Here is a 143,625-nt window from a genome sequence, read left to right as displayed (position 1 = left end):
TTTATATTACATTTATACGTTAGGCTGAGGGCTGCCCTTTCACCGGGCCACTTAAGATCATCAGCCTTTCTTGTCTTGTCACTCCAGTGAATACTATTGTATGAATTCACAACATTTCATCTCCTTGAAGGTAAATCTTCTTCAGGAGAAGGCAGTCCTGGGGTTAAGAACGTTTGACTTACGGACAACCCGCATCTATGAACTGACTACCATACCAAGTCTATTACATTAGAAATTCTGGTTAAATACCATGGTTTGTAATAGTGAACACACACACTGCTTTGTGACGCTTGTGAAAACAGTGCACATCTTCAGCAATGTGTCAGGTTGAGCTACAGCACTCATTAAGTGCTCATTATATGTTTTTAATTTTTACAAGTTTTTTTATATTTTATTTTTCCAATTTTTATTATATTTATTATTACTGCATAATTAGTGTTGTTCTTATGTATGATATCATTATTTTTCCTACTTAAATATGTATACGGCTTAAAGACAAGCTTAAGGAAGGGATCTCATTAGTAACCTGGAGGCTCCCTGTAGCAGGATCTTCTACGATTTCTCTTTGTTTTTGCTGATTCTTTCCTTCTATCTCTCATTTCTAAGAGCATCATGCCATTCTGATGCTTCATGGTAAGCAGGGCATTCTGGGAACGATCCTGATATCGTGCATCGATTGTAAAACAGCATGTGACAAATTAATCCAAAAAGTCCATTTTCACCTCATCAGAGACTCCTCTCATACGTCTCAAGACATGTTTATAATGGCTAGTGCCACACGGCAGTGAAAAGCCTTTTCTCCAACTACAGCTTTTGTTTATTCACTCTCCTGTGAATCTCACACTTGGGAAGCACCCAGGCAATTATGGTTATATGTATAATTTCTTGGCTATGGATGGGAGTCCTCTATAGTTGCTACAGGCCGATCTTGGATATTCACTATGTGCATATGTCCTGTTCTCTGTGTTTTATTATTTCAATTTCTCTGTAACTTCCTGAAAAACAGCTTGGTTATATTTTTTTGCATTTATGATTCCTGCTGCGCCCCTGTGACTGAGGAAAAGGAAATCCCAACAGAGCTACCCTCCATTGCCAGATTTCCATGTAATGGGCTTTTGTTCACCATTGTGACCAGAATGCTTTTCATAAAGTAGTTCTTTTGGATCTAGAGACATATTACAAAAGGATTGGTCCAGGTACCAATTCCAGAGGCAGTCTGGATGAGTGGGAAATCGTCCATGCCACCACTGCTCGAATTATGCAGCATGGAAGAGTATCTTACAGCAGCTATAAAAATCAAGGATGATCAACATGGAGATTCTGGCAGAACGGATGGGAGATCGTTTTTGTAGACTGGTGTAGAAATTGCATCACTTTTGCACTTTTGAAGGCGCATGCAAAGCGGGTAGTGGACAGGAAAGGTATAGGCTTCAAATGCGCCACAAAGACCTAGCACTAGCTGGATGGCTAGCATGTCTTGCGCTTGCTGTCAACCAGAAACCAGTAGAACAAACATGCCAGCTGACCTACACCATCCATGTCAAGACAAAAAAAGGCAATTATGCTCCATGTCTCTTGGACTCCTGGCTACCATTGGCAGGCAACATATGATGTCACTTGGAAGCCCTCCAGACCCTTATGCTAAAAGCACCCAAAATCCATGCTGGCTGCACAGAGTGATTTGATTGACATAATGTTATGTTAATGGCATTTTTATATATACTTCTGCCATAAGAGTGCTAATATTATTGCTTGAAATCTAAAAAAATAAATATTTGCATACGATTTATGCAAAAAATTGATTACATCAGAATAAATTATGGAATGTGTTATTTGACGGAGAGGAATCAGGATATAGAGGTAGTCATGGAATACATGTTGTGTAACTGTCCCATCCAGGATGTAGACCTACCCCAGCCCTGGGCGTCATGCTGCCCACCATCGCTCAAAATAAGTCATTACAATATAGATTATTATTTTAAATCACACACAAATTTAGCAAAGACTTGTGTTTGTGTATTGGGCATCCCCAGAAAGGAACAAATTAACAGACACGTGTGGTAAACACTAAATAGTATTGTGCATGACAACATTGCGCATGTGTGCGTCTTTCAACACTTATCGAATGTCCTCAAATAGATGTTCACAATGTGGCAACAAATTATTTTGCAACCACGAATTTTTTTTAGACCGACGATTTGAGAGTTTTTAATAGACAAGGGCGACTTCAGCAGGTAACGCGGGGACACTATAGGCTACATATGATCGGGAGGAGAGAAAAATCTGATATTTTCATCCTCTGAAAAAAAATTCTGCCCAACTGTAAAAACATTTACTGCGCATTTTAATCTTGCTCGAAGTAAACCTTTTTTTATACGTTTCCATGTATCCATGTGTGTAAACATGTAAAACATTTATCATGTATAAAATGTGTCTCTATAACGGAAACGAGGTAATAAATCAAGACGTAGCTACATAAGTCAAACTATGGAGTATGAAATAACTGCATATGGTCATTTTAATTGCGAATCAGTGAGAATCACAATGACGTAGCCCTATCGGAAAAGAACTATGCAACATTGATATTATTTTACCTGTATATAAATAATGTTGCACAACCTTAAACTATACGCCCACCACATTTTAAGATATATTTGTATTTAGTATGCGAAGATGTCGCAACGTACTGGGAAAACTGATATAGAGTATAGTGAAATAGGGTTAGGATAAATAACACCCCCATTACTGAAGGAATCTGCTGCGTGTTTCTCAACACGGCCGATAAGTCTCGATGTAAACGAGTAGTGCCCGGTAGCTATTTCCTACATTGTCCCCGCATCACTGTCCCGTTTTCAATGATCCAGGGATTACAAGCTACAAAACGGACGTTTTGTTCTCCACCCCTTCACTCCTTCCACAGCACTGCCATCCAGTGGCCACCCGGGGGTGGGAAGCATTTGTTTCGGGCCTCGGTTTTCGGCTTTCGGGCGTAATCGTATTTATATGCTTTAAATAGCTCGCAGGCAATAATTGGAGTAAATGTTGGCGTAACAAGTAGGCAGGATGTTACAGCATCAGCCATTTATTGTTACGTCATAAACAAACACAAGTGTTCAGATTTCAGGTTTACGTGACTTTAGGTTTTTGTGAAAAACAAGCACATATTTCGGTTCGTGTTTCTGCGTTTACCGTTATTCGTTTTCACATAACCTCCTGTTAGAACATTACAATAAATAATTTAGAAACATTTGTTCTACGAGTGGGGAGAAATGTTCCTATAGCCTAGAGAAATTTTTTACCTTTTTCATTTGCCAGAAGTCACAGTGTATAATTATACTATTCAAATATCAATACGTTAAACTCACAGCATGTGTTTACAATTTACAATACTGGGTATATCATGGGTTCTCAGCTTTTAAAACTATGCTGTATAGTAACTATGTGCAAAGATGCTTGGACAAAAGCTACAGCACTGCATCAGCAAAACGTACATCCAGGTTAACCGTTTATCTTTTTCTGTATTGAAATAAAGATGAATGTAATTTGCAGTAACAAATCAAAAGAAACGTTATTTACTTTAAGTAGCGCTGTAGATCCCGCGACCCTGCATAGGACAAGTGAGTATGGAAAGCGGCTGGATGGATGGCAGTTCTGCGAAAGGAAGCCTTTCTAAAAAAAATGAAAAAAGGAAATCTGAAATATACATCATATTAGCGTTTTTTAATCTAGAAAATATACCGTTTAAAGTCTTTAGATATTAATAACGGAAATTATTACGTAGTCGCTTTTAAACGTGTTTTGCTTTCTTTGTTGTCTGAGGTAAATTTATTCCGAAGTGCATCGTTGCTAGGGAACCTGACATCGTCTGCACCAGCATATCAATAAAGCCTTGAACTCGGGTTCTACACAAATCTCTCACCTTATAGTGATTTTCCTGAATTAGTAATAATAATAATAACAATAATAATAATAATAATAATAATAATAATATATCCCTTTAAATCGTCGCGAGCCTAACCCTATTTTATGAGGTCTATCTGGACAGATCTTCTTCTGGAGCAGTCTTTGTTTCGTTCATTATTTGGTGTAAATTTTAGTTTAATTTAGGTAATCTGTAGATACGTGCATATGTGTTTCCTGTACAGTTATACAATATGTCAATATAAAATATATAATTACCCGGTATTTTTCCTACCTCTTTATTTTCTTTGATACTAGTCAAATTATGGGGTACAGCAAAAGATCCAGGATCAGCATATAAATGAACTAGCATATACCACGGAGCTCCCACGGCAAGTGGATATTCGGCCTAAATCATAACAGTTTAAATCGTCACTATACGCAATAATATGAGATGTATCATTTCTTCCTCTTTTCTTTGGATGCAGTTTTAACATTGGTACATTTCTCGTTTTACACAAATTACATATATTTAACAGTAATATTAATTGTTAAGCTATGTCTATATAATTTGTAAGTCTGTGATAGATTACATTGACTTTGCTTTACCGGTATCGACTTTTAGCTGAGTAATGGTTTGTTTAAGCTATTCGTGCATGAAGAATAGCGTGTTAAACAGTTACATATTACCTACACTTTAAAATTAAATGTAAGGCAAGGTAAATATTTAAGTGCTTTAGATATATTTCCACTATGGTTGAGCTTTTTCGGTTTGTAACTAATCCTGTAATGTTTAGGAAATGGGTAACAAATGTCCTTCCTTATGTTTACAGAAGCCAAACGTACCAAGGAGACGCCGAGCTGTGCTGGCAGACTCCAAAAAATAAATGCATATTGCATTTTTTAAGTATATATAAAGTGATGCTCATCGATGCCTTCCTTTCTATTTGTTAATTCATTCCAGTAAACAAACATTGAATATATAACCGGCTCCTATTCAAAAGTGTTTGGGGTAGGTTCCTCGAAGCCTTAACGCTATGTCATTCGTAGGTTCTACCTCAAGTTGTATACCTTAACGGTTTGAGGTGTTCTCCGATACGGCCTTAGCTTGGTTTGCTGGTCGGAACCACTCTTAGCTACCACTTACTGATGTTGTCAGCTCATACTGCTTGTGCCCCCCACTGTTCGGACCGCGCGCCTCTGAAATGAGCGATATGCTGTTAAGCAATATGCACTCTAATAATCCAACAGTTGGGAGGGGGCGGCAATGCGACGGATATCGTAACATCTCAGTGGGCACACATACAACACATTGTGAAAGGCTGTGATGTACAATATGAAAGATGCTTATGTCATTTTAAAATGATAAAGAAAATATTTCATCATTTTAAAAAAAGATTAGCATCGTTAAGATTACACAGTTTCACAACAGTCTCACAACTAAACATAACTTAAAAAAATAACAGATCCATATGATAAACTGATTCTGTCTGATACATGACTAAAATCTTCGTTAGGTAGCCTATACGATTCGTCCGCGCGCTCTGCATGCGCAGCAATTCCTCAGTAAGGAGTGTATTCATAATAAAAAATAAGGATTGTGCTGTTGATTATGTATTTATTTGCTGGGAAAGAGGGACGAACTCTCGGTTGCCTAATCCCAATCCCCTGGAATACACGCACCTTTCCTATGTGCCAAAGTCACAGTATATAAAACTCTGGCTCATGAGGTTCACGAGTCGACACCGCGGGTTCATTTAAATATACGTCTAACGAATTTTCCCCCCAAAAAATACACCTAGAATAGTCCTTGGTAGTCAACGTAGCACTTTGGACATTATCTAATGTTATGATACAACTATTTACTTGTATAAAAAGTAATAAAACTATTTTTTCGGCTGTTGTGCAAAGGCTCATCCCAATATAAATGACATGCACACATATTAGTGCACACAGGTGTTTGATAGGACATATAAAAATTTAATGGGGAACAGGCTGGATAAACGAGTTCGGCCACCAATCGGCGAAAATCATATTTACGGTTAATATGTTTACGATTGTTAATTCCTGCTAGGTTTATATAAAAAAACACACATTCTTTCATGCAGCAGTCACGCAATTGCTGCATAGAGGGAATAATCGATTCTCGAGCCATCGATGTCAACCAATCGGCATCATTCGCCTAGTTACAGCACTTACGAAGCTCTCCTTTAAAAAAAAGCCAGGGCTATTCAAGTCATGGTCCTCTCGGGCCGAGCGCTGCTGACTTTCCAGCCTCCCTTTACTTGTGGACCAGGGTGTGAAGCCTCTGTGGCCAATCAGAATCAGTAATTATTAAACTAACTTAAGCTTTGAACAAGATGAATTGAGGAATTATACAGATATGACTAGCCTATTTTGTAAAATTGCTGCCTTTGAATACAGTTCTATCGATATAATAATGTACCAAATACAATTGAACTTTGATTGAACTTCGTTTTAATATTTAATATTTGTGGTTCTGGTCAGTATGTCTGTCACCAATACTATCTTTGGCTCTTTTCGGTAGATTGTAATGTTATCGTGTTAGCCTATTAAACGACTTACACTCATCGTTTTATTGACATTAAAATTATGTTGAATATATTACAATTGCGCTTCTGAAAACCAGCTATTCATCACGCACCCACCAATATATTAAACTATAGTACTGATCTAGCCTACCTATAGAAAAAATAAAACACGATCAATACCATGAAAATAAAATTATGTATTTATTTTTTAGTCACCTTAACAGACACTTTCGCACAAAGCCCGTTTATACATAAACAAATTACGAAAAGTTCGTACTTAATATTTTCTTTTTACTAAATGAGCAATTAGTTTAACTAAATTTGTTGAGTAGACCTATACTTCGGGAAATACGGGAATATGAAGAATTTTCGGTTGCTTTATTTTCTATTTTATTCGACACTTATTCAAGATATTTATATTCTATTTATTAAAATCCTCATGCTACAGTAAATTAAAGGATTCATACTATATAGTTAAGTGTATTAGATTTGCAGTGAGACACCCTACCTATTGTAAATACCTACAGTTATAGAAGAGGTGAAAATTAAATAGCTCAGATAATTTAGTTTCTTGGAATAATATATATTCAAAAGCTTTCTATCCGTAATTAAAAGTATATAAAGAAATAATGAAGTAATTTAATACTAAGTAAAAAAAATCACTGTACATTAAACCAAGACTCCAAACTATATATCTTTGGTGGTGAAAATGGTAATATGGTGGTAGTAGTAAGCCTATTTGATCACAAAAATTATGATATGTCAACATGAATACATACAATTTTGATGGGTAGCAGAAGTTAGTGGAAAGAAAAACTTTTTGTGGCGACTTTATCAGGTACACATAGCTAGTACTGTAGGATCCTTTTTGCTCCAGAAGAAAAATGCCTTCGGAGAAACTTTTCTCTTTAACCAGTTCGGCCATTGTACTCTGACCTCCCAAGTTTTCAGCAACAGAACTACCTGCCGAATGGATGTTTGTTTATACATCACACATTCTCTGTAAACGACAGACACTGTGATATGTGAAAACGCAAGGATGGTGCCTGTTATGAGATGATAGAATCCCCACATTCTAATCGCTGATTCTCATGATTTCTATTTCTTGATTCAAACAGTAAATAAACCTCTTGGTCCGGTCCACATACAGTATATATTCTCAGTGGCAGCCACTTGATTGGCTGTTTTGGGAAGCAGGCTGTTTCCGTTGAAGAGCAGGTTTGCCTAGAAACCGGGTTCCTGAGTGCATTGGAGTTTATGATCTGATACAGTTAACCATAAATTCAGGATGCTTTCAGTCATTGACGTCTAGGAATACAGATGTGGGATTTTATATTGCAAGAACATCTGGCTACAAAGAGAATAAATCACACTGCTTCAACTCTGACAAGTCCCGCCACCCATACTCACAACACAAGCCCCCCGACACTCTCTCTCTCTCTCTCTCTCTCTCTCTCTCACTCTCTCTCTCTCTCTCAATGCATATGGGGATATGTCAAAGTCATGAATAACCCACATCTATCCATGTTCCATATATTCAGAGTATGAATGGCATTAACCACATATTATTTCGTTTTGCCGGTTACAATAGACCATTTGCGTGTAACGTATACAATCTTCACTGGGTCTGCTTTTGTCTGGTCGTCAGTATAAATATTTGAACGTAATTATTACAATTATAATTCAGAAGGTTAAGAGCCATGTACAGATAATGGAAAAATGCGTTTTATGTTAGATGGCAAAGAAATACTTTTAAACCTATAAAGGCAGGCTTTACAGATCTGAATTTGGACTTGCTTACTACGTAAAATGCAATTATTACATAACATACAAATACTAAATGCAATACATACAAAAACGGAGGAGGTAGATGTGCTTAGATCCAGGCGTCAGTGATGCACAGAATGCTCAAAATCCAAATTATTCTTGTTGTGCACGAAGACACACACACTGTGACAATGTTATATCTTCAGCCATTTGCGAAAAACAATGCTGATTAAATTGCAGTTTGTTGTGTGTCCACATGCTCTCACTTCATTCACAATCTCTGTCCCTCTCTACGTTCCCTTTTTTACCACCCCCTTTTGGGCTCCATGTGGTACAACATGCAGAAAGATATCATTGATCTTCAACGATTTTGTTCAACTAATTTGATACTTCTCGATAATGTTTACTTAAGAGAATGAACTGCATTTTCTTTTTCTGATTTCAACCTGCCTCTATAATTTTGTGCGACAATCATGACCAGAATAACCAGTAAAAAATGTAAAAAAAATATGGATATTTTATGTGCTATGCAGTCTTAGACTTCTGGTTATTTTATGCTTTATTTTAATAGTTTAGTAAAAGTAACAGATATATTAAAATGATTGGCCATGCTATTCACACAACAGAAAGTAAATTGCGATAGCAATTATGGACCGCATAAGCATAAGATCCAAACACAATTTCCGGAAGTTAACTTTTCCTTCTGTTTTCTCTTTTGTGTTTTTTTTTTTTTTTTTTTTTTTTTTTTGCTCGTTAGCAAATAAACGTTTCAGCTGGAAGCGCTAAAACAGCATGAATTTCTAAACCTCACTAATAAAGTCTTAAACACCCACTGGATGAAAAAACAGAGCCCCCCATAAAACAGAGGCGGTCAAGCAATTACCAGCATGAGGAGAGTGAAAGTGATTTAGATCCAGCTTCACTTCTCTGCACTGAGGTCTTTCACATAGCATAGCAACTTAGACTGGGGATAACCTTCGCTGTAAGAATGACGACATATTCAAAAAGATTAAAATCACATTCAGTCGGACTGAAGTAATTATAATAATGATATATTCATATTTTAGTTGTTTTACATGTAAGATACTTACTCATTCCTATTAATCATTTCGTAGTGCATACATACATCTCGCATGCTCAATTAATAGGCTACTAATATTTGGTCATTAGAAACCCTTTCCGTTTTCATTGACAGAAAAAAAAAGTTAAATTAATATCACGGATGTGCAAAATTATTACGAAATAAGCAGTCGTCTGTAATATTGCGTAGCAAGTCATTGTAAAAATCTGTCAGTCAACCCATTAGGCGGCCGCCTAGGGCGCCTTCTTCTGAGATGGCGCCGACTTTTCAAATAATGTCTTAGATGGGGGGGGTGAAGCTTGCCTTGGGCGTCACATGAGCTTCGACTGGTACTGGCAATACTACAGAAGATACCACCTCAAATGACTTGCCAGCCAGTTACCACCTCAAATGACTTGCCGGCCAGTTATCCATTAATTCTAAAATTTAATTCACGTCACAATTGAAAGAGTAGGTCTACACTAAAAGACATATAAAGGTATACATGGTTACAACTTTATTAGGCATTTGCATAGAAGAATTTAACTAAGATGTAATCGAAGATGACATGCTTATCATTATTATATAACTTGTCCTTTTATTCAAAGCTATAATTTTACTTATCTATTGGATATCATGGTTATTTTTGAGAATGTTATTATTTTTAAAGAGCTTTTTAGAGACCTGGGGTGCGTTTCCCGAAACCTTCTTAAGTCTACGTCGTTCGTATAAGTTCTACGTCAAGTTGTCAGCGAATTTGCATGAGTAAGGCGCGGATTCGTAATGAAACATATGGATCGCGCTGTTGATTATGTATTTATTTACTTATTGGGAAGGTGGGGGGGGTTCTGCCGCATTCCTCAATTTCCCACACCCCTTGAACGCACACACCAAGTGTGGCAAACTCACAGAATATCAAAACTTTGGTCCACGAGGTAGATTAGAGTCGACACCGCAGATTCGTTGAAATATTTGGCTAATATATTTCCCCCAAAAACGCACCCTGGAATAGTCCTTAGTAATCGGCACGTAGGACAGTAACTCAACTATTCTTTCGGCTATTGGGCTATTGCTCGTCGCTAAATAAATGACATGCACACATATTGCTGCACACAGTTGTTTTATAGAACACACAAAAATAAAATGGTGATAATACAATCTGGAGAGTCTGGTTCTTGCACCCAATCGCCGAAAATCGTATTTATGGTTAGATGATGCAATTTGTTATTTTTATATTTTATTTTTAGTTTGGCACAGTTCTGATTCGTACAATATCTTGAAGCATTCCTGCACTCATGCGGCAATCAAGCAGCTGCAACATGGTGGAAATAATCAATTGTCGAGCCATCGATGTCAACCAATCTGATGAACAGGTGCTGCGCCGAATTCTGCACCCCTGCCGTAAAATGCACCCCCCCCCCCCCCCCGCGCGCTGCACGTGATATGGAATTCATGAAATTCAGTCATTATTATTTATTTCTTTAAATATGTCAGTTGGTGGCATTTCGTGGTATAATCAAAGGGGAGAATTGAAAGGAATTTCCTGCCAGGTTCGCCGTCATAAAGACAAATATCTTTTTTGTTTAGGTATTTCGGATCTCTGTACCAGGACATTCTCTTCATTGTGGAGAAAAATTAATTACTAAATATGTATAGGGAATAATATTGTGTAATTTGCTTTGATTGTTAAAGCGAAGGACTTCCTTGTTCTCAAACTAGTAAACTGACGACGAGACAAATAAATCACCTACGTTCTCATTCGGGGCTCATCGTCTACATGTCACAGTTTATCAGTTTTATATGAGTTAAATGCAGCCTTCGTGAAGTGAAACAGTGATAAAGGTCTTCTAAATCTGCAAACGCAATTTAATATTCCTGTTGCATATTTAGATTGACGGAACTACGTCTTTTCCCCCTTCGAATAGAAGAAACGAGCGGTGCGCGCTCCCGACAGGGGGTGCATTTCTCTTTTAAGAAGCACTCCCTTAAGCAACCTTTTAAGAGATTGTTCGGGAAACAGACGTTGGGAAAGAAATACCTTTCGTAACATACGGAGTGTTCGTAAGACACTAAGAGTCACTGTTATGACAAACTCACCCCTGAACCTGCAACAAAGTAGGCCTACAAGGTTGTCTCATAATAAAATTCAAATAGAATTTATGTCAAATTCTTTGGTCAAGGCTGTACCAGTAACCAGGCCCGTTTTTGAGACTGGGACGTGCCGAGCCAAGTCGTTTCGGGGCCCCAGCTGTTAAAACTTAAATCATGTAGCCTAATTAAAATCTTTGCACTTGGTACTCCTGGGTCATTGTAAAGCGTCACCTATCTGGAAAAGCTACATATTATGTCACATGACTAAGGCAGGATTTAGTTTAAGCATATTTCCAGTACACATTTATAGTAGGGATGTAACGGTAAACAACACTCAGTTCCATACAAATATTGGTTTAGGTTCACGGTTTGGTGCAATTTTCGTACAGCAGGGAAAACAGAATTCGTCTTAAAAATATTTATTATTAAACACTGCAAACACAATTAGGAACAGCTGCAATCCAAAGACATTCCATTTGTTGACTTCTCTGAATAACAAAACCTAAAAGATGCGTATTTGCACATTGTAGAAACAATGATGCAAAATACATAATAATAATAATAATAATAATAATAATAATAATACAATCACAATGAAATAAATCGTGTATTCTCTAGCGTTGAACACCACCATATATTGCCTACGGTTATTTTTCAACCTGGTCTGAAGTTCCAGGGAAAAGCGTAAATGGCATGTGGAGACTAACATACAGGGGCTGTTTGTCGTCTCAAATGACTTAACATGTTTGCTTGTGTTTTCAATAACATACCTGAGTTCGGTAAAACAGAAGCAACCTTCTTAGTCTTATCAACTATTCTCTCTCCAATGGTGGTGTGCTTTATTGGGAAACCAAACTGACTGTTACCAACATTACCCGAAACCAACTCAAATCCATAATTAGCATAATACTTTCGTGTTGAATATCTACTTGAGAATTTAGGTTCCGGCCGCGTCAATAAATACAGGCTATTCATTCGTTTCACTCATACTGAACCAAAAATGACACACCAAACGGTACGGGGCTAATAGACCTACGTGTACCGTTACAGTTCCAACAAAATGACGTATTCAGATTCATTTTAGCTGCATATAATCGATGAAAGAACACATTTAATAACATATTAGGCATATTTAGCCCATAATAATCTTAACAAGCCTCCCTCGATATATTATAGGGGGAAAGAAATCTTCTGCCGTTGACTGGACATTTGAGACGATATTATATAGAACTACTGAGGTTTTTTTCCCTTAAGTAAGAATTTATTTCAATGATTTAATTCACGCAAGGAACATGCCCTAGTGGAAATTCCAGTACATCTTGTTAATTGGTTTCAGATGGGTTTTGAGCATCTGCACTGGTATGTATTAGTCATAATGAATGTATACAGGCTCATGTAAGCAATACTTTCTAGGCTAGTGATGAGTATAGTCACCAGGGGTGAGTTTAATGAAAACATCGTATCGTCATAATATCAATTAATTCACAAATGCCTCAAAACGTTTCATGGCTAATCTGACACCTAATCCATCGTCATTAATTAAGGTGCAACCCTGTCCGCTCATTTTTCATTTTTGCCTGCCCTACCTTAAATTGGCGGACACACCATATGAAACGTCATAAATATGCGCATCCAGAATGCGCATCCAGAAATATGCGCATCCAGTTGCTTGAAGGATATATAGTACAATATAATACTGCGTATCGATTTGATGGTTAAATTGGGTGTCTGACAGCTATTCGTCCCTGGTTTAAATCCCCGCCGTCTTTGCTGCGCTAACGACTTATGAAGCGAATTGACAGACGAAAACCAGCCTAAGAATATAACCCCGACATATAACCTCTTAATTTCCATTCTGAAAAGTGATCAGTGTACGCAAATCCTGGAACCTATTCCCGGAAAAGGACTGGGCCACCCTATGTCGGATGCCAGTATAAAAAACAATTTTTTTGAGTAAACACTTTTATATATGTAATGGTTATGGGAAAATACAGCTGCGGCGATTCTTGTAAATGATCGCCTAAATGATTACCAGTTTCGCTGTTTATTCTTTAATCATCCATTGACGATGCTTTCTGGTAACCTCTAGCAAGGGCATAGTTACGAAATACGCAATTAAAGTTATTATTACAAACCCTTTCGAGAAGTGCTCGTACTTCTCGCGCCCCAACTCATTAATCCCTAAACTTAATCTATCGCGGGAACCCAAGTTCAGAAGAAGGAAAATAATAATTATCTCTCCTTCTTCTAATTATATTACATTGATAATGATGATGACCTTTTTTAAAAAAAATGGTTACGTTCTATCGATATTATTACTAATTTAAATGTTTGTGAATCGGAAATGATTTATGAAAAATGTATGCAATCGAACTGACTGTGAAAACCAATAATGTCGTAGCCAAGCTATCTAAGATATGTCATCTGTTCCCAGTCAGGCATGACAGGTTAATCATATTTAAGAGGCTTTAACTCATGAACCCTAAATGGTAAATACGTGACACCAGTGCTATGTTATACGGCTTAAAGGGAAAAACTACGTTGGGCGTTAACCAAAACAACACCTTCGATCTAATCATGGAGTGGGCTAATTTTCATAATATTTGTGTCAATCTTTCTGTCTGGCGATTATCACATTGCAAAGAAACAGTTTCTTGACACAAAACTGGTTTTCATAGGGCAATAAAACAATCACAACGAGGAGTCTCAAAGTAAAATCAAAAGGTTTCGTTTTTCGTTTTTTGTCCAAACTGCCGCTGTTTGTACTGTGTTTTTGGGTTAAATATCTTTCAGGGATGTGTTATGGCTATAGGCATGTTCTTTATTTAATTTGAAACAAAAAAACATTTTATAACCTGAATCTATATTTTATATAACAATAAGCATAACTTGTTCCAACTTAAAACTTTAAAAATGGTTGTAGTCATTTGCATCATTATACATATAAAAGGTATATTAATACAGGTTACTGGTATATTTTCTTATACATGCGCCTCGAAAAGATAATAGCATTCGTTCCCTTGTATTTCGACAAATAACCTAATTCAGTTTTTATTAAAATGTTCGAAATCGTGAAGCTTAGAAAGAGTCACAGTGACCATGACTTGCTTATTGTGATGCGTCATTAGACTGAGGGAAATGAGAAGCTGCAAACGCTCTTCTCTTCCATTTTGTCGAATACGCATTTGAAAGCAGTATTTGCATACCCAAGATGGCCGCTACCTTAGTCGCACATGTTTACTGGTGGACGAATAGGTGTATTGTGCCCCTAGAAATTAATTTTAAAACATAAAGTATTTGATAATTGATTAGATGACCAACCAGAGAGGGAAGGTCGTTCAATTTCTTAAGATAATTTAATTATCAATTCAATAATACTGCCGTATTTAATGTAGGCTATTGTATGCCGTTGTTTCAGGGTGCAACTGTTAATAGAACTGTGAAATTGATATTTAGATCATTGTCTTCTCATGTGCCTCATTTAAGCGAAAACTATACTAAGGAGAAGCGCATACAATGCGTTCGCGACCGCATCCCATAATCTCTGCCCTCGTTTCACGCTTTCCGAGGGCAAGCTATTGCCCTCATGTTCATGTTCCTTGTAGATTTGCCGCTTATTTTCGGGTTAAGCGAAAGGTTTTAATGGCTCTTAAGTAAAAAGATTTGCTTCGCAAATTTGTGCGTGGCATTGCTTAATTTTAATTTAGTTTTAGTTGAGTTCTTAGCACTTTAAACAGTGTCCGCCAAAACGAAGACTTAGTAATAACATTTAGATTATAAAACTATAATACTCCACTAGGCTATTAAGACAATGTTTACCAATCTAATTAATTCCATTAAAAATGTGTAGTCACATATAAAACATAATTATTCAAGCCAAATTGCATAATTCAAGCATCGCATATGGAAATCGGACCGTTAATATCCTGGGGACATTAATAAGTTAAATTCTGCTAGGCCTATATTACAAAATGTACGAAAATATGTTATAAAACATACATTAGATCATAAATTTCTTTATTCACTACATTCTTGGCCAAATACAGGCAACACCCAAGTAATATGTATACGTTAAAGTGTGCAATGGATATCAATTACTATATAACTAGGACGGATATTATGCGGTATTTAATCTTCAGGATGCTGAAATAATAATTTAGTAATCAGCTGTAGAATTCATCGATTTTAACTAATATGCCAACGCAGAAAAGCTATTTAACGGCCTTTTTTAAATCTATCAGAATACAATTAGAGGATATGTTTTCCTCTTTAATATGAATCCCATCTTCCTATATGTACCAAAACGATAAACATATCATTTATCTTGCAAAAGTGAGAGAATGTTATATGGCAGTTGTTCAGAACTATTGGAATATAGTTTATAAAAAACAGAATGGAGATGATACATAATAAAATTGGCTATACTGGAAAAAACTGGAGCTAATGGGTTGATAACGTTTGAGGGGCGTTTCTCGAAATGGTTAGTAGTGTTGAAAGATTTTAAAATCGCAGCGAAAATCGGTGTAAGAACTTCACCACAATGAGGCTATATTCATGTCAGTCCCTCATACACATAAATACCGATTAACTTATATCTCTCAGTGAGACGCCACGCACCCAGTTAATGAATCAGTTGCGTATATACTCCATGCTTAAAAGATTTAGTTTGGAAATGATACGACGTCGTTAGTATGGCGTTAATAAATTAAAGGTTTTCAATGAAATAAATAATAAAGTACACAAGTAGCCTACATATAAATGTAAGCTAGGGTGATTGCGATGTACGTCATGAAACGTGGTTCATTATCTCAATTTGCGCTATAATAGCATTTCTACTTATAATTCCACGTCTTTCGAATATTTCTTTGTTTCAGCGATGCCTGAATGCATGCAATCTTGGAAATCTACCAAGAGCAAGTGGCTGTTTGCTGAGATATTGTTGGGGAGTAAAGCGGGGCAGTTTGTTTTATAAAGTGGGTCAATTATTTACAACTGAAGCAAAAACGTCTTGCCCAAAAACAAACTGCCAAGAATAGTTCCACGTTACATTGCAGCGGCAAAAGCTATCATATCATTCCAGTCAAGCCATCCATGCAACCATCCATTTTATACAGCTTACCCGCTAAAGTATATGTTCGAAGTATATGTTCGAAGTACAATATATACACAGATTTAAATGCAATGAGTGCAACCAGTTTCAATACAGTCCACGATGATTGCAGCACTTCAGTTTAACTTTTTAATTTAATAAAATATTACATGTAAGCATATTCGTGCGCTTCTGAACGCCAACGTAAATATCTTTCTCTCTTCTTTTCTTATACTAAAATAGATTTGCAAAATTATCACGAACTGCATCTTCCCCACATAAATGAAAATAATATTTTACATTGTTTATGTGCCAATTTACGTTTGGAATCTTTCCGTTGTGAGTTCACATCTAACTGTCAAGTGCGTGACATAGTTCGGTGATAAAATTACTGCTTTCCCCCCCTACCACCAACGCCCCCCCGAAATCTACCGTGGGGGTTACGTATAAGGACCGATTCCCCGAAATATATTTCCGGCTGGTAAGAATATTTAATACTCCAATTCTCCAGAAAGGGAAAACTAATAGTCAATGTTTATGACAGCGTGTCTGATTAACTAACAAAATCCAAAATTACAGCAATTTTTCTTGAAAATCACTGAACCGTTTTGCCCAAATTCTCTGGTTAAGTGATGCAGTAGCCATAAATCAATTAAATTAAATTAAATAATAAAGCAAGCTAGCAAACAAATAATAAACTGATAGATAGATAGATAGATAGATAGATAGATAGATAGATCTTGCTTTACTTTTACGTAACTCTTCTTAGCAGTTGCTTAGTTGCTTATAGTTATACTTCTCCAAATGAAACGTGTTTTCACACACACACACACACACATACACATGCACACACACACACACACACACATGCACACACACACATATGCACACACACACACACACACACACACACACACACTACCTTAAAAGACCTACCAGAATCAATCAATTTAAGTCAGACATGTAAAAACAAAGTAGGGGTGGGTCAGTAACAGATTTGGTTATTGGCTGTTACTAACACAAAGGTTAAATGGTCAATTTAACCCAACTACTATTTTACATAAAATCCCCTGTCGGTCTTCATATTTTTTATACTCAAGTCCAGATGGGCCTAAGCTTAAAGCAGAATGGAAGAAAACGTATAATGAATCTTCCACAAATATATTTGTTCAATTGCTCTGTAACACATTTATTTCACGTTAATTATCCATGCGAATTTATAACATTTGACTAATTTAGTACTACAGAACAGGTCAAAAAGTCAGTGCGACATAATGTGCTCAGTTACAACTTATTGTTTATCATTTAACATCGGTAGTTAACTAGTTAAGTTTGCACCGGCTAAAAAAGTGTCACATTTTCCTACAATGGAATGGTGCATTGCCGCCGGAGGAGAATCGAATATAAGAGGTCAATGAGAAACGAACCGTGATCATTGTTAAATAATACAATACTGCCTTAATTCTGGCTAGTTGAGCCATTTCAGTAGGCTATTAAAAAGAAAGTCGTCGCAACTCATAAAATGTAGACTATATTTTAATATTCGTTGATTTTTGTTTATAGACAAAAATCGCTTCTCCCGTGAGACAGGTTGATAAATCTACTATCCTAAAACCTAATGCAATCAGTTTTAATAATTACTTTAGACGTAGAAGGAAAACCTGGTATGCCAGGAGGAAAAATGGTTTCCAGGAGAAACGCAATTGCGTTCTACTATGCACTCTCGAATTGTATAGTCTGAATGACAATAAAGTTTTCTTTGATTTTGACGTGACTTTGAAAATTCAATAGCAATATCAATATTTTTCAAGTGAAACATAAGAAATCTACTACATTACAATAAAATGCTTGCGCGGATTCTCTCCTGAGCGCGGGTATATAACCCTAATAGAAACGCCCTATACCCGCCCGGACTCTGCTGGTATACGATTAATGAACGAGGGGAGTTCGCGGCCTCTTCGAAGATTCAAAACAGCTGAACCGCCAACTAGTTTCATTTACGCGAAAATAAGCCTAACCGCCTATATTCATTTCATTCTAAAATGGAGGGTTATTCTGTGCGTAATTTATCATCGCTTTTATGTGCTTTTGATACATGTGACATGTACTAATTGACCCTTTAAATGGCGCAGATAGATGTTTAATTCTGTGGACATTTCGTAGTTCTATACATTAAGGTATCTTGGCGCTGATTTTGCGGACCCATTTACATTTTCTTACCAATGCCAAGTCGATGCTCTTGTAAATCAAAGAACGAAATTTTTGCTTTATACAATTAGCATTGTTCCGAAATTGTCAACAGCAGTTCATTCCGTTTGGTACGTGTATTATACCTAGTAATTTAAAAGTTTCCAGAACAATTTGGGTTGAATTACTGAGTGTTGATTGTGATGACGACCATATTCAAATTAGGCAAAGAGTTTTAGGGAAACTCTGTATCGATGTTTCTTATATGAAAAATATGCCATGAAACATATGCCATATGACATTTAAATATTAAACTAAATGTTCGGAATGAATAGTGAAAACGAAACCTATTTCTCAATGACGTAAAATACGTCGCACATACCTTAAATGAAAGTTTGCTTTGAGTAGGACAGAGTCAGTACTCTGATTAGCAAGACTCCTATCACTGTCAGGAAAATAGTACAAATTTGTTCCTTTGAGGGAACAATTACTTGTCACAGGGGCCGCACCCTCAATGGTCTGCCATTTGTACCTTAGCTGTAGGGAAATGTACCTTTTAGTCTAATTTTAGGTACAGAAGCGGACTCTGGAGAATTCATTTGTACCATTGGGGATACATTAATATTGTTTGTATATTGGGGAACAAACCTCTACCAGGGCTATTCTCAGTTTTCCCTGACAGTGTGCCTGTAGATAAATTTACCTTTAAATCTAATTTGAGATACAGAAATGGACTCTGAGGAACATCTCCAAGGTACCATCAACATGAATCTACCCATAATGGTACACAAATATGGAATAGTCTTCCTGCTAGTGTAGCGCAAGCTAAAACCTTAGGTTCCTTTAAATCAGAGATGGATACGATTTTAATAACTCTGAGCTATTAGTTAAGTTCTCCCCAAATGAGCTTGATGGGCCTAATGTCCTCCTCTCTTTTGTAAATTTCTTATGTTCCTCATTGACCATTTCTGTATCTTAAAAGGCACATTTACCTACGGCTATAGGGTACAATTAGCAGACCCTTGAAGATACCGCCCTGTGACAAAGGTACAAATTGGATTTTTTCCTGACACTATACTGTCATACAAAAGCTAGGCGTCTATGATGTACAGCAAGTATTGTAAAATATTTTCAGGTTTTTTCTAGGTTTTGCTGGGGGGAGGGGAGGTCTATTTAAATTTTATGTTTAGACGACATAACGCTTCCCGTTTCAAAAAGTCAGCATTTTCAAAACCTTTGCTATACTCTCAGAAAAATGGGTACAAGTTCAGATACAGGTTTGTTCCCCAAGGTACAAACAACATTAATTCATTAATGTTCCTCAGGATCCATTTCTGTACCTTAAAAGGTACATTTACTTACAGCTAGGGTACAGCTGACAGACCCTTGATGGTACAACCCCAGGGACAAGTAATTGCACCCTCAAAGGTACAAATTGGTACTTTTGATACTGTAGGTACCAAAACTAGTCACCAAGAAAGCAAATGTGGAAATAAATCATTTAAACCAATAGAATAACATGTGTAGTCTACATTAAATATGTTAAATATTTTTGCTACATGTACAGCAAAAACAGTGGACGTGCTAATTATAAACTGATAGTACAGCTGTTCCAGAATTTTCTTTTGTACACAATGCAATAAGGGATTGGACAATGTTTATTTCACTTCCAGCAGACAGGGTTACAATTATCCATTCACACTCTCCAAACCGACATCAAGGTAGTTCAGTTAACTATGGTCTGAGATCTACATTGAGATGTGCAGAATTCTTTTCAACTGCATTCTCGTTCAATGAGTGAATGTGGAATAGTTCTTTATTTCTGCTATAGATGTTATTCTCAACATGGTTAATTAGGGATTCATTTTCTGTGGTCCATTTAAAATTTAGACCTTAGCAGATAGTACTGCTCTTGACATAAAGTAACTAGGTTTCATAATAAATTATATATTTAAAACCATTTACAAAAAAAAATATATTAAAAACCACATGCCTTGCAGGCTATAATCATATTCTACAAATAACCACCAAGAATCCTTCTTATAACCTACGAAATATAAATCACTTCTTAATTTATTTTACAGCAGATTTACATTTGTCAGTGACAAAACAGTCTAGCTGCATTCGTCTAGAAGAATAAAAAAATCATGGGCCGTATTCCCCTTTCCACGCACGCACCCTTAAAGCTGAAAACTGCTTTTTCCCCACTCAACAAGATCAGCTGATCGTCTATCACGTGATATGGTGTTGAAGGTCAATTTTCAGTTGCGATGGAGCTGTCGGAGTTTGTGCAAGAAGGTCTTCAATACTTGGCAGATTCGGGATGTTTTAACGACAAAGCATTTGCGGTTATGATAGAAGTGGCTTTCCGCAGCTTACTGCTCTCCAGTTCTGACGACACAGTTTTAGGTGAGCACCTCGCTGTACCCATAGCCTTTGTGTGTGGGGATTTCCGGTCTCTATTCACACGTGAAGAAAAGAACCTTACAAGATAAATACGTTATTAACTCAACTCGTGTTGAATTGAATTTACAGCCGCACCGAAAAAAGAATTATTCGAACAAAATCGGCGTCTTTTCATTGCAAGAACGAGGCCTTGTTTTTTCGTGCAAGCTGTTGTGGTATAGCCTAAGATAATCGATTTTTCTTTCCGACTTAAAATAAGCAAGGATCTTACCGCTTACACGTTTAAAGGTGAAGATCGTGTTATTCAGTGTAGACGTAACGCAACAACTGCTTATCAATTAACGTGCATAACTTCAGCATTTCGATGCCTGAGCGTAACTATCCGTCCGCTAGCTGCTAGTCCTTTGTTTCCGAGAAGCACTTCCGCGTGCTGCCAAGGGGACTGGCTACGTCACGATGTCAGAACGTGCCTTTTTAAGCCGCGTTAACAAAGAACTTATCACTATAGTAGCCGGGGCTTTTATGGAATAACTGTTGTAACCCAATTTAAATGCCCTGTCGTTTTTCTGTAATGGACAAGTGTAAAGGATGCTTCTTCTGATGTGCCGTGTTTAAACCAATAGCGAATTAAGTTAAACATAAAGGAATCCTGAATAATGCCTATAATAGACTACGAAATAATATTGTTAAAAGCATATTTTATATCTATATTTTTTCCTGTAGAATGTTTATGAATATAATGTATAAAAAGGCTATATGAACTGTCGGTTTTTCTCCAGCTAGAGTATGAACTGGATTTTTGCATTTGGAAAAGAGTCTTGTTTGCATTGTCCATTCGCCGAGCAAACAGACCGTTCTAGCGTACATATAACAAATTAAGGCTCACAGGAACTGGCTTATTTGTACAGACAGTAGTGTCCATGACTGCTTCTTCGCATAGTGCATGTTTTGTCAATTGATTTGTGAAAAGGGCGAATAAATAAGCAACCAAATAAATGAAGTACTTTGAGGTTAACAACATGTATTCATTTACATGATGTGGCATTTAAAAATTAATAACGGTAAAAAAAAATGTAGCGAAGAAGTCACACATCGAGACGATTTCAACTGCAAGGCTCCTCCAATACTTCGGCTGCTTACAGACGCTTCCCAGCACCGTAATTCGCAGCATCCTTTCTGCGCTTCCATGACCTTTCACGGTTTGCACGGTCAGACCTGAACAACGTCCGTATAGTCAGTCGATTTTGGAAGAATGGATATGAACCAAACATTTATGTTGGACCACTTTTCAAAGCAGCCACCTAAAGTGTCTTGGGTTCATTCACTAATCACACTGATCTTACACATTAGAACAGGAGTGTTAGAAAAATTGAAAATACACCGGAGATATCTAACATACTGGTTGGCTGGTGAATGAATGTTTAAAAATGTGGAAGCATAACTTCACCGATTGAAATTCACATGGTTATTACGGGCAGTGACGAAAACGCATTTATTAATTTAAATTTAAATAATTAGGTAAATGTGCCTTGGAGAAGGGAGCGTATACTTAAATCATGTACCTTATTTACGGTATAAAAAATAAATTTTTATGATGCCGGGTGAAACCATAATTCAACAAAAGTATTTGCTATCGGCTGTTTGGAACTTAGTGAGATTTTGCTATTTTGTTTCCAACGGACGAAGAACTTATGCTTATTTCTTTCCTTTTTTATTGTAGATAATAACGAATTGAAACATATCGAGCAAACAGTTGTGAAACACTGCCATAGCGCGGTTGCCACCTGCATACTGGAATGTGTCAAGCAGAATGCCGACAGATCTACAATATGGTAATGTAGCTTTTCCCAATGCCAGAAATATATTAAGCTAAAAAAAGACACCAATTCACTTTGTTTGCATTTTTTTACAGCACCTGTCTTGAAGATATTAGGTTTGACCCTGAGAGGATAGACACTTTCTGCCGTTTATTCCAGGTGTGGGGCCTTTTATGAAGGGAAATCACGGTGTTTTGTCTAAATGATGCACAACACTGAATTTCTAACTTCGTGATATGCATTTTCTCTAATTTTATCTTCTAGAAACACAAAAAGGATTTGGAAAACGTTTTATCCAGGTGACTTCCAGGTTCTGATCGTGCTAATGCCACTGTACAATTTGCACAGGTCGCTTTAGACAAAAGTGTCCCTAAAAATAAGTAAATGTAAATGTGATTGCTGTAATTTTCGTAACACTTATGGTGTTATGGTCAGAGCAACTGTGTAATTACACTCTATTCTTCATTTGTAATTAAAACTTCAAAAACATTGTGGAAGTTCTGTTAGGCTTAAAATTCCATTGCTCATTAGTCTAAGAATGATGTTTTTAAAATAATACATTTAGTGTCCCCCCCCCCCCCCCATATTGACATGTTTATACTTTAGCATAGGCAGAAGCTTGCCACATATAAGTGATGCTTCATGGCGCTTGGAGTATCAAATAAAGGTATTTCGAACAAAAAATTAAATAACGTAATATTTAAGCTATAAGTTGAGCTTGAATAACGTTTTGTCCCCCCCCCCCCCCAGAATAGTCACCTGCACAAGGTCAATCAGCCTTCGTATCTGATCACCCTCAGCACTGAGGTACGGCGTTCCCGCTCGTGTTCTATAAGACTTATCGTTTACAGCTGTCTGCTTGCTGATGTGACCGTTTCTGACTCTCTGACTTTTACAGAACTGTGGCTCCAGCTCAGCGGAGGAAGTGAATTTCAGCTGTACCATGGAACAGCTTCAGGTATGAGCTTAATGAGCCTCAAGGAATGAAGCCTGTGCAGCCAGAAATGTTTTTCCTGATGATAAAATCATGTTTAGCTTTTTTTTTTTTTAATTATTGAGTACAAGAGAACTTTAATAAAAGTTTTTATTAGAAAATACATGTTTCATTTGAGTACACTTCTGAGAGTGGTTACACATTGTCTGTTTCTCCAGTCATGCATTTGTATAACCTTTCTAAATTGTTGCACAAAGTACCTGAACCATTTACTAAGTTTAAATAAGTGATTTTAATTTCTTGCTTTTTCTTTGGCCAGTATGAAGTTTGGTTATTTGGTTGTATATTTTCCTGGAATAGGAAAAGGAATAAGATTTAAATAACAAAATATCTTTTTTTTTTTTCTCAGCAATCCAGAACTTATACAGCAAGGTCATGCCTGACTTAGCCTTTGATCTTACTAGTTTTAAATGTAATATAAAATAGCATTCAGTACTTATAGTTTGTGAGATCATTTTGTATGATCGTAGTGTGTACTGTGAGCTGTAGAAATTAAAATATTTTTGAAAAGCCTGTTTGCTCACGGTAACTTAAGTGTTCCTTAATTTTAAAAGCTGTTCCAGTTAAATTGAGAACTCGATTAATTTCGCGAAAAAAAATGTTCGGGTATTTGTTTTATTTCGGCCTATTAGTAAACCTCCGTTGTTATGCATTTTTTTAAACAAAAAAACAGAGTTTTGCTCATGAAACAGCTGTAAGCTATCGGGAAGTCATATGATTGTATTTGTGGACATTTCACATTTTTGGTAAATCACTGGAATATTGGGACGCATGTACAAAATAACTGGTAAGTGGGCTGAATATCATCAAATCAACTAAGATCTTAAGATATACCGCATTTTACTGCATGAGCTCCTCCAGGTCCGTCGTAGTGTTTAGGTTTTATATTTATACCCAAATCTTTGCCGCTTGTTTTTTCTGGAGGTATCATTATGCTAAACTAAAGTCATATTTTCTCAAATTACAAATTACAAAATAAAACGCGATTTTATTTTCTTTGAATTTAATTGATTTCTATTGGTGTGTAACTTTCGCCATGGTAATGCAAGTTCAGTAAGTGGCAAAGCATGGGTCGTTTTTAGTTAAATATTTTTTACAAATTTGCATAGTTCGTTTTTATATTGTGATGAAATTTCTCAATGATTCACATTTCCCGTCCATAAGGAATGCGCATTTTTACTGCTTTTCGTATTTTTTATGTGTTGTTGATGTATACTTAGCTCTGGTTGTTCAGTTAATATTCTGTCGATGTTGGTCAACCACAACTTACTGAGACGTGGAAATTGACAATGGACCTTTGAAAACAATAAAATGTATAAAATCACTGTAATGTTTATGCAAAACCCCGTACAGGTATGACTTTAATTACTGGATATTCCACCCTTGATGAAATAAGTAATATTTACCTTATCTTGGTAATGACGCATGCATTTGGCCGGTGATACCACATGCGTAATCATAATTGCAGACTGTATATTGTGTTTTACGTTTTTTTGTGGTTTGGACACACGTCTTTATTTTTATGTATACAGGATCTAGTGGGAAAAATGAAGGACGCGGCCAAGAGCCTCGAGAAGGCAACACAGCTGTAAAGGCAGGACGGACGCACCCAGGGAAGCACTAGTGAATTCTGGCTTGGCGCCTGACCACTATCTGCCACTGAAGTTCAGCCGACCAGACTTCGTTGTTTTTTTCTGCCAACAAACCACATCTATTATCAGTTTATGATAAATGGTTTGGACAGATAACTTTGTAAAGCAATAAAATACGCTTGGTTTTACGTCTCTTGTTTTATGTGCCTCAGTGTCTCAATTACATGTAGGTAAAATTTTGTCGGAATGTACGAATACCGTCTTTCCGTCTGCATAATCCTACACCTAAGTTGAACACTGCCCTGAAACAATACACTTGTGTCACACGTGAAATACATTATTCATTCACAATAATGTACCTTTATAAAGTAAAAGTAGGCCTGAATGAATAGATACCGTCTGATATAAACGACCAATGTGACATGAATTAAAATTGACGTTTGACCACATTTATTTCGGGAGATCATCTTACGAACGTTTTTTAAATTCCAAATAAATGAATTGTTTTCCAGCACTAAAAAAAATCTGAGCTGACACTTGCGGTCACTCTGAATATCATTCTCTCCATAACTTTTGATTTTTATTGAAAGATCTTGAGTAAAGAGTTGTAGGATAACACTACGCAGACTTGTAAGGCGCATTCTCATAGAAGTAGTATTGAAAGCCTTGCGTTAAGCTTAAGTTTACAGTCTTCGTGACGCAGTCGTAGGATCTGAGCCTCGTACACAAACGTGACGAACGAAACATGCGACCTCAGGCTGCTGCACATCAGGCAGGATAGCCACGTACTCCGTTACTCACCCACATTTTAAAACAAGCCAGTGATCACAACCTGAATAGCGCATGCAGCCGTGCGCGAAGTAAAGCACGATACAGCATATTGTATTTATTGGTTAAATTAACACGAGTGGCAGATTTTTCGTAGGAGGCGGTGCACATTGCAAGGGGAGTACTTTGCTCAGCTTTGCTCGTCGAGGTAGACATGCAACCTTTCCAGACATTAAAAGCGCCCATTCTATTGTCTAGACTACTCCATTGAAGGTGCCACGGGTGCTATCGAAATCTAACCATTAGCCGATATACAGCAATCCAGTGGCAGGGACGGCGGGAGGATTCAAGTATTTGTTTATTTATTTATTTAAGAATTGAAGATTGATGACCTTTGATTACACCGACACTAATTCCCAGGCCACCCTTAAGGAATGAGACCACGTGACTGAGCGGGGCGGTCGAACTACAAGCCATTTTGGGGACAGTGTCAGTTTCCACTGAATCACCAGCATTGCTTTTTTTTCCAAAGAAGTAAAATTCAGATCGGGCCAGCGAAGGGGAGTGATCTCTTAACTGGGACAGACATTACTGGGATCTTCAGAAAACGCTTGCATTCCCCTTGCAGAAGGTGGGAGCTGTAGAAAAACACGGTTTTTCGTAACTAAAATGAGCTCGGGGTTGCCTTGCGCTTATTGCAATTGACAGCGGCTGCAGCTCTTTTCAAGATGGCCGCTTGGCTCATGTTCATATTCTGCTGATCGACTTCTAACTTTCATTGTCTATCCGTGTCTCCTTTCACTACACAGCCGTTTTCTTTATGGGTAAGTGTTATGCGAAATCTTTTCTTACCGACAGATGAATAATGCAAGAGTCGCGTGAATGCTTCCCATATTTTCTGCCTTAAACAGGAGACGGTATCTGTAAGATGCGAGGCTCTGACAGTGTTTCAAGCACACCGCTCGGACTCAAGTTTGCTACGCACAGTGCTTTAAATTTAGTTCTTTTCTTTAACAAACTTAATCAACGTGGTTCCTAGCCGATCGGATCACAAAAACGAACATTTAGGCTATCGGTCTATCGTGTTGATTTTGTCTTATTGTTCTTTTTTAGTTGTTTAGACAGTGAATAAAGTCGGAGATCGCGTTAAATTAAGAGCAAAATGCGTCAAGCGTTTTTAAAAGCACCCGAACAAACAGTTCTTATCATATCTAGATCTTAATATATAGCTGTCAATTTATACGTATGGGATCTACATGATGTTAGGAATTCGGTAAAATCATTATATTAATCAGAGGTTGTCAGACTTTGATTTTATTAACTTAAATTGTCGCGTGGTAACCCAAGGATCTGTATGATCATGATCCAAGACGTTAAGTAGCCTACATGCATTTGGTGTTAGGATTTTTAACTGTCATGTACTGAAACTGGTTAGATTGTTGGTGTTGCAAATATTTGGGTGACCATTAGTATAGCTAGTTTTTTACGGTTTTCTGAACTGTTTTGGGAGTAAACATGGGGCCGACAGCTGCAAGCCTCCAGAATTAAATCAATTCACAGATTAGATGCGGAATAAGATGCATTATCGTGTGTGCGCTTTTATTTTCATTAAAGCTTGTTTTTCCATTGCATTGATGTCCAGTAGTACGCTTATCTCTGCTTTACTGTTATTGACTATTAGCGAGCGTTTGCTTGCATGGTTTGCAATGGACAAAGCTGCACTCGCAGTTTTACTTCAGTCATGAGAAATGATCAGTTCACGTATTAGGCGCCCCCATGTTGTTCATCTTAAATTATTTATGGGGGGTCCCAAATGACCTGAACGCCACTAATAATCATGCATTGTGCAATCGCTTGCACGGTAAAAAGGCGTCTAAGAACGGTGTAGCCTAAAAGTTGTCAGCTGGACCCTTTTCGCGACTGTGTTTCCATCGGCAATGGTTTTCAGCAGTCAGAACTACGCGGGCTTTTGTGGTTTCTGCAACCGCCCCATTTTTACGTTATTTTGTAATGTTTTGCGTTGTGATTGACATTATTCCAAACAGGAGTGGCAGAGATGATGAGCAAACGATTTTAAGTTTCAGAAAGCTGAATCTGCGTGCATTCGTAATGGCTTGATAACTGTCTAGGGTTCGAAGATAGTGACAATAGCTGTCAGGTTTTACCGATGATGTGGAAAGGCATTAGTTCATTAGACATTTATAGGACTGCGTTATTATTATTTTTTTTGTGGAATTATGAGGTGGTATGCTTTCCACTTTCATGTTCCTATTCGGGCAACAAGGTATGCGTGTTTGTTATATCTGGAATGGAAGTTAAAATATCTCCATGCTTGAGATCACCCTTCATTGTATAGATTTATTTCTAGGATTCACAAGACTAACAGTTATCTTGAGTCTTTCCGATTGGTCAAAAACTACCAGATTCATTATTGGAATGGTGTGTCACGGCAACAAATGCATTGTTTGTGTAGGTAGAGATGCACTGAAAGTTGTGTAAACATCGGATAGGACACTAAATCGGCTGATGGAGTAAAAGACTTTTGGATATGCAAGACTGCATGGAAATCCTAGAATATAGGAGTTTTAGGAACTGTATTTAAAAAGCCTTAAAACGGACTAGTTTACATGGTAACTAAATTAAGTCTGTGTACCTGGTGTATTCAGTGCTGCATATGTATATTTTTTTTGGTGTGGTGATATAAAGCTTTTGCTGCGTAGCAATGAATGGATGTACAGCCGGTGGCGCAGTACGTACGTACACATGTTTCAGATTGTTACTGAAGGCTTACGGTGCGTACAGCCTACTTTTAAAAATTGTATAAAACAAGACTGGCGGCTCTAAATAAGCCGATCATTTTAAACGCCTTTTGAAAAGCGGCGGGTCGGTTAAATGTATGCGGGCAGCGTGAGGCTCAGATCCTACATGGTAACAATTTCAGCCTGGCGGTTAATGGGGAGCCTGCGGTAATGTGTTAATTTTTTGAGACGACGTCAGCTGCACTGCTCGTTTCAATTAAGAGTAAATCTTGTCGTGGTTCTCTGTTATGTGTTCCTTATAACGTTTTGTGTGTCTGTAATGAGGGAAATGTGTTTTTTTCGGATGTAAGCTGCACCGATCGTAGCCTAATAATTATACAGTTCTAGGTTGTATTAGACAATCTGGCGCTTCGGCATTCATATTTTATGCTACATTATCTGTGTCGTATGGTTTTTGTTTGAATGTACTTGTTGTGTTCCTAAAATACGTATATTGTGACTAAACGCGAAATGTTGAGCAGTGGCGACGTACACAAAGCCGCTGTAGAGCGTCTTGGACTGGACCTCCCTTGGCTAGATGGGATCGGTTCGCTAATCATGGTGCCTATTGTGGAGGACAGCGGCAGTTTTGGACACTGGTTCGGGTAGCGTCCGGTCGAGGCGGTTTGTCCGTTTGTGGGTCCGGTTTTATGGGCATCCGTACGAACCACGGCTCGGTTTGCAGTAAAGGGCAGGGTGCCAAGTATAAACCAAGTTGCTATAGCAACAGTAAGGATGTCGCCGATCATAGCGAAGTAACTCTGCGATCTTCAAATGGCACGAATGTATTTTTTTTCCTTTCTCGTTTTAGTCAGTCAAAAGTCAAGTCAACGTATCTTTATTGTTGTCTGTTATGTCAGGCGTAGGTCATATACTGAGATGAAATTTCATTGCTCATTGTACATGTGACGGAACATATACCCTGAAACACCTGATTAGGTAGAAGAGTGTGCAAATAGGCAGCCGCCAGAGCTGCTGAATTAGCTGTAGTCTGACCTATAGCTGTAGCTTGACATCTGATTTTGCTTTTGTTGACTTGGTAAAGAGTGCATGAATTTATGGAGTGCATGAATACTTTTTGCAAAGCTCTTTCTGCTTTATGGAATGCATGTATGCTAAATGTAATACACCTTACTGTTGTACTATGACAATAAAATTGTAAATCTGTTTAGGAAATTTGCCTGTTCTTCTAGGACCGGTGGATTTAATTTGAGCTAATGCAACATCTATGTAAAAGCTGTTCTATCTAATTATTTCACCTCCACACAGGACTTTGATTTTCATGAGGATGCATCGAACAACAAGAATTAAAATCACAGACCTAAACCCACACTTGATGTGTGTGTTGTGTGGTGGATATTTCATTGATGCGACCACCATAGTTGAATGTTTGCATTCATGTAAGTACCAAATTTACCCAGTAAGCCCCTAAAGATAGCTTTTATGATTTATACAAAGATGCTAAACTATCTTTTCATTCAGATTTAATGTTGGGGTCATTGTAATCAGTCTTAAGAAAATGTCTTTGCATAACCATTTACCACCTCATCTATCATTTCTTCCCAAAATGGATCCAGTCTGTAAAATGTGCATCGTCCGCTATCTGGAAACCAGCAAATACTGCCCGATTTGTGATGTTCAGGTTCACAAAACCAAACCACTTCTAAATATTAGGTAACCTTTCAAAATTTCTTTTTGCATCACAAATAGTTTTTAATGCTGTGTCTTTTGCTTTTAAGAAAATTCGTGCATGCCTTTTTGTATACATTTTAAATGATCCTTCAAGTATATGCTTGAGTGCCAAAACTTATTTAGTTAAAAAAAAAAAAAAAGGTATAACCCTAAGTCTAGAGCATTTCTTTTTTTTCCACTAGACAATTATTTATGTTAAGTGAGGAAGTGAAGTTTAAAATCTGTTTTCCCATAAAACACAGCAAGTTGTTGCAAAGTTAACAATGCAGATGCATGTAATGGAAGTGTTACTCATTCATATGTAATGGAATAGATGCATAATCTCTTCATCGTAGGTCTGATAAGACCCTACAGGACATTGTGTACAAGTTGGTGCCTGGTCTGTTCAAAAGTAAGTGCAGCCTTCAATGTATAGTTAGCGTTCTGTGTTTGATTTATACTCTGAGGGAAAGTTTAACTGGGGAACCTTTGCATGTTTCTGCAGATGAGATGAAGCGAAGGAGAGATTTCTATGCAGAACATCCCTCTGTAGATGGTAATGTTCTCTTTGCCAGATAAAGCTCACAGCGCTTCCCTTGATTGAATAACAGGAGTATTAGTGACGAAAGGAGTAATAACTGAAAGTTGAAAGGTCCTTGTACTTGTTCTGTCTTTAATACTGTCAAGTACAAGAACTCCACTTTTGCTGATGACCCAGTATATTGACGTCACTCGGATAATCAGTATTTATTACAGGCAAGAGGTTTTAAAGAACATATTTTAATTGTGCTCTTTTTTTTCGTTCAAAGCTGCTAATGGATCAAATGAAGACCGAGGAGAGGTGGCAGACGAGGACAAGAGAATAATTACAGATGATGAGATAATCAGTCTTTCCATCGAATTCTTTGAGCAGAACAAGTAACCAAGCATTACGATTCTTTGTATTTGTCATTCTGGGAACTAATATGATGGTCATTTATTGTATTTCCGCAGATATATTTGTTCTAGAAATATTGCATATTTATAATGAGAGGCAGTAGTAACAAATGTAGCATTGAGCTTCAATGCGTTTGTGCCTGTAATTTGTTGCTAAGGTGTTTATGGTGTTTTTTTCCCCTTGTGTGTGACAGGGCAGAAAAACAAGAGAGTACAGAAGAAGGGAGAACAAAAGAGGAGGTATGAATCATATGTTGGCATGGAGGGAAAAAACACGTGACATTCTTGCTGCTGTTCGTCTTTAATGCGACACTTGATGCTTTGCAGGTGAATAACAAGCGGTATCTCCAGTGTCCTGCTGCCATGACAGTCATGCATTTGAGGAAATTCCTAAGAAGCAAAATGGATATTCCATCCACGTTTCAGGCAAGCTATTTTAAATATCAGGAGGGTTTCTGCTGTCTTAAGTGACCGAGACCCTAGCAGTACACTACATGCTTCGCCAAATTTGTAATTTGGTTTTATTCAAATAACGTGAAATTGCTTCATTATTCAGAGATAATGTTTACTGCTGTAGGATGAAATTAATGTGGGGAATGAAGTTAATTTCTGGGACAGACCAAAAAATCTTGCTATTTTTTTGTGCGTTTTGAAAGAAAAAAAAAAAACGACACATTGTATTGATTACTCTGTTTAAATGTTTCTGTGATGTGTAAAGAGTAAACATTGTTGTATTTATGTGTAATTATTGGAAAATAAGCACAACTTATAGCAGCCTTGGTGAATGTGGGTGAATCTCTCCATAATTTAGATTGAAGTCATGTATGAAGATGAACCACTAAAAGATTACTATACATTAATGGACATTGCCTACATCTACACTTGGAGGAGGGTAAGATATTTAAACTGACCATTTTGTATAATATTTAGTGAAATGCCTATTTTGGGAGTCTGCTTTGTTTTGTTAGGGTACTGTTTTGCCACGGGGTATAACTAAGGTTTAAGGTACAGCTAGCTTAGTGCTTTTATCTTTTTTTTTTATAGAAAGATAAAGGGATTTCAAGTAAAGGGATTTGAAGTTTGTTTTAATAAGTGGTTGTGTTTTGTATCTGTCCTCAGTGGATCTTGATAATGCTCACTTTTTCACAACCAACTGAGATACAAGTTACTTTCGGTTGTGTTTTTTAATGGGATAAACATTTCTGCCGGCCATTATATACCTTTGCAAATGACTTGTGTTTGCAGAATGGACCTTTACCTCTGAAGTACAGAGTACGCCCCAACTGCAAAAAGCTGAAACTCGACCACTCCCAGGAGGGGCTGAATAGCACCAGCCGGTCTGAGATGGAGAGCGACTCGGCAAGTGACCAAGCCAGCAGTCCGACGGGAGTCCCCTCTACGTCCTCATCCCTGCCCAGCCCGTCGACTCCAGTCCAGTCCCACCATCTCCACTTCCCACACATCTCCAGCACAGTCAACGGTACCACAAAGGCACCCAGCCAGAGCCTACAGTCGCCCTTCACCAACAAAGTCCACAAGGCCAACCTCATTGGCTCCTCCACAGGATGATTTCCCAAAGGCTGTGCCACCAAAGCCAATTCGCCCAGCTCTATACATGTGCTGTATTCTAGACGCTTTGTTTTTTAATCACGTCACTGTAATTATGTATGTGTACGTTTTTATAAGTTAGTGGACATCGTATATGTACGAACGGCTCCGAGGTACCGTTCTCGCATTTTAACGAAGATCAATACTGAAGTATACAATCGGGAATTTCGGATGTGGTCAAGGTAACGCTTATAGAAGAGGCGTTAAAACGATCATATAACCATTTAGGTAGAAGGCTTTGTAGATCCTCCGCCCCCTGACCCCTTGCCTTCTGGACTGTTTAACTAGACAGTGTTGGGTGTCTTTTTAAAGTTTATTTAAACCCTTTTTCCAGGATAAACGGACGGGAAATATTTTTACCTACGAAGGCAGCGTAGATTGCAAACATTCCCAATATCTAACATTGGAAAACTCAGAAATAACATAATATTTGACACTTGAAGAATATGTATGGCTGGACAAGAGTTTAAAAGCTGTTAAATTAACTAGCGTTTTAAGAAGCGGTATGATAAAGGGCGTACGAAGTACTTTTAGCTGAAGGGGGGAGGGAGACATTTCAGATTGCTTTAATTCGTGTAAATGATTACAGTAGTTTCAGTTTAATGGTAATCGATTCTTTCGCTCACGTGTGGATGGACCGTAGCTAGCGACGTTGCTGGGTCGGAAATGAGTAATTGTCTAGGATTTACGTAGCCCTATTTACTACTGTTTAATTTTTCTTTTTCTTTTTACACAGAGGAATCACGAACGAAGGTCTGCTGCGTGTAATCCTCTGTGTAAAAGTTTAAAAATCATTTCATGCTAGAGGGAATGTTTGGATGTCTCCACAGTGTTCTACATATGTGTATTGATCGATTGTATGTAAAGCTATTGCATTGTTACTGTTGCACAGTATAAAATAAACCATTTTACATTTCGATTACTTTATTACTACTAGCCAGACGCTTCACTTGTATTCGACACACCTTATGTTCTGGAATTGCCGTTTTTTTTCGTTAAATGCACTGTCAGTGGGTTTGAGTGACTAAAAAACGCAGGCAACCTGTCCGAAGACTTGCTTACTCACGGATCCTTCTGTTTTAGCGGATTATATAGACACTCATTATGGCGTAAATACAAGTGATCTTGTCTTGCTGCTGGTAAAACGGGGTCTGTGTGAATTTTTTGCGGTGAATGACAAGTTGTTCCAAGTTATATATAATTCACGTTAAAGGCCGCAACTTAAGGTAGAATTCAAGTTCGCACACATGTAAGTAATATCAATTTAACATGTAAATTAGGGTATCGATTTTTTGTGTTGTACACCTACCTAGCGACCTTGGAGTAGTGAACAAAGCAGACTGCTATAATCTACCTCGAAAGCTGGCCGATTACGGCATTAACTCTACTGTACCCGATTCCCTGATTCAGCAGTGCGGCACATTGCGAGTTGTGCAATGATCTAGTGTTAAGTTTGGTGATATATAGAGCTACCCGTAATTTACTGTAGGCACCAGCTACCACGCCGGCGCATGCGCCTTAGGGTGCGCATATTGCTGAACCAATATCTCAATAATTCCTCTATATGATCGCTCCAGTGATCACTGTACCAAACCTCACCGTTATTTAGTCTACACACAGAACGAGTCCTTTCACGGACTGAGACACTCTAAAACTCCAAAAAAACTATTTCTTCTTGAAAACATTGAACTTAAGATCTCATAAATGTTTTATTTAAATCCCCCGAGGCCAGCAATGAAAACAAAGTAATATAATTTCTATGAATGTAGTAAGTGATGTATTCATTCTGTTGAAATTCATTTGATATATATAAACATTTTTTCTAGGAAAAAAATAGCTAAGGAGGAAGACAACATGTCACCTTTGCCCCAATGATGTGTCACTTTTGTTTTTAAATGTAAAAGATAAAAGACAAAGACAGCATAGTATTCCATGCGGCGAAAAAAATCTTGTGACTGGAATGGGTGTTGTGTTGTTTTTCAAAAGACATTTTTCTGAGATAGGTCTTGATGCAACAATCGAGAAAATTTTTGTATGAGTGAAGGTGGTTAGTATATCTTCCCTGTATAATCAAATTCAGACACACGAGTTGGTCGCTTAGCGTTAAAAATAATGTTTTATATCATCGGATCAAGAAAATGTAGAAGATATTGTGGGAATAGACCAGAATATCTTTGCTTAAACCTTTGTACAATTGCTTCTCGCATAAAAACACAATTGTAATGTTAGCTATACATATCAGAAGTCTTTGAACGGCAACTCTGCTCACTTAATCCAACAATCTTTTATAATGTTTATTCATGACGCGTTTTTCTTTCTCACTCTTAGCTATTTCCTTTTGATTATTATCTGTCTGGAATTAGGGTCCCACCTATTCTCAAATTGGTTTATTCACGATTTCCCCCTTTGTTTCTATGTAATTCTAGGAAATTCTAGAAAAAATACACAAGAAAGGAAGCTGCCTAAAATATAATTTGAAAAGCTTAATTGGTTGCTCGAAAATTATATTCGTTCCCGTAACATATAAACGATAACGTAGGTCTATATATCTAACTGTAATGTTTTTCTCATTTTTTAACTCTCTGTTAATGCCTGTCGCATATTTGTAAGCCTACATAGTTTTTCTTTTTTCTTGATGATGCAGCGTACAGTTTACAGAACATGGATGCGGTCAGCATTTGCTGATACGACGCACTTTGGCCTTATTTGTTTCAATCAATTGGAATAAAGACGGTTAACAGAGTATAACAGCCCGCTGCAAATGAGATACGCATGCACTAGTTACACATTGCGACAAGACAGGGCAAACATTAATAAAACCCCTGCTGGTTTAACACCAACCCGTGGTTTGTGTTTCCTAAGACACATCGTGTTCTCAGAACATTTTTACAATGGACTCTGCTGAAGTGATAAAACCGAATGAAAAGGGAAGGAAACACTTAAGCTGTATTAGCTTTTAAAAATCGCCTGCGCTTAATATTAGCTACTCTGTGTTCGTCCTACACGTAAAATGCGCTCATTTGTTTTTTTTAATTAACGATACTTTACAGGCTTACAGTGGTCTACGTAACGTGTTTAACCATAACGCGAAGCGCAAATGTAAATACACCTCTGTATTCCTGTAAACACTGTAGTGTTCGTATTAGTGATTATGTTGCCGGCAGAATTACTGAACAACAGCATATGTTTGAGACCTTGGTAATTTATGTTACGGGAGGAGCCCTAGTTTTCTGACCTTGAACGATGTAGCCCGTGTAGCCTCAACCCCAGTAAAATACCCGGCAATAAAAACTAAGTTTGTATTGCCTAAAGGCGACTGATAATGATGACAAAAAACTCACTCATAGAACGGTTGCCATTGTGATGGTGCATTTCGCAGCCGTTTTGTGTTGTTTAGGTGACTATTTTATCCAAAGCGATCACGTATATTAGCAATTAATGCAAACTAAGCAAACTAAGAGGAGTACCAGGGTACAGGAGAAGGGCGCCCCTTGGGACTTGCGTAACTTCATTACTGCCACGCTGCCAGCTGCCCTTAATAGGAGTCTTTATCTAGCGCTTCAGACGGATTGACCACGCCGCCTAGTAGCCTACAGCTGCTGTTACCATATAGGCCTACGCCATTATGAATTAAATTTATACGGACTAAATTAAATTAGCATTCAAGTCAGCTAAAACATCAGTTCTATTGTAAACTGAAAGCGTATAACAGTTATCAGGGATCAGTGCACTCTACACATGTCATTAACAGAGCAATACGCAGTAGATTATATACACAGAGTCAGTTTTATTTTATACACTGATTTAAATGCATGGTATACTATTGGCAATATTTCCACCCGGACATTTTTAAAAGATCCATGTATTTCTTTGAAAGTGCCATTTACTTTAACCCAAATCACCTACCGACTATACATTTCACTGCCATTAGACTACTGAATTGAAAAGTAGGCTAATGAAAACAAGAAAAAAACGTATCCAAAAAATGTTCCATGTAAAATATTGCATAGCCTTACAAAATTCAACATTTCGTACATGGCTGACTACAATTGACTTGCCAACGAAACAGAAATGAAGCAAAACCTTGGGTTGTCATAATTGTTTCAGCGGTCACGATGTCGGGGATATAAGCCTGTGCATGTTTCTTTTAGAGACGAACTACAAAGATGAAAGCTACAGCCCAAATGCTGAACTGAAATATACACACAGAGGTTTGTTAGAACAACCAGATTAAAGACAGTATACTTTTGTATTTGAACCTTAATCTAAGGCTGGCCAACAGTAAGAGTCCTAATTATGCATCGTAATAAAACGCCTGCATGTCGTTCTTCTTCCTCGTCTTTCTTCTTACTCTATACTATTATTAACAGTAGATGCGTGTGCGTGTTAAATGCTTGTACACTGCGCAGAACTTGCATCCCCGTGCGGCAAAACAATCAACTGCATAAGTGTAAAAGGTGCAAGGTCATTCAGATCAAAGAAAACGTGTGAAAATACGTTTGTTTCAAATATATATATATCTGCACATAAAGACCTATACAATCTCCCTTTCATTTAGCCTATATATGTTTGAATAAACGTGCTTCACTGTCTAGTAGCAAGCGTATTATAGACTATAGGACTCGCAAGCACGCTCTGTCGTTTTATCGCTGTGTTTTGAACATCGGGGAGAAGATTTCACCAAAGCGGGAATGCTTGATTAGGCAAATCTTCTGCATCCGTCTAAAACCGAAACATAACGTACACATTTTCGATGCTTGCTTCCGGTCTGTTGTCAAGACAACTATATCGCAATCCAAACTTCAGGTTGCTATTGGAGACAGAGACGCTCCGGACCGCGGTTCTGATCGAGCAGAAGGCTTTATATCAGATATATCTGCCTTATAATGTGGAATCGCCATCCTTAGGCTATCGGACAGATCTTGAACGATGAGTCAGCGGCAGGTTTTACAAGGTAAGCGCAGATTAAAGAGGTTAAAATAGGGGGATGAACTGGTGACAGAGTTCAAATGAGTGATCTTGCGTAATCACCACTTTCGCCAGCCAAACGGCTATGTTAATATACACCAAATATTGCATCGATCAACAATTTCTGTTTCAGTTTTTGAACAATACCAGAAAGCTAGGACCCAGTTCGTCCAAACAATTGCGGAACTTGCAACAAGACCTCAAAACATAGAAACGCTACAAAATGCAGGTAAGTGGAGACATACGACATTTTCATTTGGCCACTGACCAAGCATTTATTTATAAAATTAAATTCAAACTTATTGTTTTATACGGGTAACTTGTTTGATCTACGTTCGGGATCTTTCCCATAAATAATTTATGGCGTGACTATATTTGCCCAAGTAGGCCTGGAAGGGTCTGTATAGGCCTATTTGTAATCTGCATTAAAATATAAAATACATTCCTGAAAACGCGTAAACAAAACAAATACCCTGCTGTACAGCTTTCTGAGTATCACACCATATCGTGGGTAGCTACAAATTTAACCCTGACCCTCAATGTGAAACCGCGACAGAATCACCACGAGAAAACATCTGCATTACACGTAGTAGGCCTATATCTTTGTCATTATTTTTTAATATTATGTCACTAAAAGCCATATTCTTTGATATTATTGAATCACATCACGTTGCTAATATTTCCTTGGCCATTTTCACATACTGTTGTTTTAAGTGAGTTTGACAGGTTGGAGTAGGGTATATGTATTAATTAGGTCTATACGTTTATTCATCACATCTTATGCATTTTCTAACCAACCTCGCAGCCTGCTGAAATATGCTACATTTTGAAGCTATGAGGTCTTGCTTTCAGTCTAGACCGTATCTGAGGTTTCCTATCCCTGCAGTGGTTGTTTTAGTTTCACTGGCAGCTTCAGCGATCTTGCGAGGTTTCGCAGGCGGCCCTGCTACAAGCAGGCCGGCGGGATCCCGCAGCTGCGTCTGCCGCACATGGTTTTCATTAGCTGGACTGAACTGCCAGCAGTAGGAAAATGCCATTGCTTTCAGAATCGCACGACGCTGTGTAGTTTTAATCGGTGGGACATTCTCCCTTTTCCATACAACTTGATGGAGCAAAAGCAAATACAAGCTCACAACAAATAGTTTTACAATGTGGAAACAGCAATACTGCTAATAGTATTGAATCGAATTACCATGGTTATATGACAATACTTAACGCCGGTAACTATGTTTAGCTATGCTTTCTATAAGTTAGTGTTTTTTACGTTTGATTTGTGTAGCGATTGTGTGAGATACATCATCTTGCTATGCTGACTGTAATCAATACTTACTGTATCTATCTCGCCTCAATATTTTTTTAAAAAAAAGCTTTGAGACTGTGACGAGATTTAAAAATACATTAAAACACGTAATCCCCAGTTTGTGAATATGGTTCATTCTCCAGTTTGTTTGTCGAATGTTAATCGCCGTTTCCCTATGCACAAAACGAGTCTCCCTTCACCATAGGTGTACTGTCCCTGCTGAGGCCTCTTCTGCTGGATGTGGTCCCAACTATTCAGCAGACAGCAGCTTTGGCTCTGGGAAGGCTTGCCAACCACAACGATGACCTGGCCGAGGCGGTTGTAAAGGGAGACGTCCTTCCGCAGCTTGTGTACTCCTTGGCGGAGCAAAACGTAAGACTCCTCCGTGCTCGGTGAATTCAGCGCCCGCAAAGGATTAAATGAATCGTGAGTGTTACTCCAGCCCGTGTTCAGATAGAAAATGAGGGCGATAAAACAAGTCAGCGGTCAGCCTCTCAGTGGGAAATATATTCAATGTACCCAACGGATGTCAGTGACTTACGTCCGTACTATAATATGAAAACCTGCATTGTTCTATAATATTTATCTATAAAAATGTTTTTGGGATCCGATGATTATATATTTGTGGCCGCAACGTTCACGTGCATCATCTCAACGCATCTTATTTTCAGTATTCTTAATTTTTCGTTTTCATTTTAAAACTTGTGAAACTTCTTGCATGCCTGTTGCGACGCGTCTTACCGTCATCGACAATCGTATGGCCTAGAAGACAATCGAAGGCTTTGACAAGGAAAATAAAGCTAGAAAGAAAAAAAAAGAAATTTGCAAGATGAAAAAAGCCTTGATAGAGAACGCAAGCATGGGAAAGCACTCACTGCAGGACAGTTTTTTCTTTCCCCCCGAAGACGCAATTACGCGTCTTGTGTGCATAAAAGCCATTTATCTTGAGCTTGGCCTCTCGACTGCAGTGTGTCATTCATAAACAGACAATTAACTAGCACTCGAGAACACTGCAGCCACACCAGTGGAGAACTTGGTGGAAAAAAGATTCTGTCAGCCTGAGTCACTAGATGATAGTAGAGTTAGCGAAAACGTTGATGGTCTTTTTTCACAATAATTTGTGCTCGCACCGTGTTTTGCGAGTTTAAATCATGATTTTCGTCGCGTCTGATTTCCGTGTTTTGTTTTCTTTTCGTCTGAATACAATTAATTGGATCCGCTGCACAGGACCTACACAATTTCCCAGGCTTTTGGGAACCACAAGTGGTTATTCAGGGCCGTCGTGAATGTCTCAAGAGATCAGGCCACATGGGCAAACAGCAACTTGCGCAACCACAGAACACCTGACAAAAGGATAGACATGTCTGCAAAATACCGGCCGAATCTGCGCCTCTTGGGTGCACGCCTGCAGTTCTGCTGGGCCCTTTAGTGCAACAGCGTGAATGGGGACGTTTGTTAGCACTCGGGCTTTGAAGAGCTCCCGGGTCTGAGACCACCCCGTCCCTTTCACGCAAGCAGGGGACCTTTTTTTCGCCCGTTGGCATTCGCCCGGCTTTTTGGGACCTCGTCATGTGTGCAATTAGCTGCCAGAGTCGAATTCGGGTTTCAGGGAAGGTAAACGTTTCTGCTTCGCGTCGTGTTAATTGCACTGGACAGCCTTTATATACATTTGTGCTTAACGCTGGTTAAGCCCAATAGTTTTAGAGAGAAAATACCCAATGGATTTTCAAAGGATTTAAAATCAAAATATTTTCAGAAGATTCATAAATTAAGTTGATGTTTGAATTACTTAGCATGCCAAAGGCTGTTTGGGTTTCAACACGTTGTTTTATATGCATTAACCACTCCTTTATTTGACTTAATTTATTAGATTTTGCTACACATTCTTCCGTGTTCTGCAGTTAATTTATGATGTGCTGTTTAGGGAAAAAGTGCTTAGAAGGTTTTTTGAACCTGAAGTGTGGCTTGATCTTATCTCTTATGATCTTACTGGTTTTTATTTACACTTTTTTTTTCAGTACTTACTCAGAGAAATGCAATTTACAACACATTACTATATTTAATTATTATCTAAAAATCAAACACTTATTGTTTAGTGGCGAAATTGGGTAAGACTGGTCTTGAAATAAATTATCCTAGGAACATTAAGAAGTGGCTTGGTTTAGTGGGCCACACTGAGGCTATGTATATATGTCCCCACAATGTGATAAAAAATTGTTATTTTGACATTATGGGGACCACGTTTTGGTCCACGCAAGGGGAAATTCAATGTTATAAAAATCTGTGACTGCTGACAAAAAATTAAAAATGCCAAATATGCCCTGGATATGGGTTAAGGTTGTCATTGTTGGATTTAGGGTTTAGCCAGTACAAGTGAATGGATGGTCCCCATAAAGATATGAGTACAGGTCTCTCTCTTTCTCTCTCTCTCTCTCTCTCTCTCTCTCTCTCTTTCTCTCTCTCTCTCTGTTTGTGGGGAGTTTCATTTAACAGTACAGTGACATGCATCAAGGCAAACTGGCGTATCTAAATCATGCATAGTGCATGTGTGCTATGTACAGTTTAGATGGACTTGCATTTTGTCTACAGTGTTTTCCTGCCTTGTTTCCTACACTGCCTGGCATAGTTTCCCATGACCCTTTGCTGCATAAGCACCTGGAAGTAGGGTCTATAAATAAAGTCACTGTACAGTGTGATTATTTTAGTAAGTCAATTTTTGGTAATTTTTTCAGTGTCTGTTTCATTACTTTTCCTCATAAAGCAAATGGTTTGTACCATGAGTCCAGGGAACATAGTAAGATGCCCACACAGAGCTGTTTGGAAGGAGCTTTGAGAATAAAGCACATTCCCTACCACACATTAAAATCATTTTGGTGTCAATTGGTTGCTATTAAATGACATCAACTCCAGCAACACAGTTGTTGCATACTCTGGTGCACAGGGCCACGCTATCCTATTTGTTGTAGAAATTACTGACTATTCGTTATCATTAGCTATATCATCCTTTTCCATATAGCTATGACTATTGCATGGCTGTCCTTAGTAAATAGAGAATTTCGGTGTTTCATTTAGCCTTGTGGCTGAAGTTGCCGATGGCGATGATGTTAATGTGCGTGTGCGTTTGTGTGCATGTTCCTCCCTGATCTGCAGCGGTTTTACAAAAAGGCAGCGGCTTTCGTGCTGCGGGCGGTGGCCAGGCACTCTCCCAGGCAGGCGCAGGCCGTGGTGGACTGCGGGGCGCTGGATGCCCTGGTCGCCTGCCTAGAGGAGTTTGACCCTGGGGTGAAGGAGGCGGCAGCCTGGGCACTAGGCAACATTGCCCGCCACAACGGAGGTAGGGCTAGAAACATGGCTTATACTCATAGCTAGAAGCTGTGAATCTGTGTCTGCATACCAGAGGTGGAGATTTCAGGTCCAGAGAGTACAAATCCAGACCAGGATTTTATTTCAACCAACCAGCTGAATTGGTTGGTTGAAATGAAATCCTTGTCTGGATTTGTACTCTCTGGATCTGAAATCTCCACCTCTGCTGCATACTACCAGTGGACCTCGGAGTGTCCCCAGGCAGTACCTAAGAAGATCATAGTAATTTGTTACTGTGATTTTAGGTTAGTGTGATTTTCTTCACCCATGTGGTGTTTGGCTGCTTTGATTTGATTCGAAGTGGTACTTGGTCTGAAAACTTTGCGAACCACCTGCTTTAAACTAATACACCTATGAAGTATGTTTAACTACATTAATGTGTATGAATATGATTCCTATTTTATGCTGATTTACTCTCAAAAGGATGAAGGTTTTATGAGTAGCATTAAAGGATAGAAAATATGCACTGAAATCACTGCGTTGTTCGAAATTGTATCATTAGCTTACTGTTATTTATAACAGTGCTCTGAAAAGATTGTATTTCCTGTGTCACTGTTGGGATTGAAAGAATGCAACCTGTAAAAAGCAAACCAAAGGAATGTGAAACGTGTTATTTGTCATCATATTTTTTGCAACCATGTTTCATAGACTCAAGACACCTGAGAGCTCTTTGAAAATGTATACTTTGACCCAAGAATGAAGTGATTTAAAACGCATGACATTTGTAATTAATCGGTGGTTTTAACTAAAATTTAGTATGTATGATGCAAGAGTGACTCGGTCAGATAAGGACATAGTGTTTGCACATGGCAGTCCCAGGACGGTCTGTGTGTTTCATGTTCTTCGATGGCGTGACCTCGCGTGTTGGATGCACACACGTCTAAACACGCCCTCCCCTTTGCACGGGGAGCCATAGTTGGCACAGAGCTCCTCGGTCCTGTGCTTATTAATGGGATCCAGTGGCTGACCTGTGCTTGTCCCAGGGGCTTGATGAGAGGCTGATCTGAAATGCAGATGCGGGTGGGGTGAGATGGGGGGGGGGGGGAGGGGGGTTAGCCATCGCATCGTCCCATCATTCCCCCACTCCGCCTGCCTGTTTCACTTTGAAAAATTGGCTGCTTCCAGGGGTCACTCCCCGTCACCCCTCGACCGTGGGGGGGCTGATCCCTTATCGCCACCCCCCCTACCCCCCACCCCACCACCCCTGCTTCCGGTGTGGTCTGCAGAGCTCTCCCAGGCGGTGGTGGATGCGGGGGCCGTCCCGCTGCTGGTGCTGTGCATCCAGGAGCCTGAACTGGCCCTGAAGAGGATCGCCGCCTCCACCCTCAGCGACATCTCCAAGCACTCCCCGGAGCTGGCCCAGACCGCGGTGGACGCTGGAGCTATTGCTCACTTGGCGCAGATGATCCTGAACCCTGATACTAAGCTGAAGGTGAAGTCTCACCTCATACCTATCATAGGTCCAACATAGATACACAGCCACCCGTATCTCCCATACACTGAGTCACTACTTTGATTCCTTTTAAAGATTTCAATAGTCTGTATAAGAAAGATAGATCCATCCATCCATCCATTTTCCAAACCACTTATCCTACTGGGTCGCGGGGGGTCCGGAGCCTATCCCGGAAGCAATGGGCACGAGGCTGGGAACAACCCAGGATGGGGGGCCAGCCCATCGCAGGGCACACTCACACACCATTCACTCACGCATGCACTCCTATGGGCAATTTAGCAACTCCAGTTAGCCTCAGCATGTTTTTGGACTGTGGGGGGAAACCGGAGTACCCGGAGGAAACCCCACGACGACATGGGGAGAACATGCAAACTCCGCACACATGTGACCCAGGCGGAGACTCGAACCCTGGTCCCAGAGGTATGAGGCAACAGGACTAACCACTGCACCACCATGCCGCCCCCGAAAGATAGATTTTCAAGTAATTTATATCATATAGTAATATATCCCAAAGTTCAGGCAGTTGCTTCTGTAGCCGTTGAGCACATGGGCTCCTGGGCCATAGTAACAAGCATCAGGATGCTGTTGTATTGGATGCCTAGTTTGAATGTCTTCACCAGTATCAGTATGAAAGGGGATCATTCAGGCGGACACATTTTGAGGTGTTTGATTTACTCAAAATTCTACAAAATTTAAGTGGCATCAGAGGAAATGAGATGTTGGAGAACGGAACCGCCATTCTGGTGAGGTCGTCTGAAATTTCCTAATTGTGCTTCCAGCGCCAGGTCTTCTCAGCCCTTGGGCAGATCTCCAAGCACTCGGTGGATCTGGCTGAGATGGTGGTAGAAGCTGAGGTCTTCCCGGCTGCGCTGGCCTGCCTCAAAGACCCGGACGAATACGTGAGGAAGAACGTCACCACGCTGATACGTGAAGTCGCCAAGCATACACCCGAGGTAACCGGCCAGCTCTCGCTTCCCGGTGAGGGACGTCAACACCATACACCATCGGGGGATGATGGAACTGCTGTTATCCCCCACCCCCTTTCCTGATCCCAAATACCTCCTCGAAGGCAGGTCGTATGGTCTCTCCAGTTCTTGTAAGCACACTGCAGGTCACATGACGTAGCCCCAAGAGAGCTCCAGGAAGCCCACATGAGTGACTAGTTGACATAACAAAGGGGCCTTTCCCTCAATGTCTCCACCCTTTTCTCCTAAAGCAGGATTCCTGCTCAGATGAGAAAGGCTCACACCGCTCACACCGTCCCCCTGAACTTCCCTTTAGGATCACTCACTTGTGGAGCCCCTGTACTAACTGAACCTGCCAGGAAGTCAGCGATTAGCTTGTCTTGCATTAGAAGAGATGACATCATTCAGTCTGTTGTAATATGGAATTATGGGAAATAGAGTAGAAGAATGACCATCTTGTGTGACTGACCCCATAAAACATGTGACTCCCCGCTGGACACCTTTTATCGTCAGACAAAACAGGATTCAACTTTCCTGCCTATTTCAGTCGTCAGATGATTTACTGATCTGGCAGTTGCCTGTCATAATTAAAAATGCCGTGAAGCAATTATACTACATTCTAATGTGTTTTAATATGCCTCCATATTCCCAATATTTATCCAGTGCATTGTTGCTGGGGGGCCTGGAGCCTAGCCCAGGCTGCATTTTTAATGAAAAATACAATTTACATAAAGTACACCTTGTACCGTGGTTTCCTCCCCCTATCCCAAAGCCGTCTGAATTGGCTACTCTCTAAACCGCACGTAGATTGTGTGCATGAGTGTGTGTCCCGTGATGGACTGGAATTCCCATCCAGGTAATCATGTCTATTGTTTGCTCCGCTGTCTGGGATTGGCTCCAAGAGCCTCTGCAATCCTGTGCTGGGTAAGTGGTTGCAAGACAGAGTAAGCTCTAAGCTTACCAGGAAGGTTTTATTTAATTAATACTTAAATTTAATTGTATTTTCTTTCAGTACATTATATGCTCCAGTAATACACTTTTAAAATGCAAGGTTTTACCCTCGCTATAATTTTTTATTGTTGTTTTGATTTGTTTACTGTTTTTTTTTTGGTATAATTTTTTTTACATTTTCTATGGCGCTATATGTGACTAAACCATCACTCCAAGCCCTCAACATCCCTGATCAAGAAAAGTGGTTGGTGGATGGATGGATTATTTGACTGCACTATAATATATGGAGTTACTCAGAATGTAACATTACATACTTCGTGGTGGAGTGTCACACGTGGGTTGAGGTAATGCCTCTCGCACCCATAGCTGTCCCAGCTGATCGTGAACGCTGGGGGCGTGGCCGCGGTCATCGACACCATTGGCGACTCACAGGGCAACGTGAGGTTGCCGGGGATCATGATGCTGGGCTATGTCGCAGCGCACTCCGAGAGCCTGGCTATGGCCGTCATCGTCTCTAAGGTTTGTCGCGTAGCTAAATACCTGCGGTTTGTTTATATGCATACATTTCCATGAAACTTATGTTGTATAATGTCTCTGTATAATATTCTCGATTTTTTATTATTTTTTTATTTGAATGACATCACCCCCTTTTGTGCTAAACATATGATGATGTCATACACAAATCCAGATGATTATACTTGGAAAGGAAATGGTTTTAACGTATTAGCTAATCGCATTCAAAAACTGAACCTGCTGCTATGGATTATTCTGGCAGCAATACACACATACAAGCTATGAAAAGTCTATTTTCGATATGAATAATAAAACAAGAAAACTATAAAATCAGTTCTCACTTTGAAGAATTGAAACAGGTGTCGAAACTGTCATGGTTACTAATCCTGATTGTTCATAGATGAAATGGGAAAGACATTCATGCCTTATTGGTTTTGACTGAACTTCAAGGCTCAAGCATGAACTTCATAAGATATACGTTTCTGGATTTGAGTTCTCTGGTGTCTGTTGGTTCCTTGGAAGGATTTCAAATGTCTAATTATGACCAATACCATCCAAACTTTTGAGTGATATACGTCCTCAGTCTGCCTGCATGTATAATTTGAATTTTATTAGCCATGGCTTTGATCTGCAATCTATCAATCTAGAGCATAATTTGTGAGTCCGTGTCATGCTTACCGTTGCCGTGCAATTATCACATCCCATAATGCCTCATCACTCTTGCAGTGAGCTGTCCTTGGAAATTAATATCACAAATGAAAGGAACATTACAGCTACTGACAAGCCACATTAAAAGTTTGCTGTTCTGCTCTGTTGCCTAACAGGTCTTTCAGTGGAATTTTAATTAGACTGTGCTGTAGAGAGACCCAATAAGGGGACATCTGTAACTGCATCATGCAACACAGATTTAACCCACCTGGGGCAGATTCAAAGCTTACTTGGGATATGTGTCTCGAATTCATTTGAGAGTGCGGTTAGCAGAGTAACTGCCCAAATGTCTGAGTCCTTTATTTATGTATTAACTATTATTTAACTATTACAATTAAGTTCCACGGTCGTGTCTTATCGCTTCCCTTTCTCCTTCTTCCTTACGCTGCCCTTCCTCTTATCTTGCTTTAAATCATTTTCGTATGTCTCTCCTACATGTTGTCTTTCATTTTCTGCTCACACCATCCTCCTGGACTCAATCTCCTTTTTTCCTGCCCCCCCAAGGGCGTACATCAGCTGACTATCTGTCTGGTGGAGGAAACAGAGGACCACATTAAGGCTGCGACAGCCTGGGCCCTGGGCCAGATTGGGAGGCACTCCCCAGAACACGCCCGAGCCGTAGCGGCGGCCAATGTTCTACCCCGACTCCTGAGGCTCTACGTGGACACAGAGAGCTCCGAGGACCTTCGGGTGAAGGTGGGTCATGCAGGACGGACTTCTTAGCATGCTTTTATCTCTGAGTCAAAAGTCTGATATTCCAGATTCAGTCAAACGTATGTCATTAAGTTTAAGAAGCACAATCAATAATAACTGTGTTAAAGGGAAGGAAGGTGTATATATATATATATATATTCATCAAAAGTCCCTTAAAGTCCCCCTTGAATTCTCTCAGGCTAAGAAGGCTTTGAAGAGCATCCTGCAGAAGTGCACCTATCTGCCAGCTCTGGAGCCCCTGCTCCACGAGGCTCCCAGCGACATCCTCAAGCACGTCGTCGGCCAGTTCAGTAAGGTGTGGCCAGGCGTACGCCCCATCCCCACCCCCACCCCCTGGTTAGACCACTATCTTGCATTGCAGTTCAAGGAAGCAGAGGTGAGAGCCATTAGCAGAAGCCCATAGGTGGAGGCACTAATGTTGAGCAATGGTGTGTCTTCAGGTGCTGCCCCATGACAGCAAGGCGCGGCGTCTGTTTGTCACCAGCGGGGGGCTGAAGAAGGTTCAGGAGATCAAGGCGGAGCCTGGCTCTCTCCTGCAGGAGAACATAAACTCCATCAACAGCTGTTACCCCGAGGAGATCGTCAGGTGCACAGCTGGCCTCTTTTTCAACTTCTCTGTCTTCTGCTTCCACCGCTCTTCATTTCATGACCGGTCTTGTACTTCCAGGTACTACTCCCCAGGCTACTCTGAGATTCTCCTAGAAAGGGTGGAGGCATACCAGCCAACCTGACACCCCGCGGTTACCTCCAGCATTTTATCACTCAACAAAATTACAGGAATATTACAGTAATTACAGCTATTGCACAGATGAATGTCTGCAGTGTAGGCGATGAAAATGTCATTCATTGTCAATCTGAGAAACATCTGTATTTTATTATACATAGTCCCAATTACAGATATTGTTCTGTTGGATAAATTCTTTGCTTTTACGTAGATGTCGGTCATTTGTCAGCAGGGGTATAAATGAACAAACTACAAATACTCTCATTACTCTAAATGAGTTGTTTTTTTTCATATTTTGTACTTTATGAAGTAGTTAAAAACTGGTGTACTCTTACTTGTACTGTCATATAAAGTGCTGTAACGCTAAGTTTACTCCGCTACTTATCCCCCAAGTGTGTCCGCTAAGGATGCGCATAAATTGATGCTGAAATATTGATTCTATCCTGTACTGGATATTGGGTGTTTTGTTTTGATTTTAACATTATAATATTGATTTCAAAGGTAACTGAAACGTTTACACTAATACAGAAAGCAGGACATGAACTACTACCAGGCGGGGGGATCCTGTAAGGGGGAAGGAAGGGGAAGACATTCAGGGGTCTGGACATTATTGACTAGGGGAATGGAACGAGTGATCTGCCCATAACCACCTCCTGGCAAATAACCCCCATTCTTACCATAAGGGGTTGGGTGGTGAATATAAGGATCTGTGATAACAACCTTGGTATTGGATCTAATTGGATTGAAAAGAAAATCAGTGGCATTCCCTATCCCCGGTGTCTGCTACTTCCCTAGCGTTTTCCAAACCACTTATCCTACTGGGTCGCAGGGGGTCTGGAGCCTATCCTAGAAGCAATGGGCATGAGGCAGGGAACAACCCAGGATGGGGAGGGCCAGCCCATCGCAGGGCACACTCGCACACCATTCACTCACATGGGCAATTTAGCAAGTCCAATTAGCCTCAGCATGTCTTTGGACTGTGGGGGGGAAACCAGAGTACCTGGAGGAAACCCCATGACAACATGGGGAGAACATGCAAACTCCACACACATGTGACCCAGGTGGAGACTCGAACCCCGGTCCCAGAGGTGTGAGATAACAGTGTTAACCACTGCACCACCATGCCGCCCCTTACAAAATGCATAAAAACAGAAATACAAAAAGGTACCTTGTATTAGGTGTCTATATGGGCAAATTCAAATTGTAGGCTGAATTTTTTTGGCCCATGAAGTAAAGTTGCTGAAAGCCTGAATTAATGTAAATGAGAGAAAGTAACAAATTTTTGTATCATTTTCAGTTTATTTACATGCATGTTGCAGGGTTAGGGATGATGTGTGACTATGTGCTGGTGGTCAGAAGGTTGCTGGTTCAAATTCCTCGGCTAGCAGAGTGATTATCCCATTGCACTCTGGAGCAAGGCCCTTAACCCAACATTGCTCCAGGGATACTGTCTCACCCTCAAATGTATGTTGTGTTAAACAAGTGTCTAACAAAAAAATGAGGGTGGACATATTTTATGAAATACTCACTAGTCTGGGTACTTTTTAAACAGCCGACTCTTTTTGCTCTTACTTCAATATAGTTTTTAGGTAAGGTTCTTTACGCAAAGTACATTTTTTGGAAGTGATAGTACTTTTACTTGAGTTGGACACCAATGAAATAAAGCATTATCCATAATCTTGCGATCGAGATCTGTCAGCAAGATACGATTTTGGTTCTAGCTTTTGAGAATGAAGCATTCTGGTTAAATTCAACGGCATTAGAAATGTAATTCTGGCCCACAGTAATAACTAATAAATGAATAATTGTTTAAACTTGACAAACCTTTATCAGCATTTAAATCTAAAGTACCTTTTCATCATATGGACTCTTAACCTGAGAATATCCGGTGCTCAGCTGACTTCAGATAGGAGCAAATTCAATTGAAATTCCGCTGAGAGGACAATGGGAAGTGAGATCATTGTAACGAAGTCAATGGAAATTCTTTAAAAAAAACTAAGCAAGAAACCATTCCACAAATGTACCTATTACTTTACAGCATGACCGATCAATGTCAAGCAATTTAAGAATTAATAATCGCTATTATACAGCAGTATCTATGGGTTAATTATGTTTGCTTGTACGAATTAATTCAGCGCTATTAGTTATAACTGAAATAAAATAAAATCATTTAACACAGACATAGTTTTGCCGAATGATAAATGTGTATCAATAACCTGACAATCCGATTTCGTAGGCTATTATTTTCTCTCTTTTTGTTTGGCTGCTTCATTTCTGAATCCTGGTTTGTATAATTATTTAATATTTGGCGCCGTTATTTATTGGCATCACCGGTTAATAACCTTTTAAGTGTATTCTATAATCTATGAAATGTTAGTCCTCTTATATAGCCTATATAATTTTATCATGCAGAATTTATCAGCCTCTGTCGCTTACACATTCGTTTGCGACTATTTCAGAAATTTTTTTTAACCAAATGTTGATGAAATTGTACTAATTGTCGTGTTGTCGTGGCGTCATATTTAAGTCGAGCTCAGCTATAAATCTGTTTCCTGTTAGTTTATGTAAATTGTTCCGGCGTTGGGATTAGCTTTGCTCTTTGTGGCCCTCTGTCGGTGACACAGCCTGTGCATGATCAATTGCACAGGGTATTAAAATCCGATTTCGAAATTTCATTTTTCTTTCAGAAATAATCTGTATTGTAACAATAGTTTATGTGGTGGAGACGAATAAGTGTTACTTTTTAATGCATCGCTTGACAATAACGATACAATTTAATCACAAATTTAATCATTTTAATCACAGCTACTTTCATAGCATAAAAAGGAATCAAATTACCCAGTGAAACTTTATTATTTTTCATTTGGGATTGCACTGATTTTAAAATTTGAAACTGATCGCTTCAGTAAAGCCAAGCGATCTGCGACCAACGAAGCGTAACAGCCGTGACATTATTATTTTTGTCTCGTTATTAATGCTGCGTCAATCAAAATTGCTATGAAACATTTAATAAGTGAAACCAAAATCCGATGTAGGGTACTTTTAATTTCATAGCCAAATGCGTTTTTTCAACCGTTAAACGTGTAATTGTACATTTCCCTGTTTCAGTAGACTAACTAGTAGTTCGTTATAAAGCGTTTAATTATTATAGTCGTTATGGTGTTAGTTGCAATTCGAAATCATTGAATTCATTAGTACACGTAGAGCTTTGCACAAGTTTTAGGGTGGTTTTAATGTCCCAGAAAGTCATCTAATTGATATTCCTGAAATGTCACATAGTAGCAATTAAGAGCTACGGAGGCGAGCAATTTATTCAGTGACAACAGCGTACTGGTGAGAAATACTGGTACAGAAAATAATAGGGCACATTTTTTACATGAGACAAACACTACGCTGAACTTACTGCATATACTATCATTTTCACCAATAATATGAAAAAAAACTAATTCGTTTTTATATTTAAGTATTTGATCAGCAACTGAGTTTTCAAACTCAAAATCAGCACATGCTTATATCACACACACACACACACACACACACACACACTACTGTTTGGTTAGTTGTAAAACTGGTTCATATATATAACAGAGGGATTTATTTAGCTTTAATGTAAATAACTTACCTATAGTTCATTTCAGTCATAATAGCATAGCAGTGACGTTAGCATGACAGCGTGTCTGGCGCATTAAGTTCTCACATTTTAATAGGAGACCCAGTGCGTTGTTTAACTGACACTCCTTTTTGGCCATTATGGTAAGATCTCAGCCCCTGCCTGTACAAGGGAAATAGCGGGTTAAGTATCATGCAGCATGTGATTTTTACATGGGGAGGGGGGACTGACAGATATATATGAAATGCATTGAATTATTTCTAATTCGATATTGTTAATGAGTTATTTCAAACATGCCGTTGCCGTGTGTATTATTGCTCTTTTGATCAATCGCCTTCTTAACACAAAGCCTCCAATCGAAACAGGTTTAAGAATATTTCTTTCTTTAATGAAATAAATATACAAAAATGGGATATTTAACTGCATTAATTGTTCTATAGTTGTAAATGTTCTCTAGTGTGTTGCTTTTCAATACGTCTAAACTGTTCAGTGAATTCGTATAGTTTTATTGTTTCTATATGTTGGTCATACAGAATATCTTGCAGCTTGATGGTTAACTTAAGCACCCTTTCAATGCTTCCCCGCGCGTGTGACAATATGTTCCATTATGGGACACGTTGTCGCAAAATACAGTTGTGCATTTATTGTACAATTAAATTAATATGAAATAAGAAATTAATATACAACGTATATTGAACTGTGCATTAAACCCTCGTCTTTCTTTTAGCATGGTTATGACCATTCGGCAAGGTTGCGTTTTCCACAAATTCTGGAAAAAATTATATGTGTGACAGCACTCCTCGGTCTCTCCTATACCATCTCAGAAAAAGGGTAAAAATGTGTACCTATCATGGTCACTGGTGCTGTACCCTCAAGGGTCTACCAGTACTCTATAGCTGTAGGTACTTGTACCTTTTAAGGTAGAGCAATGGACTCTGATGAACATTTATGTGCCATTGATGGTACATTAATGCTGTCTGTACCTTTGGGATGTTTCTCAGTCTATTTCTGTACCTTAAATGTGTACATTTGGCTACAAGGGTACAGCCCCAGTGACAAGCAAAGCCCCGAGTGTAGCCTAAGCCTATAGGTTGTAGTAAAGACCTGAGAGTCGTTCAAAGTAGACCTTTGACAGGTTGTGCCAGAGCATAAACATTGTTATAAAGTCAACACGTGGTTAATATAACTCCACTTGTCCCACACCTGAATGGTTCCTCTACGACGATTCAGTATCCGAAAAACAAACAAGCAAGCAATAATAATAATGCTATAAGGACACGGAATTTATATGTGAGGGGTAAATTCATAATAGCAACGTTCAAACGGCGCGCTTCTCTCGTCTTAGTTAACTAACCGTGTGTTTCCACGTTAATATCACAGCCGTCTGCGTCTGGGTGGTTGTATACTTACCAAAAGACTGACTGACTTTCACGAACAATGCAACCAATGGGAGTGGTGGTGTTGCCCCAAGAAAACCAAACCCAATTCACCTCCAATAAAATTTGTCAGTAGTAGCTTTTTAACATTTTTAAATCACCATAAGTCATCTTATTTTTAGAAATAGGCCTACGTATGGTATGCAAATAAACGCCTCCTACAGTAACTGGCGCGCCTCGGTCACAGTTCCGTTATAATTGCTTAGGCCTATATATGAACATGAAAATTTTGTGTCAGACTTGTAATGACCAATGGCCATTTGCGGGAAGAAAGGGAATAAAGTGCACCTGTATGATATATGCAGTCGTGTAAAACATGCCCCTAATACATAGACCTTGTAAAATAACAGTGTATCCTCGTAAAATTACTACTGCAGTAATAAACAGCATTTAAAACAACACGAGAAATGACATTTACACGAATACACGAAGACCCTTGACTAACACACACACACAAAGGCTACAATTTCTGAATCATAAATTAAATCTTGACTCAAGGCCGGTAAAAACATGCATGCTGCTGTCAGAGGCGGTCGCCTAGGGCGCTGTCTTCTGAGGGGGGCGCCGAATTAGCAAACCGCCAACAAAGCAACAAAATACAGGCGAAGTACAGTAGTAAGCAGCAGAACAGGATGCAGCATAGACGACCAGAAAAATGTAAAGACAGACAACGTACTTAGTTTTATTGAGCTTTGTTATGTGATGGGGGGTATTTTACATTAGTACAACAGCGTACAACAGGCAGCCTTACTCTTAAAGTACAAATACGAAACGATCGGCAGACAAATATGCATAAGCACTGAGCAAGTTATTCTTATACAAATGATTTTTACCATTTTAAAGTATTTCAGTCACAACATACTTGCCTCACCGAAGCTTTATCTTGTAGGTTAAAAAAAAAACACACACGCGCACATTCGCTTTTATAAACACAATCATTGATTAGAATTAAAAAAAAAAAAAAAAACATTTTTTCAATATTTTAAATAAGCTGTACATTCTTTCTCAAGTTTGCTTTGTAATTTAACGAACAGACAAAGCTAAATTAAGCCAGGTAACATCGGTCATCAGTCTTTTTGGCAAAATTAATAAGCAACTAAAACACGCCACAAGCTGTAGAAGACGTCTGAGAAACAGGTCAGGTGACGTCATCCAAACCGACCAAGAAAACAAATTCCATCATGGCCTGAAAATGTCGAACAACCTGATCGTAGGATACAAATATTAAAACGTTAATACATAGTAAAACAACTCCCATTACACGTTGTTCAAATAATGAACAGCTCGCGGGATCGTGGTTTAATGTCCATTTGCCTGAAATCGGTCAGTAGGTAACAGAGGACAAACTCACCCTCGCGTTGATCACCTTAATATGACCAGCTACTTAAAAAAAGTAAATGTAATACTGATTTCTAGAAGGACAGGAGTAAAACACAGCAATGCCCGGCACCATATTTATTGGGCAGTGTTGCAAAGCAAGCCAGTCTCCAAAGAGAATGTAACCGATGGCTTCCCGTTATTAAAACCAATTATGACTTACGGTGAATCACTGACGTATTAAAAAACTGCGCGTGAATGGCTTCATAGTTTAAATCCATTCTGAAATAATCGCTTTTCAGAAAATAAAACTAAAATCGGAAGGAAAAGGCACGCCTCTCGCACAGTGTACTGCATACATTAAAAACACATTATAAAACATTTGATCTTTTATTGGACCCTGTACTCTAAAGAGAACGCGTCAAGCGTGCTAATACTGTCGCTTACGGAAATTAATAACAAGCAAATGCATTTGCATTATAAGCACAAGATGAAATGTGGATTACAGACAACATACAATACTTAGGGATTGGGACAAATTAATACAATAACATCCTTCATTTTAGCACAACCTTTGAGCTTACGCTACAAGGTACTTTAAAAATTCTTGCATATCTTTTTTTTTTGTTTTGTTTTTGATTAAAAAGTAATGTAAAAATATATCCGTATTTATACTCTATATATCTACACAAACATAGCTACCATGTGGAAGCTCCCGAACAGGGTTAAGGATACAGCATATTTAACTTGTAGCCTGTTACTGGACGTCTTGCACGATCGCAAAAATATTTATATAACAGATGCTGTTTGCAGTTCCCTTCATAAATGATAACTCGGGTGCATAAAAGGTTTGTGACTTTTTTCATGTGCAAATATACAAATTGCGGGTTTCTTTTCATTTTCAGTCTTTCCCCTTAAGGGTCAGTATGTCCTTGAAATGATCACCGGACAATTAAATTAATAATAAATCAATTAGTAATCGATTAAGGCCCTGGGTCAAACATATAAAACATGTGGCCTCTAAACTGCTGAATGTATCGTAAAATACTTTATGTATAAAACTCAAAACAAAGCCAGATGTAAAATGAAGTTGACCGGCTGGGATTGTACTTGTGCAACACATACACATGCGCGCGCGCACACACACACACGCACACACACACAAAAGCAAAGTGTTCATTCAGTCTACAGAGAGCAAGACGGCTCCATGCTGCAACACTAGAAGAAAGAGTTTCTCTGTCTTGTGGGGGTAGGGCTACAAATTCAGTCATCTTGCTGAAAGCCATTTATCATAGCGCACAAAAAAAAGAGAGAGAGATGTATTCTGTGTTGATTCTACCAGAGTAAACATCTTTCTCACAGTGGTCCAGAGCAAGTTATCCCAAAGTGCTGCAGATTCTGCCTGCCGGACCTCTGGTCATCCCAGGAACGCAGACCACCGGGAACGAGCAGGAGCTACGCGAAGCCACTGGAAGTGGGTTAAGGACTTTCTTTGTAGACGTTTCACCACTAGAGACCACACAATATCACTCAACAAGCGTCACTTGATATTACAGCACTGGTGGAGGAGAGGAGGAGAGCATCACAGGAGCATCGTAGTTATGCGGGTCGGAGGTCCCCTCCTGACTGACCACTACAATATCTCCAACATTATGTTGCTCTGTCCAGTTCCCCACTAAAAATCCTGGTTCCCGCCATTGCACTCCTCCCTCTACCACCCTCCAAGGCCAATCTCTTATTTCACTGCTGAAGCAGAACAAACGTAACAGAATTCACACACAGCTGGGATACTGGAGAAAATGATGAACGAACACCAACATGGGGGGTGGGGAAATACTGCTTCCAATCCCAGAAAAAAAAATGTAAACAAATGGCGACTGCAGTCGTCCAGAGAGAAAATCCCCCCACTGGTGAACTGTATGTGCATTTCCCAGATCTCCCAGACCATCTGCCCCACCCCCCCAACCCTGCCCTCTCCGCCGAGGCTACGAAAGGATTGTGGTGATGAAGTCGTAGAATCTCTTGGAGTACTGCTCTGGGTTGACCGTGGAGATCTCAGCCCCTGCCTGTACAGGGGAAACAGCGGGTTAAGTATCATGCAGCATGTGATTTTTACATGGGGAGGAGGGACTGACAGAAACTTGAATCCACAGCGTGCAAGCTGAGCTCCGAACACCTGCGAAGCCGGACAGGGTTTCCTCCGCCACGTACCAGGAAAGCACAAACAGCCGCTCGTCTTGGCCATTCATCAAAGTTTCATGCGTTTATTATTGTAATAAGCTCTATATTCTATACTCGCCCCATGCTTGACTGTCTTGGCCGCGTGCGCCGCCTTCTTCTTCGCGTCATAGTGCGTCAGGATGTCGATGATCCCCATGAAATACACCTCCTTCCTCGGGGCATCTGCACAAAAAAACACACCACAGATGTTTACAATAAATTACATGACATGAATGTTTAGTTAGGTCACCATTTAAAATGGTTACTGAATACAATACACGTACACGCACACATTCCTCAGCTGTGCTCTTAGTCTCGCACCCGGTACATCTGCTTCTCATGCCACAAAATAATACGACTATATAAATCATCTACCGGGAGAGAGATGGATGATCCACACCACACAAGTTCCCAATAAACGTTTGGTCCACAGGGACCAGGCTAAATGGACATGAAAGACTATTACAGGGGAGGAGCATGACTGTCTTGCAGTGCGAGGAGTGAAGACGTGCTCGGACAGCGATGCCTATACCTGCCCCCAGCTGCAGCCTTCCTTTGGCCAAATATCCATTTCATCTTCCTGTACCCCCCCATTCCTTCCTCCCTCCTGTTAACCCTACATCCATTCCACCTCCAAAGTTGCTAACCCTTCCTCCCACACCTGCCTCGCTTGGGTCTTTCCACCATCCCTACCCGCAACATGTCATTAACTGTGTCCAGCGAAGGTCACGTGTGTGCAAGTCCATCACACGCGGCGTGCCTGTACAGTGACACGGCGGTCAGACTCACTATCATGGCTCCTCAGCGCGTAAACGTCGATGTTGGGGTCGAACTCCCCAGTGCCGAACACCCTGTTGTTGTCTAGGGTGTTGCTGGGGCTGTCCGGGGGGGTGCTGACGAGCCCGCCGTCGCTCTCCCCCTCCTCCTCCCCATCGTTGTCCTCGATCTCCACCTCCTCCTGTTCCGCCCGCTCTATGTCATGGATGCCCACTAGAAGGCTGTAGTCCATCAGCTTCAGCTGGGCCAGGAACTGAGGCAGGAAAATCAGCACTAAGTAAACTGCGATGTAATTACACATTTAATTAAACAAGCACACCCTCGTGTCATTTGTGCGTTGTTTTTCCTCAAAGTAATTGACGTGCACCAACATTGACGGAGGCGGCTGCCAGCCCCTCAAAAGCAGGCAGACATTTGCCCTTCCAGAGGTTGGAGGCTTGTGCAGAGTTACGGGCTGCTGCAGACCTTCTCCCCGTTTGCTTGCATCCTGCTCAGCCTCGTGCAACAGCTCATACAAATATCCGATATGGGAGGGGGGGGTGTCTCTAAATTCTACACAAGCCCCGCCTACTATCCCCGGGTCCCCACATTCACCTCCACATCCCTTTTCAGCTTCTCCAGGAACATCTTCTTGCTGTTTTCGTCGATGTACACCTTCTGTCCGTCGTTGATGAAGTCATTGTCTTTGTATGTTGGGAGTTCTTTGGCCTAAAAGTAACGGAAGGACGTCAACATTAAATTTCTTCCACAATGGACAGCTGTTCGGCTTCTCTGAAATGTATATTCCATGTTCTCTTTAATATGTGTAATGCACAAGCTGTTTAAAACTTGTGAAGTGTACATGCCTTGCTGTACCTTGCATGACCATAGAGGGTGCTGTGGAGCTACCTAACTGAAGTTCGTCTTGACCCTTGTTCAGTGATGTCATTGGACAACGTCTGATTATGCTTTACGGGCATGTTGACCTCTGCAAAGTGTTCAGTTTGCTCTTACTCTGGTGATGGGAGCATACAGACTAACCCGGGACCTTCATCTGATAGCCGCACATGCACACACAACATGTTTTACAAGACCACAACCGAATTCGAGACCTAACACAGGAAAACCATATTTACTGCTCCCAGTACAAGACATTTTTCCTCTTTAATCTGTCATAAACAATACTTTGCTATTTTTAATACACAGACGCTCCACTACTTACGAATTTCTAATACAAGCCACAATGACTCATCCAGCACCTGGTGTAGGTCAGCGATTCTCGGGACAAATTGGTGACACTAATCTATAGATTTACCGTGACACATTCATCGCGCTTGGTCACGTCAGGATTGCTGTCACCTGTGGGAAATGGTGCAGGACGTAAGGAGGCTAAACGGGAAAATTTTAACACTTGTGAAATATCAGTTAAATCTAACCTATTAGTCCCTTTTTCACAAAAAAAGTGACTATGACTTATTGAAATTATGCATAATCCCATTAAGAACAATTAAAGACGTGTGTGATGAACAAAATGAGTCCGGGGCCTGTATCACAAGGCCGAATTTTTTTGGGTTAGTAAGATTTAAGGGTTTAAGGTGGTCTGGGCTAAATGTAAGTGAACAAGATAAAGTCCATTTAAACTGGGGTAGAGAGGACATGGGAGGGGCGTTTCTTAGACGGCTACCTGTGAAAGTGTTCCCATGAGAGATACCAATGCGGAAAGTTCTGCAATCACACACCAAGATACAGTTTCTAATCCAAAGATGGTAAGTCTGAGGAAATCCTCACCTTCGTGACACTGAAAAATCGAGCTACAAAAGCTGCAATTGAAGCCCTTCTGCAATGTCTGATACCACTTTGTAAGTGTAGACAGTGTTTTGAATCGGACCTCAAAATGGAGACTCATTTATGCATTATGGTAATTACTGTCCTGCACGCCGACCGGGGAAACAGGAGCAGGGAGACGAGGAAGTGGGGAATGAGGGATTTATTAAAGGAACACGCGAGGCAAAGCACAAGAGTGACTGGACTGGGGAAGACATACCTAAAGCAGACTTAAATACATAGGACTAATGACAGTAACAGGAAACAGCTGGTAAACACCGGAATCCACATGGGGTAGATGCAGGGACGGGTTACGGACCGGGCCAGCGGGGCCGCTGCCCAGGGGCCCTTGGGGTGCAGGGGGCCCGTGGGGCCCCTAACCCAAAACAATTTGCAACGCTTATCAACAATGTATTTTCGTTTGTCTATTTTAGAGGGCCTACATTCTTTGATCCTCTGCCTACAAGGGCCCCTGACCCTATAGGGAGAGCGTTTGGCTGCCAAGGGCCCTTGAATTGTGGTGGTTGTGGTGCTGGGGGGCCCTCGCGAACGTTTTGCCCAGGGGCCCACACAACCCATAATCCGTCCCTGGGTAGATGAGGGGGCGTGGCACACGGAAGGAGCGGACGATCAGGGCAGGACATTTACTACCATTCTGAAGCCTGTACGAGTGCATGACTTAAACAGTTGAAAAAATATGAACATATAAACAAAAATCACAATTCAGGGCAATCGGCCAAACGTTTCCTAAATATCTTATGAGGGAAAGGAGAAGCCCCCCCTGGGGAGTAACTGTGCCATTGCGAAGGGACCAAGGAACTAGTGCAATAATTAGGAAAGTGCTGAGCCAAACAGGCTGGTGCAGAATCTAGGTCACCATGGAGACCAAGCACATGTGGGGGGGGTAACCATCATAAGCCCAGAATACAAGCTTGAGAAAAAAAAAATAAGACACCACTCTATATATATATATATGTTTTTTTAAATCTGCATTTTTAAATCCTGGTTTAATCGTGGTTCTGCTGGCAGAAGGCTGTGCTGAGCAGCAGGTTGCTTCCAGGTTCAAAATTTCTAAGACAGCAGTACAGAAGAATAAGGTGAAGCAGGAGACACTGGGAGTGACCAGAAACCAGTCAGGTAAAGGGTGGAAGCGACTGTCTAATGCCAGAGATGACTGTTAACTTATCCGACAATTTCTCATGAATCGTAGGATGACATTAAGTGACCTTCAAAAGGAATGGGAAGCATTAACTGCAGGGGTGAAGTGCGGACAGGATGGTATCAGGCTCCTAGAAGCAAAAACTGAAGTCCTGTAAAGCAAGGAAGAAGCCCTTCATCAATGAGAGACAGAGAAGAACCAGGCTGCAGTATGAAAAAAAAAAAATATTATTCACAGACACAAACCCATAGATTGAGAAATGAGTGAAACAAAAACTTCATTTTTCCAAAGCTGTATATTAGATATGAAATGGACCCTCTGTCCCCACATTTAAGCACCAATAAGCAGCACAGTTCTCCACACCGCGCACGTTTGTGTTAAGTTCCGTTCTTTTCTTTTTTCCAGTTTCTTAAGGTCATTCTTTCATATCGCAGCGATTTCACACAGTGCACCTGGCATTTCTTCAGCCCGCTGAACTTCAGAAAAGCCTGCATCAATATTGCCAACCCACTCGCATAACAGAAACTCAGAGAGCAGCCAGGAAGATCTAAGATTTCATTATACATCCAGTCATATTAAAAAGGTCAGGGCCACCTGGAACGTCAAGAACGGGGAGTGAAAATGGCACAGAATCCCAACACTCTAAGGAGTATTTTAAGATTCCAGTGAGCCTGTCTGCAAGCCTTCGGACCGGGAGGAAGAACCCACACAACATGAGGGAACCTGAGGGAACATGAGGGAACCTGCGAGCTCCACACACACACAGCAGGGGTGGCATTCAGACTTCAGACTATGGAGAAGTGAGACAAGGGTGGTACTGTCAGAGTCGTTGTGCCAACAAGCAGGGGAGATAAAGCATCATTTCAGTATCAGTCTGATTCAAATATACAGACGCTCCACTACTTACAAATGAGCTACACTCTGAACGGCTGTTCGTAACTTGAAATGTTCGTAAGTCGTTATTCAACGTCATTTTAAAGGTAAACGCCAGTACTAAGAACTAGGATGCTGGGAGTACGCACGCTACGCTGCTGCACGGCGAGAGTAGAGGCCAGGAGTCGTACTAGGCAGAATTGGTGAGTAGACAAAAAGTTCGTAAGTTGAAAGTGCGTAAGTTGAGGAGCATCTGTACTTTCTTTTTTTTTAAACCATACATATCCACACTTTACAACTTGGTGCCTAAAGACTGTGCTGATCTGAATGCAACCCAGAAGCTAACAGTCCTTGGGTGACACTGAAGGGCAGTTGTATAGCTATGCTAGTGGAATATCTGACAGAGGAATGGAACTACTTCTCACAGTCAAATGGAAACGCAAGAATGAGCAACTCAGGTGACATCGAGATTGTGGCTGGGGGACTATGGTTACAGCACAACACACACAGAAAACCGCAAGACTACCGGAACACGTCAGAGGTTACTAAGCACATTTACCTTTTCCTTGTCACTTGCTTCTCTGGCAACCGTGGAACCCTGAAAAACAAACCAGAAATATCACATTTACACTATATTTACATTTAAATTTACATTTATTTAGCAGATGCTTTTTATCCAATGCGACATACTGTTTTTTGAGTAAACAGTCTCAGACACTCTCTGGCGTAATTGAGGGTTAAGGGCCTCGCTCAAGGGCCCAACAGTGACATCACTCTGGCAGCCCTGGGATCTGAACCAGTAACCTTCTTATCACAGACATAGTGTCCTCGAACCCGAAGAGCGTCACACCTCCCCGATCACCCCACAACAATAATAATAATAATAAAAAAAATTACACAAGTAATGACTGTAAAGGTTTCCAAGCAAAACAACATAATAATATGGCAACAGATCACTGACTCTCACCTTCAAGTCGTATTTTTTGAAGACTCCCAGTCGGCTGCTGAACACGTTGTGTGTGACGATCATGTAGGTCTCATCCCCGTCCACCGTGAGGCGGTACATGCCAAGGAACTGGGGTAGCAACGTGTTGCCATGGCACTCTACGATGAACTGTGGGATGGTATGGAGCTCATTAGATAGGCTGATGTTCATGGACGTGACCCAAGTACCACCTTCACCGCCTGCCCTGCTGGAAAGTAGACGTCTCCTGAACCTGTTGAAGCGTTATCATACAATGGGGTTGGAAACGTATCCCTTCCTGCATTCATGCTAGTAGGATTTTGATTTCCTCAGTACATGAGTCAGATATTTACATCTACTAGATGCTTTGATCCGAAGTGACATTGACATAAGCGCAAGAGCAAGGGTCAGCTAGTCCCTGAAGCAATTGGGGTTAAGGGCCTTGCTAAAGGATCAAACAGTGACATCGCTCTGCCAACCATGGGATCTGAACCGGTGACCTTCTGATCACGGGTACAAGTCATAACCCATATAGCCACTCAGGTATGACACCGAGACACTTCTAAAAAATGAGGTTTTACACCCACGGCTGTGATGGCAACATTAAAAACACGTTTCCTCTATCAACGCGACACTCACGCATCGCCTGAAAGCATCGTTAATGTGCATGCCACGTTTCAACAGTCATCGTCAGAAGATCTTCCCATGCAGCACTCCACCAGAACCAAACTAACTTTGAAGGTAAGAGTGGGACACTGTGCTGCCCGTGTATGAATCACGCATCTCAGGTGGTTGCCCAGGACTTCCCGCATACGGCGAATACGCCACCTGGTGGTACTTCTTGAGGATGTTGTGCATCTCAGCCACGTCCTCGCTGGTGATGGCCTTGATGACGTACCGCTTGTCGTACGTGGTGTGGAAGCGAGCCCCGCTCCGGCCCTGGGCGTCACTGGGAATGGGCGCGCTCCGCGTCAGGGAATTCTGTGGGAGGTACATTAGAAATGCACGGTTGGGTCTGTCTCCACCAAGCCCTTCTCCAAACGTTCTCCCCGGTACCAGCTTGGGTTTAAAAGACAACCAAGATCTAGACCTCAAAGACAATCCCACCAATCGAAGGTGATGCATGTCAATACATCTTCAAAGCTCAATCACCAATTAACAACACATTGGCGACTGAATGTCATGTGTCCTATATACCTGAAAATGTAAATAATCGATGTCCGATGCAACGTGAAATTCAAGGGAGAGGCAGCATGGGATCGGTAGCATTTCAATATACACAAAAGAAAAATAATGCTGAACCTCGATTTCAGTACAAACCGTACAGCTGTGCACTGAATTACAGAAAATATTTATTAAATATTCCAAAAGAGTGATGAGTGAGCATGAGTGTGACAGCTGAAGAATCTTATTATTATATTTGCATTTTCACCCGTTTGTGTTAATTTAAAGTGGTTTTGTGGCAGAAGATTGTCAGTCAGATAACTCAATACAAGATCATTTTTTTTAAACAAGTCATCTAATAGACAGTAACTGCTTTGAGTGTTCCTGCGGGGGGGGGCACCGTGGGCATTGTTTTGGAGCCCCCAGGCTGATCAGAGCCTGCATTGGTGGGGGCAAACAAAGGTAGATGAGCACACCTCGCCCTCACAGGGAGCTCAGCACTATCGCCTTTACCTTGGCAACCAAGCTGAGAGTTTCTGTTTGTATTATTATTTTGGTAACCAGGCAGCATCAGTGAAGAAGCTGCCAGGACCTGAAATGTGGGTGGGTGGGGGGGCAGCTTCCTGTTGCTATATTAAGGAGACCCAAAAGCTCGCCGGCCGACTGAAGCAGGTGACTGAACAGGGGGCTACTTGGCCAAGCTCTCCCTCACCGGTGTCAGCATCCACTGCATGCTGCCCATGCGCCTGACGGGCGTCGCATTCAAAATGTAATTAGGAAAAGGTTTCGGTTGCAGCCCCCCAGATGTCCAGACGGCCGCTTCCAGCGACTGGGTTTATTAGATCGCACTCAGGGCTCTGGCAGACTGTAGGCGTTACCCCCCCCACCCCCCCCGAGGCTAGGAAAAGACAGCCCTGGCAGGCAGCCATGTAAACATCTCAGAGCGGCTCCTCTGTCACAGCGCAGCTGAATCTCTTCAAGACATGCGCCCATACGTCGAGGATGCATTTCCTGTACATGTGCCGCACATGCCATTTTCAATATGCATTTCTTTGTAAGTAACAACTTTGGGTTTAAGGGCTCCAAAGCATTTTCTGCTAATGTCCCACATCTCAGTTTCTAATGGCAAAAGCTATAAGGTCGAATGAGGAAATGGCTTCAACGGTGCTTCACTGACAAACACAGTAGCAGATATCGGTGGGTCCTATTGGGGGAAAAAAATAAAATAAAATAAAAATAAAGCTCCCGGCTACTACTGATGCTGCCTCTTGTGGCCCCTCCTACTGGCAGAAAGTCTGCCTTAATCCATTGGATGTGACTGACAGATGAACCTCAGTGCCACATCGGTGGGGGGATTCGCTCCATGTTTCACCAGTACAAGATCATTTCCCTACTTGCCTTTTCTAAATGTATCTCGGTCGCCTTCCTGCTGTAGCTGGTCCCCTTTATCCCCTTTTCCCTTTTACAGGGGAAGTCAGTTTATCAGGCTTCTTCCTAATTTGAATTTCAAACGACACCCTGGTGGGTGGGGGGCGTGTGCATCCTGAAGCAGGCCGAGGTCGGCTGATGCTTCTGTCCCAGTCCTGGCCACAGACCCCCATGCCCCCTCTCGCAAGCAGCTAAGGGCTCCCGAAAAGCTGCTTCTCAACTCGTGTTCCTGCTGACACAAGCGGCTGACCTTTTTTCCTTCCTCAGTCAATGACCTTGACGCACTTTTATTACGTATATCCCCATTCCCATCTGTCTGCTCCCAAGTATCCAACAACTTATTCCCGATTGTCATTTGTGTTCAATCAGTGGTATGATACCTAACCCTACTTTTCTGATTTGATGTATGCCTGTGAAGAACATCCCTGTCAGGGTAGGTCATTGCATGCACATTCAGAAGAACTGTTCAAATAAATTTTCATCAACCAGATTGTGTGACAATTCAATTCAATTCAATTCCCACTATGGCATCAGGTCCCTGTGTCACATGCTCATTTGCTGTCCTTAAAGGGTACTTTCCGTATCTCTATCTGTGTCGCAACATGTTCAGCACTGATAACACACATCAGGGAGGTGCAGGCCTCAGCGGTTTGCACTGCCATGTCATACCTCCAGGGTCATGGGTTCGATTCTCTTCCCCCAATTACACTTATAAGTTTGCAAGTTCGCCTTGTGTTTGGGGAGGGGGGGGGGATCTTCTGGATATTACAGGTTTATTCCCAGTCAAAAAAAATCCACAAAAAAAAACCCCTGTTTCGGATGAACTGGTGTCTCTGAATTGTAGACGTGAACTGTGAACATGTTCTCTCTGCAATGGACTAGTGTCCAAAACCGTGTCCCTACCCCTCGCCACCGGTGCCATTTGTGTTCGTGGAAAAAGGAATCATTCAGTTACTAAAAGAACAGACATGAAGTACTGGCACGATTAAAATTCAATTTAACGTGAGCAAAGGGCTGAACAAATTCCTTCATGGCTAATCTAACGCCGGCAGACGCCTGCTTCGGCTCGCTGGCCGCCGGGCGAGACCCAAAGCCCGAGCGCAGAGCCTTCATCTGAGCCCAAGGCAACAGGCCCCAGCTTCAAAGCCGCGGCGACGGAGTAATTATCCTACGGAAAGTGGCCACAGGCGCCCCAGCCGAACGGTCGCAGGGCTAATCCAGCTCTTTGCAGACAGCGGAGAAGTTTTGCGGGAAGGGAAAAGTGTTGCTTTTGGTGCGACTCGGCTAATACGGCCTTTCCCAGGGTGTCTAAGCATAAGAGTCTAAGCTAAGTCTCCTCCGCTAGCCTGATGCCTCTCTATATTCCAGGAATATTCTTCATGTCGCACTCCTCATTACCGAATAGCCCTATTAGCTTCTTGCTTTGTTAGACATTGTCGTGTAGCTCTTTCTCCAATCCTGCTTACACTTGTGCCTGGGCAGTCATTGGAAGCTCAGCCTAGCTGCGCTTACGCCTAGTCCACTCCTCAACAACCGTATGTTTGTAATGTGCATCACTTTGGGGACAAGTGTTTGGAGAAAAGTAAATGTAAACGTTAAGCATCTAAGCTAATTTTTGTCGTTGCTTCCAGTGGCTCGTTGCCGGAACCGAAGAGCAGGAAAGGGGCCAGTTAGACACAAGCTGATGTCCTGGACAATCTTCCATTAACATCCATTAGGAAGTAACAGGTTTACACTATTGTTTGATACACTTTGGCCCCTTTAAAGAACTCAGCTATTTTCCGTTCCACTCATCAGCTATTCTGCTTAACTTCAGAGAGAAACATTATTTAAAAAGCACAAATGTTCCTCTTCATTAAATAATACATCACTTGTGTGACAGAAATAGAAAACTGTAGCTACCTTGATGTATGAAACAGCAGACAGGTATTAAATAACTCTTAGTAAAAGCTGTGAGGCTTCACAAAGTAGCTAAATTTAACATTATGCTGGGCACGGCAGAAACGCAGGCCGTGCCGTACTACTGATGTCGGAGCCAAGATGAAAGACTTAGTTAATATCAGCGGATTTTGTCACACTAGGTGAATTGTTTTTATGGTAAGAGTGTCCTTTAATACTCAGAAAGGTGTCTTTGCCATTTCAGCAACTTTTAAAAACTTCTCATACTTTAAAATGACGTTGAATCCAGTTACCAAATTCTATTATTTTATAAAATAAAGCAAAAATCTTTTCTTGAAAGTATTTTCAAATCTACAGAAAATACTGAATCTTTCATATCATTTTTCTGTGTGTAGCATCACAAAAAAATTGCTTTCATACTGAAAGCAAATATCATGTTACAAATAAAGCAATCTACTCAAATACACATGCACTCACTAAAAGGAATGCGGTCCACTTGCAGGATTCAGATCAGAAATCTCTCCTAAGAGGGACGTGGCCCAATTAGTGGACCCAGACAGAGTACATCTCCCCCAAGGGACACCATGAGTGTCCTAGGAGGTAAACAACCCAGCGACCAGACTCATGCTCGGCTGTCATTCCACACTCACCTGAAAATCTTGGTCGTCAATCAGGAACTTTTCTCTGAGATTACGGAAGACGAGGGGACAGTATTCCTTAAATTTGAAGTGACTAGGCATATTTTCCCTACAGCAAAGGGGGAAAAGGAAAAAAGTACCTTTAAATCCAAAAAGATATCAATTGCAGTTATCAGTTGGCAAGGACACATGGATGGTACAAGGTTACAGGCTACAATCAGCAGGGGGCGGGAGTGCTCAGAATCAGCAGGGTGCGGGAGTGCTCAGAATCAGAAGGGTGCGGGAGTGTGCGCATTCAGCAGGGCGGGGAGTGCTCAGAATCAGCAGGGTGCGGGAGTGCTCAGAATCAGCAGGGTGCTGGAGTGCTCAGAATCAGCAGGGGGCGGGAGTGCTCAGAATCAGCAGAGTGCGGGAGTGCTCAGAATCAGCAGGGTGCGGGAGTGCTCAGAATCAGCAGAGTGCGGGAGTGCTCAGAATCAGCAGGGTGCGGGAGTGCTCAGAGTCAGCAGGGGGCGGGAGTGCTCAGAATCAGCAGGGTGCTGGAGTGCTCAGAATCAGCAGGGGGCGGGAGTGCTCAGAATCAGCAGGGTGCTGGAGTGCTCAGAATCAGCAGGGGGCGGGAGTGCTCAGAATCAGCAGGGGGCGGGAGTGCTCAGAATCAGAAGGGTGCGGGAGTGCTCAGAATCAGCAGGGGGCGGGAGTGCTCAGAATCAGCAGGGGGCGGGAGTACACACAATAAGAAGGGGGTGGGAGTGCTCAGAATCAGCAGGGGGTGGGGGTGCACACAATCAGCAGGGGGGGGGGTGCACACAATAAGCAGGGGGTGGGATTGCACACAATCAGCAGGTTTGGAGTGCACACTCACTTGTTGAAGAGGTGGTTGTCCACCCTGATCTTGGCGTAGGCTTTGAAATCATCTGGCATGAGCATGATGGGGATCTGGATGTGACTCAGCTCGATGATCTGCAGAGCGAGGGGGGGGGGGGGTGTTCATACCTCTGAGGTCAGGCCCAGCACAATGCTATTCACAAAAGATCATAGCCATTTGGAATTCTAACAGAAAATAATGAGGAAGAATTTTTTATTAATATCATACATATTTTGGGAAAACAAAACACAAATCCAAATATCTGAAAACAAGGGCTGTCATTTGAATCTCTCATGAGGATGTATTATTTAAAATGAATGAATGAACCTTGTGCTCAAATTTTTTTTAAATGTCATTTTGGAATGCATGTCCTATGGCTGAACAGTTTATTAAAAAAAAATAAAAAATACGGAAATGTGCAGAATGGGAGGAAAGGACAACATTCCACAGTAGTGAAGGGGTAAGAACCATCGCGGCCAGTGGCTGTATGCACATAAATCCTTGGTGCAGCAAGCGTTACACCGCAGATAATGCGTATTTATGTCAATCGCATCATATGTGTACGTGCAAGTCTGCATGCAGAGAAATATGAAGCGGTTTTTAGTATGACTTAAGGAAACCGGCACGCATCCGACTGGATAGCAGCTGCGCAACCAGGACAAATAACCTTGAATATTCTGGAAGGATTCATCTAAGGATCAAAACACAAAAAAAATGTTTTTCGCACCACCAGAGTCCGTATATAACAGTATTCGGAGGTCTGTTTGAACCTGTGCTGTGACAGGATGGGCGTCTGCCTCACACGGCCCTCACCCGGATAATCACTTACGGGAGCCGCACAGCACACCTGAACTTGAAGACCAGGCTTCTTTACAAAGGCACTGCAGATGCACAAGAATCATCATTGTAAAGCCCTTTTAGCATCTAAATCATGCTAACTGCTGAAATATATTGTGGTTTGACTCATGTGTGGTTCAGCTCCCCAGACTCCCGACCCCCAAACAAAACAGATCGCCAACCAAGGAAAGGTCGTCTCTGACATGCAATTTTAACCGCTCCGAACAATTTCTGCCGCCAAATCTGCTTAACCGACTTTAAAAATATCTCCCACACACACACTTCTGAATCTTTACTATCCGGCAAACATTCTGGGATTCAGACCCCAACATTCGTACCTCTCTGCTTCAGCAAGGCAGACAGGCGGTAACCTGAGCAACAGGCAATAAGGACCCCCAATGACGGACGTCGCCACTGATTTCTGAACATTCCGGAATGCGGGATTTTTAGGCTTTTCCGCAGGAAGGGGATAAGCCAGGCCACACAGGCCGAGCTCCCCATGCAAGCCAAGCAAACATGGAGGCGGAGGACAACTCAGGAGAGCAGAATGCACACACCTTAGCACCACATGCAAACGCCATAGAGGCATGTAAGAGTCCCCTAACCGTCAAAACCCTTGCAAACCAAAAAAGAAACAAAAAAATATGGGAATATGGCGTGAAAAGTGACAGACTTGCGTAAATTCATAAAAAGAAAAGTACGTGCAATAAACTGAAGCCACCGGTATTTCAAGATCCATGATGCTTAACAGCAATGTGGCCTCTGTGTGTTTTGTGCAGGTTGGCGTCTTTCTATGAATCATTTTCTATGTCGATTTTCAGAAATTCAGCAGAACTCCAGCATTGTTCTCAAACCATACAAATGTGGACCAGCACACAGACATACAGTTGATTTGCATTATTTGATCGTCTCAAGGCCTTTTTCCATAAGGTGAATTACATAGCTAAAATACATATGAATGCATTATCCAGATGAATCCAGAGTTTTGATTGGTACTGTACAGGCAGAGGCACCTGCAGAGACACTTCGGCGAAATGTCTCTGTAACGTTATGCTCAGTGGGGGCAATTTCTCAATCTACGCCCCTTTAAAGACAGTGAGACACACAGAGATGCTATGATCATTTTTCTGCTCCCACCATCTGGCCAGAGAGAGGCCACAGCAACAGCTAAATTTGTGCAGTAGCCACTCAGAGAGGATATGATATCGCTGCCACTCAGACAGGGGAGACGCACACAGAGGGGGGGAAACAGGGTGTGCCAATGCTCCGAGGCACTGGACAGATGCGGGACATGTCGGCAGGCAGGGAGCTCCAAAGTCCCGCTTTCTGAAAGCGTTTACGTGGCGTGTCTAGCCCTGGTGCCAACTCCATCCGGCTGCGGCCATCTGTCCCTGACGGCAGCCGCGATCCGCGAGTTCGGGTCGGGAGCAAAGAGGGAAAAAAAATTATCAAGAGGAGCTTTTCTTCCAGTTACCCAGGAAAAGTAGAATTAAATACCCAGGTGGAAGTGCATTACCTTCATGAGGTGAAAACAGGAGGCTGCTCGCAGGCCGAGGAGAGGAGGGAGAGAGGGAGGCACCAGTCCAGGCTCCAAAGCGACAGCTGTTAGCTTAGCGCACGGGTCAATGCAGGCCAACGTCGCAATGACCCACCATGACCGATGCAAGGACTTACACGTCAAATGCAATCTAATGCAATCCAAACAAAAAAGCATAACTAAAGCCAAACCATTTCTAGATGTCAGGGTTTTGCACGCAAATGATACGCATTTCTTATTTTTCGTTTTATCCATCCTTTCATCCATCCATCAACAATTAACCCATACAGGGTTGAGCTTGGAGCCTATCCCAGGAAGCACAGGGCACAAGGCAGGGCACACCCTGGATGGCAGGGGTGCAATAGGGGCACGGATACCCTGGCAGATTTTTTTTATATTTTATATATATATTTATTATATATTTTATATATATATATATATATATATATATATATATATATATATATATATAAATTATGTGGTTGGGGTGGGGGTGATATTTTGTCAGGGGGGACCAGAACCTCTTGTTCTATCCTTGCTAGATAGGATACCAGTCTATCCATAACTGCTTATCCACTACAATGTATTTACGCACGGCCCGGACACGCTTTGTCTGATCTTTATTCACAGAGCAGCTCTGCTCCAGCGTATAATGGCCAGTGCTTTCTGACTCTCACTGCTGGTGAAGGTAGGGATGCACACACCCAACAGTTTCAAACTGCATCAGAGAAACTAAAACGCTCACCTGTCGAGGTTAACACCAAGTGCGTGAGCGCAGGTCCGGCATGCATTTCACAGGCTGATTCTCTACGAGTTGCCCGGGCAGTGAAATACAGGCATGTTCATGCAGGCTGAGACACTGCCGGACCTTAGCAGTGTACTCTGAGCTGTAAATGCTCAGGCTCCATGGGTAGCCCAGTCGCCTTAAGGTTAGGGGTTTGAATCCCGTCTCTGCTCAGTCTGTGTGAGGTTTGCATGTTCTCCCCTCGCATGCAGTTAGGTTGTGTTTTATATGTCAACTGCCCAGATATCTATAATATTTTTTTGGCGATTGCTGAGGCCCAAAAATGTTTAATTTCACGGTGGCTTTTCTCACAATTTGTAACACAACTTGTGAAGTTCCATGAGCTTTATTTGAGGAATATTTGCATAAATTGGCCAAAAAATCGAGTTCAGGGTTTTTTTTAAACTACTACCAGTGAAGAAAAAGATATATAATTATCTATGTATTATTAATTACTTAATAAATGTCAGTTTTAGGGGTGGCATGATGTAATGGTTAGCGGTGTTACCTCACACCCCGGAGACCTGCGTTTGAGTCTCTGCCATGGCTGCATGTGTGGAGTTTGTATGTTTAACATGTGTCAGCATGCGGTTTCCCCCCCACAACCCAAAAACATGCTGAGGTTAATTGGAGTTGATAAAGTGTGTGCGAGTGTGTCCTGTGATAGGTTGGTGCCCCATCCTGGGTTGCTCCCTGCCTTGTGCCTGTGGCCCCCAGGTTAGGCCCCAGACCCCCCACAACAGGACATGTGAATACAATGAATGAATATTTCTTTTATATGACATTTCAGTGCTCATTGTTATTTCATTTCTGAATTCAAGAACCACAGGCTCGGTTATGTATTTAAAAACTGACTTTTGGTTCAAGTTAGTTAAATTATTAGCAAAATTAACTCAATTCAGCATAAGCAGCAAATAAAAATCAGGGTGAATCATCTATTAGCCTGTTTACGGTACAGGTTCCTGTGTTACTTTGTGAGGACTCAACACGTCTGGGGTCTTTCTCAGTACCAAGAACGCAGAGATCATACTTGTGGTCTTGCTCAGAGCGGTCTTGCTAAGCTGCCTCCCAAGAACAAATTTGAGCAATGAATCACGAGATGGAATCACGGGGATGGAACAGATGCATACTTGATATTTGGGGGGGGGGGGCAAGAACGACATCTGGGGATTTTTACCATCCTCTGTACTTGAATACTGGAACTGGTCTTCGCCCAGAGTAGATGACACAAAGTGATTATAGGAAAACACAAGTACGCTCAAGCACACATCTTGAGAAACACCCTTGGTCTGCTGCTGGCACTCACCTCGTCACTGTGGGTGTTTCTCAACGCCAAGAATGCAAGGATCGTACTTGTGGTCTTAGCAAGAGCAGTCTTGTTAATTTGCCTCCCAAGAACGAACTTGGGTCACAGTGAATCATGGGATTGTTCTCGTTTGGCGAGGATGAAACCGATGCATCATTGATATTTGGGGCAGGGCAGGAACGACCCCCGGAGATTTTTTACTGTCCCCCATACTTCTATTCCTGACTACTGGAACTGATCTTTGGCAACGGAAGATGATGTAAAACGGGTGCACAAGAAAACAAGTCCCGTCAAGTATGTATATTGAGAAGCATCCCGTATTTTATCCCGAGCCCCAGCCCTCTGTCTGTATCATTAAAGGCTGATTAGCATCTACAGAAGTGTAGCTGTGAGTTAATCCAACCTCTGGTGCAGTCCAATGCATTAGCAGAAATTTTTTTTTATGTGCCCATGGTTTGCTTTATGTTGATTATGTTCATCTCTGCTCCATATAATGCCTCAACTTATCCAGTTACAAAGCCTCAACTTGTTGGTAAATGAGACGTGCTATCTGTGCTCATCTTCCCCGCAGTGTAGCCTAGCAGAAAACACACTTGCACGTGCACTACGATGACATCACAGGATGTGTCACCGTCCAAATGGAAGCGGCCTGTTGATTTGGCCATATCTTGCTGAAAATCGTTATTCTATGGTAAACCTGAAAAATGTATTGATCCCTATATTGCAAATATTGTGGCTTGATTATGCGTTTATTTCTGCGATTGCGAAACCGCAAAATCCTGGAGGGACGGCACAGTGCTCTCCAGCCCTGTGCTACCTCCAGGCCCCCCATGACCCAAACCGGTGAGAAGATGGAGTGATATTACAGAAATAAATAACCCCACATATCAAATCACAGACCCACATATATATCACAGAACTGATTTGCACAAGTTGATAAGGATTAATTAATAACCAGAAATTCATCCATCTTTTCAACTGCTTATCCTGGACAGGACCCAGGAACAATCCAAGGTAGAGCACAAAATTTCAGACACCTGATTTTTCACCGAATGGCTTTGCTGACACTTTTGGTTCAAATACAGCCCACAGGCAATACGCTGTTACATATAAAAATACCCTGATACAAGAGTCTTCATAAAACACACATAAAATTAACAAAACAATAAATAAATATTCTATAACAGCACTAGAGAAACACACACGTCTGCAGTGAGGTTTTCTATGTTAGAAATCAGCTTGAGGATAAGGAGCCTGCCATTAATGTCAGGACAGACCTGAAATGGGACAGTAAAAAGGGGCTGCGGGCTCCTAGCGCTGGGACACGTGGCCGGAGACGGAGCCGTGATCCCGACATTAATCTGCTGATCCCCGGCAAGCGGGCTTGTGTGAGATGGTGGTACTATAAATAGTCTGCTGATTTCATACGGTCCGCCAAGACCTCCCTCCTGCTCCTTCGGCCTTACAGAAACTGCTTGAGGATGCTCCTCCAACTCAGACTCATTTTACTTCAAGACCTAAATCATTTTTCAATGACGGCCACAGTGGGGTGATGAATGGGAGTCGTTACCACCCCCCCCGTAGGCATCCTGAGCACGGAGCCACCCTGCGTGAAATGGAGCTCGCTGCATCGTGCAACACGGTGACGCTGTTTTTCCCGTCGCCCAGCTGCATGAAATCCGACCTCGAATTGGGGCCGCAACCCGACTGGCATCCCGGGACTGACCTGCCGGGTCATGACCAAACACCTGCCCATGTGGCTCTGAGTATGTGGTGTTGGCGGCTTGAGTGGGAACGAACTGGGGGAGCTGGAGTAAGGGGAGGGAGGGGGAGGGAACCTCCTGCCAGCTTCTGCCGCATTGCTAGGCCCAGGCTAACCCCGCGGTTCATGCAAGGCCCAGGCTAACCCCGCGGTTCATGCTAGGCCCAGGCTAACCCCGCGGTTCATGCAAGGCCCAGGCTAACCCCGCGGTTCATGCTAGGCCAAGGCTAACCCCGCGGTTCATGCTAGGCCCAGGCTAACCCCGCGGTTCATGCAAGGCCCAGGCTAACCCCGCGGTTCATGCTAGGCCCAGGCTAACCCCGCGGTTCATGCTAGGCCAAGGCTAACCCCGCAGTTCATGCTAGGCCAAGGCTAACCCCGCGGTTCATGCAAGGCCCAGGCTAACCCCGCAGTTCATGCTAGGCCAAGGCTAACCCCGCGGTTCATGCTAGGCCAAGGCTGACCCTGCGGTTCATGCAAGGCCCAGGCTAAGCCTGCGGTTCATGCAAGGCCCAGGCTAACCCCGTGGTTAATACACGGAAAGTGCTAGACGTAATTCCTGAAACACCAACCCTGCTACACAATCAGATAATTAGCCTCCACTCACTTAATAAGCAAATGCAATTTAATCATGAAAAAAATCAACCCTATACAGGTGCTCCTCGATTTACGTGAAAAGTCATACGTCGAATATGAAGACGATATGAGGAATAAACAAGCTGTTGAATAAACTACTGTGACTGAATAAGTACGTTACTCTAAGTAACTAAATAGCAGTAAATGAAAAGTAAACAAATGCAAGTTTATTTGGTTAAACATTGAAACAAAACACCGTACGATATGCATGTGGTGTTCGAATCTCTCCTTATGTTGCTGTAGACTCTTCCCACAGTCCAGAAGCACATGGGCTCTAAATTGTCCTGTGATGGATGGGACGTCGTTCGAGTCTCCTGGGACGTGCTCTACGTGACCCAGTACTCCATAAATGGGTGGAAGATGGATTGATGGGATATTTCAAGAATGAATAGCTATGACTGGCCCTGTTTAGGAAACTATATTTACATCCTTGTTTTTAATACACAATAATGGCATAGAGCGTATTGCACAAACATGTCAAAATTATGTAAATTATGTCAACATTTATGTAAAGTTTTTGTTTTCGAAGTGTAAAATGATAATTTTATTCCAAAAGTAATTCCTTAAAGGTGACCTATTAAGCTTTTCTGGTTTGTCTCTTTGCTTCAGTGAATTATTTAGCTTTATGTGCATGTAAACAGTTTTAAGGTTTCCTTTAAAAATCTAATTTTTAAAAGGGAAAGTCCCTCCATGACCCTGACTAGGATGCATTCCATTGGATGGATGTAAAAGGTAGCAGATCAAATGGAATCGTCCAATCGCCGCCCCCCAAAGACGTAAGACCAATTACATCCAAAACAGCCAATTAAGCAGTCCGTTAACATTCAGTTAATTGTCTCCTAGTTGACCTGTTGTTGGTATGAGTGCAGGAAAAAAATAACCGCACCCAATGAAACCAGAGCCGAATGACCAGAGATTGTGAACGTGCACTTGTGTCTATATCATGTATTCCTGTAGAACAGGCTACCTCCAAAAGAGGGACTCCCTGCAAACAAACCAATATTGATCATTTAAATTATTACACTGCCTGAGTTTTCTTTCTTACATATGTAACAGCACAGAGCGTGCCACAAGAGACAGAGACAGTACCGTTCTAAGCCAGATTCAAAATCTACCAGCCCCATGTTTTTCTGAACGTGACAGCTCATTTTACCCCATACACACAGACTTTCAGAATTAAATTTAAAGCGAAAACAAATTGACCAAAACGTGTCCAAGCATGTGCCCTGCGACAGACCGGCATCCCATCCAGGCTGTCCCTCTGCATCCTGGGATAGATTCCAGGTCACAGTGATCCTGTAGTGGAAAAGCAGTAGGATGGATGGATGGATGGATGGTAATATTTATATTGAGGACATATAACAGGAGTGGCAGATGGAGAAAGAAGAGGCATTGCTGGTAAAGATCCCAGAGGTATCAGGCTTACTGTCAGACTTACACTAATGAGACACACTTAAAGACACAGCAAAGCGTCACTCTTAAAGGGGGACTGATTCAAGTTGGATAAATGAATCCCACCTGCTGAGGAGGCGGGTGTGTTGGGGCAGGTAGGGGCAGGTAGGCACAGGTTGTGGAAGATGTGGCTTTCAAATGAAAGGCAGTGATGCTGGCTTCATACACAGAAGAACAGAGATGACGCTATAAGCATCACAAACAGCCGTGCGAGTTACATATAGAGCCAAAACACCAGGGTCTTCATTTCCTATTTTTTGCCCGTGTTTCTGTACAACCTTTCTGAGAAAGACACACACACACAGGTTTGTAATTATACCTTTGTGGGGACTCTCCATTCATTTCTATGGAGAAAACATGACATGACGACCTTAACCCCTACCCAGCTATAACCTTAACCATAAGTAACCAAACTAAATACAAGTTTTTTGAATGCACAGATCTTTGTGAGGACCTGAATAATGTGAGATTCTTATAACTTTGTGAGGGATATTTGGTCCCCACAACATAATATAAACATAATCCACACACACACACACACACACACACACACACACACACACACACACACACACACACACACACACACACACACACACACACACACACACACACACACACACACACACACACACACACACACACACACAGTCGTAGTGGACACCCAGGGGGGGGGGCAATGACTCATACATGGAAGTCCTTGCGCTTCTCGGACAGCATCATAGAGACAGGAAGTGTCTGCTAAACATCACAGGACACAAAAGTAACCCTCCGCCCCCCCACCCCCTTTCTACAGCCTGAGTGCAGGCTCAGCAAAAAAGAGGAGAGGAGGAGTAAGAAGCGAAAATCCAGGAGAACACCCACAGAGACATCCGATCATCTCCAGGAAGCACAGGACTCCAGCCATGCGACACCCCATGAAAGAGCCACGAAATGCCCTTTACAAGTAAACTCCTCGATGGGGTGTTTCTCTACATTTAAATTTAATGCTTTTATCCAAAGTAACATACTTCCCCACACTCAAAGTCCTTGGAATAATCAGGGGTTAAAGACCTAACTCAAGTACCGTGACATCCCTGTAGGTTCTCCGGGGTTTAAACCGGCGACCTTCCGATCGCAGGCATGCTGCCAAACCCAGGATGAGCCCACACCTTGTATCGCTAGATTCTGGGAACAACATGGGAGGTCTGTGCGCAGATAATCCGCCACAAAAACGGACGGGAAGACAGACGCCCTGCAAGTAACCTCAAGGACATGGGTCCGTGCCGAGCCTCGTCTGGACACGTGGCGGTCTGCCCCCCATGACGGAACGGGAGCTCAAGCTGCTGTGCCCCATCTTCCCCCCCCCCCCCCCCCTCCATGAGAAGCCAGACACAGGCAGGCAGCTAATGAGCATCAGACATAATAAGGTGTGCCACAGCAGAGCAAGGTCCAATCGAATTAACATACAACTAGAATAATAAGTGCAATACCTGGACTTTACAAAAAGCAAAAACACACTTAATTACGGAAATTCGCACAATGTGGCACAGTGTACTTATTATCCACGTACATTATGGATGAGGCTTCTTAATTATAGTAATATTCATATTTTAAGTATATTTTCCTCTCACTGACAAAATAAATAAAAATGTGCAACTCATGTTATTTTGACCCAAACCATGTAATTTAAAGAAAAATATACTTGGGGATGGTATGGAATTATTTTAAAATGGCCCATTGTGAGCTCACATGAAACAGAAGTCCGCTGCGTTTTGTCCGGCCGAGTTTTTGTTGAAGGCTGATTCTTTTGATTTAGCCAGTGCTGGCAAATGAGTTCTCTGGTTTTCCAATTCCAACTTAAGGACTGAAACGGAAAACGAGGGTTTTAAAATCTTGCAGGACCGGCACCCCATTCAGGATTATGCATGAGATCTGAATTACATGCCACCCGTTAACTTTGACATTGGGGACACTGTCCCTAATGCCGTTAACTGTAAGCACTAAAGGTGAAAGTGTACAACACACTTGCTGGGGTGTGTGTTTCGGAAAAAGGCACACAGAGCAGCAAGCAGCCTAGCAAGGTGGCAAGCACAGCTCCAACGTCACTGGGAGCACGCAAGTGCAATATTCAATTGTAGCTCGATAGAAACCAAACCCGCAGCTGGTCACAAACCCACAAGCCCAGAACCTGGGGAAAGTGAATAACGGAAGCTTCGATTCTGGTTTGTTATGCTTGTGGGCAGTAGGTGCCCCTTCGCGCATCATTTACATCGTGTGGATATGTGAGCGTCTAAGTTGTCATGACGACAGCGTGCCTTATTATGACACTGGGGGGGAAAAAAACCGCATTCCTCCACAGCTCATACTTAACGCGCCTCAAGTTGAAGGGTGCTCTCGTTTCACTCTCAGCAGATGGCGAAGCAGCACGGTCCATTTAAATTCCTCACCGAGCGAAAATCGACCTCCTGGAATATGAGTCACTTTTCCCCTGTCGGTCTGACAGGTGGGGCTGCCCATAACGGGCGCCAGTCCTGACCAGCCGATGACCGATCACATCCACCTGGGCAACTCCCTCCACCTTGGTGCTGTTGACTACCATTTGGCCTCTTTACTTTTGAATTGAACTCCTGTCAGGCAGAAATCAGAAGAAGCTTGACCATCTGTTGCCATGACGCAAAGCTAATCGCTCACATCATCACGAAACCATTCGACTACAAATAATACCTCATAATATTTTAATACTAAAAGTATATTAACTTCCTTTGAAAGAAAAATGCTAGTCAAAAACGCTTTCTGCTTGCGTGACTGTTGATGTGTATGAAGCCAAAGTACGTGCAAACCATCATACATACTGTTATCCACTGTATTATATATAGTAAATATACACGTCCAGAGAAACACGTTTGTAGTCCTATCTTTGTGGGGACCGTTTATTAATTTCTGTGGACAAAACCCAAATTCCAACAATGACAACCTTAACCCAGCCCTAATCTTAACCCAAAGTAACCAAAGAAATCTAAGCTTTTTGATTGCAGTCACAGAATTCTGTAAAATTGAGTCTTCCCTTGCGGGGACTGGAAAAACATCCTAACACGGTCAGCAGCTATACCACCTACGGTTCAGGCTCAGTGATCCATCTGAAGCTAAGCAGGTTCACAATACTTGGATGGGAAATAACTAGGAATTAGGGGTAAAACTGTCCTCAAAAAAAAAATCATGTGTCGGTACAATGAGGGCAAAAGAAACAAAAACACAAATTCCCTTCTTTTTTTCTTTATTAAACTGGTTTACTGGATTTTGTTTTTTTTGTTTTTTTTTTTTTTAAATAAGTCTCTTTCAATACTGCTGCAACCTAAAAGTAAAAACTAAAATTTACTTTCAAGTAAATTAAGATAAATATTCTCTCAAGTAAATAAAAACAAAACAAATATCCATTAAGGTGCACATTTACAAGACTAACTGTACCTGATCTGTACTGTATTCACATTAGCAGCTTTCAGTTTCATATCAGAACTTTGCAACACAAATATTATCTCACAAAATACAAAGCATAACGAAATAAATATGCATTATGGTGCAGCATGTAAAAATACCTGGGCTGTACTTGTGTTAACATTAGCAGCTTCCAACTTCGCATGTATAGCGGCGCAGATTCATCCACCCCTTTCTGAATGTTGGTCGGAGGAAACACGCAAACACACACAGGTTCCGCATTTGCTGCGTTTGTTCAGTATACATGCATACTGAACTGAAAACAGAGATACAGAAAATTTTCATTATGAATGTGTGTGCCGTTACACTCCTACTGGGGACACTGCTGGAAAAGGTGGAAAAGGTTGCTGCTGGAAAAGGTGCAGTGATGAGGACACTGTGCTGTAAACTGGCCCTGTTCTCCGGATGAGACGTAAAGATCCAGACTCTCATAAAAGATGCATATAAATGCAACTTTCATTCATTCATGATAAAAGGTTTTTTTTATCACATTGTGGGGACATTTGGTCCCCGCGATGTAATATACACATACCCGCATACACAGACACTTGAGGGGCACTTTATTAGGTACACCTGCTCCTACAAACAGAATATTATGTGGCTGCAAATGAACACATACACACAGAATGAAGGGGCTCACTTACTGTCCAGCGAAGCGCAAGAACGGCCAAGATCCCTGATCTAAGTGGTTTTGATTGCGACGTGATTGTTGGTGCCACACTTGGTGGTTCAAGTATCTCAGAGTCTCAGGTTTTCAGAGTGATGGGAGCGAAACTGGGTGCATCAACCAAAAAACATGCAGTCGGTGCCATTTCCGTGGCCGAAAACATCTTGTTAATGAGGGAAGTCAGAGCAGAGTGGCCAGACTCGTTAAAACGAACAGGAAGGCCACGAGTGCAAAGATAACAATTCCATACAACAATGGTGTGTAGAAAGGCTTCTCTGCATGCAGAGCTTGTCCATTGTTGGAGAGGCTCCAGAGACAAAAGTGGGACCTCCCAAGTACTAGTTAGGCAAACCTAATTAAGTGGCTACTGAACATATAAAATATGAATTATACACATCCATCCATCCATTCCATGCAGGGTCTGCAGCCTTTGCCAGGAAGCACAGTGCGTATGGTCAGGGACACCCTGGTTCAGACTGCAGCACACAGCATTACACGCACAGACAAACACACCATGGATAACTGACAGACCCCAAATCATCTAAGCCACATGTTTTTTGATTGCAGGACAGAAAACCAGAGTAAGAGGAAACCGGCATAAATATCAGAAAGAGGTCCTTTGATAGTAAGATTCCTATAAACACCTCAACTTCAAGCCGCTGGCCACATCATAAAGAGTGAGCAAAAGAAAGGAAAAGGAAAGGAAAAATTGATCCCGTTTATCCGGATGCTTACATTCCTTACGGATACACCTCGACAGGTGGTGTGCGTTTTGAAGTCTGCTTTTTTTTAAAAAAAATTTTTTTAAATTAGAATTCCATTTTAATTTTATTAAAATTGATACAACAATATTTACATAAAGGTTGAATTATATTCATATGGGAAAGAAGGCTACGGGCAGGACAGATCAACGGTACTAACATCTAACATCAATGATGGACAAACGGCAGGGCAAGACGTGGACTGAAATAGACAGAAGACATGACGAAATAAGACACAGCTGGGTACGATCGGGGAAGCACATGTGGATAATCAGGGGGGCGTGGCACACACGAGGATCGGACGAGCCGGGCGTGACAGATTGAATTTAAGAGAGAACAAAACGTCAGCTGGAAAACTGGACCGGTCCATATGGACTGGACCGAGGCATATGAAAGGGCCTTGCATATAAACTGAAGAGGGAAAGAAAAAACTCTGAATGAAAAGGCACAGAAGAATAATTAATGTTCAGGAAATTAGGTTAACGTTTGTGCAGACAGAATTCGGCTGAATAGAGAGGTCTCATAGAAAGTAAGCCATTGCAACCTAGACCATTAGCACAGACATGCTATTTAAAAACCAAACAAACAGTCTCAGTAATCCACCATATTTAAAGTGTGATCGCAAATCTCCAGACTCATGATCCTCCACAGGATAAGTGGTTTTATAAGACTGATGTCTGGATGTAGACAGAATCAGTAATGCAGTTATCATTTGTGGTAACAGAAATTCCAATAAGGACAAAGATAACATGAAATGGTACTTATTTATATTATTTTATGCATATTATTTTGCTGCTCAGTTAACGACTTCAAAACAGCTTACAATTTTTACTCACCGTTTACTAGAGGACTCGATGCGGCCGCCTCAAGGTCACATGACAATGTAAGACTTCAGTGTTCTCTGCATGTACCGAAAAACCCAATTTTTTTAAAATGCACGAAGCCAAACAGTTCAAGAAGTGCAAGCACCAGCCACCCATCTTCTCTAACTGATTATACTGTTCAGGGTTGCAGGGCCCTGGAGTGTATCCCATAGGCTATGGGCATGAAAGGCAGGGAACAACCCAAGGTGGGTGCCAACCCATCGTAGGGCAAACTCACACTCACACATCCATGCACAATTTGGTAACTTCAATTAGCCTCAGCATGTTTTTTTGGATTGTGGAAGGAAACCGGAGTACCTGGAGGAAACCCCACGATGACATGGGGAGAACATGCAAACTCCACACACATGTGACCCAGGCGGAGACTCAAACCCAAGTCCCAGATGTGTGAGGCAACAGTGCTAACCACTGCATCACCATGCTGCCCGAAAGGTAAACCTATACACACAAATTTCACAAATGCATATTAGTAACATTTCCTAGAGAATTAGTGAGATGGAAATGTGTCGGTTTGAGAGCGTTTTAGCTAATCGGCGTGAGCATCATCTTTCATTCAACAAAACGTGAAAAGTGTAGTGAAAAGCATTACTTTTGCAAGACTGAAGGACTGGCTGCAAAAGGGAAAAGTACTAAAAATACAAATGCAGGTTCAACTAACTACATTTGTTGTATTTTCCAAACCATTCTCTCCTGTGGATGTCAGTGGGTGGTCAGCATCACATGAAGTTTAGCTAAGAAATTAAGGATGTGCTTGATGTGCTTTTCTTGGCGTTCAACTTATTACGGCCACGGAGAAACCCCCTCTGCATGAAGCAAGTCTTTCTACATTAATCCTTAAGTACAATTCACCCAGTGATTAAACTGTTAACATCCTTGGCCCTTTCATACTGCTCTAAGCCTTTCTGAAGAGCACTTGAACGAAGATTTCTCCATTTTCGAGCTGCTAAGTGAGTATCACGCCCCAATCAGTAATCAGGACAAATGATCTAATCACTTACGTTATTCACGCCGGCTCCGTCAAAGTGCCAAGATCCAGTGGCTGCTCTTAGTTACTGCAGTTGCGGATTACTGCAGAGCGTGCCTAATGAAATGTAGGTTAGGGTTATTGGGGCACAATTTAACACCGAAACGAGGATTTTTTATTTCGGTCCAAGAAGAAAAAGAAGAAGAAAAAAAATAATGGATCCAGAGAAAGGAGCTGGGATCTACACTGGCCCATCAACAACTAACCTCAATGACAAAGTAACAGCAAATAATAATTAGCCTAAGCTACCTCGGATCCAACACAAGCAAACAAAAACCTCCAGCAGTGTGCACGATAGCGCTAATTAGCTAAAAACTGTGAATTTTGATGTGCTGTCCTACTGTGTGGGACCACACAACAGCCCTGAAACAGCCAGCTGCATCCCGCGATGCTAAGCTGAGCTCCATCAGCCGTCTTCCGACATACTGTAAAATCTATCAGACACGCGCTATTAAATGCAGCACACAAGGGTTTAGCTACAAATGCCTATGACATCCATCCAGTAATCTTCCATAATGCTTAAACATTAAGGGCTGTGGTGAGCCTGCAGCCTATCCCAGGAAGCAGGGTGGACAGTACCTGAAGGAAATCACTGTCATAGCCAAAAATCTAGTGTTGATCCCCTCAGACTAGCATTAACCACTTTGGGACATTAGTGGTGGTGAATATTCAAAGCATGGCAGCTCTCACTAACACCATGCAGACATAAAGTACAGCATTAGCAGCTGTAGACACACAGGAAAAAAAAAATTAAAAAACCACCGGGGCAGCATTGTCTCATGCTGTCTAACTGCCATCTCCGCAGCACAGACGGCAAATCATGAGGTACTTGAAAGTGAAAATAAATCCCACAGAGGACGGACTGCTGAACCAAGGGATGTGGGGGTGGCGGGGATAGGTGAACATCAATCAGAAAGGTAGAGTCACACACAGACCCTTTGTCTCGTGGAGGGAGGGCAGGCTTACTTACATACAGAGATTGACGCGGTCGTCGCTTATAGCCAAGGTGTGGCGTTGAATTTCAGGAATTTAATTAGAATTACATCACCCATGGCGTGTCTGTAGTGAAAGCGACAGAAACAGTCAGGATGCGGCTCAGCCTACAAACGAGGGCCGAGTCGATGCATTTGGACGTGAACGCTGCTTCTGTCAGCTGACAAACTGCAAGGTGCTGTATGAAACTGAGCCACACCAGTAGGGAGATCAAAGACAACTTACCTTAACTTGTGTGTCCCACCCAGAACAAACTAGAATATTATTAATTACCATATGATATATGGTACATATGGTATATAGTTCCATGGGAAATATTTCCATACATATATCCACAAATATTTTTATGTATTATATACATATTTTTGATGGTAGGGAAGGTAGGGAATTAACCTAGGACCGGGCACCAACCCACCCCAGGGCACTCGCGCACAGTCACACCTACGAGCTATTTGGCAACTCCAATTAACGAGGAAACCAGAGTACCCACAGGAAACCCCACAACAACGCAGGGAAAACATGCAAACTCTGAGCCAGGGGGGCAGAGACCCTGACCCTAGTCCCAGATGTGTGAGGCAGCGGTACTAAGTACTGCATCACCATGCCGTAGCCATCATAGTTCATTGTGTGTCTATTGTGTGTCATCTGTTGTGTCAAATGTTACATCTGTTATGTGTGTGCACTGCTCCTCTATGCCTCTTAAATTGCCCATCGGGGACAAAAAGTATTTTGAATTTGAATCCATCCAAATCAATTAGCCAATAAGGGCTGCAGTGACCCTGGAAGAGGGCAGGTAAACACCCACCACAGGACGCAAGTCCACCGCACAGCACAATCTCACAAACTTGCTGTTGGTCAAAACTGAACTCCTTCCTAATAAGTCTTGCATCATTCAGTGCTGTGCCGCAAGATAACTGCATTAACCTCCAGCCTTCCAGAGCATTCAGTAACCCAAGTGTGATTTGGAAGGGTTCCGTGTTCCTGTTGCTCCCCCCCCTTCACGTCAGGCAAGCTCTCCTGCTTTCTCCCATCTTTGACCTTACGACGTTCCTCAAAGCTTCGAAGACTGGAGCCAAGATCACTGCCCACGCTCTGATTACTCAAAGGAAAAGCCCCAATTATCAACAGATGTTAGAAACAATGGCAAAGAGCATCCAGGACAAATATGGAGGCAACATTTACTCTGCAAAAGATCCAAAATGCCCCACTGCGAATACAACACAGAGTTCTCGAATTTTTATTGCATTTAGGATAAAAAGATGAACATCCCAGTAAAGAAATTTCTGAGCACCAGCTCTGAGTTTTCACAAGAGCTAATACAAAATCTAACCAAAGATCATCTTTACTAAATCCTTTACAACATTATTAATAAGATGATATCTTAACAGCTACACAGCCCAAAGCTAAACACATTTCATACATTGAAAGACAACCTGAAATATCTAAGTAAAAATTAACAGAAATGGGCAGTTTAGCTTAAAACACCAAGTTTTCCACCCATTAACCTGTGCAATCAGTAGATTTTCCCAGAATCCTTATGTTTGTAATGTGAAAAGTTTACTACCTGGAGGACTGCGAGAGAAAAATGTACCATTAGTGATGCGAACACCAAAGTTTTATAATACAAGAAGCGGCTGGAAACTGCAAAACCATGCAGAAGTCAACTGAACAGATAAGGCCAGCAAGGGGGCGGTGCTTGTGTAGGATAAGAGAAGATAAAAAATCAGCTGATCAGCAGATACCTCAAAGAGAACTGGAGATTAATTCGCCACGCAGAGCTAACAGACGCCATACACCCAAGGTACGGTAGACTGCGTCTGTGTATCAAGCACAGGGCACGCCTCATTCGCTCAAAAAAATGCAACTGCATCGCTCGCTTATCATGCACGCACAAAACGGAAGTGTGAAAGCAAGAAGCAGTCCCCAGTGAAGAATAGATGCCACCTTCGAAACATCTGATAATACGGCCAATGCTTTACCAGCAGGAAATGAGCGTTTCCGTCAGGAGGACATGACAACACAACCTCCCCACCTCCCATGTCACCACAGCCGTGGGATGTCGCCTCAGAACATAATAGTACCTACGCTTTGGTTGACTCCATATTACCCCAGAGATTCCAAAAAGTAACTTCTAATACATGCAGAAATCAATTCTCCCCAGGCTTATTCCTACCGGCGAATTCCTTGACTCATGCAGAGAGCCACAGGTTCGAGCAGGACACCACCCACGGAGAGATCACACAGCGGTCACTTTCCGACCAGGGGCCATGTAAACCACCCACACCAAAGTCCTTTCTGGACATCAAATGGAAGGGAAAAAAAAAAAAAAAACAGAACAGAAAAATTGCACTCCGGGGAGAGGGGGGGCTATTTCAAAGTGGTGGCTTCTCCAAAAAAAATGAAAGAAAAAAAAGAAAATAACTTGACTGAAAGTTGGAAATGGGTCCTTCATCAACATACCTCCATCTGTTTACTCTAAAGGAAACGTGCCTTAGTGGCTCCATCACAGAACCGTCTAGCTGTATCTGCATGCTGGGGACAAGCTCACGCTGCAGCCGAGCTGTGACGACGATGCGAGACGACTTCTGATGCAGGAATGACCACTGTAATGAGGCCGAAGATCCCCCCCCCCCATAATCCCCGCTCTCATCTGCTGCACGTTGTCCTTCGGCAGTTACGCCGTCGATGTCCCGGCAACAAGTACGAACTTCAGGCAAACATTCTCCAACAGCTTGGTGCTTAGCGGCCCTTGTCTCTGAAAACATGAAGACGTACGTGACAGTCCACCTGTTGACCTCCTTTCAATCTCGGACTATACGATTTCCTTGCATATCGCCGTCATCATAAAGCATTTAGAAAGCAGGCAAAGTTACAACGGAATTAACATCCACCCCTGACACAGACATCTTTAGGTCCTCCATTACATTCACAAGAAACTGACAGTCACAAATTCAAAGGCCAAAGTTTATTTATAAAATCTCCGTGCCTTCAACTTTGTGCGACTGTGTTTTCATGTTCATCTTCTATTTAAAACCTAAAGGGCCCCTAGAGGAAAGTGCAAGAAGATTTTTCAGAATAATTTTCCATCTGGGTTCATACAAGTGTCTGGACAACTAAACTGTCCTAAACATCTGGTCTGGTTTAGAAACGGTATCTTTAGTATGCTAGTAGCCGACTGCAAACCCTTTGAATGCCTATAAGGACTGCTGACTCCAAGGAAAGTAATAGGTTAGCGTTACTACTCTGTAGGAACTACTCACTACAGGAAATACAACAGCTAGAAAAGAAGCGGCTATCGCTTACAAGATCAGAGAGTTACAGCGATGACACTAACTGTTTAGATGCAGGGATGGAAAATGTTACACCGCACGTTCAAAAGCTGAGGCCTTAAAATTGCAAACCAAAGCATACCGTAAAGCACCGACAACAATCCCAAACAAAAATCCCAGACGCACATAGACGTTTCGTATTAGAGCAGCTGTCACACTGTAGCCGCCTGCATGCCCACAGGTCGTCGGAGAAATATCTATCACCCTCGGTTCATGCGTGTACTGCAAAATTGATGCTCTGCATAAGGTCACCGCGGATCACACTGGACAAACTAGATGAAAAAAACTGACGAAGAAATGACTGTCGTTTGAGTACCTTAAGATTTAATCCCTCTTGTCTTTTTCTAATGCCCTAGTGCGCATCTACCCAGTCTCATTGTTATACGGCCGCGATCGTGGCAACTAAACGAAAGCAAGGCGCCTCATTGCTGCACCCCAAGTACGCCTTTTCCCCTGCAAAACCGTCCCGCCTGGACAGCGCTGCCCCAGTCCCGGTCTCGGTCCCGCCTCGGCGTCTCACCGCCGCCCACATCGGCTGCAGAAATGTAAACGGGGAACATGCCGAATGCGGAGGAGAAGAGGCGGGCGGTGAATCGCTCCTCTAAGCCGGCTGCCGGTGCCAATGATCCGACAGTTGACACCGCTCCGGTAAAGCCGCCGGAGCTACAAGAATCAAATACATTTTTATTCTGAAATATTTGGACTCACCGAGTGATTGACTCCCCACATGAGGACGCTGAGTAGCGGGTCGCTGGCACGGAAGAGCTTCACTTTCTGAGCCACGAAATGCTTCTTCTTGGTCTTGGTCTTGCTGGCGATGGAGGCGCAGATACTGCTCGCCGAAGCCATGCCGATCAATCTGGCCGCACACTCAGCGATACGCCTTAGAATTAACCGTCCGCCTTATAACTAACTGCGGCCAGTGCGAACCGTGACGCGCTCTTAAAAACCACACAAGACAATAAATACTAATATCAATAATAATAATGGATCTTCTTAAAACCCAAGCATTCTTCTCCGCCAAAATGAATGCCCTATCGTGCTGTGCTGATGCTTGTGTGCTGCAATTAAAAACTCAGATTAATGATAACTAACTTATTTTCTGTCCTAGCTAGCTAGTTTTGCAGCAATCCGCACTTCCCCTAGACACCATCAGTCACCCCCTTTCCTTCCTCAAGCCCGTACCCCATATGCGCCTGAGCGCAGCACGCCCAGGCTGCCACCGTCTCGCTTCCAACACGACAGCGAGTTGATTTCACTAAGCTATTGTTTCACTAAGAAAAAGGCGACTATTAAAAATAATGACTTATCTTCAGAAAATACCAATGCTCTCTAAAGTGCCCGCACCATCCCAATACGCACCCAATTTAGGATCCGCCACATTAAAACACGTTTCCCCCACTTTACTTTCCTTCTCCTCCAAAAGTGAAAATGTACGGAAACGTTCAGTTACTCCGAAAGGGGAGAAAAAAAGCAGCGCTGCAATGCCGCAGATCGCTGAATTTTAATGTTTTAAAAGCCTGCAGCTGACTCCCAGCGCTTCCGGCTGGCTGCCGCTCTGTCCGCTGACAACTGGAAGTGGGAGGCGGCCGAGCGAGCGGCGCTCCGACCGGCGCCGATCGTACCTCCGTTTCGCGGCCAATCGAAGGGCAGGAAATAGGCTCGAGGTGGCAGGAAAATAAAACGCACAATTACTAAATGCATAATATACAGTATTTACGCAACCATGCATTTTAATCAACACCCAGTAAAAGAATCATTGTCTAAATATTACGAAAGTGGCTTATTATCATAAAGTGGCAGTTCAGTTTTAGTTTCAGTTTCATGTGTTACGAGTCTGGTGCGGATTCTGAAGGGGGTAGTCAGCACTGAAAACCCAAAAAATCGTGCATCTATTACTAGTGGTGTAAAACGTGGGCGTGCAATGATAAAATCTTTGTAGTGTCCGATCGGAGGTGCATTTGCCTTAGAATAGTACAATGAGACAATGGGAGCAAAATTAAAATACGGGTACAATAAATAGACTCAACAAGTCCACCGATAGTGGGGAAATCGCGGGAGCGTACGGGTGGAAAGAGACATAAAAAAATCGGCCTTAAAATTATGCATATTGTCTCATACTCTTCGATTTACCATATATCGCCTTTGTTCCGCGTACCAAGGGGATTTAATTCCGCTTGCCTTCTATGGCAGTCGCTCGGGCTCAGCGTTGTTGCGCATGTCTCGATTCACTCTCATGCTAGAATAATCTTGTTGAAAGTGGAGTGGCGGGGGTTTTCTCTAGTTCATCACAATGAAGACATACGCCCATATTTTCCCAGTAATTTTATTAAAATTTTAATTGACCTCCCTCTTGTTTTGTCTCTTCATTTCTGTAAATTGTTTCTTGGCCATATTTCCCGTAGCATTTAGATGTATTTTTTTCTGCAAATGCAAACCTGGGCCTGGAGCCAATCCCAGGCCGCATAGGGCACCATTCAGGGGTACAGCCTGGATGGGATTCCACTTCATCTCAAGAAACACATTAACATTCAATAAGGATTGATGACCTATCTGCAGGTTGGAGATGCAGGATTTAAACACCCAGTCCTAAAAGTGTGAAGCAACATTGTTACCCACTGAACCAATGTTACATTTGCATTTTAAATTCCATTAAATGTTAATATGGTGGTAGCTGAAACTGGGGAGGAGTTTAGTAATATAAACATAAAAAGATCAGAACAACAAAATAATTCAATTTAAAGTAAAAAAGTCTTACTTTCTGGTCTCCTGACTTTGTTGACAATAAAATAAGCAGAGGCATTTGTTTCCATCCTGAGTTTTGCAGCCATACTGACATACAGTTAGGTTCATATATTTTTGGACACTGAACCACGTTTTACTATTTCACCTCTTTACTGAAATATATTCCAATCGAAGTTATAGGATGGGCATGGACATAAAGTGCATACTCTCAGATTTCATTTTAGGGTATCTACATTCAAACTGGATGAAGGGTTTAGGAGTTTCAGCTTGTTAACATGTGCCACCCTCTTTTTAAAGGGGACAAAAGTGATTGGACGATTCACTTAAAAGCTATTTCATGGACAGGTGTGGGCAATTCCTTCATTCTTTCATTATCAATTAAGCAGATAAAAGCCCTGGAGTTGATTTGAGGTGTCTTGTTTGCATTTGGAAGATTGAGGTGTGAACATACAACATGTGGTCAAAGGAACTCCGTATGCAGGTGAAACAGGCCATCCTTAGGCTGCAAAAACAGGAAAAAAAACTATTCGAGAAATTGCCACAACATTAGGAGTGGCAAAATCCACAGTTTTTCTCATGATGTACCAGAAAGAAAGCATTGGTGAACACAGCAACGTAAAAAGGCCTGGATGTTCACGGACGACAACAGTGGAGGATGATTGCAGAATCATTTCCATGGTGAAGAGAAACCCCTTCGTAACAACCAACCAAGTGAACAACACTCTCCAGAAGGCAGACGTATCAATATCCAAGTCTCCCATAAAGAGAAGCCTGCATGAAAGCAAATACAGAGGGTTCACTGCAAGATGCAAGCCACTCATGAGCCTTAAGAATAGAAAGGCTAGATTGGACATCGCTAGAAAAATATCTAAAAAAGCCAGTACAGTTCTGGAACAGCATGACACCAAGATCAACCTGTATCAGAATGATGGAAAGAAAAAAGTATGGAGAAGGGCTGGAACAGCTTATAATCCAAAGAACACTGCATCATCTGTAAAACATGGTGGAGGCAGTGTGATGGCCTGGGTGTCCATGGCCACCAGTGGCTCTGGGTCTTTAGTGTTTCTTGATACGACACAGGATGGAAGCAGCCGAATGAATGCTGAGGTTTTCAGAGACATCATGTCTGCTCAAATCCAGCCAAATTGATTGGGCGGCATTTCATAATACATGGATAATGACCCAAAACATGCATCAAAAGCAACCCAGGATATTAATAAAGCAAAGAAGTGGAATATTCTCGAATGGCCAAGTCAATCACCTGATTTAAACCCCACTGAGCGTGTATTTCACTTGCTAAAGACTAAAGTACAGACAGAAAGACCCTCAAACAAGCAGCAACTGAAAGCTGCTGCAGTAAAGGCCTGGCAGAGCATTATAAAGGAGGAAACCCAGCATCTGGTCATGTCCATGAGTTCCAGACTTCAGGCAGTCATTGCCTGCAAAGGGTTTTCAACTAAGTATTAGAACTGAACGTTTTATTTGCAGTTATATTAATTTGTCCAGTTACTTATGAGCCCCTGAAAGGAGGGGATTGTGTAGAAAAATTACTTTAGTTCCCCACATTTTTATGCAATATTTTTGTTCTACCCACTGAATTAAAGCAGAAAGTCTGCACTTCAACTGCCTCTGACTTGTTTCTTTTAAAATTTATCGTGGTGATGTACAGACCTTAAAAATCGAAATAAATGTCCAAATACTTATGGCCCTTACTGTAGATCTCTCAATACTCAGTAGACTATGGAATTCACCACTTGTGCGTGCTGCCATTTCCTTCTACATTTTCTTTATCTCATCTCCTGGTTTGGCTTTATGGTTCAGATTTGTTCTGCTAGGTTTTCCTTGTCCTATGCCAGACATCTTTTTCTACCATGGCTTTGTTTGACTGATACCCGTTTCAAACTCTTCTCGACATGCGTTCTTCCTCCAGCCGAGCCTCACTGTGTACTTTCAGTGTTTGATCTTACTTTCCTGGCTCCAGAACCTTGCTGACGTTGCCAGACCTCCTGCCTGTACCCTGTGTTTACTTTGCATTGAGGTCCATCTTTATGGTTCTCTTCAGTATGCATCTACTATCACCTGCAGCTCAAATCCTGGCAATGGCGGGTTCCTTAATGATACAGGCAAAATATCAGACACCTCAGAAATCCTCACACTCATTTGGCTTCTTGTTTGGCCCCTGATCATCCAAAATTGCCTAATCAATCCGATTAAGGCCACCTAGATTTCATTAAGAAAGGTGTTCATATAGGTACAGGCATCACCATGGCAACAGAAAATCACTTAAAGCCAGTCCCTTGCCCTTGTTCTACATCCTGTGTCACATACAAACTTCAAATTTAGTCTTTAATTTGTTAAAGTTAATCATTTCAATGCCATTGATGTTTTTACGTGGATTCACTTGAAGGCTAATTTGCACAGATATTTATATATAAATCTAATTGTATATTTACCTATATTCTCAGCAATGGATGCAAAAAAATGATGCATGCACAATGATGTTTGTGCCACATGAAATAAAGTCAGCTGACTACCATGCCAAGATTTTAAATAATAGACCCCTATACTGTACAAAAGTTTGTATATTAAGGTTATTTGGTTTTTGCAACAGTAAGACACGGTACAGCCACACATTCCATAAGCAAATACTCAGGACTTATAGAGAAAGGAAAGCCAAAGGTTTTAGTTTCATACATGGACGCCGTTAGGTCTCATCACTCTGAGCTATAGCCCCAAGTATTTTAGCCTTGATGCCAATCTTCCTTCAAGTCAAGCCTCAGGTAAACATGACTTAGCGCCTTAACTTCTCAATAGTTATAAACTCCCCTGATTTCATAATTAGTTAAAATATTAATTGTAAACTGCCTATGGAATATTTAAAGCTTGCATGTAATGGATCAGCACTTATAATGCAAAGGTAATATTGGATTTCATGCATAGGTCTTTTATACTGCAGTCAGTTTCATATATGCATATCTGATTATCTGAACACTGAAGAGAATTCTGCCATGACACTAAGGTCTTGTCCACTGATCTAGCAGTACCTGTAATGCTTTGTCCTAGATGTTACTCTCCCTCTGTAACCTGTAATCACCCTTACTTGGCCGTAATGAATCCTCATTTAACGATATGTATTGGAGATATAGGGGTTTTCATACACATACTCCTCGACATCATAACTCGACTGAGGAAACAGCCTTAATTACAACAACATCTGTCCACCGTTCATCCAGATATCTCAGTCAGGGTCATGGGAGTAATAATACCATAATATATAACTTCCCAGTGTATGATTTTTCACCAGGGGCCTGTAGCACAAAGCTGGATGTTTGTGTTAGCAAGATGACTTGTTGGATTTAAGGTAGTCTGAGCTAAATATAAGTGAATGAAGATAAAATCTGTTTAAGCTGGGGCACCTTAAATCTGATGAGATATCTAGCCAACCAAGAAATCTGGCTTCGCAATGCAGGCCCCATTTAATAAACATGTGATAGAAATACCACACATCACTTTTATAATTCTTTCTGGTTGTTTTGCTAAAAGGACAGACCCTGTCCCTACTCCATTGCTTTGATTGGCATCTACAGGTGGTTAAACAAACTTCTCAGAGTACACTTGTCCCCTTGTCCCCATTTCCTGGGGATGCACGAGCTTTATTCATCCTCGGGCTTCCGGGGGCGGCGCAAAACTCGGCGTCCGTTTCTTAGCAACCAGTGTTAACAGAGGATCTTGAACCCTCGAAAGACCCAGAACTGCTGGACTTGATAAACCAGGTGATAAACTGTTAAGTATTATTCAGACACACAACATAACGATACTGTTAACATATTTTTTTTTAAGTTAAATATATTTTAATAAACGGGAGAGGAAGGAATGAGATGGGCAACGGGGTCTCCTTTTATGTTGCATAACTGGCATAAAATCGGGATTTAGCAGGTATAAACATGGTATATATTCCTGTGTAATAACTGCGGACAAGTTTCAAAAGACGATTTCGTCTTTTAAAGCGAATCAGCGAGCGCCGGACGCAGAGCAGACGGACCTCATGACCCAGGGCACTCACTGAACCGCAGCACACGCTTCTTACCCCCCCCCAACGTCCACTTCATCGGAGTTACAGGTACCGGGATTTCATAAAGCAGCCCTAAAAAATAAGTACGTAGATTACGTGGGTACTTTACATGCGCGACGTTATCAGTCTGAAAAGGCGCGTGTTCAGTATCTAAGCGGTTCACAAAGAGCTAGTCTTAAATTATCTTTACATTTATACTGTATGATACTGTACGAAATTATAACGAACTACATTATCTGATGGAAGTTCATAATATGTGTGTGCATAATATACATGCTAGGAACCAGAGACAGGATTCATAATGCAATGTTAATGTAAGCAGGCCTCTAAAACATGCACCTATCTTTGACATTTCTTCAGGATGGGGAAGAAAGTGAGGAAAGAGCCTGAGACTCCCTCCAAAGAAACAGTAAGAGCCTTTGTCTTAACACACTGGACAGGACAGATTACTGCCAGTTAAGGGCTTTAGAATCCTTTAGATATAAGGGCTTTAGATATAAGATATATGGTAAGACAGATTACATTAGTTCAATTTTGGTAGAATCCCTCCTACCCAGGAGAACATCCACACTAATTTAGATCAAGCTGTTGGTGGTGTTTCATATTTGGCTAACCTGCCTGAACCCCAAAACAGTTTGACCCTCTGTCAATCGAGAGCAAGAAGGCAGCCACCGTTATCCTGATGCTGAGCTCCACTGAAGAGGAAGTCTTGGCCAAAGCATGTGAAGCCATCCTGAGATACGCAGAAAAAGGTGTAACATGTTGCTCAATATCCTATCCAGCAGTGGGGTAATCAAATCTTTACCTTTGCTGTATTGATTGAATCCCAAGGTAACTTCTCTGCCCCCGTAGGTGATGAAAACAAGAGCTCCTTGGTGGGGCTGGGAGTTATGGAACCTTTATGCCATCTGTTATCTCACGGGGACAGTCTAGTGAGCAGGAATGCTGTTATGGCCTTGGGGGTTATGGCATCTAACAGTAAGTATTTGACTAAGCAGAGCCGGTCAAATGGTCTGTTAGGGAGCTGGTCACATGACTGCATTAAATTACCAAGTAGAATGTAAGTGATACACCATCAACTTCTACTTTTAAATTATTTCTGCTGATGTAAGTTGAACATGTTAAGGTATACTGAAGCAACTGAAAATCCAAAGTTTTGGTTTACTGAAGCAGTTCAAACATCTGGCCATAAATGTTTTTTGTATTCTTACCTAACACACTGTCTGACCTAGACACATGGTATTTTTGTTTTGTTGTCTTATCAACAGATGATGTTAAAGGAGTTTTGAAGAAAATGGATATCATACCTTCAGTTATCAGCAAATTGTCACCAGACGGTATGATAAATGAAGTTGTTGCTGTTTTGTATACGCGTCACTTGGCAACTTACAAAGGATCTTAAGAAACTATACTTTTTTTAATGTGAAAATGACTCGTAAAGCATTCTCTCACTGTAATCAAGCAGTTAAATCAAAGACAGCTGGTCTCATAATCACGTAGTCAGTTGACGTGTTTATTCCATGTTAAAGATTAGAATTTGGGTTGCTTTGTGTTCTACTTGTAGGGGATGTTGTTGTCCATGAATTTGCCACCTTGTGTCTGGCCGCCCTATCCACTGAATTTACCAACAAGATCCGAATCTGTGACAACAATGGATTGGATCCACTAATCAATCTCCTGTCAAGCCCAGATCCTGATGTGCAGAAGAATTCTCTAGAATGCATTTATAACCTTGTTCAGGTAAGATGACTTAAGGTTAACGAAGGCAGCCTGATGTTGAGGTAGGATGATGTAAAGTTAAAGATGGCAGGTTAGTATTGGTGTCAGACAGCGTAGTGTTATTCATTAATTCATAATACACTTCAGTGTATGACTTCCAGGAATGTTCTCAAGTATTTTGTATTTTTAATCAACTCTGTTTACATTCTCCTGTGTGGAGTGCTCACGTGGCAGGAAGACAGTCTTTTATTCCTCTGAAGAGTTTTATTGCTGCCTACCACTTCGAGAGTAGACGAGTCGTGTGTTCAGACAAGCCTTTCTGTAAACCACTGTTGTGCTGAGCTGTTAGTTTTACTCTTGCAGGCCTTCCTGTTCGCTTTAACGAGTCTAGCCGCTCTGCTCTGACCTCCCTCTTCAACAAGATGTCTTGGCTACAGAAATGTCATTGACTGCATGTTTCATGGTTGAACTATACTATAGACACCGTGGTGTATTAAAATCACAGGGCGATGACTGTGTCTGAGATGGTGGAACCGTCATGTTTTGCACCAACAGAAACACCATCTTTAAAAATGCTTAGATACATGCATATTGGCCAGTATAAAGGTTTATGAAGCACTAAATAAACCTCCGTATTCTGTTTGTGTGCTGTATGTACTCAGTTGCAGCCACATGGTTCTCTGTTTGCAGGAGCAGGCTGTTTGCGTTAACGAGCAGGTGTATCTAGTAAATTGGCCGCTGAGTATTATATATATATCCACGACAGCTGCTTGTTTGTGATATATTATCTGCCACACTTCGCCTCACTCTGGACGAAAGCCTCTGTGAAAAAAAATAAAGTAAATATACGATGTGTTCCTTTCCAACAGCCTGAGCCGTGACGATGTGCCGGTCCGCATGTGTGTGTGTCAGGACTGGGCCTGCCCATCTTTCTTGTTGCTGACATCTGTCTGTACGAATGCCGGAGTGGCTAATCAGGAGGATTGGGAGAATTCCCATCCGGGTTGTGGGCTGGTCACCAGGGTGTGGGATTAATCCAGACTGCACCCCTCACCCCCTTGGTAAATGTATTGTTGTTGGGGGCTCATGCCTAACCGGTGTCTGTGCGTGTGCGTGTCTCTGTGCTCTCGCAGGACCTCCCGAACTGCACAGCCGTGTGCAGACTTCATGGCATCCCACCCCTGCTACACCTCCTGCACTCCGAGTTCCCCGTCATCCAGCAGCTAGTCCTCTGCACGCTGGAGAGGGTCACCTCCGATGCAGAGGCGCGTTCCGCCCTCCGGGGGGAGCAGGGCTTCCACCAGCTGCTGGAGCTTCTGTCATCCAGAGTGAGACTCACGGCCCTTGTTACCACGCACTGGCCAGTAATGTTCCTTAAAGCCTGTCCAGTGAAAATCTTACTTCATTGTCTCCGCTGTATGTCCTGTACTCTCCGTGTTCCTCACTCCATCTTACGATGCCATGCATGCTGTAAATTTATGTTTTTCTAGGACATATCTAGTACGTTTTAATTATTTCTCAAATAATATTATGTTACCAACTTCTGGCAACCAAATATCCTCAGGGGGTTCAAGGAAAATAAAAAGTTTTAATAGTTAAAATTTTGATTTGACAGAAAGGAAGTTGACAAGATCACACCCCCAAACATGTGATGTCATCTTAAAGCCCTATCTGTCCTCTTTAAGGGACAATAGGACTTAATAGAGTGGCATGTAGAGTATGAGAGATTTGAGCAAAAACATAATGTCCTCTACAGAAGACAAAATGAATTGCTGCATCTCAGAAAATATAAGACCTTCCTCTAGAACCTTCTGTCAGGGCATTCATTTCTGAAATTGGATATCTAAGTATACAGTTTAAATGAGGATTTGATGTCTAAGAATATAATGCTTGATTGTTTTGGTTGGAATCAGTCCAGTTGAAGTCTGAGGGGAATCCAAGCGAAGGTGTTTCCTGTGTCGGAGTAGGATAGGTATGTAACCTCGGCTCACACCCTCAGGAGCACAGTGACCTGCACGCTGAGGCCTTGAGGGTGATCTCCAACTGCTTGGAGGATGCTGGTTCCTTGCCATTCCTTCAGGAATCTGGGAAGCTGGACCAGCTTCTGCAGTTTCTGGCCTCTCCTGCTTCCCCGGAGGTGCTGAACGCGGCGGCCAAGGCTGTTTCCAGGATGGCCAGGAGTGGTGAGGCGTGTTTCAGGGAGGGAGGAGCTATGCAGGTTATAATTGTGTGTGGGGTGAATTTATTCCTGTGCATATGGAGGAAAGGGTTACTTTCTTAAACTATGTAGGTATTCTTCCTTCTGAGGTTAAGTTAGGTGTGTTTTATACTGCCACACAAAGGCGGAACACTGTAACTGCATAGTTACACAATTTTACTAAGCGTCTATGTCGCTGGGGTAGACAGTCAAAAATCTTTAAAGTCCTTTTTCTCAGTTTCAGTGTCAGTAGTTACTGTTTTTCAGCTGTGATGGGCAGTCTAGCTAGAAGAAGATGTTCGCTTGACATGTACAGACCGTCACTGATCAGTGCGTTTCCCAGGTGAGAACCGGAAACTCCTGCATGAACACGATGTGGAAAGTGCTCTCGTTAACCTCCTGGCCACGGATAATGACCACGTGCGGGCTACCGCCTGCCAGGCAATGACAGGCATGAGTGAGAATGATGCCAGCAAAGACAAGTTCAGGCAATTGGGTGAGGCGTCCTTCTGTGCTGTGCTCCTAACCTTCATATGTTTCCCTATTAAGCAGCGTTTTTCATCCCAGTACTTGGGGACCCGCAGACAGTCCACTTCTTTGCTCCTTCCCACCTGCCAGCACACCTCAGCTAAACAATCCAGAACAAACTGAACAATCAAGAACAAACTGAACAATCGAGAACAAACTGAACAATCAAGAACATTGAATACCTGGTACAAGTGTTTTGGGAACTGGGAGGGAGCAAAAATGTCGACTGTCCGAGGTTCACCGAAGACTGGGTTGAGCAACACTGCTGTATACGACTGCTTATTCCCACAGTAAATCTTATTAAATACATATGAACCTTAGAGCAGTGCTTTTTAAAGTTTTTACACCCTGTGTCACCTCAGACAATACTAGGCTTTCCATGTACCAGTAGTGATGTTGTCCCTCAGGTGCAGAGGGTGGAGATGGTAAAAGATGTTGATGGTGGAGTGGCAACGGTAAAAGTAGTGGGGGAGGGGGGGAAACAATGATGAATGAATTGACTGTGGAGACAGTTGTGGAAAAAATATTGAATTTTCATACTTAAGTAAAAGTACAGATACTACCCCAGAATGTAATGCAAGAAAAAGTAATAGTAATCCAGCAAAATACTACTTACTGTAAGTAAAAAATACCTGATTTAAAAGTACTTAAGTATAAAAAGTAAAAATTCTATATGATCAAGTCTATTGATCTTACAATAAGCAACCTATCCTTTTAACTTCACCCAAGGCAGATTTGAAAACAACATTTCAATATTACTATTGCAATAAGGAAAACCAAGTCGTGTGAAGAAAGGTGGATATTTTCTTTTTATTCAGAAAAAGTGGTGAAATTTCACAAGCTTGCTGGCACAGATTAACAAAAATGTTTTTTTATTCTGTGGAAAATGAATGATCAATCTAAGGGCCAGATAATAATTTATTATAAACATTTCATGGGCTGGTGCTTTGAGCCCTCCGTAAGTAGTTAATGGAGATTGGCTGATTATACAATGTAGTACTCACCATTATTTCAGAAGTTGGTTTAATGCTGCTAACTTTGAATATTGATAAAAATTAAATATCAGACTTTTTCCATATTTTAACTGATATATAGTGCACCTGAACTGTTTGTTCCATCTTCATAAAGACAGCATGTAATGCGAAATAATAATTATAAAGAAATAACACAGTTGGTAAATTACTCAAGAATCATGAGAGAAAATCACAATCTCAGTTCAGAGTGAAAAAAATTGTGATTCATATTTTACCCAGAATCATGCTATTGTTATCTGTGACAGTGTACGGCTTGCTTTGATCTGGAAGACCTCATAAAAGATTAGATGTGGCCTGTCTGTGCCTTTCAGATGTGATCCGGGCCATAGTCCCGCTCCTGGCCAATGAGAGTGGAGAGCTGAGGGAGGCTGCTGCCCAGACTTTGTCCAGACTGACCAATGGCAGCCCACCCAACTCTCAGTGAGTGACACACCAGTACCAAGAGACAATAAATGACAATAAAGTCAGGGTTGCCAACCCTGGTCAGCTGACTGGAGTAAGATTTTCAATTCAAGACTAGTCTGTGCTCAAGTGTACATGCATGTAAGTTTTATTAACTTGTAAATAGTTTGTAGGGTTTGCACACTGCCCCAGCGCTTGTGATGTAGCTAATTAAAGCTCTATAATGCAATAGTATAGTTTTGCTGTGGCACTAGATGAGTTGCCAACCCTGTAAAGTGAACCTTAAGGAGCTGTAACTTAATGGTGATTACCTAAGAATTGTATTTGTTCAGAGGTCTTGAGATATTTCTATGTCTGAGAACTCTGCTACATCTCCATTTAGAAAGACATAATGGCATCGGTTATATGATGGATCACACAGCTCCTGCTGTTGTGCCAAGGAGCGAAATACCAATATAAGTAGTTGATGCCAATTGATGTCTTGGCTATTTGAAACTAATTGGTAACTTGGCTGCTAAAGCTAACTGGTCACGTAGCTAACAGAAGCTAATTGGTAACTCAGCAGGCTGAACCTAATTAGTCAGTTGGCTAACTGAAGCTAGTTGGTCTTGCAGCTAAATGAAGTGGAATGGTAACTTGGCTAGCCGAAGCTAATTGGTCACACAGCTAGCTATGTTAATTGGTCATGCGGTAGCTCTCAGAAGGCTGGGGCCGCCGCCCCATATCCCTCAACAGGGCGGTGTATGAGGCAGAGGGGGTAGGGCCTCTGGTGCACCTGCTGCAGGACCCTCGGTCTGGGGCCATGGCTCATGCGGCGGCTGTCCTGGCCAACATGGCGGCCCAGGAGCCTCTACGGCGCAGCATCCTGGCCCGTTTTGGCATGCGGTGCCTGGTGGGGCCCCTGCAGGCGGCTGATGCTCACACGCTCACCAGCGCAGCCCTGGCGGTGTCTGCTCTGGCGTGTGATGCTGACGGCAGGAAGGAGGTAAAAAAATTCTTATTTTTTTTCTTATTTTATTTTGTTCAGTGACCGATATGCATATGTATTTCCAGTAAAGCATGGTTACTTTTCAAAAAGAATTATCCCAGATTTAAAGATGAAGACATCATGGAATAGTGACTCAACAATCTTTTAACTGTATTTTTGCAATTAATTAGTAAAATAAGTCACAAACTTTTATATTTAAATTACTTTCATTGTTACCACTTGTCATTCTCTCTTTCTAATATAAGTATTATTTCAAAGGTATTTATTTGTTATTTGCTGTCTATTAGGTGAGGAGACTGACATAGTACTCGGCAGGCGGTGGAGGGGGGGGGTCTCTACTAGAGGGGTCCTCAGTACAGTTTACTGAACTGGGGAGTGGGGTGTTCTTGGAAATTTGTTGCAGATTTTGCATAACTGTCTTATCAAAAGCGGCACTCAGTAAACTTTGCTGGGGTGGAAGGATAAATTTTGCATTGCAAATGCTTCCCCCCCACCCCGTCCTCCCCCTGGTACTCAGTACTCAGAACGGACTACTTTTCATGTGTGTTGGATTTAACGTGTTGCATCTCTAATATGTAGTTTAGGAACGCGGGTGGCCTAGCCCCTCTGGTCAAACTGCTGAGCTCCAAAGACAGTGAGATCCGTCGCAATGCATGCTGGGCTGTTCGTGTGTGTGCCAACGATGAGCCTACAGCCACTGAGATGTACAAGCTGGGGTGAATTGCCGTCATTATTAACCTGAGAGAACTGTGGAAAGAGTGCTATCAAAACTGCCACTAGGTGGCATCACAGCCTAACATTAGCTGCCTAGAACCCCTGGGTGTTTCTCAATACCAAGAACACAAAGATCCTTCTTGTAGTCTTGGTAAGAGCGGTCTTGCTAACCTGCCACCCAAGAATGAACTTGGGGCGCAATGAATCATAGGATTGGTCTCATTTGGTGAGGATGCAACCGATGTATGATATTTGGGGAGGCAAGAATGACATCCGGGGATTTTTACTGTTCCTCTGTACTTCTGTTCTTAGTATTGGAACTGGTCTTCGGCAATGGAAGACGACATAAAACGGGTACCTGAGATCACGAGTATGTTCAAATACGGATATTGAGAAACACTCTTTGACAGATGATGGAGAGGATATTTAAAGGCACAGTACATTATTTCACAATAACTTGCTTTACAATACCAGACCATTTGCTCAACAGTGTATTTTCGGTGTACTTTCTTGACATGAGGAATGTGCATTACTTTGCGTCTTGCTTGTCAATGACGGCTGAAATGTCAGATATTCAGTGATAAACGAACACAGGCTTCTATCAGTCGTTTTCAAGTATAAAGAATTTAGTTTGAAGACCTCTGAATGGGTCATTTAAAACACATTTTTTTGATTTGTTGTTTAACAGAGCCCTAGAAATCCTACAGGACATTAACATGTCAGCAAACAGCAGGAATAGATTCAGTGAAGCTGCATTTCAGCAGCTGTTGGACAGCAACCTGTCAGTCAAGTACAGCCTGGGCGGTCAGCTGACGTCGTCTGACATCACCGGCGATGGATTTTATGATCCCGGACAGGTGGATAATGGTGGTTAACCTCCCCCCAGGCATCTCCTCCCCCCTCCCCTTTCTGGCCACCTGTCCTTTAACCCCTTTTAACCTCTTCCATAGGCGCGGCCTGGTCAACGGGTTCTTCCTCTGGAGGATCTGGCCAGACAGCATGTCAACCAGCACCGGCCAGTCATCGCGGTTAATGGAAAACCAGACTACCTGTAAGTAGACTACCTGTAACCAGACTACCTGTAAGTAGACTACCTGTAACCAGACTACCTGTAAGTCAGCATTTTTTTATTTTTCCCAAAACCTATTTACTGTATGACAGACGTTTTTTTTACATAAAACTCAAAAACTCTTCCAAACTGGCCTTGTTTATTTCCAAGAGAGATGTGGAAATATAAAAGGTCTCGTTAATTATGAAGGGTGACGGTAATGCCATCAGCACACGCAACATGCAGCCGGAGGAAACAAGAGCAACAGAATATCCACATGTTGCTCTCTTTTGAATAGCATCAGCCTCTAAACACCAAATGAAATAAAAGGCTGCAGTGTGAATGGCTGCGCAGAAACATTAACCTGCCAGCACAACTTTTATTCGTAACTTTTGCCGAGGTCAGTAACTGCTCCTTTGTCGGCGGTGAAATCCGTCATTTTGTTTCGGGCTAATTTGGCGGAATTAAATTGCAGGAAAGCAAAGGGCTCGTTGTTGGTGGTAAAGGGCCTGCACAGCCGCATATTAAAAAGGATTTAAGACCTGGAACTTTCGCGTCATTAAACTCTCCTCTGGCTAGATACCACTTGAATATTAAAAGGCAGCCCTGCTAACAGGCACTGTTGGGTAATTGTGAAGCAGAGGTATGTTAACGGTATGGCATTGGGTTATAGGCATGCTGACTCTCTTCACTGAGCTCTAAGTCATACACACCACATTTGTCTAGTCCCATGATTTTGACAAGAAGGTTCAATAGATACGACACCCCCTCCCCCCACTGCCCAAGCATCTGAACCAGCCCCCGTTACTGGTTTAGCCAAGTGAGGATAAAAGCTGCTTGTGATGAAAATGTAATTATTCCAGCTTTGGTTTAGCCCTTCAGCTGAGCTTTCCCCCTTTCAGTCTCTGCGGTTTGGGGCCCTCAGAGCATGCAGTGCATTGTGGGATAGGGGGAGCCATGCTGTTTATCATGCTGCAGATGTACTGTATAAATTGAATGGAGGTGCATGGTGAATTTGTGAGATGATGCTGCTTTTTTATTTCTATTTCATTCATTTCTGTTCTGCTTATTAGTGTTGCCTATGTCTTTGAGCACTTATATAGCCCATTGTATACATTTATGAAGCTGTATATTACCTGTTCCAGTTCAGATTCTTGTTCTTCAAAGGTACAACAGCAAATGCCCTGCTGGGGCCTGTAGAAGCCGGAACCACGAGAGGTGAAGTGTTTGTTGGCCCAAGAGTTTGTTTTGATATAGTGAACAACTCATTGTACATTCCAGGATATCCACTGAGTCCTCCGACAATAAACTGCAAGATGTCCCAAGCCCTTCCTGTTCCTCGACCGTCCTGAACAAGAGCGGTGTGAGATCCCCCAGGTGCGTGCCTGCATTTCCCTACACTGTGTATCCACGTCTGGTCATCACTGCATTGACAGAACAGCTGACTGCTGTTCTAACCTCTACATGTGTCAAAGATCTATTTGTGTTGGGGGCATTGTAAGTCTATCTCTGTCAGATTTCTTTGTGTGACACAGAACTGTGTGTTTTTAAACTCTATTTGCGCTGTAGTAAAAGACGAATGTGGAAAGCTAACAGCATTTTTAACACTGCCCCCCAAGCCTGTCCGACCCACAGCTCCTGGGTAGCTTTTAACTTTCCTCTTCCGCCGTCTGTATAGTAAGGTAAGGAGCAAGGTCAGGAGAGAGGAGGACAGGCGGAAGGATAAGGATGAGAGTGGACCTCAGCCTGATACTTCGGGGGTGAAGCCGTGGACCCAGCAGTGTGACGCTGATCTCCATGGCCTGGTCCTGGAGGCCAGCAGGACTGTTTCGCCTCTACGTGATGAGAGGGACCGCTGTGCCACTCTAGCCAAGTGAGTGACCAGCCCCCAAAACCCCTACCGTGTATAAATATGCCCTTCATTGTTATCTAAGCTGTATCAGAATCAGGAACAGAATCAGAATCAGAATACTTTATTAATCCCTGAGGAAATTATGTGGTTACAGTTGTTCCAAGACAGTAAGAAAGTAGAACAAGTTAAAATGCCAATATTACATAATACAATATGTAACAAATATATGGAAAGCAGAGAAGCATTATTATTACCTACAGACTTGCATAGTTTGAATTTCTATCAGACAATAATTAATTACAAGGTGCATGCTCGTCGATTAGCGCCACGAGACACTGGGCACCATGAACTCCTCCTACTTTCTAAAATTTAATTCCAGTGTTCCTGTCCTTTAAAAACCTTGGGCATCTTACACTAATGTCTTTTTTTAAAAATCAGCTATTACACCAGCATCTAATATAGAGAATTTTTGCATTCAAATTCAGCTTTTGTCTTATTACTCAACATTAATTTGCCTTACACACATGATCAAGTGATGCTTTACTGGGTAAGTGATTATGGGAGATGGATGGATGGATTGTCAAATGATTCCTTTGCAGGTGTTAGGTTATTGCATACTGCGAATTCACTTAGCCTGACATCCATTGATGTATCTAAGTGCATTTTTGGGTAAAAGACACAATAGCGCTGACAAACAGATGAGTTATTAATAATAGACATGTCTGTACACTATACTACAAATATGTTTTATTTTCACACATCACCTGTATATATTGGGCTTTTGCCTGTTGTCTGCAGCAGACAGCTGAGTCTGAGGGAGGCAGATGAATTCATTCATCAATTAAGATTGAATTTATAGAACCTAGAGGGAAATTCGTGTGCATATACTGTAGCCGGTAGAACGTACGTCACAGACAAACATACATATCGTGCGAAACAAACAATGTACAGAGACAATACAAACTGTCAGGGTCTGTATCTGTCTGTCCCAGCCTTTCGTTTCTCCTCCCCTTTTGGCCAGCAGGTGTCGCTGGCCATCCTGTCCTCATTATTGTCCGTAGTGTTTTCCCCAGACTGCTGCCTGGCTCTATGGGCTGAATGTGCACCTCTAAATCCCTTGGTCATGTGTTTAAATCCAGCCACCTCTGTTTTTGTCTTTAGTAGATATTGTTCCCTAGTGTTTCTTTTGTATTACTTTTCTTGTCCTAGGTTTTCCCTGCTTGTGTTCTGTTTTGTTCCTTTCTGTTTAATTATCTCTGTGTTCTGTTCCTAGTGTTTTATTCCCAGTCAATGTTTTCTAGTTCTTGTTATTTGTTAGGCTCTCTAGTTTCTGTGATTAATTACTATTAGTTCCACCGGTCTGTTTTCTTCTGCCAGCCCTTGTTGATTGTTCTCACCTGTTCTGCCTTATCCTGTTAGTCCTCTGTATTTAAGCACCGGATCCTGCGCTGTTCCCTGTGGAGTCACTGACTATGTTCCCTGATGTTGCGTCCCTGCCTGTTCTCTTTATTACCAGTTTCCCCATGGTAGGTCTCTCCGGTTCTGATAGTTTTCTTTGTACCCTCTTTTAGTTTTAACCCCTCGTGGTCTTTTTGTTTGTAGTGTTCCCAGTGTTCTCATTATCTCTAAATAAACACCCTGTTGTCTTGTGGAGCCGCAAGTGGATCGTCACCTTCGTTTCCTACCTGTACCATGCCTCGTTCCCATGACAGAAACCCCCAGACCCATGACAACAAACAATGCATACCAACTAAACATTGCGCAAACAGATGTAAAAAATACACAGTACACAAATAGAATTCTCTGAAACAGAATATTGTAGTATTATAGGATTAAATACATTGTTATATATAATAATAATGCATTAGTAGCTGGACTGTGTTCTGCGGGTACTCAGGTTGGTGAGCGACGCCATGGGTGGCACTGTGGCCCGGGACGAGCTGGACCGCTTCATGTGGGAGATACATCTCAGCGAGCTGAAGCTTCAGCTCCAGTCCAACGTCATCCCCATTGGGAGGATCAAAAAAGGGACGTTCTCCCACCGAGCCCTGCTGTTCAAGGTACCACCCCGTCGGCTTTATTCCTGGCCCTCGGCACGGCCATGTAATCCACTTCTGAAACCTGGCAATACAAAGGACTGATCCCTCAGCAGATCCCCGAGAGGATCACTGAACAGGTTGCTGACGATACCAGACAGCAGAATGCTGTTCAGTTTGTTGTTGAATTTCTTTGGCCTTGGTACGGTTGGCTTTAAAATGTAATCTGATTGCTCAAGATGCAAGTAAACAGCGCTAAATACAAGCATAAACCACCAACAGGACGCATTGTGATCCTGTCACTCCAACTGCTTGCTAAGGTGGTCTGGGACACACTTGACCACGTATCTTTTATAGCTGTACAATGCTAAAGCGTCTTCGACGAGGATGTCACAATAACTGTGCATGGGCCGATTTGACTGTCTTATGCAAGTAACATGGGCAGTTACAAAATCTGAACACACGTAGTCAGCGGGAGAGGTACGACAGACACAGGTGCAAACGGTGATGTGCCTCGGCTGTCCACTTGCGATCCAGTCGCCCAAGACACATTTTAAACCCAAGTATAAACAAGGCCTTTGTCTTTTTTGCTTCCATTAAAAAATAATTGTGTTTTATGGGTGTAATTCTTATTAATTACGGTACATTTAACATAATCAGCAAACCGAGGGAAAACCCTTCAGCCCAAAGCTAATTTCCCATGATGTTTGGGGACGAGGGACGTTCTCCTTTCCAAGACGCTGACGCTTATGTAATGTGGTCATATGGCAGCCAGCTGTGAGCACATCTGTCCTCCCCGCCCCCCTCATCCCTCCAAGTCAAGTCAAGTCAAGCGGCCACCATACATACTCAGTAACCCAGCATACAGTGGCATGAAATAACATTCCCCAGACCACGGTGCTGCATGATAACATAAAGTGCAGGAACAGACAGGATGAGTGGGATAAAACAATCAAGTTGTGTATGAGAACAATAAAGGGGGTGCAAATCTAAACATGATCCCATCCATCAATTTTCCAAACCGCTTAATCCTTCTGGGATAAGCCTATCCTGCAAGCTATGGGCACGAGGCAGGGAACGACCCAGGACGGGGGGCCAGCCCATACAAATGTAAACAGTGTTGTAATATTCAGAATGTGGGCATTGATGGGAGCAGCAGATGTTGCAAAATAATATGAATGAGTGAATATCATTATTGCTCTGATATTTATTAAATAACGGGTATTTGGGAACAATGGCAATAATTGTGTAAATGGTAATGAAATGACAATGCTGGTGGACAGCAGAGTTAATGTAAAGTGCAAATCTTCACCACTTTTCCAGGTGCTAGCTGACGGGATCGGGCTGAGCTGCAGCCTGGAACGTGGGGAGTACAACCGGGCCTGGAACAAGGTCCGACTGACTGAGGGTCCCCCCGATATCCATGGATGCTACTGCCGACCCCGGACCTACATAGTGGACCTCATGCACTCCCCAGGTGTCCTCATGAGGAGCGATTCACCGGAAGCCATCCGATACCAGACCATCTGACGAGCATCAAGACATCACCCACCACACTTAGTATGCGTTCATTGTCCTTCAGTGTTCGGAGGAACGTATTCGGTTATGGATGACACTGCTGTTTACATCTGAATTCACATGCAACTTTTTGGATTCATAATATTTGTGGCATCGAACAATACACTGCAGCGTTTACAGATGCTTTAGGTCAGGAGATTCGCGTTTGCTATAGCAGATGTCGATTTCAAAACTTCCACTGTGATTTCCAAAAAATACACTTGTGTGGCTCCATTTTTCTGGACTTTTAAGTAAATCAAAAGTGATCTTTTGTAAACGTAATCTAATGACAAGATCTATTCATTATGTATTCATGAGTGATTTAAATATATTTAAAGAATAAAAGAATTAGAGGTCATTTATCAATCATCCTGTCACTTTTATGGTACTGGAACTCAAGTATTTGTAATAGTTTGTACTTTAGACACAAGAGTAGGCTCATATGTTTTTTTTTAATTTATTTTCAATAATATTTTTAAGTGTAATTAACTTGTACCACGTGCGACTGAAAGGTGACGTTTTACCAGTTTGCGGCTGCAAATATTTGGTATTTCAATTGGTTATGGTGGGTTCGCTTATCGTTGCACGTTATTTGGCCAACAGGTTCAAAGGTGTGGAGTTCAAATAATATTCGTCAAATGTCAAAGCGTTTTAAGAAATAGCATTAGGACTGATAGGGCCATGACTTAAATTATAATTCTTATAGCATCTGGTATTTACTACGTATTCAGACCTTGCTCCATTTAAGATAAATTGATGTTGGTATAGACGTATTTGGGCTAGATCGATAAACACCATTTTAAAATATGATAAAGATCTTTGACATCTGTATCATTTCTATGCTGTAATTTAATTCTCAGACGTAATCACGTCTGGTCAGCAGGCAGCATAAACTCTGCCTGTAAACGAGGTGCATTCAAAAGGCACCTTCTTTGACAGGACCTTGACTCAGTCGCCAGCTACCAGTCGACCAACAGCTTGCATTTTGGACTAAAGGAGGACAGCATGTCCAGCGTTGCCTCTCGCCTTTATTTCTTAGCTGCCAATGAAGGGGCTGTTAAGGCAGCGCGTGTTCTTTCAAGGAGACCGATCGCTCCATCGCGTACGATATACACCCATGCTGGTATGTGTATTGCATCTTTTAACATTTTATTATTGTTTTCATCATCATTATTATTATTATTATTATTATTATTGCACGAGGGAAGTTAAGTCGATTTAAATTACAAGTCTAAATCAGATAATTCGATTTCGTTCAATGTCATTTTCCTCTTTAGTAAACATCTGTCCTGTGTTTTTGGAAAGTTTTGGTTACCCAAAGAAAATACGGAAAGACAAAATAATCGTTGTGCTTGTTAATAGCCTGTCTCTATCAATATAATGCCTAAAATGACTAAATATAACGCTAGACCATCAATCTGAATATTTACGGTAGTTTCATTCTTATACCTCAAAAATGAAGCCTTGATGTTCTTGAAAAAATCTAATTACCACATACGCAGGTTTACGTGATAGTGCTCTGAATGTTAAATAGTTTTTCCAGGATCGCTCTAACATTCACTTACAAATCTCTGTGTTGCTTTTCTTGCACGAAGCTAGGAGGGTAGCAGGATAGCCAACTTTCACCACAACAACATAGTTGTAGTTTAGCAACAAGAACAATTACTGCTGCACTGCGCAAAATTTACCTAAGTGAGAGAAATATGTGTGCAGGTCTGCGGTCCCTGACACGTTATGACGAGTCAGGAAAATCCATGGACTGGCAGAAGAAGCTGACCCCGGAGCAGTATGTAGTGACCAGGGAGAGGAGCACCGAAATAGTGAGTAGCTATTACTGAGTCATCCAGTGCAAGTGGATTCACAGCAGCAGGTATATGGTTTCCAGGTGTAAACTCAGGAAAAATAGCCCCCTTCTGGAGAATCACAATAGGAGATGCCATTGTGTGATTAATTATGATTGTGTACACTGTCTCCAGCCCTTCAGTGGAATATATCTGAACCACAATGAAGAAGGCATGTATCACTGTATTTGCTGCGACACGCCCCTATTTAAGTAAGTGGCCTCACCGTTATCATCATCACCATTACTATCATTAATAATAAACCTCCAATTCCTCTGTATTGTGGGTAATCATCTGAAAATAACTATGCTAATGAGACGAAACAAGTCAAAGCAGTTAATAAACCAAAGGAAGTCGGTGGATATTATTCTGATCTGTAATTCTTTGAATCCAGATTTAGTTGCTTGAATCGCACGTGTTTAATGTTTAATTGTGTTAATGTGTGCCGTCAGGCAGTGTTGAATTACGTCTGGCCCGTAATAATCCATTGTAATGATTTGATGTAGGTCAACTGACACCGGTTTGGTGCCCTCTAGTGTTCCGTTTATATTTAACATGGCCCGGCAAAAAACTGATTAGCCTATTACAGCGCCACTTAGGCTTAATCTTTTATCCAACTTGCACAGTTCCTTCAGTTCAGCCCCAATATCTATACCGATCTTGCCCTGAATAAATAGTTGTTCAGTTTGGGTTTTATATTGAACAAAAATATTCAAAGCAGTCGATGCTCCTATCTGGTTTTTCCTCTATCCCTACAGCTCGGAATCAAAGTTTGACTCGGGGACAGGGTGGCCGTCCTTTTATGAGGCTCATGGCACTTGGGAACGGGATGAGAGCCATGCCAACATCTTGCGGCGCCCGGATTGCTCCCTGGGCAGCATGGGCACAGAAGTCATATGCAAACAGGTGGGTGACACAGCGAAAGCATCTCACTCGGGGTGGTCATGTCCTTTTGTGGTCGGGTTACTAGATAATATACTGTATGTCAGGAAGGACACTTTGAGCTGCGACTGGATTTGCGGACTTCCATTTCAATCAACAGGACCTGGATTTTACTTAAGCGCCGAGTTCTTGCTGTGTGCTGATTGGTCGGTTTCCTGTAATCATGTATGTGTCACCTATGTTAATGTGAAACAGCTGGATGAGTCTTTCAATCAAGGAAACAAACCAGTCAAAGTACAATAAGAACTGAACTATTTAGCCAAACACAGGAGACATTTGGGCTTTAAAGTAGTTAGTAAAACCTGAAGTAGCTGAAAGTGTCCTCCCTGATATTTATTGTCTGGTCACCCTAGTTTGTAGGCTATTCGCCAGTGTTACACAAAACTTAACCGCCTAATGGTTCTAATAACGGACTCCTTAATGTATTCTGACCTAAAGCAACTCCTTTTTGCAGTGATTTGGCCGATAATGTCAGATTTGTGTTTTTGTATGGCTATTTTATTAGTCACTGCAGCTCTCCAATTAAGTCTGATTTTTGCGACAGTGCGATGCTCACCTGGGTCACGTCTTTGACGATGGCCCTGATCCGACTGGCCATCGCTTCTGTATCAACAGTGTTGCCCTGAACTTCAAACCCCGAGTCAAGTAATGCACTGGGAAAAAAAAACATTCATATGTTATCTTTGCTTCAGTTTGCATGTTTTCACTATGCTGCATGGTAGGTCTTCTCCATTTTCCTCCCAAAGTCCAAAGATGTGTAGGTAGGTGAGTTGGTGTCTCTAGTTTGTGTGTGGGCGTGTGTGTGTGGCATCCCATCCCATCCTAGCCGTTTCCTACCCTGTGCACCGGCTTTCTTTGGTTCATCTCCCCTGACCCTCTAGGCCAGTAGTCACCAACTGGTTGATTGCAATTAGGGTGACCACCTAATCCATGTCAGTGGGGACACTATGAGCTATGGCAGGGTTTGTAAACTACCATCTTAATTAAAAAGACCTGGATTGCACTTTAGCACTAACTTCTTGCTGTGTGGTGATTGGTCAGTCTCCTATAATCATACCTGTGTCACTAATGCAGTGAAATCCAGCGAAACGGCAGGATGAGTCTGTCAATCAAGGAAATAAACCAGTCAAAGCACAAGAACTGATTAATAACCAATCACAGGAGTCTTTCAGTTTTGAAGTAGTTTGTAAAACCTGAAGTAGCTTATAGTGACACCCCCCCCCCCTCCACCAACATGGATTAGGTGGTCACCCTAATTGCGATTGACAGGTCGATCTTGAAGACATTCCTAGTCAATTGTGACAATCAGACTCCCCCCTTTCCCAGGTTGGCAAAATATAACCGTTGCGACTCGATAGCTCCCTAGATCGTTATCTTTGTAAAAATAACTCCCACTGTAAAAAAAAAAAAAAAAAGATGGAGACCCTGGATGGATGGATGGATGGATGGATGGAAGGAAAGCTTTAAGTTTCCTCTAGTGGCCTGATTAGCATGTGAAGAAGGGAAATCTAATTACTTTTGATCTGTATACATGTTTTATTTCTCATAATGGTCTAGAACTAACAGAAAAATGAAACAATGTAGGGTCTATTTTATGTTTAACATAGAGCTGCCTAGATTTGCCATAGTGCTTTGACCAAATTGGCCATAAGGTGAAACAGCACATTAAAATGACAGTTAATGTGTACATGTGACAAATTGTAAAATACCAAATTAACCACATGTGCAGCTTGCATTTACTTTCTATACTTTGGTGAGGACTTTGTAGTTTTACCGTTAAGAAATTATAATTTAGATTCTATGGGTAAACTGTGTTAAACTATAACCAATCTGCCATTCTACATTATTAAGCTTTTGAATTAATGAATACGGATAACATGAAATGTTGTGATTAACAAATAGGTTCACATGTTTAACAATGCAAACGTGTGTATATATTCGTGCTGCAGATACACAATATGGACAAAAGTATTGGGACACCTGGCCATTACAGCTACAAGAATGTTTGACATGCCATTCTAAATCCATAGGAATCAATATGGAGTTGGGCCCCCTTTGCAGCTGTAACAGCTGCCACTCTTCTGAGGAGGCTTTCCACAAGTTTATGGAGTGTGTCTGTGGGAATTCCTGCCATTCAGCCAGAAGAGTTTTTGTGCGGTCAGACCCTGATTTGGATGTGAAGGTCTGGCTTGCAATCTCTCTTCTAGTTCATCCAAAAGATGCTTGATGGGGTTGAGGAAAGGGCTCTGCGTGGGCCAGTCAGATTCTTCTACATCAAACTCAACCAACAGTCTCTTTATGGATCTAGGTTTGTGCTCTGGGACAGTCATGTTAGAACAGAAATGGTCCTTCTCCAGACTGTTCCCACAAAGTTGGAAGCATATAATTGTCCAAAACACCTTGGTATGCTGAAGCATTAAGAGTTACCTTCGCTGGAACTAAGGGGCCTAACCCAACCCCTGAATAAATAACCCTGTACCATGATCCCTTCACCAACAAACTTTATAATTGGCACAATGCAGTCAGGCAGGTAATGTTCATTTGCCAGAGAATTAGGAGGGAGCAAAAATGTGGATCGTCTGGTGGTCCCCGTTGACTGGGTTGAGAAACCCTGCTTTACACTACTTGATCCAATGCCTGGAATTGTACTTGGTGATTGTGAGGCTTGCATGCATTTGATTGGCCATTGAAGCCCAATCCATGAAGCTCCCGGTGCACAGTTTTTGTGCTGGAGTTAATGCCAGAGGAAATTTAGAACTCTGCACTTATTGAATTAACAGAGCATTGGTGACTTTTACGGACTGTACACTACAGCACTTGACAACCCCGTTCTGATACTTTACTTTGTGGCTGAGTTTCCGTTGTTCCTAAATGCTTCCACTTTGCAATAATACCACTTATAGCTGACAGTGGAATATCTAGCAGGGAAGAATTTTCACAGACTGATTTATTGCAAAGGTGGCATCCTATGACAGTACCACACTTGAATTCACTGAACTATTTAGAATGACCTATTCTTGCTTAAATGTTTGTAAACCTGACTGCATGGCTGGGTGCTTGATTTTATACACCTGTGGCAATGGGTCTGAAAGAATCACCTGCATTTAGTGATTAAGAGGCGTGTCCCAAAACCTTTGTCCATATAGTGTATGTGACTTGCATGTCAATTCTAATAAAATAATACAGCATAATAACCAAACTATGTGTGTTTTATTTTTATAAATGCTACAATGAGCAGTTTGGGTTGTTTCCTGGCATTTCCACCATCCAAAATAAGCAGCTCCTCTTCCAGACTATGATTTTTCACAACAGGGGGATTCATGATGAGTTGGAAGTTAGGGTGGTATCTTAGCTACTTTATATATAGTTACATATATAGTTACACTACATTACTTAACTCAGAAGGTAAACAAATTACGTGATATAAAACAATAAACGATATGTGCACCAGACAATAATAGTGAGAGTAGAAAACATCAAGCTTTTATGATTACGCATATTTTATTAAACCATATAGAGAACAGAAGATAAAGGATTGTACTCTTTTCGATAGCCATGAAATACATTTTCCCATTAAAACGACAGGATAACATTTGTTAACAGAATTATCTAATATTACAGTATAACTAGTTCTTGTAAATACAGATAACATCTGAAAGTTAAGCGAGACTACAGAAGATGCATAAACAAACAAGGCAAGACATTCGTTTTTATTTAAGGTGGCTGAGAACACGGTAAGATGGTTTGCAACACTGATAGTACCCACCGTTTCCGTGTCAGTAAGCCGTATCGAACAGCATCTAACGCTTGCTGCGTTCTGCAATGATATAAATTTCTCCGAATTAAATTTTTAGGAGTATTACGGTTAAAGGACGCTCCCATGATGCACTGCGCCGAAGTTTGGATGTTTTTGCGTCAGAGCGCGGGCGATAGAAAACTAAGGAAGATTACTTTGCTCTCTTTTGCTAATTTTAAAGTCAGTTTCTAACAGTATTCCTACAATGAGTTTCTGTTTTATACTATACGCTTAATTATATGTGCTATATTTGCATATCCGTGTATTTTAACTTATTCGATTTTTAATTAAGGGATGTAAATACACATTTTTAAAATTGGCGGTTAAAAGCGTTCGTTAATGTTGTTTCCAGCATGGAGCGAAGATACTTAAACCTGGTTAGTATTGCGATCTTTTAGTTTCTGACTTGTCCCTACTCTTTGTACTTGGTGCTATACGCCGTTTGTTGGCTTGTTCGGCTCCGGCTGTTTACGCGTCTTTCCCGGGCCGGAGCTCCAGCCGCTCGCTAGCCGTGTCCTCACACCGATCGCTTTGTTTACTCGTATCGTTTCAGGGAAAGCCGCCGTCAAAGCTTCGCTACTTCAATCTGGAAAGGTAGACGGGCCTTCTTGGCGCTTGTAAATGTCATCTAAATATCTTCTGAATGGGAATGTTACCGTAACCAAGAATTCTGGCTAGTGGCTTCCGTCATATTTACTCTATTACTGTAAACTTAAAGTGTAACTTGATCCGTTACAGGGCACAATGTCAGAGGAAAGGAGACGTTGTGCGCAACATAGAGGTGTGCTTTGACGAGTTTGGTGAGTGTATTACACCAAAAGGGTCGCCGGTTTCAGTGGCCGAAATCGTGGCACTGAAACTGGGTCCCCGTCTTAGTGCTGCAGATCGTGCTGGCGGTCGACCAGTACCAATGTTTGCATGTTATTCGCAGATTTGTCGCGTGAGGCAGGGAGCCAGTTGTCACCGCTCTCAAAAACCGCAAGCAGCGCCGAAGATGAGGATGAGGTAAAAGTGACTTCCATGATTTGCATCTGGGCCTTTATTGTTGGAGGAGGAGGGGGGGGCGGATTTATTCATTCATTCATTCATTCATTCATTTATTTATTTAAATAGGGGTTGCCACAGATTCATTTGTGAAGATCTTTGTTCTCTGAATGCAGGTTCAACCTTTGGTGCTGTCGCTTCAGATCTTTGAGAGTGAAGGTAGGAAATGTGCAGCATCCTCTCTTTGCAGTAAAGCCCTAAATGAAATGAACATGCAGGCATATTAAAAACAGTAAAACATAACTTTTTATGGTTATTAAGCAGGGTTTATAAGCATTGTTTGTGTAGTTCTTTCTCAGTTATTTGCACTTGTAACAGATTGCTCATTGGATGCCTGAAATTAAGCCTAGTTCATACTTTTCTGCATGCGCTTTCGGGCTATGGGCAGTCATTTGTGTGGCAGCTTGTGTTCATGTCACGTTTGGCTGTGGATGTCGGTGGTCACGGTCAGTGCATGCATACAGCAGTAATATTCCACCAGACCGGGGGCCTGTACTACGAAGCGGGGTTACTGGCTTAATTATTGGGGTAACTTGTCGGATTTAAGGTATCACATCTTAAATAGACTTTATATTCGTTCACTTACATTTCGCCCAGACTACCTCAAATCCGACAAGTTACCCCGATAAGCCAGTAATCCCGCTTCGTAGTACAGGCCACAGGAGGGAGATGTATTGCAACAAATACAAATACAAGCAGTGTTGTGAAACGGGTTAACTTGTATGAAGTTTCAACGTTATTAGTTAAGGCTTGGGCAGTATTAGGGTAATAAGTCATACCACAATATTTAGAAATCCTTACAATTAGGGCTCTCATGATCATGAAATTGTAATTGATGATTGTTATACAAATAATTGCGATTTAACGATTTAATCATCCTTTTCTGTTCATTTTATTACACTATCAACCTGTAGTTAGCCTAATCTTAGTTTAATAGTATTAGTATTTAATAGTACATATGCAGCTTATGAAGAATTGAATATTGGAACATATAAATAACTGCATTTGCCTTTTAAGCTTTGTAAACAAATTGTACTGGGCAGATAGGACATTAACAAATAAGAAGTTAAAAGCCTGGAGATAGTTGGTGGGGGCGGCATGGTAGTGCAGTGGTTAGCACTGTTACCTCACACCTCTGGCACCCGGGTTCGAGTCTCCGCCTGGGTTAAATGTGTGTGGAGTCTGCATGTTCTCCCCATATCATCGTGGGGTTTCCTCCGGGTACTCCGGTTTCCCCCCACAGTCCAAAGACATGCTGAGGCTAATTGGCTCTAGTTCTTTGTCCTATTGACATAATATACTGACTTTGCTGCAGCATATTAATGGCAGCTGTCAGGGACACACACAGTCATCCTCCCATAACGAGACCCATGAGACACACGCAGGCACAAGTGCAGGTGATATGCAGAACTTTTATTAAATAGACAGAATACAGAGAATCCAAAATCAGAATATGTGGCTGAATATCTCATTCTGGACTGGTGGAAATGGCTCACAAATAGCCCGTAAAATAAACCTAATGTCATGAAAAGAAATATTATTGGCATCAGATTGGGTTATGAAAATGTTTTGAAACAAAATGGTGCATATTGGGTACCCGTAAAATTTTCTATAATGCTGCGCATGAGCATGCAGTCATGTGAGGTACAAATAGGGCAAGTGGTGCACATCGATTCAGAAGCACAGATCAATGATGTCTTTAAATGAGCACCTGTCAAACATCACACTGTACATAATAGTGATCGAAATATGAATTCTGTTTTATCCTGCTGTTTTTGTACTGATGGAGACGATTCTAGCGATTTATGCAAAATAATTGTGGTCAGCTGTAATTATCACAATCTTGTGCTTATGTAGTAATTGTGAACAGGCCTACTTATGACAATTAGCCCCCCCCCCCCCCCCCCCCCAACCGCTCTGCAAATTTAATGGCCAAGATTTTAACATGCTGGAATAGTGCTGCTTTTTAAATCAACGTATACCTTGGTATAATGTTTGGATGGTATGAAGAATTAGGCATGTGGGTACCTCCAACCTTTCTCATATAGTTGCTCACCTTAACCCCTACAACAACTATTCTTCCTCCACTCTTTCATCATTGGCTGCTGGTCTGTGGAAGTCCACACTGCCATCTACTGGAAATACCAAATCAATTATCTTGCACATGCATGGTTGAGGCACAAGGAAAGCACCTGTGGAAAAGTGAAGCATGAATTGTGCTTTACTGGTTGGTTCTTAGGCAGCTTTATGCTTGTGATGTATTATCTGGTTCACTTTTTGTCACTTTGGAATTTGGAAAGAAGTATCTGCTAAGTAAATGCTATTGTACTGTGGTCTGTAATCAGTGTGTTCTGTACAATGTCAGTGCTTCACATTGAGCCTTTTCCTCCAGGTGTCTTTAAGGCAGGGGTGTCAAACTCCAGTCCTGGGGGGCCGGAGCTCTGTGTAGCTTAGTTCTTTCCCTGTTCCACCATAAATGATTCAGCTCAATAGCTGTGTGGTAATTAGCATAAGGAGTTGAATCAAGTGTGTTAAATGAGGGGAAACCCAAAAATCTGCAGGGCTCTGCCCCCCCAGGACTGGATTTGGGCTCCCCTGTTTTAAGGCTAAATAAATCCACCCTCAGCCAGCTTTATTACCTCGGTTTTGGGGAGACTGCAGACATTTCTATAAAATGCTTTTTCACCTAGGTGTTAAACCAGGCGTCTCAAACTCCGGTCCTCGCAAATGGTCATTAACTGAGGTGCTCGCTAAACAGGAAGATGCTGTATTTAATAGTAAAACCGCTTTAGAAGAGTAACCTTTAGTGTCATCATATTTGAATTCTTTGAAAGGTGACGGCTTGATAAGAACCTCCAGCCCTATTGAAATGCTGCGGAACGAGGGAAGTCGAGATGGACACGTTGATGTGGATGACATCAGGGCCTCCCCACTGCTCTTTGACAAAGTGTACGGAGATCCTGATCCGCAGTCTGAACTGAAAGAACCTTCCAAGTGGTATGTATATGGCTAGTTCCATAGTAATGGAAGTGCAGTCAGTGGAACATCTGGATACTGTTTGAAAACGACTGACTTGCTTTGCTTGAAATGCCATCAGTTCTCTGCCGTTGTATCCTAGCTATCAAATTATACTGCATAATGTGTTGTCATGCATTTGGTGAGGAGGGCATTTTGGTAACGGAATTGCCTATGCTGTAAATTTACTAACATGTATGTGTTTGCTTAGATGTTATAAGATGTGTGTATCTATATATGTAATACCACCCTGCAGATGTTTCAAATGATCTGATCTTGTGTGTAGTTATTATTTTTATAGTGAAGTGGCCTGTTCACTGTACTTTAAATCCTGTTAGAAACTGAAACTCATGTGCTGTTCGGACCCCCCTCAATAGTTGTAGTTAAAGCTACCATTTGTCATAAGGTTTTTAGCAGAAATGCAGCATTATGCACATGTTCAGTGTTACTTGGGTGGGGCTGTATTTTCTGAGAAATAGCAGCAAGGTTGATTTAAAAAAATAAAAAAAATTGTACCATAAAAAAAGGTTATGATCTAAATACGGTGTGGTACCAGCTTGAGCACACCATGTTGTTTGGTTATTTCAGTGCTCACCTTTTTTCTGACAGTAGCACAGATAATGCCAGAGAGCCGCAAGAAGCATCTTCTGCTTTTAGTGCTCACGCTGTAGCTGAAGACCCCAAATCTACCCAGGGGTCAAAGGTCGGACCTTTGACAGGAGGAAAGGAAGCATCTGGCTTTCTGCTGAAACTCAAGGATGCTGGCCGACCCAAGGCAGCAAGGTAAGATTCTGTGTGATATTTCAGAAGGAGGATCTTTCTCCTTTTTTCTGCTGGTGCTGATGCTAAAAGGGAGCTGGTTCTCAGGTGGTGCTTAATGGCAGGGCCTGAGAACCAGCCTGCATTTCCACTGCTTAAAAACATTTGTAACAGATGGGGAGTATGCCCACGATGGACATGTAACATTTTTGACTTCTATTAAATGTTTAGGCTGATACTAACTTAAGCTCTACAGTGGGTTGCACCAGTTAAGCATAAGTTTGATCATGAAGTTAAGGGTTGAAACCAGGTAGTTAAAAACTTGTACCTACTAGAACTAGTGTTCATTGGCTGTTGCGCCATTGTTACATACGTTACATCATAGATAGTAGCTTCTAAATAAAAAATGTTGTGTGGAATCACGTTATGACTGTGGACCACAATTCAATATCATTATGTGATATTACTTGAACCAACTTGCAAATTTTATGGATACCAAAGATTTTTGAATATTGTTTGGTGTCTAGCCTCGGTAATGTCCTCCCACAGGGGTTGTTTAGTTGTTTGGGGTGAAAAATATTTGAGTCTGGATTATGCATAGGTACCAATTTTTTCTCTGTGAAGTATTTCAACCACAACTGTAACTGGCCTCACTCACGTTGGCTGTTTCTCCGACCGTGTAATCTTGCATTTTTTTTGCAGTAACTTTGAAATGTTTTAATGCCTTTAATTTTGCATTTTTAATAAAGCACCCAAGTGTTTTTTTTTTTAAATTTTTGATAATTTCCACATTCACAAGGGTCTTTGGTCCCTAACCTTTGCAAATGTGAAGGAGTGACTGTACTTTCAGATACAGCTCACTTTGGTCGCTCAATAAATGTACATATATACTGCAGTTGTGACAACAAATATCGAAAATAAATTTTATTTAGTAATAGTTTATAGTCTACATAGTCTACATTCTTTTGGGTAGACATTGTAGTGGTCAGTGGTTTTATCATGTTCATCTCATGGTAGAAGATTGGCTGGAATAATTTTAATAACAGTGAATTTATCAATTTACTTTGTTTTATTGAATTTATTTATTTTAGCTCTTGGAAACAGCATTCGCCTGTTGCTGTCTCTGCTCAACCGGATCCAGAAGAGGACTTCTTAATAATGGACGACGAAGAATTTGCGGTACCAGATCGGATTTTCATCCGAAAGCGACCAAACCCCCACAAAAACGATGACGGCAGTGATTGTCAGCAGAGAGAAGTGGGGGAGGATAGGAGAGTAGTGCAGGATGGCACTGAAATTCCCAACGAGGCCTCGTCTGGGACGTGGAGTCCCACACAAACACGGACTAAGACAGGCAAGGAGCTTCAGGCATCAGGAAAGACCAAGTCGGGCAGAGTCCAAAGGGAAAAGGACGCTGATCTTGATGTAGAATGTTCAGTACCCACCGAAAAGACCAAGCTGGGCAAAGTCCGAAGTGAGAACGACATTGATAGTGACCGTGATGTAGAACGTTCAGTACCCACCAAAAAGACCAAGCTGGGCAAAGTCCGAAGCAAGAATGACGTTGACCATGGTGTAGAACGTTCAGTACCCACCAAAAAGACCAAGCTGGGCAAAGTCCGAAGTGAGAACGACATTGATAGTGACCGTGATGTAGAACGTTCAGTACCCACCAAAAAGACCAAGCTGGGCAAAGTCCGAAGTGAGAACGACATTGATAGTGACCGTGATGTAGAATGTTCAGTACCCACCAAAAAGACCAAGCTGGGCAAAGTCCGAAGTGAGAACGACATTGATGGTGACCGTGAAGTAGAACATTCAATACCCACCAAAAAGACCAAGCTGGGCAAAGTCCAAAGCAAGAATGACGTTGACCATGATGTAGAACATTCAGTATCCACCAAAAAGACTAAATCGGGAAAAGTTGCTAGGGTTCCGCAAATCGCCTCCACCAATCAGCATGGGATTTTAACGGCGAAGAAAGGTAAGAATTCCAAAATGGAAAGGGCTGAAAAACAGGCAGGCAGGATAAAGCTTAAGAGGATCAGCTGTCAGAATTTGAGCCGAACAGATGCAGCATCAGGTGGTCCAGATGATCCTGGGGAAGAAGTGATTGACCAAGATGCTGGACGTGACTCCTCATGGCTACGCGCCCCTGCTCCAGGTGAGGGGTTTAACACTAATCAAGACCTTTTGTAGTTGTCTATATTATATTGTCTATAATAAATTCCGAATGGATAATTAAATATTAATAATTAATATATTAATTAAAAAGAAATTGCACCCAAAATTTACAATCGAATATTTACAGAGGTGTAAAATTAGCACAAAGGGGAATATAAGGATCATTGAAATGAACTCGATAACGTAACATATTAACTAACTCTAATTTTGAAAATTAGTTTGAAGACACTACCAGTAGGGATATGACCAATAAATTTTATGGCATTGTAATTATGATTTCTAATCATGGGGTTCCTGTTTAGAGAAATATCTACTTGCACTGATTATGATGTGGATTTTAAAAGCTAAAAAGTGTCACACATACACAGGGATGCACACAACTGGTGTGCAAGTACACATTCACCTTTAAAAGTGATACATGAGGCAGTTGATTGTTGTATTGGCGAAAATTTGCACGTATTTAATGTGCATTTGTGTTGCTGTGGCAAATTACAGTGCATTTTATCCTTTATACTTCAGATGAATTGGCATATAAAGGTTAAAATGCACGATTTCTCGTCATAGCAATACAAATGCACATAAATATGTACACATTTGCGCTGTTACAACAATCAGTTGCTACACATATCCTTATTAAAGGTGAGTGTATACTTGCATACCATTTATGTGTATCTCTGTTCATATATTTTTCATATTCCTTCAGCTGTGTCAGTCTATTGCTACTACATTAAGTATAAGATTCCATTTTCACATGGTACAATCTTACTAATGACTTGTGTCTTGTGTACCCAGATTAGGGTGATGGATACACCAAATTGTATGAATATCGACACCCACCAAGTGCCTTTAAATGATTCTGTGATATACAGAATGAAGAATCTGTGAACTGGCTTATGTCGTTTTCATCAGGTTGAGTACTCTGCATCTCTCCTTACTTTTCCTCTGCAGGAGAGGAAGAAGATAACGGACATCCACAGCTAACGTCGACAGAAGATCCGTGCAAGAGGCAGGAAGGGAGCGACCATTCCTCAGACATTTATGAAGGCAAGAGGATGCGGAGGAAGCCTGGTTCCTGGTGGCTCATCAACCAGGATGGAGATGAAGAGGGGGACGACAATGCAGTGGAAAGAGGAAGGGGTCATCAAGAGAGAGTGGGCTTGGCGCCCCCAAATAGGAAGCAGTGGGACAGACATGCCAGCTCGAAGAAGAATGCAACAGGGTCCAGCGTAGAGGCTGTCAGGAACCAGGCCAAGGAGAACAGCACCAAGTCTTGTAAGCTGAAACCCGCAGGGTGGCCCCACCCTCCGGCATCTGACCGCCACAGCCCCAGCCAGGCAGCAGGTATCGTGCTTATAGCCTGTATGTGTACTGCTGAGCTGCTGTGAGTGTTTCATACCTGTACTAGGGCTGGGTGATACCAAAAAAAATGCTGTCTTATTTTAAAAACATCGGGATAAGCAATGTTAAGTCATCCAGCACCTACCCCCCCCCCCCCCTCATGCATGCATATAGGCACGTGACACCAAGCAGGGATTTTATGTTTTTACGAAAAAACGTGAAGAAATGAAAAAACTATATATGGATAATCCACTGCACAGCTGGTGTGAAAATGAGCCTATCAGTGCTGAGCGTTGCTTTTTAGTCTCTGTGGAAAATTATGGATTGGTAGGCTAGATTTCATTATGATTGAAAAATCTGTCACGGACTTAAAACCAACATGACATTGTTTCTCTTGTTATTCATTACTTGTTCCTTAAATTGTTCCTTAGTTTTTCCTTCAGTAGTTCCTTAACTAGTTCTCTTTTATTTATTTATTTATTTATTTATATATATATATATATATATATATATATATATATATATATATAAAAAAAACATACAATTTGTTTCTATACCTGCATGGGATAAATAATGTGTCCCAATTCATTAAGGATGAATTACTTGACATGATCCAGGTAGACCTGTTGCAGTCTTGTATAAATGTTTTTCATCTAAATTGTTGCTTAAAAATAAGTTCTAATTCAAGAACCCGTGGCCCCAGTTGGAAACTAGTACCATCAGCTATACCACCTGCAGTTCAGACTAGGTAATCTGTCTGAAGCTAAGCAGGTTTAGGCAGTACTTGGATGGCAGACCAGCTAGGAAAGCTGGGTTACTGCTGGAAGAGGTGTTGGTGTGGCTAGGCCGTTAGCCCAACCTCTCGTCTGTGTGGATCCCATAGCCCTGATGCAGTGACGGGGACACTGTCCTGTAAAACATGCTGCCATCCTTCAGATGAGATGTAAAACCCTGGTCCTGACACTCTGAGGTCATGAAGGATCTCCGGGCATCCATCGAAAGAGTAGGGGTGGTACCCCGATGTTTTGGTGGTTGAGGTGCCCCCCCATTGTTTCTCTAAAGAACTCTGGGTGTTTTAAAACGCACTATATAAATGTAACTTTCATTCATTCATAGTTCGGGAACACTTGAGTTTCGATCTGAAAAAGAACAACTTCTCGTGGTGTGTCATTAGAGTATGGAATATTCTGCACGAAGGGATGGTGCATGCTGAAACCCTACATTTCTTCAAATCTGAACTTAAGAACTTAAAATTATTAGTTTAATTCCCTCCACGTGAGCTCAATGGGCCGAATGGCCTTCTCTTGTTTGAAAAAGAAACATAAGATCAGTATTTTATGTTGTTTGTTCCTACAGTACTTCATTCAGTGGTTCCTTCAGTAGTTTGCAAAGGTTTACAGAATTAACATACTAGCAAATATATTAATAATAATCAATACTTTATTGATCCCCGTAGGGAAATTGTCTTTACGCCTCCCACAACTTGCTCTTTTTTCATAGAGGAAGTTGTCTGTGAAGGGCTGCCACCCGTAGCGGCGCCCAGCTGGCATGGGCCTCGCTCAAGGACCCGCGGTCTGAGGCTGGGCTTGAACCTGCGACAAGCACACAGGCTTAGCCCACAGAGCCACACGCTGCCCCATAAAAAAATGGTGCAATAAATTAATGATGAAGAACATGACATTAGTTTGTAACTAACACTTTGTAGTTAATACATAAATAAAAGCATACTACATTATTTGTATCCCCTGAATGATGGTGTTTTCTGTTTTTATTCTAAACTGCTTCAGAAACGTAGGCTAGAAGGCTGAACTAAAAGCCAAATCACAAATCTTAATCTTATTTTTTGTGCTTTTCTACTACCGCCAAGAACGGAGCCAGACCCGAGCCATACTGCAAAGACTGTTTTCCACTGTAAATTAAGCAAGCCTACCCAACCCCTACCTGCGCTGGGGTGACCCTGCTTACTAACAGGGCCGCAAACGTGACTGAGCTGAGCTGTTTGCTTGGCCGCCATCTAATTGTCGAAATGCACAGAGACAAGAACGAACGGGTGATCTGTGTCGATATGCAAGGATTAGTAGTATTGCACGTAGCGATGTATTGATGCATTCCCAATAACTTGGAGCTTGAAATTTTCCAATTCCCACTTGAAGTAGTACTATAATGGCTGAATGGTAAGAATTTGTAATGCAAATTTATGCAAGCTAATGCCAATGATGATAGTAATTGATGCTAACATAACAAGGTGATTCAACCTTGTTGTTCAATATGATTATTGCACGCAAAAATAAATGCACTGCTGCATGGATATGAACCCACCACTTTGAAAGCGAGAAATTTTGCATGTCATGGTTGGGTCTTGTCATAACAGCGTGGAAGCGCATAAATACGCGTTTGTGCTGCTATGGCGAGTAATTGCCGCGCGTATCACTTTATACGGGGAATAGGTATCGTGTAGCAGTTATGTGCACCCCGTAAATATGGCTGAAAAGATCACAGAATGTGCCAGACTTCATATTTCAGTGTGGAATTGTTTAGCGTGAACCAAATCTATAAGTAGAAGTCCTACAGTGTATGTCGCTGGATAGCAGCAATTTCTAATGAGTGATATGTATCCCATATCTGAAATGTAAGCTTGTTTAGGTAATTGTGTTAATCCAAAAACTGGAAATACACGACTGGCGTAAACACTTAAAATGACAAGCAAAGAAAATGGATTGTTTAAGTCAATGGAATCATTAACAACAGGGGCCTGTAGAATTTAGAATTAGAATTTAGTGATCAATTGTCATTGTTGACACACCACAGCACACAGTACACAACAATGAAATGTGTTCTCTGCATTTAACCCATATGTGACAATGTGACATAGCAAGGGGCAGCTAATTCATTACCCGGGGAGCAGTGCTTGGGGGCGGGACCTCGCTCAGGGTACCTCAGTAGTGCCTGTATCATGTTTCACAAAACTGGATTTCTTACATAGCTGGATGTAGCTTTAACATCCGGCATGGATATAGCTGGATGTAGATTTTAAGGTAGCCTATTTTAAATGGATTTTACCTTTATAATGGATTAAATTGGATTTAAATGGATTATACCGCTTATATTTACCCCAGACTTATATTTATATTTACTTTTAATTCCTTAATTCCAGCTAAGTTTGCTGTAAATGTAGACAATATGGTTTAACGTAAAATGCTTGAATGAACAGTGGGGTGGTGCAGACGTGAGGTAAAATTCGGTAGGTGGTACGGATTGGGTAGTGGTTACAGTGTATCTCTAGGCGGTTAACTTTATTTGTTAATGTCCTATCTGCCCTGTTCAATATTTGTTTACAAAGCTTAAAAGGCAAATGGCACTATTTATATGTTCCAATATTCAATTCTTTATAAGGTGTATATATATTATTATACTGTGATTAGGCTGATAGTGTTATAAAATGAATAGAATACATCGTTAATTGCAATTATTTGTATGGCAGTTGTCAGGTAAAATTTCATGATTGTGACAGCCCTAGCCGATTACCGAAAGTATTATATGACCCAGCCCTACATCCTGTACATAGTGTGACGTCGGCAAGTCTGTTTCCACTTTGATTACAAGTATCAGAAAAAAAGAAGTTGCTTGTTTTTAATCATGAGAGCAAAAGTAAGACTTGTATTATAAATTCAAATGTCTATTCTGCTTTTTAAATGCATGTTTTCGGGATTTTAAGTGATCTTTGAGTGATAAACAAGCATCCAGTAATGATTTTTGTTGTTATAGACTGTGAACACATGCAGAACTCCGAACGCAAAGCTCATGCAGACGGTTTGAGGACACACAGGAAATCAAGCCGTTCCCCCATCCAGCAAGGATCCCAGCATGGAGTCCAGGGGGGCAGGTTGGGAAATAAGTGCAGGAAGGCTTCCAGCAACTGGTGGGAGGTCCCGAGGTCGGCGGCGATGTATGAGGACAGTGGCTCACCGCCTCACTGCTCCCCCAAACCCACCAGAAGACGCCAGGAGGAAGCATGCTCGAAAATGCCACATAAAGACCAGCCACCCCGCAGAGCTCTGAATGACACGGGCAATGCTTGGAAAAGGGGAAATGCGAAGCAGCAAACCCAGCCTGCCGCTTGGGACAGCAGGAACCTGCCCCCACCACAGAACAGCCGAACCTCTCTGGCCTCCTTTGATGCCATTTATACCCCTGGCAAAGCTGTAACACGAGGTTTACCACAGCGCCCCCTACAGGCCAAGTACACAGCACCCAGACGCAGTCTGTCCCCCGTGGATGATGTGCCGGATACCATTGACAAGCTTGACGATGATCTGGAGCCATCGATTCCGACTGTGAGCCTGGTTACGTCCCCAGTTGTGCAGACGGCCAAGAACAGAGGGGCAATGCTGTGCCTTGGTGAACAGTCAACAGACATGGAAGGGTAGGTTTAGCGATAAGTGAGTGTACCTGTACGCTGGTGTGCTCTCGTTCCTGAAGTTTAACCTCCCCCATTTTCATGATTTTAGTTTGATTGGATTCAGGAGTGGACCATCGTCATTCATTGAAAAGGAGGACTCTGAGAATACGAGTAAGTGCAGAGTAGTCCTCCTGCCTGAAGGGGGGGATGGTACAGCTAGGGAGTTTTGTTCTCCATGCTGAATCTGTGGCCCTCTATGGTATATTCCAGGGGCGCAGTTTGTTGAAAACGTCATGGACATCCCATCAGAGGGTCACATGTGTAACCCGCCCCTGAGTCCCATACACCTGCAGGTGGAGGACCGGGCGGAGCTGGTCAAGTGGTTGAACAGCGTGTGGTGCAGCCCAGGTCAGTGCTAATCCTTGTTCCTATCGACACATGGTAGAGGGTAACAGTCACCCCTTCACATTCACGAGAGTTAGGAGTGCACGATCCCTGCGATTTATGAAAATTCGTGAATATTTGGAGCCATTATTAAAAATGCTAAATTTAACGGCACTGAAAAGTTTATAAGTTACTGTGGAACTGCAGGATTCCATGGTCACAAAGACCATTAGCACATAAGTGAGACTGGTTACTGAGACAAAGATGCATGGCGTATCCAAGCCAAGATGCCACTTTTTTTTTTTTTTTTCAACCAAAAATAACAAATATTAACATCATATAACACATAAATAGTGTTATTTATGTACATAAATAGTGTTATTTTGGTAGGTGCTGTTTGAAGTGTAGCCAATTGCCATGACACCCAATACCAAATGGCATGTATCTCTGGCTCGTTGCTACCCCAGGTGGCTCCCCCATCATCACTCCTGAGCACTTCCGGTGGTACGGTTACCATGGAAGAGCCATGGGCTGCAGAACCGATCTGAAGAGCAACACCTTCTCCAGTGGCAAGATCCTGCTCGGGTCCTACATGAAGAAGCCTCCCCAAGTGGATAGCCAGGCTGTGTCGGTCAGTACATCTCCCCACCCTCCACCTTAGGGTGAGGGCTGAACTTTCACAATCGTTAGGTCAGGATGCTGGCACCAATAAGCCATCCATCCATTTTCCAAATGCTTACTTAATGCAGGGTCATGGGGGGCAGCAACGTAAGGCACATTACGTGATGCAAAATCATTGCACAGCCTGTGCATTATCCGTAATCTTGTCGGGGAAGAGTCCTGTTAATCTAATGAGTGTTTAAAGCAATTATCACCTTTATATTTGTTTAAGCTACTTTTATGTTTATGTTCAGGTTTACAACATTCTGACAAGTTCCTTGAGCGTGAAGGTCAATGGTGTGGAGAGCTGCGTTTCCTCTGGACAGACCTTCATGGTGCCCCGCGGTATGTTAGCATTCTGACCACCCTGCTTTTGGCTCAGGTCTTTACTCTGGTTTCTCTCGCACGTGCCTGTTAGTCATTTATCATGCCTCCCTTCCCCCAGGTCACCCATTTGAGATGCGGAATCTGACCGCGGAACCAGCTGTGCTGTTTTTCCACCGGATGCTGTCAGACGCCGTGTAGATGGGAGGGGTGGGGCCTTCACATTATCCCACATTACTTTTTTATGGCTATGTTCATTTACAGTCTAAGCTGTTGGACCATTTTAATGCTTTAGTGTTGCCTTCATCCGTATTTTGAGCTGAGCCTCAAGGTGAAACAAACATCTGTAAATTCCTGTGTACATAATATGCGTTTTTTGCTGGTGTAATTTGTATTTTGTAGTGCAACTGATACTATTTTTTTGTTGAATTAAATTAAATGTTTTTATGGTCTTTGTTAAAAAAATATACATGTAATTGATTTTTTTTTTTTTTTAAGTTTTGCAAAAGAAGTTAAACATTCTTTTTTAATGTCTCTCGTCAAATGTAATGCATTTGGTATTAAAATCTAAATTATTGCTTGGGCTAAGAAAAAAAAAAAGCTCCTAATCCTTTGAAATGAAAAAAATCTAATAAATGTTAAGTTAAGATGCACTTTATTGATCCCATGCGGGAAATTCTGCTGGATGCAGCCACAAGAAGCAACAAACAAGTTGCAATGTGTGAGCATAGTGCCAACTGGAAAACATGCCAGCCAATTTAAAGGGTGCAGATCTGCCAACCTATATGCATTTTGCATAGCAGGTACACATTTTGACATCAAAGCACGCTGGTGAGATTTGTCACACTGTGCAAAAAGCCTGGTGATTCCTTATGAAACGATTACCAGTTTCATGATAAAACAAGAGTATTACCATTTCAGATTTTAATTATTAAAACCATGGTTGATTATTGTGCTTTGAAAAACTCGCTAAGTACTGTCCAGAATCAACCAAATGTTGGCAACAGTCTCCCTGGTGCAGGTGTGCAAGTCCGACATGCAACATGGGTTTCTTCTGTGTGAAAACATGGTAGAAGGCAGTAACAGTGCTTTGGAGACCCCCTGGGGTCTAAGCCCTTCTGAGATGCTTTATAGATGGCTTGACATGCTCTGACTTTTCTGTATACAGCCTCTCGCCTGGTTACGATGAGGTTATGTTCCCATAAATTTATTGTAAGGCAAAAATACAGTAAGGCGAAAATGCATTTTAATACAGTACACCTAACAAACATAGCCTAGCCTGCATCAAAAACATGCTTAGAACACTTACATTAGCCTGCAGTTGGGCAACATTAACACAAAGCCTGTTTTATAATAAAATGCTGAATATCATGTAATTTATTAGATAATATGCTGAACGTGAGAAACGTTTATCATAAAGTTGAAATATCGTAACCCGTAGAGCATCTGTACATCAGCAACACAAAGCATAATGATTCAGTGTGAGCTATATATATATATTTCAGCACCAACGCAAATATGGTAGCTGTATTTTGCCAGGATATTTTCTTTTTTTTTTTAGAAAAGATGCATTTTACAAAAACTGATTGTCAGTACATATAAACCTGTATTACATGTATGTCGAATATATAATGTAAGCATATGTCAAAAATCGGTCAATATCCATCACACTTTGGAACATTGTACACACAACATAGAAGGCACAAGTCTTAGCTATGTAAATTTATTAAAGTAATTCACAAATTCCTTTCAGTTTAATAAATGGAGCTATTACGTAGGTATGTCACTTTATTTTCAATTGTCTCTACCTGGGCAAACAGCTGTGGTCATCTATGAGATTCACTCCCCATAACCAAATCAGCCTGTCAATGGGCTTTATCATCCTTATCGTTATAGCAGTCTTCATCGGAGGAAGAATTAATTTCATCACTGTCAGGAAATGACTGAACTTGTTGCAGAGCTTCTTCTGTGTAAAAATGAGAATATCATTGTGAAAATAACAAATACCAAACTGTCTGATTTCACAATAAAAATGCACCATTGTGAAAATAGTGAATACGAACTGATTTCTCAGTGAATGTGTGCCATTGTTACAACCGCAAATAAAATGCGCGCGAAAACGTTTATATGTCCTTCCCTGTCGGTGTTTCCACACGTGCCTTATCTCCGCCTTGAATCGCCTCGTCGCCGCATAACAATAGTGGCTCGCGCTTGTGGGCGTGTCGACAGGTAAGAGGCGACGACGAAACACGTTAGCCGATTGTTTTATACCTTATGTACCCGGCAGCGGAGAGTAGAAAATAGGACATCAGAGACAGTTGTGTAATTTACAACGTAATGCCACTAAGAGGCGCCATAGCAGCGGAAATGTTTTGAAATCATGCAGCTCTTCTAAGGTAAGTCTGAAGCAACTATATAAAAGCTGCTGGACTGCACGTCAGGATGGCACTTGTTTAATTTTTGATTATTGTGTAGGCATAGAAGAAATCAAACTACACTGGCAAACTTAAACGCACGTTTAAGACGAGGAGATATGAGCCTAAGGAAACAGAAAACCACACATTTAAACTAGATGGGGGCTAGAACAGGAGCAAGAGCCAGTTTCTTCATGCTAATAGAACGTGAATATCAACCAGTGGTAGTGAAAACTCAAAGCTTTAGGTCCCCCGTAGTTCCCGCAGTCCAGGCGATCATCCTTCCCTTTCCAGACAGGGACTTCAAGTCCCATTTTTCAGTCAGTTGGGATGACGCATGACTCCCCAATTGGAAGGAAGGATTTCCTGCAATAACAGGAGGACAGACTTCCCACCAGCCTGGAGAAGTTCACCCTGAATACCACAGATCCCTGTGGCCTTCCCTACCCCCAGCTGATTCACCAGTCATGCAATCTCAGTGAGATTGGGTGGTTCACCGCTGATGGGAGGATCAGCCTCAAGAACTGTGGGCCTAGAGATGTCCAGCATCCTAGCAGGAGGGTCAGCTCTAAACAACGGTTTAAAGTAGTCGGCCCAGGAGGTCACAACTGCAGTGTCATCTGTAAGGACCGTTCCATCACCCGCCCTGACTGCAAGTCTTTGAGAAACAGATTCAGTTGTACGTAATGCTTCAGTTCCTCTATAAGCAGGACGTGGGTCACTAGACCACAGAGGGTGTGTCACCTGCTCACAGATTTGTCTAACAAACGCCATCTTATCTGCCTTCAGAGCCCTCGCAGCCGTCCTCCTCAGTTTCCGGTACACACTGGGGTTGCCACTAAGTCATGCCCTGCATCTCCTCTTGATAGTATCCAGGGTGCCCTCCCAGATGAAATATCTCCTTCCGAGAACACCAGAAACAGCAACACAACCCTTAGCAACCTTCAGGGTCATATCATGGAAGGTCTCCCACATCACATTAGAGTTAGTAGTCACACCCAAGTCTGCAGGTCCCTCACAGAAACTACATGTAAACTCATCAGAAACAGCCTGATCTTGGAGTCCAGCCTCATTCTAGAAGGTGGTCGCCTACTGGACCTGAGCTGAATCTTGAGAGTAACAACAACAAGTGTGTGGTCAGAATTCACAAACTGGGCACTTCTGTGGACCCTGCATTTCTGCAGGAGCCTCCAGCGTCTGGAGGACGTAATCGATCTCCTTCACTGCACCACCAGTATTGGGGTACCAAGTCCAATGATGCGGCTCAGGGTGTTGGAACCAGGATCCAGCGACTCGCAGTCCCTGACCTTTCACTATGTCAAGAAACATGGAGCCGCTTTCACCATGGTCTCCGGACAATCCTTGTCGCCAGGCCGGTCAGTGCCAGTGGTCACATTGAAGTCACCCATGACCAGAGGAGCGTCACCTCGTGGGCACCCATCAACCACTGAGCGAAGCTGTGAGTAAAAGGTCTCCCTCAATGAGGCAGTTGGAGCATACACTGAAACAACAGACAAGACACTCAAGGAATGGGAAGGGAGGGGCTGCCTCAAACTGGGACCCAAGTGCCACCATGCAGCGGGTGACGCCTCGACTCCACACCAGCCCTGATCCCCAACAGGCCTGATCCTATTAGCTCTCCGGTGGTTTGGACTCTTCTGGGGGTGAGGCTTCCAAAGGCTTTCTGTGAGGTGTTTTACGGTGGCTGGAGTCCCTGCAGGTTGGAGGACTGCTTGCAGGGTCAGATGCAGTTTAACGTCATACCCAGGACTCCTTCAGGTACTCTGTGTAAATATTTGCAAACATAATATTAGCCTACTATACAGTTGGAGAAAATGTACCTTTAAGCATCCTGCAAACAGTAACGTTGAAATTCTTTGTACAACTCCATGTACAAGCAAACAATCATTCACCTCATATTCATCTTTCCATTAAATCGTTTCTACTGAAGTCTTCCTCACAATATCCATCTGGCATGTTAAATATGAATCTTGTCCTGCTCAGGACCACAGGGGACTTGGACCCTCTCACAGGCAGCATAGGAAAGGATACATCCTGGATGGGATGCCAGTCTGTCTGAAGGCACATGCATGCACAACTAAGGCAACATTTCAGCCCCCCGGTACTGCAGGTGTGAAGCAACACTAGTACCCACTGAGCCCACTGTGCCACATATCAATTGTCAGTTTAATTATGAACAGTCTGGGAGTTTAACATAGTTCACAGTTTCTCACAACCAGAGTGAAGCTGGAACCTTATTCTGAGTGCATAAGAAAATGGTCAAGTAATGGGAACCAATGCAGAAACGAGGCAATAACGTTTCATTTCAGCTGCAAGGGAATTTCGTGCACATTCTTTGTTTTAGAGGCATTTTTAATGTTTTGTGGCTGACCAAGAGCAGTCACTGTTGGTCATAGGTGAGTTATTTGTAGTTATAAGTAGAGTACACACCAAGAAGGATGTTACGCTGAGGCATGCCATAGGCAAGGATGATTTTCTGTCTAAGGGGTCTTATTGTTAACAGACACACAAACAGGTAATCGGAAAACAAAGGGACTACGAGGAGGTCAGAACAAGTAGGTAAGACAAGATCTGAACTATAACTAACCACAAAGTAAACTAACACTTAAAATACAACAAAAGAAACAAGCAATTCAGGTATGAGGAGGCCAAGCAAGAAGCAGAACTCACACACACACACACACACACACACACACACACACACACACACACAGTAGTGTAATCTTATCTTTTTGGGGCTCATTCATTTGTATGGGAAAAATGCTAATGCTAACTATGACAGCCTTAACCCCTACCCAGCCCTAACCATAACAATAAGTAACCAAACAAAATGCAAGAGGGTATGAATGGGTATTCATCATATTGTGGGGACATTTAGTCCCCACAAGGTAAGGTATGCCTAGACCACGCACGCATGGGTAATGTGTAATGCAAGAAATAAAATGCGCGTTATAACATGGGTGAATCTGGCCTTTCGCCAGCCTTGACCGCCAAACAGTAAAAGGAATCCATTTAAGAATCACCTGCTTAGCACAGGAAGCAGACCCCACACACTAGGGACTAGGAAGCACGTTAGTCTCGGGGAACACAGAAAGGGATGGGCAACACCCAGGGACGGATTATGGGTTGTGTGGGCCCCTGGGCAAAATGTTCACGAGCCCCCCCCCCACCACCACCAGCACCACCACCACAACCACCACAATTCAAGGGCCCTTGGCAGCCAAACGCCCTCCCTATAGGGTCAGGGGCCCTTGTAGGCAGAGGATCAAAGAATGTAGGCCCTCTAAAATAGACAAACGAAAATACATTGTTGATAAGCGTTGCAAATCGTTTTGGGCTAGGGGCCCCACCGGCCCCCTGCACCCCAAGGGCCCCTGGGCAGCGGCCCCGCTGGCCCGGTCCGTAATCCGTCCCTGGCAACACCTCCAGCTGACCAAACAGGCAACCTGACCAAGTGATGGGAGCAGGACAGGCTGAACCTGACAAAAGAGCAATGTCTATATTTCCATATGTATGCCACACAACAGACAGCAGATAAAGAAAATATTGAGAAAAGCTTTGGTGGTGGAACCTGGAAACTATTTTGGTTAGTGAGATTCAAACCACATACCCTTGAAGATCGGAGGCTACAACATTCATTTCCATATAAAACAGAATCCTTGTTTACAGTTGGACATGTATCAGTGGGGAAACAGAGAGCACAGCAGGTACTCTATGCATTTGACTTACACGTCTGTCCCCAAGGGCATTATTTTTATGTTTACAAGTTGAAAACTCATGTCATATATTTTCATTTAGTTTCACTTAATTTTAAATTGTGTTCTATGTCTGCGATGGGCTGGCCCCCCATCCTGGGTTGTTCCCTGCCTCGTGCCCATTGCTTCCGGGATAGGCTCCGGACCCCCCGTGACCCAGTAGGCATTTGGAAAATGGATGGATGGATGTTCTATGTCTGAAATTATAATTAAAGATTATAATAGCACACTCTTCTATGGAAGATTATAAGCACAAAAATTCAAATGGCAATTCATTTTGCAATTGTCAATTCAATATTCAACCAGAGCATGCATTTGTCATTTCAATATTTAATCTGTGCATGTAATTTGAAAATACATTTTGCAATCGGCAATTCAATGTGCAAAGTGCTTATGCAATCCTTAATTCATTTCATAATGTTTTGAATAAAAAATAGAATGACAATTCACTGAATTGCATTTCGTTTTGCCATGGGCTTTTTGCCTCTTTATTCAAATGGCAATTCATTTGGCAATTGTCAATTCAATATTCAATCAGAGCATGCATTTGTCATTTCAATATTTAATCTGTGCATGTAATTTGAAAATACATTTTGCAATCGGCAATTCAATGTGCAAAGTGCTTATGCAATCCTTAATTCATTTCATAATGTTTTGAATAAAAAATAGAATGACAATTCACTGAATTGCATTTCGTTTTGCCATGGGCTTTTTGCCTCTTTATTCAAATGGCAATGGCGTCCCCGGGAATTGCATTGCATGTTGGGGAGAAAACTCAATTTGCAATTCCCAACTGTCAGATCGCTCATCAAGGTGGACCTTCATTAACGACGTCACTTCCTTGTTTAGGGCCTCGCTACCATTGATTTGTTCGTTTAGTTAGAATGAGTAATGGCGGCAGAAGAGCTTGCAGCAAATATTTCTGCCTTAGCAGATGACATGGAAATTAATCGGGTATCAGCAGTAGATGCGTTTGATAGGTTGTTTGTGTTGTCACAGAGGGTAACCAACTGCGTGACTTGATGTAACGCCTGAGCTACATTAGTTTGCACCCTTCTCGTATCAAGTCCAGTTAAGATTGTAAGTTCCTCTACCCTCTGTGACAACACAAACAACCTATCAAACGCATCTACTGCTGATACCCGATTAATTTCCATGTCATCTGCTAAGACAGAAATATTTACTGCAAGCTCTTCTGCCGCCATTACTCATTCTAACTTTTTTTTTTTTTACGTTTTAAAGAACTTTATTTAGAGCAAAACAATTACAAACTCAAACAAACAGTTACTTATAAAAGTCTACATAACAATATATCACACCTCCTGTGGTAAAAGCATGTTATTGCAATGATATAATCAGCATGTTACAATCAAATAAGGAAAAGTGCAACTAGTTATAATTATTACAAATAATAAAAATAATAATAAAAAAATTAAAAAAATAATAATAAAGAAGATAAAGGGGGTTTACTCATTCTAACTAAACGAACAAATCCGTTGAATGGTAGCGAGGCCCTAAACAAGGAAGTGACGTCGTTAATGAAGGTCCACCTTGATGAGCGGTCTGACAGTTGGGAATTGCAAATTGAGTTTTCTCCCCAACATGCAATGCAATTCCCGGGGACGCCATTGCCATTTGAATAAAGAGGCAAAAAGCCCATGGCAAAACGAAATGCAATTCAGTGAATTGTCATTCTATTTTTTATTCAAAACATTATGAAATGAATTAAGGATTGCATAAGCACTTTGCACATTGAATTGCCGATTGCAAAATGTATTTTCAAATTACATGCACAGATTAAATATTGAAATGACAAATGCATGCTCTGATTGAATATTGAATTGACAATTGCCAAATGAATTGCCATTTGAATAAAGAGGCAAAAAGCCCATGGCAAAACAAAATGCAATTCAGTGAATTGTCATTCTATTTTTTATTCAAAACATTATGAAATTAATTAAGGATTTCATAGGCACTTTGCACATTGAATTGCCGATTGCAAAATATATTTTCAAATTACATGCACAGATTAAATATTGAAATGACAAATGCATGCTCTGGTTGAATATTGAATTGACAATTGCAAAATGAATTGCCATTTGAATTTTTGTGCTTATAATCTTCCATACTCTTCTGACCAATCAGATTTGAGAATTCCATACCATAGGCTAGTTTTCCCGTTGATGCAATGGGGAGGACAAATCCCAGTCCATTAGTTGCTATCACACAGTCCATATATTTTATACAATTACAGCATTTCTTTATGAAGGCTTTACGAAGGAAGTACATTGAAGAGGATCTTGATCTAGTCTTTCAGAGGCAACTAATGGTAATTAATGCTATACTTGCTTTTCACTGGCTCTCTCTGATTTTTAGTTCATCGGATAACCACATACCGTGTCCAGATTGTGATCTAGAATTATTATCCACTTGTGATTACTAAATGAAGTATAAAACTAATTGGTATTAAAACTGAGGCAGCTGCTTGTTATTCATTCCCTCCCTCCCTTCCTCCCTCCCTCCATCCATCCATCCATCTAGCCTATCCTGAGAAGGCTTATAAGTGAGTCTGTCTTTGGACCACAGGAGAAACTCAAACTACCTGCAGTAAGCACAGTGAGAACATTCAAACTCTGGACACACAGAGCCAGGGCCATGAATGAAACCTTGGGCCTAAACCATCACGCTGTTCCTATTTAAAGTGAAAGCTACTGCACAGCTATGACACCCCTGTGCAGAAATGCCGTCAGACCTTTTCCAAGAAAGGGAGCTGTTCTCGAAATCCGATAACGCTCTTCTCAGAAGGCCCTTTGTGTTACGATCAAATCTGTATTTGTGATGAGTTCTGCAGCTACACACATTCTGCAGCCCGACTGAACTTGATTCTTCTTTTGGCACATTTTGCTCCGTATTTTTAAGGGAAATGTAAATTATAACTACATGTCATGGAATATGAAAATGAAATACAAAAGGAAAAAGCCTAGTCTTTTTTTTCAGCAAAACTCGTCATTTTCTGGCAGTAGGTTGTCTGGGTGAAAGTTTTGACTTGAAAAGAAAAAAAATATATAAGAGATGAAACTCCCAGTTTTCCCTAATTTGCGTTGCATTTTCAGACCCTTTGCTAATCTTATAGATCTACAGTTATATTAGTGTTTGAATTGCATTTCCTCTCCCAATTTACCTATGCAAACCCTCCAAGCTTCACAAACAGAGATAATCAGTTTCACAAACAGACCTCATGCAGTTGACAAAGATGGAGGGCGGGACAAGAACATGCAGAGAATGACTTATGAACCTGGAAATAATAGCTGGTAAAATATTGCCCTGCTGTTTTCATATAACATAGTGCAACATTTATCTTATAAGTAGAAGATGGTGGGACAGCTACATTGACAGTGACTGTTTCTTCAGTTTTATTTATGTTGCTTGTTTTTGTTAGAGTTTGCCAATGACTTAAACATATAAAATTTAGCATTTGTCTATATTTACATATTCTAACTGAAGGTGAACCTTCTTTTAAATTCATAATGCAAATACTTACATAGAGAAGTATTTTGTGTTCATATTTGTTACAATTACATATTTTGCAAGCGTTACCTAATAATGTTGAATCCCATTGTAAATTTAGAATTTGGTGATGAGTGGTCATTGTTGACACACACCATAGCACACAAAAATGAAATGTGTCCTCTGCATTTAATCCTTATGTGACATCGTGACATAACAGTGGGCAGCTAGTTCAGTGCTTGGGGGCCATACTTTGCTCAGGTTACCTCAATGGTGCCTTGCTGGTCGGGGATTCAAACCAGCAAGCAAGTGCGCATCCCAAACCATATGGATCATGGTGTGGATGGGAGGAGAAATGGGGTAGGGGTTATTCTGGAGGAACAGTATGTGAAGAATGTGAAAAGAGAGGTGAAAAGAGTCTCAGAGTGATGAGTATGAAGCTGGACACTGAAAGGATGATGATGAATGTTGTTGGCGGAGACTCAAACTCGGGTCCCAGAGGTGTGAGGCAACAGTGCTAACCACTTCACCACCATGCCATCCCGTGAGAGTGATGAGAAAGCAGAATTCTGGAGTGAGTTGGATGAATAGAGAGTGTACCCAAGGGAGAGAGAGTGGTGATTGGAGTGGACTTCAATGTTGGTGAAGGGAACAGAGGTGATGAGGAGGTGATGGGTCGGTATGGTGTCAAGGATAGGAATGCAGAAGGACAGATGGTACTGGGTTCTGAGGAAAGGATGGAAATGGCTGTAGTGAATACATATTTTAAGAAAGGGGAGGAGTACAGGGTGTCATATAAGAGCAGATGATGATGCACATAGGTAGACTATATCCTATGCAGGATGGTTAGTCTGAAGGAGATTGGAGACTGTAAAGTATTGCCAGGGGAGAGCGTAGCTAGGTAACATTGAATGGTGGTCTGCAGGATGACTTTGGAGATTAAGAAGAGCAGGAGAGTGAGGGCAGAGCAAAGGATGAAATGGTGGAGATTGAAGATGGAGGACTGTATGGTGGAGTTCAGGGAGGAGTTAAGACAGGCACTGGGTAGCAGCAAAGAGTTACCAGATAGCCAGGCAACTCTTGCAGGAATGGTAAGCGAGACAGCTGGAAAGGCATGACGTCTGGATGGAGGGAGGAAGACAAGGAAACCTGGTGGTGGAATGAGGAAGTACAGAGCACAGGAGAATATTCAGAAGAAGAGGCTGGCAAAGAAGTGGGATCGTCAGAGAGAAGAAGAAAGTAGACAGATCAGATCTACTAAGTGATGAGGTGTAAAGAGAAGAGAGAGGTGGCAGAGACTAAAGATAAGGCGTATGGCAAGTCGGACACTTACAGAGGGAGAAAAGGACCTGCACTGATTGGCTAGGTAGAGGGGAGGGGCTGGGAAAGATGTGCAGCAGGTTAAGGTGATAAAGGATAATGATGGAAACATACTCAGAGGTGAGGAGAGAGTGTGTCGAGCAGATGGAAGGAGTACTGAGTACTTTGAGGAGTTGATGAATGAAGAGAATGAGAGAGAGAAAGTTGGATGAGGTGGAGATACTGAATCAGGAAGTGCAGAGGGTTAGCAAGGACAAAGTAAGGACAGCTATGACAAGGATGAAGAATGGAAAGATTGTTGGTCTAGGTGATGCACCTGTGGAAGCATGGAGGTGTTTAGGTGAGATGACAGTGGAGTTTTTTACCATATTAATTAACATAGTGAGAGAATACATGAGGAATGGAGAAGTGTACTGGCACCTATTTTCAAGAATAAGGGTGATGTGTGGAGCTGTAGAAACTTCAGAGGGATGAAGTTGATCAGCCACAGAATGAAGTTACGGGAAAGTAGTGGAAGCTATAGGTTAAGGAGAAGTGATGATTAGTGAGCAGCCGTATGGTTTCATACCAGGAAAGGGCACTAGAGATGCAATGGTTGCTCTGAGTGCGTTAAGTTGCACTGTGTCTTTGTGGACTTGGGGAAAGCATCTGACAGGTTCCTAGAGAATAGCTGTGGTATTGAATGAGGGAGTTGTTTGAGGAAATGTTTGAGGGCAGTGTGACACCGGTGAGGTCTATGGTAGGACTGACGGATGAGTTCAAGGTGGAGGTGGGATTACACACTGGGTCAGCTCTGAGCCCTTTGTTTGCTATGGTGATAGACAGGTTGACAGACGAGATCAGACAGGAGGCCCCTGGACTATGATGTTTGCAGATGTCATTGTGATCTGTAGTGAAAGTAGGGAGCAGGTAGAGGAAACCTTGGACAGGTGGAGATATGCTCTAGAGAAGAAGGCAATGAAGGTCAGTAGGACTAAGACAGAATATGTGTGCGTGAATGAGAGGGAGGACAGCGGAAGGGTGAGGATGCAGAGAGTAGAGTTGATGAAGGTGGAGGAGTTTAAATACTTGGGATCAACAGAGTAACAGGGAGGGTTGGAGGAGAGGTGAAGAAGAGAGTGCAGGCAAGGTGGTGTGGGTGGAGGAGAGTGCCAGAAGTGAGTTGTGACAGATTGGTATCAGCAAGAGTGAAAGGGAAGGTGTATAAGATGGCAGTGAGGCCAGCTGTGTCATATGGGTTGGAGACTGTGGCAGTGATGAAAAGACAGAAGGTAGAGCTGGAGGTGGCAGAGTTAAAGATGTTAAGATTTGCTTTGGGAGTGATGAGTATGGACAGGATTAGGAAGGAGTATATTAGAGGGACAGCTCAGGTTGGATGATTTGAAGGCAGCCAGAGAGGTGAGATTGTGTTGGTTTGGACGTGTAGAAGAGAGATGCTGGGTATGTTGGGAGGAAGATGCTGAGGATAGAGCTGCGAGGCACGTGGAAAAGAGGGCGGTGTAAGAGGAGGTTTATGGATGTGGTGAGAGCGGACATGCAGGCGGCCGGTGTGAAAGAGGAAGATGCAGAGGATAGGAAGAATTGGAAACATCCGCTGTAGGGACACCTAATGGGAGCAGCTTAAAAAAGAAGATGCACCATAGATGATGAAAGTCCCAAATTCTTTGCAATATTATGCTGAGAAACATTATTCCTAAATTGGTGCAACATTTGCCGACACACTTCAGTTGTCACCTGTAGTTCATAAGCATGCGGTTAAGAAGACTGGCGTCTCTACTTGTGGGTTTGCCCTGCCTTGTTCTCAGTGCTTTTTTGAGACCCTGGGCTGCATAGACTCTACACTGTATAAGCAGCTGTGAGATTGCATGGATGAATGGTTTCTGTGTGACTCAAAGTAAAAGTTGGTTCGTCCGACAGTCAGTTAGCCTGCCACGCTGCTTCAGCACATTACATAAGTTCTTTTAAAAGAACATCTACGCTGGGTGTGTGTATCATCATCATATCCCATAATTCCCTCTTGTGTCAACACTTTCCTCAAACCGGAGTGCATTTGTGAGTGGGATTATCATCATCCCGAATAAAACCTACATGTCTTTGTGACCCAGTCATGGAAGAATGCAACTCAGTTCTGGTTTTATAATAAATAGTGTGAGTGGGACTTTTTCTGAGACATCACCAGCACAGGAAATGACAAAAAAGAAACACACAGAAATGGCATCTGCATTTAAAACTTGCCTAAAATACCTCTCTCTACTGTGGCATATTACAGTAGTCCTGTCAAAACCTGTAGGCTGAACACATTTCATTTGTTAGTCCGCATGAAGTATTTTTTTCTAAAGCACGTTTGCTCTTGTCAACCCACATATGGCGTTGTCCCACCCTTGTGCCCTTTGCTGACTGGGCCTGGTTTCATACTCCCTTGTGACTCTGACCAGGAAAGGTGGTTGGATGGATGGATCTTCTACTGTCATGCCAGCCAAATTCATGCTGGAGTGCTCTTTCATACAACCTCTTTAGACTTCTTTATTAAATT

General features: G+C 41.7%; 7 protein-coding genes and 1 long non-coding RNA gene across 18 annotated transcripts; 6 read left to right on the top strand and 2 right to left on the bottom strand.

Annotated features, from left to right (window-relative positions):
• The first annotated feature begins 20,871 nt into the window (after window positions 1-20,871).
• Window positions 20,872-25,643, top strand: commd3 (COMM domain containing 3). The gene is made up of 8 exons (XM_048971168.1): window positions 20,872-21,055; window positions 22,773-22,884; window positions 22,965-23,028; window positions 23,134-23,168; window positions 23,476-23,536; window positions 23,620-23,676; window positions 23,768-23,827; window positions 25,396-25,643. Exons 1-8 carry the CDS (start codon window positions 20,917-20,919, stop codon window positions 25,453-25,455), a joined length of 588 nt encoding a protein of 195 aa, XP_048827125.1. The 5' UTR covers window positions 20,872-20,916; the 3' UTR covers window positions 25,456-25,643.
• Window positions 20,921-21,479, bottom strand: LOC125704965 (uncharacterized). Its single transcript, XR_007381307.1, has 2 exons — window positions 21,324-21,479; window positions 20,921-21,129 (listed from the first exon to the last, which is right to left on the bottom strand). It is a non-coding gene; the product is annotated as an uncharacterized LOC125704965 (long non-coding RNA).
• Window positions 25,644-26,473: 830 nt separating the features above from the next.
• LOC125704904 (polycomb complex protein BMI-1-like) lies at window positions 26,474-34,153 on the top strand. Of its 6 annotated transcripts, XM_048971081.1 has the most exons (11): window positions 26,474-26,854; window positions 27,033-27,047; window positions 30,291-30,421; window positions 30,599-30,695; window positions 31,049-31,104; window positions 31,198-31,248; window positions 31,502-31,610; window positions 31,823-31,868; window positions 31,956-32,054; window positions 32,440-32,520; window positions 32,874-34,153. In XM_048971081.1, exons 3-11 carry the CDS (start codon window positions 30,304-30,306, stop codon window positions 33,195-33,197), a joined length of 981 nt encoding a protein of 326 aa, XP_048827038.1. In that variant the 5' UTR covers window positions 26,474-26,854; window positions 27,033-27,047; window positions 30,291-30,303; the 3' UTR covers window positions 33,198-34,153. The 6 variants fall into 6 exon arrangements, with proteins under 6 accessions (XP_048827038.1, XP_048827029.1, XP_048827022.1 ...); XM_048971072.1 differs by lacking the exon at window positions 27,033-27,047; XM_048971065.1 differs by having other exon boundaries at window positions 26,476-27,047.
• Window positions 34,154-38,025: 3,872 nt separating this feature from the next.
• Window positions 38,026-49,346, top strand: spag6 (sperm associated antigen 6). Its single transcript, XM_048971005.1, has 11 exons — window positions 38,026-38,190; window positions 38,338-38,433; window positions 39,710-39,876; window positions 42,655-42,838; window positions 44,094-44,299; window positions 45,100-45,273; window positions 46,603-46,755; window positions 47,962-48,153; window positions 48,350-48,466; window positions 48,612-48,757; window positions 48,839-49,346. The coding sequence occupies exons 1-11, from the start codon at window positions 38,166-38,168 to the stop codon at window positions 48,900-48,902; spliced, it is 1,524 nt and encodes a 507-aa protein (XP_048826962.1). The 5' UTR covers window positions 38,026-38,165; the 3' UTR covers window positions 48,903-49,346.
• A 5,253-nt stretch (window positions 49,347-54,599) lies between these two features.
• pip4k2aa (phosphatidylinositol-5-phosphate 4-kinase, type II, alpha a) lies at window positions 54,600-90,088 on the bottom strand. The gene is made up of 10 exons (XM_048971038.1): window positions 89,206-90,088; window positions 69,049-69,146; window positions 68,196-68,292; window positions 63,883-64,035; window positions 63,058-63,204; window positions 62,650-62,688; window positions 58,850-58,963; window positions 58,268-58,508; window positions 57,554-57,661; window positions 54,600-57,320 (listed from the first exon to the last, which is right to left on the bottom strand). The coding sequence occupies exons 1-10, from the start codon at window positions 89,344-89,346 to the stop codon at window positions 57,244-57,246; spliced, it is 1,215 nt and encodes a 404-aa protein (XP_048826995.1). The 5' UTR covers window positions 89,347-90,088; the 3' UTR covers window positions 54,600-57,243.
• Window positions 90,089-94,923: 4,835 nt separating this feature from the next.
• On the top strand, window positions 94,924-109,737 carry armc3 (armadillo repeat containing 3). Of its 4 annotated transcripts, none has more exons than XM_048970877.1 (19): window positions 94,924-95,015; window positions 95,250-95,362; window positions 95,675-95,723; window positions 95,949-96,066; window positions 96,167-96,292; window positions 96,583-96,651; window positions 96,879-97,054; window positions 98,167-98,361; window positions 99,033-99,216; window positions 99,574-99,726; window positions 101,104-101,212; window positions 101,930-102,179; window positions 102,762-102,898; window positions 103,585-103,753; window positions 103,847-103,947; window positions 105,226-105,321; window positions 105,623-105,817; window positions 107,694-107,856; window positions 109,156-109,737. In XM_048970877.1, the coding sequence occupies exons 3-19, from the start codon at window positions 95,676-95,678 to the stop codon at window positions 109,360-109,362; spliced, it is 2,496 nt and encodes an 831-aa protein (XP_048826834.1). In that variant the 5' UTR covers window positions 94,924-95,015; window positions 95,250-95,362; window position 95,675; the 3' UTR covers window positions 109,363-109,737. The 4 variants fall into 4 exon arrangements, with proteins under 4 accessions (XP_048826834.1, XP_048826854.1, XP_048826862.1 ...); XM_048970897.1 differs by lacking the exon at window positions 109,156-109,737 and adding an exon at window positions 107,216-107,322 and having other exon boundaries at window positions 107,694-107,821; XM_048970905.1 differs by lacking the exon at window positions 109,156-109,737 and having other exon boundaries at window positions 107,668-107,834.
• A 236-nt stretch (window positions 109,738-109,973) lies between these two features.
• On the top strand, window positions 109,974-115,860 carry msrb2 (methionine sulfoxide reductase B2). Its single transcript, XM_048971174.1, has 5 exons — window positions 109,974-110,512; window positions 111,103-111,209; window positions 111,366-111,442; window positions 111,989-112,136; window positions 112,717-115,860. The coding sequence occupies exons 1-5, from the start codon at window positions 110,395-110,397 to the stop codon at window positions 112,819-112,821; spliced, it is 555 nt and encodes a 184-aa protein (XP_048827131.1). The 5' UTR covers window positions 109,974-110,394; the 3' UTR covers window positions 112,822-115,860.
• A 207-nt stretch (window positions 115,861-116,067) lies between these two features.
• Window positions 116,068-130,653, top strand: si:ch211-161h7.4 (uncharacterized). Of its 3 annotated transcripts, XM_048970843.1 has the most exons (16): window positions 116,092-116,148; window positions 116,321-116,345; window positions 116,522-116,562; window positions 116,707-116,768; window positions 116,900-116,973; window positions 117,129-117,171; window positions 119,847-120,009; window positions 120,637-120,810; window positions 121,878-122,950; window positions 123,919-124,311; window positions 128,074-128,731; window positions 128,817-128,878; window positions 128,978-129,115; window positions 129,559-129,722; window positions 130,006-130,096; window positions 130,197-130,653. In XM_048970843.1, exons 2-16 carry the CDS (start codon window positions 116,322-116,324, stop codon window positions 130,274-130,276), a joined length of 3,240 nt encoding a protein of 1,079 aa, XP_048826800.1. In that variant the 5' UTR covers window positions 116,092-116,148; window position 116,321; the 3' UTR covers window positions 130,277-130,653. The 3 variants fall into 3 exon arrangements, with proteins under 3 accessions (XP_048826808.1, XP_048826790.1, XP_048826800.1); XM_048970851.1 differs by having other exon boundaries at window positions 116,068-116,345; window positions 120,640-120,810; XM_048970833.1 differs by having other exon boundaries at window positions 116,069-116,345.
• The last annotated feature ends 12,972 nt before the right edge of the window (window positions 130,654-143,625 follow it).

This window comes from Brienomyrus brachyistius, chromosome 1, assembly GCF_023856365.1.
Source record: "Brienomyrus brachyistius isolate T26 chromosome 1, BBRACH_0.4, whole genome shotgun sequence".
Lineage (NCBI taxonomy): Eukaryota > Metazoa > Chordata > Actinopteri > Osteoglossiformes > Mormyridae > Brienomyrus > Brienomyrus brachyistius.
This window is presented reverse-complemented; position numbering and strand designations above follow the sequence as displayed.

Excerpts from the sequence above, each read along its gene's own strand:
- si:ch211-161h7.4 (XM_048970833.1), top strand. The coding sequence starts at position 116,322 with ATGGAGCGAAGATACTTAAACCTG. Across the intron at positions 120,010-120,636 it reads CTGAAAGAACCTTCCAAGTG|TAGCACAGATAATGCCAGAG; the intron begins GTATGTATATGG and ends TTTTTCTGACAG. Across the intron at positions 124,312-128,073 it reads CAGCCCCAGCCAGGCAGCAG|ACTGTGAACACATGCAGAAC; the intron begins GTATCGTGCTTA and ends TTGTTGTTATAG.
- spag6 (XM_048971005.1), top strand. The coding sequence starts at position 38,166 with ATGAGTCAGCGGCAGGTTTTACAAG. Across the intron at positions 38,434-39,709 it reads AGAAACGCTACAAAATGCAG|GTGTACTGTCCCTGCTGAGG; the intron begins GTAAGTGGAGAC and ends CCTTCACCATAG. Across the intron at positions 39,877-42,654 it reads ACTCCTTGGCGGAGCAAAAC|CGGTTTTACAAAAAGGCAGC; the intron begins GTAAGACTCCTC and ends CCTGATCTGCAG.
- commd3 (XM_048971168.1), top strand. The coding sequence starts at position 20,917 with ATGGAGCTGTCGGAGTTTGTGCAAGAAGGTCTTCAATACTTGGCAGAT. Across the intron at positions 23,537-23,619 it reads GCTTGGAGTATCAAATAAAG|AATAGTCACCTGCACAAGGT; the intron begins GTATTTCGAACA and ends CCCCCCCCCCAG. Across the intron at positions 23,828-25,395 it reads GTACCATGGAACAGCTTCAG|GATCTAGTGGGAAAAATGAA; the intron begins GTATGAGCTTAA and ends TTATGTATACAG.
- LOC125704904 (XM_048971050.1), top strand. The coding sequence starts at position 28,461 with ATGAGGTGGTATGCTTTCCACTTTCATGTTCCTATTCGGGCAACAAG. Across the intron at positions 31,869-31,955 it reads AAGGGAGAACAAAAGAGGAG|GTGAATAACAAGCGGTATCT; the intron begins GTATGAATCATA and ends GATGCTTTGCAG. Across the intron at positions 32,521-32,873 it reads ACATCTACACTTGGAGGAGG|AATGGACCTTTACCTCTGAA; the intron begins GTAAGATATTTA and ends TTGTGTTTGCAG.
- armc3 (XM_048970877.1), top strand. The coding sequence starts at position 95,676 with ATGGGGAAGAAAGTGAGGAAAGAGCCTGAGACTCCCTCCAAAGAAACA. Across the intron at positions 99,727-101,103 it reads AGACAAGTTCAGGCAATTGG|ATGTGATCCGGGCCATAGTC; the intron begins GTGAGGCGTCCT and ends TGTGCCTTTCAG. Across the intron at positions 105,322-105,622 it reads AGCGGTGTGAGATCCCCCAG|TAAGGTAAGGAGCAAGGTCA; the intron begins GTGCGTGCCTGC and ends CCGTCTGTATAG.
- msrb2 (XM_048971174.1), top strand. The coding sequence starts at position 110,395 with ATGTCCAGCGTTGCCTCTCGCCTTTATTTCTTAGCTGCCAATGAAGGG. Across the intron at positions 110,513-111,102 it reads TACGATATACACCCATGCTG|GTCTGCGGTCCCTGACACGT; the intron begins GTATGTGTATTG and ends ATATGTGTGCAG. Across the intron at positions 111,443-111,988 it reads TGCGACACGCCCCTATTTAA|CTCGGAATCAAAGTTTGACT; the intron begins GTAAGTGGCCTC and ends CTATCCCTACAG.
- pip4k2aa (XM_048971038.1), bottom strand. The coding sequence starts at position 89,346 with ATGGCTTCGGCGAGCAGTATCTGCGCCTCCATCGCCAGCAAGACCAAG. Across the intron at positions 63,205-63,882 it reads TCCTCAAGAAGTACCACCAG|TTCATCGTAGAGTGCCATGG; the intron begins GTGGCGTATTCG and ends ACCATCCCACAG. Across the intron at positions 57,321-57,553 it reads GACAGTCAAGCATGGGGCGA|GGGCTGAGATCTCCACGGTC; the intron begins GTATAGAATATA and ends CTGTACAGGCAG.